This window comes from Castor canadensis, chromosome 11, assembly GCF_047511655.1.
Source record: "Castor canadensis chromosome 11, mCasCan1.hap1v2, whole genome shotgun sequence".
Lineage (NCBI taxonomy): Eukaryota > Metazoa > Chordata > Mammalia > Rodentia > Castoridae > Castor > Castor canadensis.
In genome coordinates this window covers 63,221,950-63,365,335 of record NC_133396.1, presented here as the reverse complement: position 1 = coordinate 63,365,335, position 143,386 = coordinate 63,221,950, and the positions used below count along the sequence as shown (strand labels likewise).

General features: G+C 44.7%; 4 protein-coding genes across 11 annotated transcripts in view; 2 read left to right on the top strand and 2 right to left on the bottom strand.

Annotated features, from left to right (window-relative positions):
* Positions 1–4,563, top strand: part of Tekt1 (tektin 1) — a 24,441-nt gene extending 19,878 nt beyond the window's left edge. For all 3 annotated transcript variants that reach the window (XM_074047143.1, XM_074047144.1, XM_074047142.1), the window contains 2 exons: positions 3,608–3,804; positions 4,316–4,563. In XM_074047143.1, the coding sequence (XP_073903244.1) occupies positions 3,608–3,804; positions 4,316–4,523 (405 nt within the window). In that variant the 3' untranslated portion in view covers positions 4,524–4,563. The remainder of the gene's footprint in view (positions 1–3,607; positions 3,805–4,315) is intronic.
* A 27,585-nt stretch (positions 4,564–32,148) lies between these two features.
* On the bottom strand, positions 32,149–36,099 carry Fbxo39 (F-box protein 39). The gene is made up of 3 exons (XM_020176443.2): positions 35,074–36,099; positions 33,958–34,134; positions 32,149–33,350 (listed from the first exon to the last, which is right to left on the bottom strand). The coding sequence occupies exons 1-3, from the start codon at positions 36,097–36,099 to the stop codon at positions 33,222–33,224; spliced, it is 1,332 nt and encodes a 443-aa protein (XP_020032032.2). The 3' UTR covers positions 32,149–33,221.
* Xaf1 (XIAP associated factor 1) lies at positions 36,052–99,491 on the bottom strand. 3 transcript variants are annotated; one of them, XM_074047141.1, is made up of 10 exons: positions 99,215–99,489; positions 51,732–52,000; positions 48,700–50,227; positions 46,732–46,867; positions 45,976–46,110; positions 45,629–45,824; positions 44,411–44,493; positions 42,261–42,572; positions 40,560–40,626; positions 40,280–40,416 (listed from the first exon to the last, which is right to left on the bottom strand). In XM_074047141.1, exons 3-10 carry the CDS (start codon positions 48,729–48,731, stop codon positions 40,388–40,390), a joined length of 990 nt encoding a protein of 329 aa, XP_073903242.1. In that variant the 5' UTR covers positions 48,732–50,227; positions 51,732–52,000; positions 99,215–99,489; the 3' UTR covers positions 40,280–40,387. The 3 variants fall into 3 exon arrangements, with proteins under 3 accessions (XP_073903241.1, XP_073903242.1, XP_073903240.1); XM_074047140.1 differs by lacking the exons at positions 40,280–40,416; positions 48,700–50,227 and adding an exon at positions 36,052–36,180 and having other exon boundaries at positions 99,215–99,491; XM_074047139.1 differs by lacking the exon at positions 48,700–50,227 and having other exon boundaries at positions 99,215–99,491.
* Slc13a5 (solute carrier family 13 member 5) lies at positions 98,129–124,956 on the top strand. 4 transcript variants are annotated; one of them, XM_074047135.1, is made up of 12 exons: positions 98,135–98,720; positions 102,642–102,770; positions 103,035–103,171; positions 103,667–103,833; positions 104,883–105,051; positions 106,492–106,614; positions 110,778–110,990; positions 112,138–112,238; positions 113,226–113,344; positions 115,508–115,669; positions 118,640–118,777; positions 119,878–124,956. In XM_074047135.1, exons 1-12 carry the CDS (start codon positions 98,619–98,621, stop codon positions 120,010–120,012), a joined length of 1,695 nt encoding a protein of 564 aa, XP_073903236.1. In that variant the 5' UTR covers positions 98,135–98,618; the 3' UTR covers positions 120,013–124,956. The 4 variants fall into 4 exon arrangements, with proteins under 4 accessions (XP_073903237.1, XP_073903236.1, XP_020032034.1 ...); XM_020176445.2 differs by having other exon boundaries at positions 98,139–98,720; positions 103,667–103,845; XM_074047136.1 differs by lacking the exon at positions 118,640–118,777 and having other exon boundaries at positions 98,129–98,720; positions 103,667–103,845.
* The last annotated feature ends 18,430 nt before the right edge of the window (positions 124,957–143,386 follow it).

Sequence of the window (143,386 nt, the reverse complement as noted above, 5' to 3'; positions counted from 1 at the left end):
GTGGGTGTTGTTTTAAATTGCAAAAAAAAAAAAAATTCAGAGAATGAAAGATAAATCAAGCTGGGGACTGATGGGTCATGACTGTAATCTTAGCTACTCAGAAGGCAGAAATCAGGAGGATTGTGGTTGGAGGACTGCCCAGGCAAAGTAGTTCACGAGACCCTATCTCAAAAATACTCAATATAAAAAAAGGCTGATGGAGTAGCTCAAGTGGTAGAGTGCTTGCCTAACCAGTGTGAGGCCCTGAATTCAAACCTCAGTTCTGCCCAAAAGCAAGAAAGATAAGGCTAGGAGAAAATATTTGCAAAACAGCTATCTGATGTATTGTTAACCAAAATATACAAAGAAGTCTTAAAATTCAGTGATAAAAAAACAATATAAAATGGACAAAAGATCTGAACAGACACCACCAGCAAAGATATGTTGTTGGCAATTAAGCATATGAAAAGATGTCACCATCAAAGATATTAGGAAATTTCAAATTAAAAAAACAGTGAGATATCTCTACATACTGTCGAAAATCCAAGACACTGATAACATCAAATGCTGGAGAGGCTGGGGAGCAGCAGGAACTCATATTCATTGCTAGAGGGAATGTGGTGTCCAGCCACTTGGTGACAGTTTTGTGACTTCTTACACAAATAAATATACTCCTATATTACCATCTCATTCTTTGACACTGGCCCATATGAGTCTAAAATGCGTGTATTCACAAAATCCTGCATATAAATGTTCTTTGTTTTTATTTTTATTTTTGGTGGTGGTAGGGAAGTGCTCTACCTGGAAGCTACACTCCCAGCCTCCACGTGGATGTTTATAGGTTTATTCTGTGTTATTAATACTTGAAAGCAACCAAGGTGCCCTCCAATAGGTGGATGGATAAACTAACCATGGTCCATCCAGACAGTGGATTAGTGTTCTGGAAAGCAATGAGTTGATCAAGCCACAGAAAGACACAAAGGAATCTTTAGTGTGATTGCTAAGTGAAAGAAGCCAATCTGGAACTTACACTGTTTCACTCATGCTTGATGATACCAAGTATGTGACACCTGGGAAGGCAAGATGGATAGAGAAGTGAAAAGATCAGTGGTTACTGAGGTTCTGGGAGAATGGCAGAGGGAACAAAGGGTGAGCAGGTGGAGCACAGGAGGTTTTGAAGGCAGTGAAAGCTATTCTGCATGATACTGTAATGCTGAGTACATGTACTTACGCACGTCTCAAAACACACAGTATGCAATACAAAGAATGAACCCTACTGCAAACTATGGACTTTATTGTTTCATCAGTTGTAATGAATTTACAACAGCAATGCAAGATAGTAGTAGGGAAAACTGGAGACAGAAAGAAGGGGCGTATGGGAAGGCTGTGCCTTCTGTTCAGTTCTTCTGGAAACCTGAAACTGCTCTGAAAAACAAAGTCTATTAAAATAATTAGTATTTCAAAGTTTGAACAAAAACAGATGGCACACTGTATTTGGCTCGTAGGGGCATGGTTTGTTGATTCTTGGCCTAACCAGTAGTAGTAGTAGTTTTGTTTTAAAGAATTTATGTCTTAAAACTATGTAACTTAAATATTTAGTTTCAACCTCAGCACCACACACACACACACACACACACACACACACACACACACACACACACAAAAGCCTTATTTCAAGTTGAAATCTATTTTGAATATAGAATAATGGGATATTTTGACTGTTTCTTTACCTATTTGTATTCCTTTTATTCCTTCTTCTTGCCTAATTGCTCTGGCTAGGAATTCCAGTACTATGTTGAATAGGAGTGGAGATAGTGGGCATCCTTGTCTGGTTCCTGATTTAGAGGGAATGGTTTCAGTTTTTCTCTGTTAAGTATAATGCTGGCTGTAGATTTGTCATATATAGCTTTTAAAATGTTGAGGTACTTTCCTTCTATTCCTAGTTTTCTTAGAGCTTTTATCATGAAATGGTGTTGGATTGTATCAAAGGCTTTTTCTGCATCTATTGAGATGATCAAGTGGTTTTTGTCTTTGCTTCTGTTAATGTGGTTTATTATGTTTATTGATTTTCATATGTTGAACCACCCCTGCAATCCTGGGATGAAGCCTACTTGGTCGTGTGAATAATCTTTTTGATTTGTTGTTGAATTTGGTTTGCCATTATTTTGTTGAGGATTTTTGCATCAATGTTTATTAAGGAGATTGGCCTATAGTTCTCCTTTTTGGAGGTGTCTTTGCCTGGTTTTGGGATAAGTGTAATACTGGCTTCATAAAATGTGTTAGGCAGTTTTCCTACCCTTTCTATTTTGTGGAACAGTTTCAGGAGCATTGGTATCAGTTCTTCCTTAAAGGTCTAATAGAATTCAGCAGAGAATCCCTCGGGTCCTGGACTTTTCTTTTTGGGGAGACTCTTGATTGCTGCTTCAATTTCTTTTTGTGTTATAGATCTATTCAGGTGATTAATTTCCTCTTGGTTCAGTTTTGGATGATCATATGTATCTATAAATCTGTCCATTTCTTTAAGATTTTCAAATTTATTTGAATATAGGTTCTTGGAGTAGTCTCTGATGATTTCCTGGACTTCCATGGTGTTTGTTGTTATCTCCCCTTTTGCATTCCTGATTCTACTAGTTTGGGTTTTTTCTCTCCTCATTTTAGTCAGGTTTGCCAGGGGTCTGTCGATATTGTTTATTTTTTCAAAGGACCAACTTTTTGTTTCATTAATTCTTTGTATGGTTTTTTTTGGTTTCTATTTCGTTGATTTCAGCTGTTATTTTTATTATTTCTCTTCTTCTATTTGTTTTAGGATTTGCTTGTTCTTGTTTTTCTAGGAGTTTGAGATGTATCATTAGGTCATTGATTTGGGATCTTTCAGTCTTTTTAATATATGCACTCATGACTATAAACTTTCCTCTCAGGACTGCCTTTGCTGTGTCCCATAGGTTCCGGTAGGTTGTGTTTTAATTTTCATTGACTTCCAGGAACTTTTTAATTTCCTCTTTTATTTCATCAATGACCCATTGTTCATTAAGTAATGAGTTATTTAGTTTCCAGCTGTTTGCATGTTTTTTGTCTTTACTTTTGTTGTTGAGTTCTAGTTTTATTGCATTGTGATCAGATAGTATGCACGGTATAATTTTTATTTTCTTATATTTGCTGAGGCTTGCTTTGTGCCCTAGGATATGATCTATTTTGGAGGTTCCATGGGCTGCTGAGAAGAATGTATATTGTGTAGAAGTTGGATGAACTGTTCTGTAGACATCTAGTAGGTCCATTTGATCTATTGTATATTTTATATCTTGGATTTCTTTATTGATTTTTTGTTTGGATGACCGATCTATTAATGACAATGGGGTGTTAAAGTTTCCCACAACCACTGTGTTGGAGTTAACTTATGCTTTTAGGTCTTTCAGGGTATGTTTGATGAAATTGGGTGCATTGACATTGGGCACCAGCCCTTTTTTTGTGATAGGTTTTTTCGAGATAGGGTCTCAGGAACTATTTGCCCAGGCCTGATATCTGCCTCCTGAGTAGCTAGGATTACCGATGTAAGCCACCAGCGTCTGGCTGTGCTGCTGAGCTTTGACGCACACAACCTGGTCTCAACTACCCCAATCCTTTCTATTAGGTCATGGAAGAGATTGCATCCCAAGAGAAAAATATTGCAGTTCTTGAAAAGGCCATCCTTGACCAAGAGGGGCCTGCCAAGGTGGCTCAAACACGCCTGGAGACCAGGACCCTCCGGCCTAACGTGGAGCTGTGTCGAGATGTTGCTCAGTATCGGTTGATAAAGGAGATTCATGAGATCAACCACAATGTTGCAAGGTAGGCCAATGGCTGCTGACTGAGGGGCCCTATTGGCTCAGCCCAACCTGAGTTGCAGGTAGTGGTGGCCAGTGCCACCAGCTCATAGCGTTAGAGGGATTCCTTCCTAGAGGCTAGGCTCTGCTAAGTCAGCCCAAAAGGCTGTCATTGCGGAACCAGATCTCAGTGTTGACATTTCTCTAAAGAAGCCCAGATCCGGCTGTTTAGGTAAAATCTGCAGTTTTAAATTGCATTTGGACTGGTGGCATAGCTCAAGTGGTGGCGTGCTTGCCTAGCTCTGGATTCAATCCTCAGTACCCCCCAAAATTGTAATTGAATTATATATATGCATTCCATGGAGATGTCTGTGCCATAAACCCTGTGGTGGCCATCAATCAGAAATCTCCGCTTGACATGAGATAGGGGCAGGGGAAGAGCATTATCAATTTGGCTGCTACGTGGCTTCATCATTTTCCCCCTTGAAAACGTGATGGCCGAGAGAATTTATTCCGTGTTCTTGTCCTCCTCCCAGGTTACAGGAAACCTTAGCGAAGGCTCAGGTGGAGCTGAAGGGGCTGAATCGCAGACAGCTGGCCCTGCAGGAGGAGATCCAGGTCAAGGAGAACACCATCTACATCGACGAGGTGCTGTGCATGCAAACGAGGAAGTCCATCCCTCTGCGCGACGGCGAGGACCGTGGGGGCTGGGCGGGGGGCATCCGCCCGGACGCCATCTGCTAATGTAGGGATGGTGTTCAGATTCTCATTAAACCACGTCACAAAGCCGTAGCATGGAGCGCTCTCTTCCGGTCAGCAGAACTCGGGACAGCTTGCTACAGCCTCTTGGTGGGAGTCCCAGGCCTACTGGGGGCTGAGGTCTGCGGTGCTGGTGTGATGGGTGTTTGACAGTTCAGTGCCAGCCACTCTAAGGGTATCACAGGTTTGGGGTCAGGGGAGAGGGGTTCAAAACATTTAAGTTGAGATCCATTTCAACGGAGTGGCGGGGAAGGGTTGCCTCTCCTGGCATGTCACACTTCCTTATGAGAAGGGATGCAAATTGTTTCCCTAGAGAGCAACGTGGTGGCTGCTGGCTTAGGAACCCTCGCCCTTCCCCGGTCCTTGGGAAACCTATTCAAGTGTCACAAAACGTAGATGAGAGAGGGGCGACCCTGGGCCAGAAGACCCCTTCTCCCGAATGAAATGGAGAGAAGAGGGCCAAAGGCTGCTCTTTAAAAACCCAGTCTAGTGGCAGGGGCCGAGCAGAGGGCGAGCCAGGTTGTTGAGGACGTCCCTGGCTCAGAGGCTGGCGGAGGGCTGGGAGGCCAGCGCCAGGCCCGTGCGCCTTGGGTGGGCGGCGCCTTAGCAGGGCGCTGGCCAGGCTCAGGGTCACCGGTTGCGAGAGAGGCAGCGAGGTCCCCGACTCCCAGGACAGCTTCCTTTAGCGCCCCCGCGCGGCAACATCTAAAAACATGTTCTTTTCCTGAAGGGAAATTCAGAGTTAGTTTGATGTTGGTTTCCAGACCAATTAACAGTCATTGGGAGTATTTTTCTTATTTTATTTACTTATTTACACATTTATCTATATTTTTTGCGGCATTGGGGGTTTGAACTCAGGGTCTCATGCTTGCTATGGAGGTGCTTTGCCGCTTGAGTGACTCCACTAGCCCACATTTTTATTTTTTAAATGCTCAATAGCAGTAAAGAAGGGAAGGGGAGGGAAGAGAGGGGAGGGGAGAGGCGGGAAAGGAAAAATACGGATTCCTGCCACAGATTGAAAGCAGTGGTTGAGAGTGGAGATGTGGATTCCTTGCCCTGCACCAGTGTAGGTTGTGAGCTAGGCGTCGCTGGGCTCTCGACTGACTCTATGGTAGTGGCTAGGGGATGGGATAAGATCACCTGTGTGAAGGGTTTCCTGGGGAAGTGAGTGCTCAATCAATACAAGATATTTTGAACAGCCCCCAGCCCCATACCACTATAATGTTTACGCAGTTGTTCTTATGGCATAGTCTCAATTTTTAAATAATTGTTTCCTTCCTTTTTTATGGTGAAAATGATAGTAAAGTTTATTAGGTGAGGAGTACACTTCCAGTCGACTAAAAGCGGGTCATCTCTAGAGTGAGAACAAGAAGGACCTGTTTTCTTCTGTAATCATGTATTGCAACAGCTTCCCATGCTGCTATGTCATTATTGGAAGGATTACATGCCTCTTCAAAGAGCTCTGCTTGTGGCCAGCTGCCTTCTGCTGAGTTGCAGCAACTGAGGAGCAAGGCTGGGTGATCGTCAGGAAGACCCTTGTCTGGGAAGCTGCTCACTCACTCACTCACTCGCTCACTTGCTGGTTTGCTCACTCACTCACTCTGCCAACAGTGAAGGAGCATCTTCCATGTGCCAGGTCATCCCCGCACCGCCCCCTGCCCGTGCCTTTCCATGTGTGGAGCTGCCTTACTGTCTGCCCTAACATTGGGTCTTTTGTGCTTATTTGACACATGGCGGTAATGCAATGTTCCCACGTGTGTGGTGGTGATTGCCAGTAACTTTATCTTGTGAAATCAAAGAATGAAAGTCATGGACAACAGGATGAACAAAAGAGCAGAGTTTTATTAAGTGGAGAGGAAATGAGCAGAGAAGCTTCTGCGTGGGAGAGGTCTCAGAAAGACTGAGCAATTTGAGGCTACTTTGGGGGTTTTATAAAGATACTGATTTCCTGGTTGCAGTAAAGCTGTGTCTCCATGCTATTGGATGCACTGCTGCACAGCCCATGGGCACTGCAGGGACACTGTGCATGTCCCCCTTTCTCCTCCCAATTAGCTGTGGGGTCCCACATGCCTATCCAGTACCCAACCAGTACTCTGTCAGAGAGTAGATAATGTGCTGTTCATGTGCCATGACAGTTTCAAGACTCTCCATGTCCTGTTTAATCTCATCCCTGCATCTTTGGTAAATTTCCATTGAGTTCTCCTTGTCCATGCCCTGCTGACCAGCCTCTACCTCCTAGCTTCCAGTCTCAATGCCCCCTATGAAGAGGTAACTCTAACTGCCAATAGGGAACAAGGGGAGAGTACCACACAGACTACTTCCTGCTGGTCAGGGGTGTAGGATGCAGCAGTCAAGCTAAACCTCCAGAAGAGGACCTACTTAGGGGTCCTTCATAGAACTTCATCATAGAAGCATTCAATATTGGCTGCATCTTGGTCACCATTTGCAACTTGATGGCTTTTAGGTGAGAAGAGACAAATTTTACAATTAAGTTGAGGATGCAAGGTGCAAAGCTTAAGATCACCAAGGTCAAGACTACCACAGGGAGCAGAAGGGGCAATCCACAACTCCAAATTGCTCCAAAGAGGGACTTAAAGATTCCCGCCAGCAGTGAGTTGTCATTGGGTTGGACTTTAAAATTTCTGAAGATTTCACTTTGTTGTTTGATAACCTGAAGATTTTGTTCTGCCTTACCCCAGATGTTTGTATACATGCAACAGTTCTCACTAAGAATAGCACACGTCCCCACTGCTGCTTCAGTAAGGAAGTCCAAAGCCCTTCAGTTTGGGAGAACCATTTGAGCTAGAGAGTTGACAGATTTTTGCTGGGACTTGAAAACTGACATTTACCTTCCATGTATATTGCATTGATAGAGTTTTCAAGAGTAGGAATCCCAATAAACCAGAAAAGGCTCCTAAAGATTATATTTCCATAAGACTTATATTCCAGGATATTATGGCAGGTACTCAAAGTGCCATAATCCGGGATTTTGGGGAGGAGGGCCAGCCTGGCCAGTTGCCCTCCTTGCTTTATTTCAGGGTGTAAGACTGTGTTCCAGAAAAGATCTGAGGTTGGGAATTTCCCCAGCATAAGGGAAGGAGGTTTTGTTTAACATTACGAGATTAGGAAGCACATAGACAAAGGTGCAGTATCCTTGTCAGTGAACTGGTATATAGAAGTATAAGTTTTGTCCACAAAGTAAATGAAGCCCAGTGGCAGAAAGGTTTACCCCTGATGTGGGGCCACTAATCCAGATGTGTGCACCAGTGGACCTGGAATCCCTGTGTAATTGAGATGGATTGCTAGATCCCGTGGGTCCATTAGACCTTCAGGGTCAGCTCCAAGAGTAACACTCATCCACACATAAGGGCAAAATCATTTTTAATTGAGTTATGGCTATGTTTGTGTTGACTTTGGAGATTTCTGAGAGAGAAAATAATGAGTACTTTGGCCCCCAAAGGGTTTTCATTGAAGTAATTGAGTGTTAAGCTCCATTTTAGTCCTAGGACTAGAATGGCCTAGAGCAAGTTAGCAACCCTCTAACTTGTTAGGGTAAGTTATATTGTCCTTATCATTTCCCCACTAACAACTTCCTTGACCTCATATTCTGTTCCATCCCATGGTAGTAGAGTTAAAGAATGGAGTATTGTTGCAATACCTACTAGACAGGGACCCAAGAAAAGGTCCTTTGGGGTTGGTGCTTATGGAGCAGATTGAAAAGTTACCTGCACTGGTGTTTATAATTCCCACAAGGGAGAGAAGATTTCTGGGTGCCATGGTCCATATAGGATCATAGGGTATGGATATACCTTCAACACAGTGGCCTTGGATTGGCTATAAGTTATGAAGTGTAACCCATGATAGGAGGCAGATCTGTTGATCAGTGTTTCCCATGTGGGGGAATGGCAATCAAAGGAGCACTAATTATGTGCTCCTCCCTTGGACAGAATCAACAGTCACACTGATTGGTTAGTTGGGCCACCTTAATAAGGGGTTGGAGTGAGTATTGGATTAGATGGCACTATTGAAAGTAAGAAAATGATTAGAAAGATCTATATAACTAGAGTGTGCTAGTTAATCAGAAAAGATAATAATAGCCATGACCCAGGTGTACAGGTGGATTTGAGGTAGGGTAAAATCAATTAAATCTCCCTGATGACAGAGATCAGTAATAAATTTAAAAAGTTGGGAAATATCACTTATCTTAGATCTACCTGAGATCAACATTATTTAGGGGAACGCCTGGAAATTCTTGGAGCAAGCTCAAATTAAAAGAAGGCTCCAGAATGTAAGTACTGTAAAGAAGACTCTTCTTCATAGAGTCCACTTGGGAGGGGACACAGAGTATAGTCTTATCCTGAAAACCAGAAGGAGAATTCCCAATGAGATGACTAGCCAGTATAGACTTTCAACTGTTACTTTCAACTATTATTATCTTAAGGTGTAGAAGAACTGGCATCCCTTTTGACTAGTAGTTTGAGATCTTCCAGTGGTTTGCATGAATAGGAGCCAAGATCCTTCTTTTTCTCCATGTCCTGATGTTTGGGCTTCTCATCTCCTTCACTCCACAGTTTGACTACGGAATGGTGACCCAAGAGTGACCCAGGCTAAGGCCCATTCCGGGTAGGATCTAGAGAGGGTTTAAGAGATAGTGAGGACTTGACTAGTATTAAGTCTCGGATTAAACTGTTGATGGCCAGTGTCTTTGGAACATGCTCATGCAATTGCTGTAAAGTCTGTTGGAATTTGGCTAGGTCTGTTAAATCTTTCACCTGCTCTAAAATCTCCCTATCAAGTAGAAAATCATTTGTGAGGAATTGGTGTCCATATCACATCTCATATGGACTCAGTTCTAAGGTCTGGGGTGTGTTTCTGATTCTCAATAAAGCCATTGGGATCAGGATAGGGCAAGAAAGGTGAGTATCTTGTGTCAATTTTCTGGGGGTGCCTCTTAAGGAGGTTATTAACCTTTTCCACCTTTCCCAAGGAATGGGGCTCCCAGGCATAGTGATATTGAATTCCTAGTGCCTTCAAGACTCCCTGGGTGACAGCTGCCTTGAAGGAAGATCTATTATCATTTTGTGGAGTTCTAGGAAGTCCAAATCTGGGGACTTTCTCAGAGACTAAGACTTTTACTATTTCTGATAGTTTTTTGGTACTGCAGGGGAAAGGCTTCAACCCAGTTAGTGAAGGTATCTACCCAGACTAAAAGATATTGGATGCCCCTCAACTTGGCATATGTGTGAAATCTGCCAGTCTTCCCCGGGGTAGCTATCTCTGTGTTGTATACTAATGGGAACTATTTTTCTCTTAGAAGCATTGTTTTTCTGGTGTATCTCCTATGCCCTAATCACCTGTTGAACTGTAAATAACCTTTGGGTCATTTGATATCTTTTTTCTATGCTCAAATGAAAGACTTGGTGGAGGTCCTTAATAATTTTCCATTGATTAGCTTGTGTTAGAAGTAGTTTTCCCTCCTTTGTTTTATAGCTATCCTGAAAGATGAGGGTGTATCCTCGAGATAGGGTCTATTCCTTCTCTTCAGAGCTGTATTGGGGTTTGGTCTCCTTCAAAGAGCCATCACAGACCAAAGGTCTCTCTGTTGCTTCAGATACTATGGGCTTCTGGTTGCCGACCTACCAGCTAGGTCAGACCTCATTGGTCCCCTTTTGATGATGCCTGCAATGTATGTACGGTGACCATTTCAGAAGGAAAGTGGACTGAGAACAAGAGTTGATCTATTTCCCCATATTTGATGGGAGATCTGATGGCTGTCAGAAAATGTCTTTCCCTCCAGATGACAGCGCGCACATGGAGAACTAGAAAGGCATACTTGGAATTGGTATAGATATTTGTTCTTTTTCTCCTGCCGAGTTTCAGTGCCTGAGTGAGGGCTGTAAGTTCTGCTAGTTGCACACTAGTGCCAGGTAGGAGAGGTGCGCTCCACAAAGGAGCTTCCGTCAGTAAAGAGAACTAAGTCTGGATTTGCTAGTGGGGTTTCCTTTAAATCTTCTCTGGCTGATAAGTTTGTAGTACCACCTATTCAGAATCATGTTCTATTTCTCCTTCAGGGAGAAAAGTAGCTGGATTTAGTAAAGAGCAAGTTCATAACTGGCTAGCTGATCCCATGAGTAATAAACTCTGCTATCTGAGGAGTAGGCTGTCCAAGAGCCAGAGACTCCTCTTTGGAGGCAAGTGATTCTACCATGATACAGGGAGTGTATACTATCAAGTCCTTTCCCAAAGTTAGTTCGTTTGCCTCAGGAATCAGGAAGACAATTGCTGCTAAATCCTGAAGACAGGCTGGCCAGCCTTTTGCAATTATGTCTAATTCTTACTCAAGTATCCTATAGCTTGCTGAGTAGGTTCCCAAGTCTGGGTCAGAACTCCCAAAGCCATTCCCTTCCTCTTGCGGACATATAGATTGAATATTTTTGAGTGTCCTTAATTGTTTGGTACAAGGGACGAGCCGTTTCTCCATATCCTGTGATCCACAACCTACAAAATCCCATTATTCTCCCAAGATCCTCCTATTTGAGAGTTTTAGGAGTCAGGAAAGAGGTAATAGGTTTTATTCTTTTCTCCCACAATTTTTGAGTCATTCACTTATTATTAATCCTAGTATTTAATAGAGTCCTGACAGAGTTGTGCTTTGGACTTAGAGACTTTGTCTTCCTTTTTTGCCAGAAAGTTAAATAAAGCTCAAGTTCCCTCCTGGGAGAGCTCCTCTGTCAGAGTGCAGAGGAGGAGGTCATTAACATACTGGATGACTTTTATTGGAAAATGATCAAACTGTAGTAAGTCCTGTGCCAAGGCTTGCCCAAATTGATGTGGGCTGTCTCTGAACCCTTGAGATAGGACTATCCATGTCAGCTGAGTGAACTGATCAGAGGGGTCCTCAAATGCAAACAAAATCTGAGAATCTGGGTGCAAGGGAATACAAAAAAAAAGCATCTTTCAGCTCTAACATTGAGAACCATTTAGAATCTTCAGGGCTTCCTGAACCATGAATGCAAAATACCTGTGAATATTTGTACAAATTTTTAACCTCCACACATCTACTTATATCACACAACCATAATTTTTGCCCACTCTTTAAAGTCTTTTAGTAAAAACATCTATCAATCTGTCAGAGTGTTTGTATCCATGCTGTATGAGATAAAGTCCAGCCTTAAAAAGTCTTATATTCTGTGATTGTGAGGTTGTGTTCCAAGATGACAATTAGTAATCTAAGGAAGAATAATATGTATAACACAAATAGGTGTTTGTATATATTAATAAAATTCACTGTATCTTAAAAAGACAGAATCTTCAGTAATCTGGGACCACAGGGTATACTGGCTGGGGATCACTGCATGTAGAGGAACTAGTGCTTCATTTGTTAACAGGAGATCCTGCACTACTCTCTGCTCTCCATTTGGGTTTTGAACTTCCAAGATAGGGGTGTTACATGGGTGCTTTGTTGCAGGATCTTAGAGGGCCTTGGGACTTTAGGTTGTCTATTATAGTTTGTAATCCCTGCTTTTCCTCAGGCCTCAGAGGATATAGTGTCTGATGAAGGAAGGCCGTGAAGTCCTTACGAGAGAGTTTAGCAGAGGTGGCTTCAGCTGTTCCACTTATCTTGTCTTGAGTGGCCCATCCTTCTGGGTCCACATCTGTCTCCTCTAATGGCAGGCGTAGTGTCTGTCCTGGCATCATGAGAATAGTTGTTTGCATGTGGGCCAAGATGTCTCTCCCCAGTAAAGGGACTGAGCTCTCTGCTATAATTAGGAAGGCATGTGTGAAGAGAATATTATTCCATTCACAATTGAGAGATTACGAGAAGTATCTGGTTAGAGGTTTCCCAGGCCCACCCTTTACAGTTATTTGGTGAGTAGAGCAGAGTCTAGGATTTGAGAGGAGGGCTGAATACATGGCTTCCGTATTGAGGAGGAAGTCCATTTGTCCCCCTTCAATGTTCAGGGCCACCCAAGGTTGCGGTTTGGAGATGTTAGGCTGAAAAGTAGGAGCCATGTGAGGACATCTTGGGGCCATGTCAGCCCTGTTGTTGAGCCATTAAGGAGGTTGGGAGCAGTCTGATCTCCAATAGTCTTCTTTGCAGATTGGACATGGTTTGGTATGTGCAGTCCTCTCCTCCAGCACTCCCATTGGAAGTGCCCCTCCTGTCTACATTTAAAGCAAGACTTATTGGATCTCCCTTCTCTCCCTGAGGGGTGTCTGTTAGGATCATTCTGCATCTTCTCCCTTTGACATTCCTTCCTTTTTCTAGTTGCTTCCTCATCTCTGTTATAAAATATTTTTGTAGCCATTTTTAAAAGGTGTTCTCAGGTCCTAGTGGGATCTTTTGAAGGTTCTCTTGGATATTCAGAGCAGACTTATCTCTCAGTATTAATTGGCCTTCATAGAAGTCAGAGGTCATACTTGTATGCTTGGTCAAGGCTTCTCTCAGTCTTTCTAAAAAGGCCAAGGGAGTTTCCTCAGGACCTTGTGTGACCAGAGACAACTGGGAATAATTCAGGAGCTTAGTACGTGACCTTCCCAGTCCTTCCACAATACAGAAGGGAAGAAATGTTTGTGTCTCCAGTAACCTACAGGGTTGTTAGGATTTCAGTTCAGTTCATCATGGGGTACTGCCTGACTGGTAGGGAAGTGACATTTCCATTTCTTATTCCAATTAGCCTATCATTATTTTCATTCATATTGTATAATTCATCCTCATAAGCCTTAGCAGCCTATAGGGCTGTGATCTTCTCAGTGGGAGTCAGAATTTTATCCAAAAGTAACATAATGTCCTTCTAAGTAAGGTCAAACACATGGCCAATTTTCCTGAGAATCTCCAGATATTATCTGGGTCATCAGAGAAGTTTCCTAATTCTAATTTCATTTGCCTAAGTTCTTATAGTGAAAATAAGTGAAGAACCCTATGGGTCTGCATCTGCTCTCACATCCTGCTCTTGTAGTGATAACAAAGAAGGGTGCAGAAGCAGAGGAGTCTTCTCATTCCCTTGGTAGGGGGGACATACTGGGGCAGTAGGGACAACAGTCTTGTTTTGTTCTTTTTCCTCTTTTCCTCTGGCTGTCTCAGTGGCTTATAAGTTAAGAAAGTCCTTCTTCAAAGCTGCTAGGAGGGTCAGATCTACCTAACATCCCTTAGTCTCCTCTTTAGAGCCAGAATTTTTTTTTTCACTTATCGTTGCTAAAAGTGCTAATTCTATTTGGTGCCTCTTAGAAAGGCAAGGGTTGTCTCGAAGGGCAAAGAAGGTTTGCACATATGGGACCTCTGACCATTTTCCCTCCCTCTTACAGAACAGGTCTCACTGAAGAAGTTTGTTTTAATTAAGACTTCCCTCAGATGGCCATGTCTCTCCATCTCCAAGCTGATATTCAGGCTAAGCAGTAGTACAATAAAATAAGACATTTTCTTTCCAATGTCTGTGGGTCAAACTGATCCCACCTGTTCAGAATACATTCTAATGGGGTGTATATGGTAGAAGGGTGTTTCCCATCTGAGAGGACAAAATAAGAGCGCGTAGGGCCTCTCTGTAGTCTTCACATTTGTCTCTGGCAAGAGACTAATTCCCTGCTGATTCATTTTCACTTCTCTTGTGGGCAACCACCAGAGGGTGCTAGCGTATCAGATTTATTCAGCTTACTGATGTCACCAGTGTCTGTGTGTGCTCCCCTCCATCCTTTGTCCCCCTGTGGTGGGTTTCCTTTTAGCCCACCACCAGTTACAACACTTTTGCATAGAAAGCTGGGCATGTCCCATTGTGTATGTCAAAACTGGCCTTGTTATGATGAGTTAAGGCAGGACAAGGAGACCAAAAGTCCAGGTGGATCTGCTAATTGTTTTTTAAAGTCGTTTTCTATGTCCCTCTTTCCATCCAAGTCATAGTTGGGCCCTATGATAATCCTTACCCTCTGTTTGAATTAGTGCCCCTGGCTTGTGGTAAATATGGTGGATCCCCATTACAGCAGAGCTAAGGGTCAGATGCCCTAACAGAATAGAACATGTTATATCCAACAGTGCCAATTTGTCCCTTCAGAACTGGAGGTGTGCAGTTTGTAAACCTGTAAATTTGTCATTGATCCTCCAACATAAATCATAAAGGCAGGATCAGGAGGTCCTTAATAATTGGGGACCAAGGTATAATTTCCTCCTCAAAATGATCCAGGTTGCACCAAGAGCAGTTTTCCGTGACCACAGTTAGGATTTTTCTAAGGGCATGTTGTGTTTCCCTGGTTCCCTTTAGAGGCCCAATAGACATGGAAGAGAAAAAGAGGGGCTCTGAAAGACAATGAGGGAGACCTGATATTACAGGAGTATGGGATTGCAAAAGAATGGGATTCATGTCTGGAGAAGAGACAGGAAGACTGTCTGGCTCACACTCTGGGGTCACCTCTGCCTTGGAGAGTCGAGGTTGGGCTGAGATCAGATTCTCAGGACCAGGGTTCAGGAAGCAAGGGCTCACTCCCTCACCGGGCCAAGACAGCCTGAGAAAGCTAAAGTAAAGAGGAGTTTCCTCATCTATAGAGGAAGCAGCATCCTCTGTAGTCAATTCAGACCACTGGCTGTGTGGTCAGATGTTTGGATCCGCTCTATCAGCTAGCTGAGATGGTTCCAGAACAAGATATGCGTTTCCCTGAGCCTCATCTGTAAAACAAGACCAACCCGTGAGAAAGATGTGTAACTCTCAACAAGTGTCTGGCAGTGCTGTGGCTATGGGAAAGATTATTTTGATTATGGCAGGGGCTATTTCTCAATGTGAAAGCATGAAAATCCAAAATATCAAGGTTTCAGGAAAGCAGATTTCTGTTGACCACTTTGCTCACATCCTTCCTAGATCTCATTTGGCATTTGCACTTTCATTGATAAAGTCGGGTCTTAGCCCATGTAGAGGGCGTTCACAGCAATCCTGTGGTTACAAAAGCCTTCATAGCCACTAAACTCACCCTGTTCCATACTCTTGGCCACCCAAGCCAGATATCCTTTCAGGATAAAATAAGGGCTGGTAGAGTGGCTCAAATGGTAGAGGGCCTGCATAGCCAGTGTGAAGCCATGAGTTCAAACCCTAGTACCACCAAAAAAAAGAAAAAGATAAAACCTTATTCTTGCTGGGCATGGTGGCACATGCCTATAATCTCAGCATTTGGGAGGTTGGGGCAGGAGGATTATGAATTTGAGATCAGCCTGGGCTATGCAGCAAGACCCTATCACAAAAGGAAAAACAAAACAAACAAACAAAAATCTTATTTTTAGATAATAAAAAATTAGTTTTAAATATCATGCTTTGAGAGCTACTTAAATTTGAATCTTCTTTAAATATAACTGAAGTTGAATTTGTAATTAACATGAAAGAAACATAGCATCAAAATTTTACATTTTAAGCAGAAACAGGTGGAAAATTTCCCAAGTCTTGCAGAATTTGGAAAATCTCAGGAAGGTTGGTCCTGCCTCAATAAGCAACTGAAGTCATTTTATAGATGAAGAAATAGAGCATGGAATGAATGCTTGTGTACTCCCGAAATTCACGTGTTAAACTATGTCCGCTAATGTGATGGTGTAGCAGGTGGACTCTTTGGGAAGTAATTAGGATTAGGTGAGGTTATGAGGCTGGTGCCCTCCTGAATGGAATTAGTTTCCTTTAAATGTCTTGAGAGCTGGATTCTTCTCTCTGCCACGTAAGGACAACAGCAAGAAAACACCATCCATGAAACAGCTAATGGGCTGTCACCAGACACCAAATTGCTGGCTCTTTGACATTGAATTTTCTATCCTCCTGAACTGTGAGAAATATGTTTGTTGTTTAAGCCATCCAGACTGTGGTGTTCTCAGCTCAAGCAAGGACACAGAGGATCAGAAGAGAATGTGGGAAAGAAAACTACATGTCCCAGATCACCTGAAGCTTCAGTGGACCTGGCCCCCAAACATGGTGGTTCTCACTTCCAGCCCCCAACAATTTCTTCTCTGAGAAACACAGAGCATGGAGGATTCCAAGATGGCAGCTAGAGGGAGGAAGCAGAAAGCGTGCCTCCTAAAGTAAAATCTTGGAGAGATGCTGGAGACACACCTAACAGGAAAAACCACCAAGAAGAGGCAAAACTTTGACTCCTCCACACCTCCAGCCTGCACATAGCATCTCCACTTCATGTTAAATGGAGAAACCAGGAAGCCCCCAGGCCACCAGTCACCTGCACCCAGATGGCTTGGGAAGACGCAGACCACAAGGTGAGCTAAGTGGCACATGGTATTCCCACAGACAACCCTGGGCCAGATCAGCATAGCCCCATGGACAGACCGACCCCCACCCAGGGAAAAAAGAAAAAAAACCTGAATAATAAGCAATAACAACAAAAAAGACACGTAGTAAAGAGGGTGGGGCACCCTGAGCGCTGAAGAGTGAGGGAGGGGCAATCCCTCATGGAACTGTAAATAAGCCGGCTGGAGAAGGCAGGAGTGGCAGCACTGCCCAGCAACCAGGAGCGGGAAAGCTTGTAAAAGGGCAGTGGGAGGAAAACTCCACAGGAGAGGGGGGAAGACCCACTTCCCACGTGAACTGTAAATAAACACGTAGGCCTGAGAAAGCGGGTGCAGTGTCATCTCCCCCAGTGTGCTTGGAAAGGGGAACGCTTGTAGCAGAGGCTTGCGCACAGGAGAACTCTGAGTAAACAAAGCTTATGGGGCCAGGTGAGTGCTAAGCTCACTCCTGAGATTTGCATAAATAACGCCTCCAGCAGCAGCAGGCTGACAGCAGCGGGAGGTGAGCCACAGCCGCAGATAGCCATTCACAGAACTGTCTCCAGACTCCTTTTTTTTTCTTTCTTTCCTTGATGAGACAACAACCGAACTACACCTTCATGCTGAAAAACTTACCGAAACTGTATTGCATTTGAACTTGGGACACTTTGTGGTGTTTTTTTTGTTTGTTTTGTGTTGTTTTGTTTTGTTTGGTTTGTTTTTTTTCCCCTTTGATGAGATGACAGAACTACTTCTGAAACACCATCTCCAGGATTGGAGGCTAAGGGACAAACACCAAAATTATTAAGATTGAAACTTTATTGCATTTGAACTTGGAGATTTTTTTTTTAAATTATTTTTTATTTATTTATTTTTTTCAATCTTCTCTCTCTCTCTCTAATGCCTGTTCAGCTTACTGTTGATTAGTACACTATCTCTCCCTGTTTATATCTTTGAAATGCTTTTTGTTTGTTTCTTTGTTTTGTTTTTTCTACTTGTTTGTTTATTTGTTTTCCCCTTTTTCTTTAACTTCTTTGCTTTCCACCTACTCTTACCCTTCCATTCTAAATATCACGAATGTTATTATTACAAGCTAGAAAATACTTAATTGCACACAGTACAGGGACAGTAACAACACCAAGGGCAATGACAGGAAGACAGAAAAAACAGGGAAACCAGTTTCCCCACAGCAAAAAATTAGTACAGGAACCAGACGGAAATGAAGAAAACAGATACTCAGATCCAGACTCCAACAAAATGCAGATAAACTATGCCAAAGAACCCAATGAAGCCCACAAGAATAATCTAAAAGAAGAAATACTACAGGTATTCAATGAGAATTTTATAGAGATGATACTGGATATGGTCAACCAAAATATACAGGAGACACTCAAGAAATTCCAAGACAACAAAAATAGAGAATTTGAAAAAGCAAAAGAAGAAATAAAAGAAACCATAGAAGCACTGTATAAGCACCAAAGTGAAACAAAGAACATGATTAATAAAGAGATAAATGAACTCAGGACAAAAATAGACAACATTAAAGAGGAAACAACTCAGGATATGGAAAACCTCAGAAAAAAGAATGAAACAGAATTGCAAAACAAAAACGGAAGGCCAATCCAGCAGAATAAAACAAAAAGAAGACAGAATCTCAGAACTCAAAGATGAAATGATAATTAAAGGAAAAACCGAAGAACTATTAAACAACTCAAGACCTGTGAAAAGAAAATGCAAGAACTCACTGACTCCATCAAAAGAACAAACCTGAGAAACATAGGCATTGAAGAAGGAGAAGAGGTGCAAGCAAAGGGAATTCATAACATATTCAACAAAATAATAACAGAAACTTTCCCAGATCTAGAGAAATCTATTCCCATACAGATACAAAGGATTCCAGAACACCAAACAGACCAGATTAAAATAGATCTACCCCACAAAATATTATCATTGAAACAACAAATACAGAGACCTGAGAAAGAATACTGAAGGCTGTAAGAGAGAAAAAACAACATACAAAGGTAAACCATCAAAATCACAGCAGACTTCTCAACAGAAACTTTAAAAGCAAGAAGAGCATGGGGTGAGATCTTCCAGGCACTGAATGAAAATAACTTCAACCCCAGGATACTCTACCCAGCAAAACTATCATTCAAAATAGATGGAGCAATAAAAGTCTTCCATGATAAGCAGAAACTAAAACAATATGTGAACACAAAGCCACCACTACAAAACATTCTTCAAGGGATTCTGCACACAGAAAGTGAAACCCAACATAACCATGAAAAGACAGGCAGCACCAAACTACAGGAAAAGAAAAAACAAGAAAGTAGAGAGTAACCTCAACTTAGGTACACACAATCAAACCTTCAAACAACTAAGACAACTAAATGACAGGAATCACCACATACCTATCAGTACTAACACTTAATGGATTAGTTCTCTCATCAAAAGGCACCGTTTGACCAAATGGATTAAAAGGGAAGAACCAACAATTTGTTGCTTACAGGAGAACCATCTCACTGACAGAAATAAGCATAGGCTTGGAAGAAGCCTATAAAAGGCTGGAAGAAGATTTACCAAGCCAATGGCCCCCGAAAACAGGCAGGAGTAGCAATACTTATCTCTGACAAAGTAGACTTCAAACCTACATTGATCAAACGAGATAAAGAAGGACATTCCATACTAATAAAAGGAGAAATAGACCAAAAGGAAATAACAATTATCAACCTATATGCACCCAATGTCAACACACCCAGTTTCATCAAACATACCCTGAAGGACCTAAAAGCATATATTAACTCCAACACAGTGGTTGTGGGAGACTTTAACACCCCATTATCATCAATAAATAGGTCATCCAAACAAAAAATCAATAAAGAAATCCAAGATCTAAAATATACAATAGATCAAATGGACCTACTTGATGTCTACAGAACATTTCATCCAACTTCTACACAATATACATTCTTCTCAGCAGCCCATGAAACCTTCTCCAAAATAGATCATATCCTAGGGCACAAAGCAAGCCTCAGCAAATATAAGAAAATAGAAATTATACCATGTGTTCTATCTGATCACAATGCAATAAAACTAGAACTCAACAACAAAAGTAAAGACAAAAAACATGCAAACAGCTGGAAACTGAATAATTCATTACTTAATGAACAATGGGTCATTGATGAAATAAAAGAGGAAATTAAAAAGTTCCTGGAAGTCAATGAAAATGAAAACACAAACTACTGGAACCTATGGGACACAGCAAAGGCAGTCCTGAGAGGAAAGTTTATAGCCATGAGTGCATATATTAAAAAGACTGAAAGATTCCAAATCAGTGACCTAATGATACATCTCAAACTCCTAGAAAAACAAGAACAAGCAAATCCCAAAGCAAATAGAAGGAGAGAAATAATAAAAATAAGAGCTGAAATCAACAAAATAGAAACCAAAAAAACTATACGAAGAGTTAATGAAACAAAAAGTTGGTTCTTTGAAAAAATAAACAAGATTGACAGACCCCTGGCAAACCTGACCAAAATGAGGAGAGAAAAAACTCAAATTAGTAGAATCAGGAATGCAAAAGGGGAGATAACAACAAACACCATGGAAGTCCAGGAAATCATCAGAGACTACTTTGAGAACCTATATTCAAATAAATTTGAAAATCTTAAAGAAATGGACAGATTTCTAGATACATATGATCATCCAAAACTGAACCAAGAGGATATTAATAAACTGAATAGATCTATAACACAAAATGAAATTGAAGCAACAATCAAGAGTCTCCCCAAAAAGAAAAGTCCAGGACCCAATGGATTCTCTGCTGAATTCTGTCAGACCTTTAAAGAAGATCTGACACCAACCCTCCTTAAACTGTTCCACGAAATAGAAAGGGAAGGAAAACTGCCTAACACATTTTATGAAGCCAGTATTACACTTATCTCAAAACCAGGCAAAGACACCTCTAAAAAGGAGGTGGCCAATCCTCTTAATGAACATTGATGCAAAAATCCTCAATAAAATAATGGCAAACCGAGTTCAACAACACCTCAAAAAGATCATTCACCACGACCAATTAGGCTTCATCCCAGGAATGCAGGGGTGGTTCAACATACGAAAATCAATAAACGTAATAAACCACATTAACAGAAGCAAAGACAAAAACCACTTGATCATCTCAATAGATGCAGAAAAAGCCTTTGATAAGATCCAACACCATTTCATGGTAAAAGCTCTAAGAAAACTAGGAATAGAAGGAAAGTACCTCAACATTATAAAAGCTATATATGACAGACCTACAGCCAGCATTATACTTAATGGAGAAAAACTGAAACCATTCCCTCTAAAATCAGGAACCAGACAAGGATGCCCGCTATCTCCACTCCTATTCAACATAGTACTGGAATTCCTAGCCAGAGCAATTAGACAAGAAGAAGGAATAAAAGGAATACAAATAGGTAAAGAAACTGTCAAAATATCCCTATTTGCAGACGACATGATCCTATACCTTAAAGACCCAAAAAACTCTACTCAAAAGCTCCTAGACACCATCAATAGCTATAGCAAGGTAGCAGGATATAAAATCAACATAGCAAAATCATTAGCATTTCTATACACTAATAATGAACAAACTGAGAAAGAATATATGAAAACAATTCCATTTACAGTAGCCTCAAAAAAATCAAATATCTAGGTGTAAACCTAACAAAGGATGTGAATGACCTCTACAAGGAAAACTATGAACTTCTGAAGAAAGAGATTGAGAAAGACTATAGAAAGTGGAGAGATCTCCCATGCATATGGATTTGTAGAATCAACATAGTAAAAATGTCTATACTCCCAAAAGTAATCTACATGTTTAATGCAATTCCCATCAAAATTCCAATGACATTCATTAAAGACATTGAAAATCTACCATTAAATTTATATGGAAACACAAGAGGCCACGAATAGCCAAGGCAATACTCAGTCAAAAGAACAATGCAGGAGGTATCACGATACTCCAAACTATATTACAAAGCAATAACAATAAAAACAGCATGGTACTGGCACAAAAACAGACATGAAGACCAGTGGAACAGAATAGAGGACCCAGATATGAAGCCACACAACTATAACCAACTTGTCTTTGACAAAGGAGCTAAAAATATATGATGGAGAAATAGCAGCCTCTTCAACAAAAACGGCTGGGAAAACTGGTTAGCAGTCTGCAAAAAACTGAAACTAGATCCATGTATATCACCCTATACCAATATTCACTCAAAATGGATCAACGATCTCAGTATCTGACCCCAAACTCTAAAGTTGGTACAGGAAAGAGTAGGAAATACTCTGGAATTAATAGGTATAGGTAAGAACTTTCTCTACGAAACCCCAGCAGCACAGCAACTAAGGGATAGCATAGATAAATGGGACTTCATAAAACGAAAAAGCTTCTCCACAAAAGAAATGGTCTCTAAACTGAAGAGAACACCCACAGAGTGGGAGAAAATATTTGCCAGCTACACATCAGACAAAGGACTGATAACTAAATTCTCCCAAAACTAATGAACCAATAAAGAAATGGGCAAGTGAACTAAACAGAACTTTCTCAAAAGAAGAAATTCAAATGGCCAAAAAACACATGAAAAAATGCTCACCATCTCTAGCAATAAAGGAAATGCAAATTAAAACCACACTAAGATTCCACCTCACCCCTGTTAGAATAGCTATCATCAAAAACAGCACCAACAACAGGTGTTGGCGAGGATGTGGAGAAAAAGGAACCCTCGTATACTGCTGGTTGGAATGCATCTAGTGCAACCACTATGGAAAACAATATGGAGGCTTCTTAAAAATCTAAACATAGATCTGCCATATGATCCAGCAATCCCACTCCTAGGGATATACCCAAAGGAATGCTACTCAGGTTACTCCAGAGGCATCTGCACACCCATGTTTATTGCAGCACTATTTACAATCTTGAATAGTGCCAAGATGCCCCACTACAGACTAATGGATTAAGAAAACTGGTATTTATACACAAAGGAATTTTACTCAGCCATGAAGAAGAATGAAATCTTGTCATTCTCAAGTAAATGGATGGAACTGGAGAACATCATTCTGAGCAAGATTAGGCAGGCTCAGAAGACCAAAAATCATATGTTCTCCCTCATATGTGGACTTTAGATCTAGGGCAAATACAGTAATGTTGTTGGTCTTGGGTCACATGATAAGGGGAGAACACATAAGGGAGGAATGGGGAGAGGTGGGAAACCCAAAACTTGAAAGTATCTGATGGTCCCCACTGCAGAGAAGCTACAGAGGTCAATATGGGAAGGGGATCAGGAACTAGTGAAAAGGTCAGGTAGAGATGAATCAACTTGGGTTATGACACATTTGTACATGGAAGTAATGCTAGGAATCTCTCTGTATAGCTATCCTTATCTCAACTAGCAAAAACACTTTGTCTTTCTTATTATTGCCTATGTCTTCAACAAAACTGGAGAAAAGGGCAGAACAGGTTCTGCCTGGAAGCGAGGGAGGGTGGGAGGTAGAGGGAGGGGGCGGTGGGCAGGGGGGAGAAATGGCCCAAACAATGTATGGACATGTGAATAAATGAATAAAAAATTTATTAAAAAAAAGATGCTATATGGAGAAAACAGGACAGATTCAATAACTTGCTGATTATGACTCAGCACCAGATTTGGACTCACCTATGGTTTCCAAATCTGACTTGAATCTTTCATACCTTAATCTTGGGAAGTCTGTTTTCTGTGATGACTTACACTCTAACCTTTGGAAGAGGATAGGTAACCACAGGTTCCAGGTGAGTGCCATAAATCTTTCATATGGAGAATACATTAGCTTCCCAGATGAAGCAAAGAGACTCTCGGAGCATCATGGCCTCATCCTGTGAACTGGCTTGGTTTGTGGGTTCTCTCACCACCCTGCACCTAAGGGTTTGTTGCATGTGATTGTGGCTTTGGGGACACGTCCTGTCAACACCATCCTTCCCATGCTCCATACAGTAGCTGCATGCAGAACACTGAGGTGGAGAACACAGTTCACCCAACGGCCATGACCAACCCCAGAAAACCCTTGCCTACCTCCATTACAGAGGTTCTATGAGCAAAATTTGTTCATGGACTGGTGGGGTGGCTCAAATGGTAGAGTACCTGCCTAGCAAGCACGAGGCCATGAGTTTAAACCCTAGTATCACCAGATAAAAAAATTGTTCTCAGCCTCCCTTGCGGACAGACGGAGGCCATAAGACTCAGTTCTGGCCAGGCAGGCAAAGGCAGAAGTTGGAGGGGTTTCTGGAAAAGACACCTTCCAGTGGTGCTGTCCCTTCCTGCCCTTCTCAGGTGTAAGGAGCTGCAGCATCTTCTAAAGGCTATGGGGAAAGACCATGAGAAGCAGAGCAGAGAGGTCAGTGTCAACCTGGGGATCCCCAAAGCAAACCAGCAGGCAGCTAATTACAGATTTCCCATTGGTGAGAAAAATATGCCCTTATTTGTTTAAGCCACAGTCAAGTCTGCTGACCTCTACCCCATCTCAGAGCCAGGGTGTGGACACCAAGACTGATCAGCCAGGTAGACCAATGGTCCCTGTCTCTCTGTCTCTCTATCTCTAACTCTCTCTCTTACTATTTTTTACTCCAGAAACCCTTGTCAAACAAAATCTTATGGGAGAATTGTGATGATACAAATTCAACAAGAGTTCCTTTGGTCAAAGCAGGGTGTCTGGGACCAGAGGCCACCCACATCTCCCCATGGTTTCATTCAGCCTCCTCATTGTACACATGGGAAAACTAAGGTCTGGCATGCAGCTGGGGTGTGTGTCAGGCGATCTGGCCAGAGTGAGGGAGGGAAGGAAGGCCCTACCTCCTAAGAGAGCTCAGCCATCTCTTTGCAACAGCTGTATGTGTCATGATGCAGCCCATGAATGGGAAACAAGCTGACCTGCCAGCACGTGAATTACCCATGAGGCACTGAATCTGGGCATTCAGATATGAACTAAGTTCTGTTGCTGCAAAATGATTTCCACCTTTGAAAGGTGACCTTAGGCCTGTGGCATTGAGGCTGCTGCATTTGGGATCTTGATTGTCTTCCAAAGGCCCATATGGTGGGGTGAAAACTTTAGGAGGTGGGGCCTAGCGTGAGGTCTTTGGATCACTAGGGGTATGCCCTTGAAGGGAATTGCAGGACCTCGCTCTTCCTTACTCCCTTTTGCTTTCCAGCCACGTGATGAGCAGTTTTTCTCTGTCACCCACTTCTGTCATGTGCTACCTCACCCAAAGCAACAGGGCCAGCCAATCAAGGACTGAAACCTCTAAAACTGTGAGCCAAAATAAATCTTTTCTCTCCATAAGTTGATTATCTCAGGGTTCATAGACTAACAAAGGGAGTATGTGTGGGGTTATTTGCTTATTCATTCACACAACAAACTATTTACAGTGCCAGGGACTTGGGTGGGCACTGATACTAGAGATGAAAGAGGCTGAGCTCCCGGTACTCTGGGATCCAGAGGCAGACAGTACCTGTAAACAACAAAAGCATCTCAGATAGTGGAAAGTGCCTGGGACTAGAGGGTGTAATAGCAGGTGTCAGGAGTGTTCAGAGAAGGCCTTCTGATGGGCTGACTCTAGAGTTGAGATAAAGGTAAGTAATAAGAAGGTGACAGTTGTGTGAGCACCTAGGGGACATTGCCTCTAGATTTTAACGCACAGCCAGTGTGGCTGGAAGAAAGGGGAAGCACAAGCTGAGATCCAGGAGGTGAACTTGGGTCAAATTATGTAGCCCGCAGTGAAGTTTAAAGCAGGTTCTGGATAAAGGCATAGGATTGGGCAGGTGAAGGGTTTGCGAGGCAAGTGGGGCCTACCGCCCACTGGAATACTCCCGATGTTGAGGGGCGTGGCCTGAGGGCGAGATCTTTAGTCAATCAGAGCTCGAGGGTAGGCCCAGGGGTAGGGAAAATCTCTCACCTTTCCATCCTTTTTCTTTTCTCTCCATGCCATCTCCCACCTGCCTAGGGAAGGAGAGTTGTGGGGGTCTCAGGGAGTTCTTTTTTTCTCTAGTTTCCTCAGCAACCAAGAAAGGAAACCTGACCTTCCAGTGGCAGGTCCAGTCTCACCAGGGAGAGGGAACAGTGACCACTGACCTGGCCATACTGGCTCTACCTACCACTTGCTAATATCGCTTTCTTGAGTGGAGGGCTTGGCTTGGGAGGGGGCCATAGTGATGGCCAGGAGCTGGGCTGGGGGCCATGGCAAGAATGTGGCGAGCCCCAGAGGGCTAAAGGGCCAGAGGAGCCTCAGCTGGCTGGTTCTGCTGAGAGGGTCAAGTCCTGACCTCAAGAACAGTCAGTGATAAAGGACTGGGGGCATGGCTTCAGTATGCCAAATAAAAAAGTGATATTGAATGATGAGAGCTGGGCAGGCAGAGCTGGGGAATTCCAGCAGTCAGGTCCATGTACATAGTTTCTCCTTACAGGTTTTTAAGACCACATAATATTGCTCTAGATATATTGGCCTGAAACTTGTTTTTCTCCTGTCAGATGTCTTGAAGGGTGTTCATGTCAAGACCTAGTCATTAAATTGTCTCATGACAGGGATTTGCTAGTGTTTATGTCACTCATTCCCCAGCTCATGGACTTATTATTTGGATATAATTTTCTGCAGTTGGTAACAGCCCTTCAGTAGACATCTTTGTCATTCTATGTTTCTGTGAGGTTGTTTTACTCTTCAGCCACAAGCAAGCTATCAAATACATGGATGAGTGACAAGGTTCTGACAGGGACAGATTAGAGGGAAGGGGTTTGAGAAATTCTTTAGGGACAGCTGTGGCTGACAAAACATCCATTCTTGGGGTCATGTGTGGTATTGGTCTCCACTGTGCTAGTAACTCATTAAGGAATAGTAGGCGAGTCTCTTCCCGGACATGGCCCTTGAAGAGAGAACACTGAGGCCATGGTGGGAGGAGCTGGTGAGGTGATTTGTAAGGTTTCTTCCTGCTGAAAATGCCTTATATGACCAGCTCCTGGTCTAATAGTGCATAATACAGTTGGCTAAATTAATTGCACAGTGATCAGGATCATAAACATTGTGTTCTTAATAGCCATGTAAGAAAGGTGTACTTATCTTCATACTCAGCAAGATGGGTGGGAACTATACATATATTACTTTGAATCACTGTTAAACTAAGGTGGAATCATTTCTGGGCAGTGTCCTATTTTAATTCATTCAACAATATTTCTGGTACAGTTCTAGAACTGAAGATTGACAAGCAAAAATTTATGCTTTTAAACATTTAGAATTGCATATGTATGTGTCTGGATCATATTGCTTAAGTCCGTACTTTTGCAAATGTAGAGGAATATCAATCAGATTGATTTTCTAAGCACCCAGGGAAGTCACAAAATATGATTCCTCTCCATGTGTGATATTCAGCCAATGAACTAATATTAAATCAAAATTTAAAACTGCAAATAAAATTTATGTGGGTCTCTATTTGGAACAGCTGTTTGGGTAATATGTACATCCATCAAAGAAGAGGAATATTTTGTGCTGGTAAAAGATTGCTTCTTTCAAGTTATAGTTGGTGACTTTTTTTCTGAAACAAAGGCATTTATCATTCTACAAACTTCACAGTTTTCAGGAAAATGGATAGAACTGGAGGACATTATGTTAAGTGACGTAAGCCAGACACTGAAAGACAAATATTTCATGTTCTCATTCATGTGTGGAGGTTAAAAAGTTAATCTTAAAGAAGAAGGAAGTAGAGGGCTGATGGCATGACTAAAGTGGTAGACCATCTGTCTAGCAAAGCATAAAGCTCTGAGTTCAAATCCTGGTACTAGAAAAAAAAACCCAGAAAATTTAGAAGGGAATAGAATAGTGTTCCTAGAGGCTGATATGGAGGGGAACAGATAGAGGGAGATTAAATAATGGGTACTAAAATCCAGTTAGATAGGAGGAATATGTTCTAGTGTTCTACAGCCCAGTAGAGTGACTGGTTTGCCTATCATATATTTTTGAAGAACTAGAGAGGAGGTTTTGTTGTTGTTGTTTCGTACTGGGGTTTGAACTCAGGGCCTCTTGCATGCTAGGAAGCTGTTCTACCTCTTAAGCCACTCCACCAGCCCTAGAGAGGAATTTTGAAGGTTCCAAACGCAGCGGAATGACAAGGAGATGGAAACGTTGGCTACCCTGATGTGCTCACTATGGATAGTATACATGTATATTATCACACTGTACTCCATAAGTACGTGCAATTAAGTGTCAATTAAAAAGAAAAATTATATCAAAATAGTTAAAAACATCATAGAGATACGGGTAATGGTTTGTGCTTAGTTTGATCATAGCCTACTTTCCGCACGTACTTTCTGCAGTCAGTTTTGGCTGATACAGCAATATATGGTAGAATAAGTGGCTTTTGAACAATAGAAATTTATTCTCCCAAATTCTGGAAGTTGGGAGTCTGAGATTAGGGTGCCAGCATGACTGAGTTTGGGCAAGGGTCCTCTTCCAGGTTGCAGACTGCTAACTTGTATCTTTATGTGGTGTAAAGAGGGCTTGCTCTCTCAGGCCTCTTTTATAAGGGCACTAACCCCATTCATGGGAGCCTCACTCTCATAATCTAACTCCCAAAGAACCCATCTCCAGTACCATCACACTGAGAATTATGTTTCAATAGATGAATTTTTCAGGGGACAAACATTCAGTCCATTGCAACTTGGACATGCTAGGTTTGGGTCCAGTCACATTATCATCAGGACTTTATCAGCTCTAACAACCAGCTGAAAAGGAGGCTGTAAGAAGGCTCTAAGATGTGTCTCTCGCTCACAAATATAGGACAAGGACACCCTGGAGTGCTTCTGAATATTTTTCCAAAGAACCAGACACCCTTTGCAGACGCTTGACCAACAGGTGATAGATGTGGGAGCCAGCCCCTGCCCCCCATCCTCTTGCTCTGTGTTGGAGAAGGACAGCTCTTACTCAGAGAGGAACAGAGAGGTCACAAGTCTGTTGGCTGTCTCCATTGCCATTTAGGCTTCTGAATGTGGTAATGAAAAAACTAAAAAGATTGATACTTGCTTTAAAATATGTGTACGTGGGAACCTCTTTTGCTCACATTTTCCTACTAGGACTCATGGTTGTTATCTTGTTTCCATTCCTCAGGGAAAGCAGATGTCTTTGCAATAATGGGGTCTCTTGAGGGCCCCTGAGCATTTAAACAATCTTACCAAGGTGTTATGTACCTTTTGCACCCTCATTCTCTCTGTTTTTTGGAGGTGACATGATGTGTGATATCATAATGGACTGATGCAGAAGTAGGGATGAGAATCCAGCTGTCAACTATTAAGCCAGATATAACAGAGATTTGCAAAATTATTGTCATAAAATTTATTTATGTTAACATGGTTTTTGTTTTGTGGTACTGGACTTTGAACTCTGGGCCTTCACTATTTTAACATGTTATGTATTCAAGAGTTATTTACAGACAGATTTCAAAATGGCAGAGGAGTAGAAGCTTGCTTTGTTAGACTTCATGAATGAGAAGAATCTAGATAACAAAGAAGAGACTACATTTAGAAGAGCAAAAGAGAGAAAGAGAACCAAGAACCACAAGAGGCAGGACAGCTGAAAAATACAGTTAAACAGAAATGTGAAACAGTTTGCAGTTCCAGCCCCAGATGCCCCAGAGGGAGGGGAAGCTGAAGCTTCCACCTCAAGATAAGCCAGGGAGCCTCTGGGACAGACTGGCAGACAGACTAGGACAAAAACCACACCTCCCACAAATCTTAACCCCAGTTAAGGATTTGATGGGACAGTAATTTCCTCATCATGACAGTCCAGCATCAGACAAGACAGCCTTTCATTCCCCATACCTCAGGGCCTCCTGATGGAGACTGAGGTACTTTGAGGGGGGTGTCTTAAAAATAAGGAGCAATCACAGCTCAGGGTGTCTTGAGATAACTGGCCATAGTATATGAGAGGAGATGGCCACGAGAAGCTCATGGAGAGGGACAACTTTTGACTAGGGGCAAGCTGAGAGGTTAGTGGGAACTCAGGAGGGGAGAAGCTCAGTAATTGGTAGCCCTGCACTACTTGGTGAGAGCAGCTGCATTGCCTGAGGACAATTTAAAAAACAAAGCACCTATCCTCCACTGGCAGAGTGCTCCCTGAGCTTATGCTGATCAGCTGATCTTTGAGGCTGAGCCATGTGGGGGACTGGAAAATTAGAGAACTGCAGCTCAGGAAATTCTGGGACATCCAGTCACAGTGTTGGGAGAGACATAGCCATGAGAAATGGTCAAGGAAAGGGAGGGGCTTTTACGTGGACAAGCTGGGATATTAAAGCTGCACATACTACCTGACTTCCAGAATGTCAGGTAGTGAAGGACCTGGTGGCTGGTGGCCCTGCCTTCCTTGGCTAGAGCAAGTCCCAGTGACAAGGGATCATTGCTCAGTGCTCAGTATCCAGGAACCATCTGGTGGCTTTGAGAACTTGCTGCCATGCGGGGATGAAAACTCTGAGTAGGACTTGGGACTGATGTGATACCCCTCAGTCTCATCTCTTCCTTAGGGCAGCAAACTGCTGATCAGAGTTTGGAAGAACTGAAGCCTGAAGGCAGAGCACCTTGGTTCCCCCAGTTTTCTACGACTGGTGCAGAGCTCAGTTAACTATTTGTCTCACCCACCATAGGCACATTTTGGGGACACCCTGAGAGTTACATGTATATTGTTCCAGGGGTACAAATGGGGGAGCCTGTATAGCAAGTGGAACTTGCCTGGTCTATTGACTAAAATACACCTTGTGGCCAGCAGTGGCTTCACAAAGAAGGGAAGTTCTAAGGTGAAAACAGCACAGAAGTGGATGACTGACCAGCCCAATCCTCAACACAAGAGACTCTAGCTAACTCTCCTCTCTCTGAATGATGCTGGGGACTAGGCCTGGCACCTTGGATATGTAGGCAAAAGCTTGTTTACAGAGCTATCCCTCAGTCCAGTAGGGAGAAAACTACACTACAACCCTTTCACTATAGTCACATATGTGGACTATAGTGAACACATGTGTTTGAACACATGTGATACTTTGACTTCTAGACTACGGGTGATTAAAACTTCCAGTCAACACATTTGCCCTCAAGTGCATAAATGCAGAAACACAAGAAATATGAAAAAAACAAGGCAACATGAAACCTCAAAGGCCAACAACCCTACAGTAACAGATGCTAAGGATAGTGAAAAGGAAGAAAGCATGATTATAAAAATGATCAATGAAATAAAAGAGGATATGTATAAAAAGTGAATCAATTCAAAGAGAATACAAATAAACAGTTGAATGAAATTAGGAAAACAGTGCAGGTTATGAAAGAGGAATTTAATAAAGATACAGAAATTCTAAAAAAGAAACTGAAATTCTGAAAATGAAAAGCTCAATAAAGTCAAATAAAAAATTCAGTGGAAAGTCTCTTGGTCATATATTCAAAGGAATGTAAATCAATGCATGAGAGAAACCTGCAGACCATGTTTGTTGCAGCTCTCTTCACAACAGCCAAACTGTGGTAATGGCTGAGGTGTCCAACAACCAATGAATGGATAAAGAAAATCACACACACACACACACACACACAACCACACACATAACCACAGAGTATTACTCAGTCATAAAGAAAAATGAAATGTCATTTGCAGGAAAATGGATGGTGATGGTAGTAATAATGACAGGACATGAATGTATGTGGGGGACTGTTTAGTGAGATAATCAGAGGGAGGGGAGGGGGAAGGAAAGAACACTGGGGGAAAGAGGATCAAAGCAGGCATATATATATATATATATATATATATATGAAGACAGCATAATGAAACCTACCAGACAGTTTGGAAAATAGGAGGAGTCGGAGGGGGATGGATTTCTAATAGAGGGGGCACTTGTTCAAGGTACACTGCATGCATGTATGAAATTATCACAATTAAACCCCCTTTTATTAACAAAATGAGTTATTTACACTTAGATTCCATTTTTGGGATAGTACAAATATATCATTAAATCACTTTTTCTGCCAGGTGGCCAGGTTTCCAGCTGAGGCTCCTCTCTGACCCCAGTCATGATACCTACTCTGATCCAGTGCTCACTAGGGCCCTTCTGTTTTCAGCTTATTATGAATGTTAAGGTGTCTTTTCCCACCTTCCCACCTGGGAAATTCCTACAGGTGGGAGCCCCCTCCCTTCACCAGGATGATCATTCCTGAATGTTAGTGAAATGCCAACCACGTCTACCAAACAGGGAGAATCAGAGCTGTGACCCTGAAAGTGCTTTGAGAACTGAAAAGTACTAGTTAAATAGGAATTTTTAACAAAGGGCTGAAAAGCACAAAACATCTGAAATGAGTAATTTATTGAAAGTATTATGGCATTTTATTAATTTATATCTACTGAAAAGAATATGCAGCTGTGTGCACAAAAGTCTCAACATGGGTGCAGGAATTGGTAGTTACTTATTTGAAACACTCTATATTGTTTTCGTAATTATTAAAAATAACACAGTTGAGAAATATGGGAAAACATAAACTGGACAATGAAAACCACCCATAATTCTACCCTCCAAAATAACATTTTCAGTATATTGCTTCTATGCTTTAAAGCAAACCCTTAAACGAGTTTCACATGATTGCTATCATGCTACATAAGGTGTGTGTTCTGCTTTTTTCACCTAACACTGGGTTAGGAACACCTCCCCGTGATGTTGGAAATTCTTCATGAGTATAGTGCCACTTCCAATGTGGCCCCACACCTTGAGGACCGTGAGCTCACAGGAGGCTGTGCACAATGCAGCCTGGATGGAAAACTGACAGAGATGTGGACAGAGCTGAGCGGGAGATCTGCACCCACACAACTAACAGATCGGGCCTGGTGGAAGGGAGTGCCAGCCCTGAGTGGCTCCTAAAAGTGGGCATTTTCCTGCTTCATTCATACAGGATGGTAGGTTCCTATTTATGTGAGATAAAGCCCAGACAGCTTCAAGGTTGGGAGGCCCTGACATGAAGGTCAGCCAGAATAGAGGGCATTTCTAAACTGGTGATGTCAGTAGAAGTAGTATTTGCTTGCTGGGTGGCCACACACAGCACAGGTGAGTAGGGGTTAGTCTCCACTAGTAGGAAACTGCTTTGGCTCTTGTATTTTTTTGCTCTGTGGCTGGGTGAGGGTGACCAAAAGCAAAACCAAATGACAAAAAGAGAAGTCACCCCAGATAGTTGGTGAAGATAGCACTTTAAAGTCACCTGGAACCTTCCCATCACCAGCAGTCCCAGCCTTTGCCAGGCTGTTTATGCTGGTATGGAACTGGCAAAAAGGAAAGAGAAGACAACGGGGTGGCTTGGGAATGCCCCAAGTGTAGTTCTTTGAGAACTAGATTTTCAAGTTCAAAGTGCACCTAGCTTCCTCCTCTGGAGAGCGCTCATTACATCATGGGGTAGGCGATGACAAAATAGTTAAGCTCTGAATCGATCAGTTTTCTGTACTTCCTGTAAATTTCCCGGAGGGTCCTGTCCTCTTCATTTGTCTCATATCTGTTTGTATAAATTCTTACCTGTGCCAACAAAGAAACACACACACACACGTGCATGCACACACATATACACAGTGACTACATCATTCAGGACCCAACAACCACCCAAATTATCTACACATACAATTACTGGTAAAATTAGAAAAAGCCCAAATCCAACTACAGACATCTGTTGGTATTTGTAAGGGGTTTGCTCCAGAATCCTCCTTGGATACTCAAGTCCCTAACATAAAATGGTGGACTATTTGCATATAACCCACACAACAGTCCTGTATACTTTAAGTCATCTCTAGATTACTTATAATACCTAACACAATGTAAATGATATGTAAATAGATGCTATACTGTATTGGTGCAGGAATAACAATAAGGAAAAAAGTCTGTATCTTCAGTACAGACACAACTTTTTCCCCAGCTATTTTTAATCTGCAGTTGGTTGAATCCACAGATACAGAACCCATGGATATGGAGGGCTGGCTGTATTAGGAAGAGAGCTCCAAATCCTGTTTGTGAAATTGTTTATCTCCAGTGGGCACCATTCCCACCTCACCTCTGACCTATACCTCAGGGCAGAAGCAGTATGTTCATTTCCCTCCCCCAGTCCTGTGGACCCACCAGCGGCTCTTACCTTGAGTGTGCGCAGGGTGCACTGCCCCTCCTCCTGGCTCTTCAGGATCCGCTCCACAAACTTAACATCGAGGAAAGCCCAGATTTTGAAGTAAAACAACTTTCTACAGGATAGGATGAGGAGGTGCAACTCCTCATCAAGTGACTCATGGTTGTTGTTGAATTCAAAAGTTAGTTTCTGGAAAAGCACCAAGGGGGAATATATGTGTGGGTAGAGATGCTGGGACTTGCCAGGTCATTACACAATGCCAGGTCATGCCACAATGATTTGGCAGTTTTTTTAGATAAGGGACACTAGATATTTAGTTCTTGGAGGGAGAGATTTGAGAATGACCTCACAGTCATTCTCATGCAAGTTTGTGAAACCCAGAATTTAGAGGCAGTATATTTGGAATGCAGACATCAAGGTGCTGGTCTCAGCTCTGTCGTTGACTACAGGGCAACTGTGTGCAGGCCACCAAACTTGAAGTTCTTCTGTAGCACCAAGGAATCATAATGATGTCTGTTGTGCCCACCTAAGGCTTATGTGACTATCAAATGTGTGACAAGGACTTTAGAGTCCATCCATGTTAGTAGTGGTGCTTATGCCATTAATGTCAACTGTTAACCACTGTGAGGTCCTTAGAAGGGACACAATAATCCTGATTTTATAGGTGAGGAATCTCCCAGATCAGAGAACAGCAAAGACCCTCCAAGCTCTTCAGTGGCCTACGTCAAAGTTGACTTTTTTATCTGGTCTGATCCTTCCCATCTCTCTTCCTAACCACCAGGCACTGTCCTAACCAGATAGGTCATTCCCTGCTTAGCACAGGGTCTCCTGTGTGTGGTTCTGACCCAGTGGAAAAGCAGGAAGAAGCTGCTCATCTGCCTGTCATCGACAAGGTATCTCCTGGCTCAGGTTTCACAGCTAAGAATAGAGGGGCTTCCCTTGGTTGGCAGCCAACCCAACAACCCCTGTGTCCCACGTGCTGGGAGAGAGTACATTTGGCAGTGTGGGGCTGAGTGAGCGTGGGGGCCAACAGGGAGCAGGCAGAAGCAGGCTTTTCTCCAGAGAAGCTGCTCACCTGAGTGGCAGTGACTCCTCACAAGCCTCGGAGTCCCTTCACGTTCCACTTACCTGCAGAGTGTGCCGGAATGTGGGCAGGAGGTCCATCAGAGTGGGCCGCATGGACCAGTCTGGGTCACTGAAGTAGCAGCTCCTCAGGCTGATGCTCCTGATGGGGATCTCCTGCAGGAGGATCCTGGCTAAGCGCTCGTACTTCATGACCCGCTCGAAGAAGAAGTTCACCTTCAGGTTGCTGGCCTGCTTGGCCAGCTTGGCCCAGGACATGCCCCAGATGACCTGCCCATGAGGGTCATGAATGTGGCATTTGATATTCATGGTCCAGAGTGTGCCAGCATTGTTCTCACTCAAGTTCTCCAACAGCTCATCAGAAATACAGTTGTAGTTGAGTGTCAGGGACGTCAGGTTGCGGAATGTGGCCATGATCTTATGAAACTGGGGGCTGCTGTACACCGCCAGGTGATGACTGAAGAAATCCTCGATGTTGAGCTCTGAGGCTGTGCTCTCATTCCGCAGGTAGCTCAGGGAGTTGAGGACGTGACAGCCTTGCTCCACGGTCAGCCTGGCTCCTTTCAGGCTGAGGTAGTCCAGGTGTTTGCCCATTTTCTTTAGGAAGAAGCTCAAGCTCTTGATGAGTGAGTTCCTGGTGCTGTTCCTCCAGACCAGGCGGTCCATCTCCAGGTGCTGGATGGAGAGAGACTTTAGACGGTTGTTATTCTTGCCCAGGCATGACAGAAGGCCTCGCATGGTGACCTGGAACTTCTTGGTCAAGACAGCATTGTAAGGATTTAGGAACTTGATCTCCAGGTGTTCTAGATAACGACCAAATTTCTTAATGTACCAAAGAGCCGACTCGAAATCAGATGCGTGTACCCTGGAAGGTCTCCCGCTGAAAGTGATGGTTCTGTATCGCCACAGGTCAGCTGAATACATCATCTGGTTCCACTTCCTGCAGACCAGGGCTGCCCTGGACCTGTCCCTGTCTCCCAACCACCAGAACACACGGCGCAGGCACACATCAGGCAGAGTGGCCCAGCAGCTCTGATCTTGGGGCTGGATCAGTTCGCTTTCTTCGTCCATCGGAGAACTGGGATGTACAGTGTAGCTGTGTGGTGGACTGGGCTTCCAAAAAATGAGGAAGGAGAAGCAGTCACTTGTTTTCTGTGGGAGTAAACGGAAATTAAACTCAATCGAATGGACTTTATGATCCTGTGTGTACCATGTTAGGCACTGGGCCAATGCAGGTGGTTCAATGATAAAGTCATGACACAGCCCATACCTGTAAGGATTTCACAGTCTACCCAGGGACAGACCAGCGTTCAATTGTAACAGAGTGAGAGAATTGTAAAGGTCCTTGCATACTTGTGGCGGTGGTGGGCTGCTCAGAGTAAGTGATATCTGAGCTGGGTTTTGAAGGGCGAGGAGGATTTGCAAGGTGGACCAGATTGGCCTAATGGTGGTAGAGGAAGAACAGATTTATTCCAGACAGAGGGAACAGTGTGTGCAGAGCTACAGAACTGTGTGTGCATTCAGGGAAATAAAAATTGTTTGGACATCTTGAACTTGCAAGTTCAATTGAGCACATTAAAAAATTGAGATACCTATTCAATTTTAGCTAAGGCTAGGGACTTCTGCAGCACACAGCATAGATCAAGGCCTTAAAAAGGTGCTCGCAAAACTAAACCAATTTAAAAGCCAAACTAAAGGGCTAGGGGTGTATAGCTCAGTGGTAGACACTTGTCTAGCATGCATGAAGCCCTGGGTTCCATCCTCAGTACTGAAACAATGACACACACACACCCCAAACTGAAAACTAAACTACTCCCTGGCAAAGTCACAGGTGGGAGCAATCATAAGACATTTAAGAAGTAGGGGTGGGGTTGGAAAAGTATGTTTGGAAGGCTAGAGTTTTTGGAAGGATCCCCCAAATCACATGTAATGAGAGAAGAGTGGTCACCTCCCTCCCCCAAATGGCCAGTGAGAGGCAGTGTCGCTTAGAGGGTTGGGTCCTGGCCTGCCAATAGCTACTACGTGGGATAGAAAATCAATCCTAAAGTTCACGCAGAAGCACAAAGGACCTCAAATAGCCAAAGCAAGAGCCATAGTAATAAAAACAGTATGGTAGTAGCATAAAAACAGACATCTAGATCAATAGAATAGAATAGAAAAGAGACCCAGAAATAAGCCCACCCAGTTATAATCACCCAATTTTTGACAAAGTTACCAAAAATATCATTGGAGAAAGACAGCCTCTTCAACAAATGGTGCTGGAAAAACTGGATATCCACATATAGAAGACTGAAATTAGATCCTTGTCTCTTTCCCTGTATTAAAATCAACTCAGAGTGGATCAAAGACCTAAAGTGTGAAACTACTACAGGAAAACACAGGGAAAAAACACTGAAGATACAGACACGAGGAGCAACTTCCTGAATAAGACTAATGGCTCCTCAAATAAGATCAAGAACTGACAAATGGGATTGTGTCAAAATAAAAAAAGCTTCTGCATTGCAAAGGAAATAGCCAGTAGACTGAAGAAACAGCCTACACAATGGGAGAAAATCTTTGCCAGTTATTTGTCGGACAAGGAGCTCAAAATGTTAAAACTCCAAAAGAAACAACTCAATAAATGGGCAAAAAATTGAACAAACAGTTCTTGAAAGAAGGAATACAAATGGGCAATGAATACAAATGCTCAACACCCCTGGCCATAAAGAGAATGTAAATCAAAATGACATTGAGATTCCATCTCCTCTCAGTCAGAACAGCCATCATCAAGAAGACAATGCTGGTGAGGACCGGGTGTTTGTGTCGGGGAGGAGCCCTTACACACTGCTGGTGGGAATGTAAACTAGTGCAGCCACTGTGCAAATCAGTATGGGGTTCCTCAAAAAACTAAAATTGGAACTGAGGCAGGCTAGTGACAGGGAAAGTCGCCAGGGGACTCTGGTGCCACAAGACTTTTCTCAATTCATTTCATGCTAAACTCCTTGTGTCAGCCCAATGATACCCTTTGCAGCTGTAAATTTCTTTTCAGTTATAAAATCTTAGCATTTGTAGAGTCTTCTCCAGTTGTAAATCCTTTGCAGTTTTAAGTTTCCCCCAAAACAGGAAGCCTTGGGGAAATTCTGCCCACGAGTGCAGAGATCAGTGCTTCTATCCCACCTGAACCAGGCCTAAAGCTCTTTTGTGGTGCCTTCCCCTCACCTTCGATAAATTTTTACTACCACTTTCACGACATTGTCCCATCCTGCCTGAATTCTTCTCCTCCAGGCCTCAAGTACCTGAAATCTGCTGGACCAGAGTCTCCTTAGACCACCCATCCACTAACAAAACTATCATATAGCTAAAGGAATGTAAGTCAGGATGCAACAAAGACACTTGCACACCATACTGTGTTTATTGCAGCACTATTCACAATAGCTAAGCTATGGAAACAACTCAAATGCCCTACAACTGATGAGTGGATTAAGAAAACGTGGTGTACCACTCCACATAACTCACAGTGGAGTCCTATTCAGTCATAAAGAACGATATTATAGCATTTTCAGAAAAATGAATTGAGCTGGAGATCATTCTGTTAAGCAAAGTAAGCCAGGTTCAGAGGATAAAGGTTGTTTTCTCTCCTCTGTGGAATCTAGACCTAAAATGTATATGGACACACACACACACAACTGTACCAAGGGACTGTCGCAGAGACAGTGGGGAGATGGAGAGGTAAAAAGAATGATGGGGAGGAACTGTGCTGAAACACACGTGTCCATGGTAACACAAGGCAACCCACTGAAAGCTGCCGAAAACTGGGTGGAAGGGAGGATGGGGAAAAGAGAGCGCAAGAGGAGGTTAATCTGATCAATTTACAATATAGGCATGTGTGCAACAGTACGGGGTTTAACCTTTGCTTGGTTAAAAAGCACTAAAAAATTGGAAACTAAACAAATAACAAAAAACTGTGTGGCTTTAGTCAAGGCAGTTTCTTTGTACCTCAGTTCCTGCATCTGCAAATGGGAGCAATAACACCTTTCTCCTAAGTTAGGGGTTTACATGAGCTGATGTGCCTGGCACACAGCAAATGCTCTGCAAGTGTTGACCACCCTTAGTAAGTTGGGTCAAGGACTTCTGCACTATTCCTGCGAGGAAGCTGTGGATGCATTCACTTTACAAATGGAGAAACAGGTGTTGGAAGGTTAGTGAAGCTTCCCAGTGAGACCGTGAGGTGAGGGGGATTCGAACCCAAGCTGGGCTGCCCAAACCTAGGCTTGGTCCACCATAATGCCACACAGCTGCCAACAGAAGGAGGAAAGCCAAGGGCGGTGGGAAAACCCCGCATCCAAAGACGCTTTAGGGAGGGGGCTGATGAGGAGGGCAGCCCACCTAAGCCGCGCGGGCCTCCAGCTGTCCCCTGCCCCCATCCCCGGCCTGCGCCCCTGGGCGGCTGCCGCCCGCTGCCCACGCTCGCCAGGTACCGGCTCTTTGCGCCCTGCTCAGGCTGCGCCCCGTTTGGGCTGCCCGGATGGCGAGCGCGCCTGCCTGCTCCGCCCGCGCTGCTGCTCCACGCCAACTCCGCCAGCACCCGGCGTCCGCCCCGCTCTCCCCGGGTAAATGCCCTGCACCTGGCCGCCTTTGTGACGCGCCACCGCCCACCGGGCTCCGTTCAACCTCTGTAGTTGCAGAGGCCCAAACATAGGGTTGCCAGATCAGTTGGTGGAGTGGGTAGAGGGCACCACGGGCCTGGTGCAAACTGTCCAGGAACGCGCCCTGGGCAGGAGTTAGGATGCAGGAAGAGGTTCTGCCCTCAACTTTGGGCTCAGGCTCGTCCAGCCCGCCGCTGTCCAGTCCTGACCCGGCCGGCTAGGGGGAGTGTGGGGAGTCCAAGCTTGTGTGCCTTTCCTTTGGAAGACGGGGAGGCGTGCAACTCTGTTGCTCAGCGTTGGGCCTCTGCTGTCCTCGCCCTCTAGCAGGCGGCCCAAGGACAGCCTTAAGCAAACCTAACTTGAACATCATGAAGCTTAAGAACCCTCTACCTTGTCAGAAGCCGTGGGAGTAAAGGATCTTCCTAAAGCCCAGGCAGAGTCAAATGTACTGTTTGCCCTAGGTAGATTGCTTCTCCAGGCTTCTTCCTCCCTTTGAGGCGCACCTGGCCACAGGGGCCACCCCAGCCTCAGTTTTCTCCCTCCCTCCTTTCTTCTGTGCCTCCTTTACTTCTGCCATTTCTTGTCCAGAAAACCAGCGAGGAAGCCAAAGAAAGTAGACAGGAAGCTTTCAGGGAGGGCGTTTTTATTCTTCAGGGTCTTTAGACACCCCAGCTGCTCAGCCTTCATGCTTAATCAGAACTCAGCTAGAAGAGTTAGCACCTATCCTGTCCTGGTCATCTGTGGCCCTTGGGCAAGCCAATGTCTGTTTAAAAGAAGAGGAAGAGTTAAATTCCACACCTTTTCTTCTAAAGCCCAAAGAATAAAACCCATCTTTTTCACAAGTAAAGACCACCACAGAAAGGAAGCAGGAAAACTGGTGTAAACAGGAAATCTAAATTACAGTACCTTCCCAACTGTAGCTGGTCTTTCGCACTTGTTTTCCTCTTGATGAGGCTAACCACTGGCATTTCTCCTAAAGAAATGAATATAAAAAAGTTCAACATGTTTCAAGTGTGAAATGCCAAGTTTCAGAAATATTTCTGGATGTTGCTGTGCGGTATAGAAGAGACAGGGAGGGGAGGGGAGACTTGTGTTTAATAGAGGCTGTGGTCCTCAGTGTTATCAGCAGGCGGAAGAACAGAATGCTTGCACCTGGTACTAAAACAATTCGCCTCATTGTTTACTTGGGTATTGCTAAATTGTAACATTAACATGCCAACGAATGTGTGCAATAATACTGCAAATGTGCCTGTTTGTATATGATTATATAATCGGGTTGTCAAAAAATGCCACATTCAATTTCATTGTCAGAGAAACAAAGAATCCTTGCATGGGACCTACCTACCTTAAAAAAAATTCTTTGTATCTCTGAAATTCAAATTTGGGCATCTTGTGTATTTTTCTTTTGTTTTCTTTCTCTCTCGCTCTCTTTTCTAAATCTGGTGACTCTATTATATAAGTTGGAGAAAGGGGTGGAAGGAAAATGCCACAAGGTGGGAAGCAAGGGAAAGTGGCATCAATAGCACCCCAGCAAGGATAAAATCAGTTCAGTTTTGTAAAGTGTATAAATGCATACAGAAGTTAGGGAAAAGCTTAAACCCTACCTTTGTAAGGGGAGTTCATCATATGTTAAGTGAAAAGGCAAACGGCAGAGCAGTGAATGTGCTGAGATAATGTATGTGTGCTGAGGAGCAGTTTGAAGCCTGTGGGTGCCTGTTAGTCCCTGAAGGGACTTCTCAGGGCGTGGGATTGGAGAAGTGGGGTAGGAGAGGGAAATAATCAGCTTTGCTTTTATTCTTTATATGTCATCTACCAACTAAAACCTGGTTGATGTACACATAATGTCTACGGCAACAAAATCTAGTACTTTTATCTTTTTAAAAATATCAGACTAAGGCATCTAGTCCAGAACTTGAAAACATAATCTCTGGAGCTGTATCCACATGGATTCCAGGCTGGCTTCTGCCACTCTAACTATATACAATCCTGTTTCATTTATTTACCTGTAAAATGTAGAGAAAATACCTGCCTATTGTTTCTAATGAAATTAACCATTTGTTAAAATGGTTTCAGAGCTGTGAGTTGTAACTGACACACAATGCTTAATTACTTTTAATGCCAGTTCTTACTATTACAAGAACATAATCTAGGCTATAAGAATCATGATATTGAGGGAGGTGGCTGCAAATCCTAACGTGCTTAAAGTGAACCTCAGTCTGCTGGAGGCAAGCCACCAATGACTCTGGAATGACTGGACTTGGAGCAAGACTTCTATTCTTAGGACCTCTGCTGCCTTCTCTATACTTGTGGAAGAACCACTGGCTGTCCTGGGCTTCATTCTTTCACTCCACAGTCCTGGAGCACTTGCCATGGGTCAGTACATAACTGTGGGCTCAGACATAGGAAGATCTGGTTCTACCTTCAAAGGTAACCCACTGTCTGGAAGATGACACAAATCAAGTGGCAAGTGCTGTGAAAGAGTGAACTTGGTGACACAAAGAAGGGGGAAGACACAGCATTGGTTCAGCTATTTGTCCAGCTATAGCATCCTTAAGATGCTGTCCAACTAGTTCCTAGCCAGATGAGGAGAGAACAGAGGCTGGATACCTGGTGTTGCTTTAGGGTAGGCAAGGGAAGAAGAATACCACACAGATGACATCTCTGCAGAATGTCATAGGCTGCCTCCTCTTCTGTAGGAGAGGCAGCGCTTGTCCTGAGCTCAGACTTCCAAGGCAGATCTGTGGTTCTGTTTTTGCCTCTTGGTGTTGATATATTCATAGGTTTTGCCTTTGGACGGACATCTTTCTCCACTGTGGAAGACTGATTTCCAGAAGCCTGACTTGGAAGGGATGGAGGAGGAATTTTTGGCTTTTCAAAAGGACGATATTTCACAGACTCTGAGATTGGACGGCATTTATCCTGCAAATGTGAGAAGTATATCAATTTAAAAATGCCTTCAATGGCTTTAATGGTTGGACAATACAGTTGACGGGGTAACTGAAATTTTCCTGCCACACTTAGAATGCTGGGTGAAGCAAGACAGGTATTCAAGGTCACAGCTGACTTTGCAAGAAACAAAGGCTCTGAGTTCCAAGAATGAAGGACTAATTGGTTGCTAAGGTTTGAAAATGTCCCCTCCAAAATCCAGGTGTTGCCAATGTGTTAATATGAATGGTGATTAAGTCACATGGGTTCCTCCTTCATTAACGAAATTAAGAACCTGACTAAAGTATCATGCAGTATTTGGCTAACTTGCCCTTCTGCCACATGAGGACACAGCAAGACCCTTAGCAGACACCAAATGCCAACACCTTGACCTTGAACCTCCAGGCTCCAGAACTCTGAGAAATCAATCTCTGTTCAGGATAAATTACCCAGTCTGTGGTTTTCTGTTATAGTATTACAAATGGACTAAAGACACTGGGTAAACCCCTGAGCTGATGGTTTGGTGATGGGAAGAGATGTGGGTTCAGTCTTGCAACTAGGGGCTTAGATGAGAGAGAAGTCCTAGCCATACAAGGTGGGGAATTGAAACAAGACCCCCTTTCCCATGCATAACACTGGAATGAATGGCAAATTTTATATGTAAATCACTACAGTGATAAAAAAGCAAAGAGCTGGATCATTTCCAAGGTCTCTTTAGTTGTGATGGTCTATAGTTCTGTGAACTGAGGGGGTTCTGTCATAGGGAAAGGAGGCGACTTCCTTAAAGAGAAGCTGTGGTGAGTTTCCCAAGAGGAAAATGTTCCATCTGGTACATAGGAATAGAATAACTAGTCACTAAAAGGCACTTAGAAAGTCAGGTGTACTAGTTCACACCTGTAATCCCAGGTACTCAGGAGACAGAGGTTAGGAGGATGGAGACCTGAGGTCACCCAGGCAAAAGTGTGAGACCCTATCTAAAAAAAACTAAAACAATGAAAGGACTGCGACATGGCTCAAGTGTTAGAGCACTCGCCTAGGAAACTCAAGGTCCTTAGTTTAATCCTCAGTACTGTTGAAAGAAGGAAAGGAAGGAAAGGAAGGAAAAAGAAAGAATTGATGGTGCTAGGGCTGAGGGACAAGTCTGGGAGTGGTCCCAGGCAAAACCAATCAACAGGCACACATCATGTGACACTCCCTATTTTGTACTCAGCGTTGATATTAGCTTCACTATGGAAAAGTGGAAAAAAACATTCCGTTTTCCAGCTTACAGTCTAATGAAGAAGACTGCCACATGGGCAGAAACCAGTAAGGCAGGCCCTACTGAGGACCAAATTGCAATATCCAGTCCCTGAAGGTTGGTGAGGGTCAGAGAAGATCGTAATGTCAGGAGTGATCAAGGATGCTCCTTGAAGGGGTGGACACGGCTATGCATGCATGCTAGGCTTACCTAAAGCAATTCACAAAAGTCCCTTTTGGAACAAAGCAAAAAATAAATCCAGGGGCCTTTAATATCTGCTATATATTGGGCAAGAACCTTTTTGCCAGGCACCGGTGGCTCACGCCTGTAATTCTAGCTGCACAGAAGGCAGAGATCAGAAGGATTGTGGTTTGAAGCCAGCCTGGGCAAACAGTTCTGAGACCCTATCTTGAATAAAACCCTTTACAAAAAAGGGTGGATGGAGTGGCTCAAGTGGCAGAGCGTCTGCCTGGCAAGTGTGAGGCCCTGAGTTCCCCAAAGTACCACCCCCCCAAAAAATCTGCTTTTCCTGTCACACTTTTTGGAATATGAATTGGCTATTGGCGCCAATAGAAAATGACCACTTGCTACTCACCATGAGGTGGACACACTTGTTTCTTGCAATCATTTGGTTGCAATAATCACACTGGATTTTCCTTTCAGGCAATGCTTTCTTCTCTGAATAAGCACAGAAATAACACCACAAATGAATGCCCTTAACAATGGCTGGCTGATCTCTCTCTGATGGCCTGTATAGCCTGTACTCACTAGCATAGACTGTCCCCAGGCCTCCTGATGTGGGCTTTCTTGCACTGTCAGTGTCCTGAGCTACACAGGCCACCCTAGGGTGAGTAACCCACATGATGTTTTTTATGTCCACATTGACATTTGGGCAGCATGAACCCTGAGGAGACATTTTCCTGGTTTTTAAGGAAACGAAGGGAGCCATAACCACAGAACCTGTCTAATCAAACTGCTCTTTCATCCCACTGATTTTAGGCTCTGTGGTTGATCTAGACAGGTGTTGATCATACACATCAGCGTGTGGAAGCTGTGTTGTGTTGGATTTGTTGGAGAAATTGCATTGGAGACTATGTTGGGGGACACCTTGGGATGAAAGAAATGTACATGAATCTCATACTTTTTGGTTTTTCACTGGTCAGTTTTGACCTTGGGTAGATTGCTTATCAGAAGGTATTTACTATCTATTTTAGGGTTTCAGGCTCTCTCCACATGTTACCACATTACCAAAACAACCAACGAAGTCAAAAAATGTGTGTCACACTGATGATTGTGTCCTCAGTAAACACACCTCCGTGAGAGGTATTAAATTGGGACCAGAGGTCTGTAGCAAGTCTGGCCTTTGCTGATGGTGGAAAAGATCTAGATTTTGTACTGGAAATGAGTGTCCAGTATTATTTCTTCTTCATTCTCTGTACGCAGAAAATTTCTTTTGTTTTGTTTGTCGTCTGTAAAAGGATTCAGGTGGATCCCACCAGGCTAAGATTATGTTGAAGGACTTAAAAAAACTCCTTCATGTTTAGGGCTCCCCATGACTTACTCATCTGTGGGGCTCCCTGACCCCCACCCCCAGTCTCTTGTTCTCCCTGGATGAATCATTTAAAGGCCACTGCAGATAACAAGGAGGTCACTCTCAAGCATAGCACAGAACTAGAACATCCAGATGAACCGAGAAGGAACGAACACCTTTTCTGTGCTGTCCAGGGCTTCTGGGCCTTGCATCCCACCCAGGAGAGGGTCTGGCTCTCAAAGCTCCCTTTTTCCTCCTCCCTAGTCTCTCCCTGCTGCTCACCTTCCCTGAGCCAGGCCTGTAGTGTCTGACAGATGTTTTTGTGCTGAGCCAGTGCATGGAGCAAGATGAGCTGGTTGCAGTGGGGACAGCGCTCTGTCCTGCTGCCACAAAGGGGCTCGTGCACCTGCAGCCTGCTGAGGTGCATGGTCAGCTCACAGAATTTGCATTTGCTGGTGTGCTCCAAGCATTCCTTAGTCTGTGGGAAGCAACAGGAAGGGTATGATCACTGGCCTGTTGAACTGTGGGAAGATCGGGGACATGAGACCACCCTACTGGGGAAATACGAAGTCTCTTGGACCTCATGGACCACAGAAAACTCTTGTATCCAGCATCTGGGGCAGGAGTACCTGTGTCCCTTGGGTGGGTTGGTTGTCCACTATATTCTGAGCGCACTCAGATGGGAAGGGCATGCTCAAGGGGACATCTTTATTATTGGCTTCTTCTTCCTTCTTCCTCTCCTTCTCCTGGGTTGGCTTGGTCAGCTATAGAGGAGAGATTGCAACTGACTCTTACTTCATGCAAGGGCCCTGTACACTCTGCTGACCCTTGTCACACTTGACCTAAATACACAGATGGGCATGGCTTCACCCAGCATCCTGGCCTTCCCACATCTTCCCTGGCTCATGGAGCTCCTGCTGGGCCCAGGAGCTCATAGAGGGTATGGACCAGGGTCCACCACCTCAGTCTCACTCTAGCACCAAGTCCAGTGCTCAAGAAGTGTTTGTTGGACCACTTTGAGTTGAAATAGTTGCCTGAGCTTGAGGATTTCCAGGAAGACAAAGGACTGATATGAAAAAGAAAGAAAGAAAAATCAGCTAGGCTTTCTGCCTTTGGGGCCCACCTTTTCTGCTTCCCTTCTTCATGAATCTCAAAAAACATTCAGCCTTTTCTGAATCAGGGACCCCTTGTCTTGCCACACCCATAGCTGGCAGGGAAAAGACTGGAAAAAGGGAATGTGGGGGTAGACTCAGTTTAGCATGAAAAAGGACATTTCCTTTTCACAAACAGATTGAACATGGAGGGGCTAATGTCCCAAGGGGGCTGGGGAGGACTGGACTCTGGCCCCTGATGCCTAGACCCTCATCTTTCCTGCCCCTGCTCACCTGTTGGTGCTCATTCTGCTGATGCTCCATCATTTTTGCCTTTGGAACAGATTCTTCACACTCAGGGCAAAGGACCAGGAATCGTAGGCAGTAAGCCTCATGGAGGGTGAAGTGAGCAGAGGCTACACTTCTTTTGCTACAGGATTGAGGGAGAAGGAAACCAGGCTTATTGTCTTGGTATAAAACACAGAGTCTTATTTCACACCCAGGGCAATGAAAAATATGATGGTTGTTGATGCCACCTTTCCTGGCCTTCTTCTAACTTAGCATTGTAACATAAGTGTGAGGTGGATCTACAAAATCCTGCATTGTCCAGGTCAATGGACAGGAAGGAGCAAGAGGGAAGAATCACATGGGGACCAGCGAGACTTTTGGGAGTGATGGATCCCTTCATTCCTGGATGATGGGATGGTGTCACAGATATATAACATGTCAAAATGTGTCAACTGGTACTTCAAAGATGTGCAGGTTATCCTACATCAATTATACTTCAGTAAAGCTGTAATGAAAATAAAATTATAAATATCCCATTCTTCCAAATCTTTTTACTTGGTTTTATTGGTGCCTCTGATTGCCCCAAGCCAGTTAGTAATGCATCCCTGCCACATCCACCCTTTCTGCATGGGTGATAACAACATTCAGAATCTTCAAGAGTTTCCCAAGGCTCTGAGAGGCTGTCCACCTGTCCACTGCCTCCAGGCTCACCTGTATTAACCCCCAAAGAGGCCTGGAGGTCCTTTTCAGAGATAAACAAAGGCTTCTGGGGCCCCCTCTTCTGGGGCAGGGTTTTCTAACCTTTCTCATCCCCAAGAAATGCTGCCTTTCTCCATCAACTCTTGCTGGTGTATATGCTGGAGAAAGAAGGCTCAGAGGCCATGATCCTAACAGCTCTGATGTCTAGGAGAGGTATAGACCAAGGCCCCTGGTGCCTGAGATGAGGCCAGAGAGTGACCCTTAAAGCCACACTGCTCTTCAATGGAACCAGCTGCCCTGGCAGATGCATGGGCAGCCTCACCTCCTCTCCCCCTGTCTGTCTTTTCCCTGCTGCTCTTCCTAGCCTGTTTCTGAGTCTTCTTTCTGAGCTGGTTCCTGGTCCAGTGATCGAGAGAGGTCTAGTTGGAGCAAAATTGTCTAGAGAGGCTCCACCCTGGTTTCTGTTGCAGGTGAGGCAGGCTAAGATAGAAAAAGTTCAGGACTCTTAGAACATATATGACTTAATATTGTATTTCAGGATGGATATTCTTCTCTTTCTCTGAGCCTTCTTTTCAATTGCGAATGTGTGTAGGTTATTCACACCCTGGCACGGGGACAGCTCAAACCACCCCTACCTCAGCCCAGGGACACCCATGCTTCTCCCCACTCATCAATTATTGGTGGTTAGTAATCACCAGGTTCTTCCCTTCCCGTAGGTTAGTGTAGGATTTAAAAGCACCTGGAAAGAGGAAGACACTTTCTCTGCTTCTGCCTCATACCTGGCCCCACCAAGGCCTTTTGTAACTCCTTTCCTTACCTCCCTTACTATACCAGATGTCCTCCTGGATGCTTCCACACGGGACACAAAGAGTATGGAAATCTTCTGACCAGAGACTGCACCAGCTGACAGCACAGGTAGGGGTTTCAAGAGCAAGGTTCTTCCGCTCCCTGTCAGGGTGAGGGAGGGAGTAGCCCCGGAGTACCTGTGAGCCCTTCAAGTTCACAGCTTGGTGTGAAGACCATGTTGCAGAACTCCACATGAGAACTAAGCTCTGACAGTACGAGTAGACCGAAAGGGACAAGCCCCTGGCTAATTCAGTTGAGGGCTGACCCAGAAACTGAAAAACCCAAGTTCAGGGTGTGTGGTGCAGGCAAGGTGGAACTAGCCACCCTAAGCTGGACATCTGGAGAGGTTCAGCCTTCCCGTTTAAGGGCTCCAGTCCCTATCCTCTTGCTCTCCCAATGTTTCTATGCTGGGAGAAAGTGGCCTCTTACCAGTTCCCGCACACCTGGAAGTCACCCTCCATGGTCCAGTCCCCAGAGGCTTTCAGGTCAGTTTCGTTTCTTGCAGACAAGAAAACAAAAATGAAAGTGCTCCCAAGCCCAGCCCAAAGCTGAGAGGGAGGGGACTTTCAGAATTCCGAGGTTCCTGTGGCTGGACACTCTCAGAAAGCCACTTGTCAGCTCACCAGCCCTGCCTTCTCCCTCCGCCTGGGGTGTCTGTGTGACTTAGCAAGTCAGAGACCAGGTCTCCCGTGGGCAGCAACTCCCCCTTCCTCTTCCCAGCTGCTGTTACTTCATCCCACCTGGGTCTCCAGTCATTTATTCCTGAGGCAGGCTAGGATTAGGGAAAGTTTGGGACCCATAGAAAAATGTCGCAGAAATATTTTAGATTGGCCATGCCCTGGCTCAGGGACCGCCCTCACCTGGCCTGGGAAACACCCATACCCCTCCCCACTCATTGATTATTGGATGGGAATCACCTGGTTTCTCCCTTCTCATAGGTTAGCGAAGGTTTTTAAAAGCACCAGGAGAAGAGAAGCATGCTCTCTCAGCCTCCAGATTCTACCCACGCCCACCATGCTCCCTTTTGTATTTCCCCTAACTTTTAATAAACTCCATTTACATCCACGTGTCCTGTGATGGATTCTTCCCCTCGGGACACAAAGACTTGGAAGTCTTCTGATCACACACTCCACCCTGCTTCCAACATTTCCACCTGTCCCCTGCTCCTGCTTCTCTGGTCCCTCCTCTGAGGTGGGAGGTAGCTTTCATGTTGAACGGGAGGGCCGCTCCCTGAAAAAGCAGCTCCTGGGGTCCTGCACCCTGCTCTGGCCCCAATTGGTGGTGACTTCGAAAACAGAGTCTATGGAGGACCTGGTTGCTGTGTGCCCCAACTGCAGGCTTTGGGTCAGAGTCCTGGGAGTTAAGTCACACTTCTTAGCAGCGTGGTGAGTCTTCCTGACTTCGACCTCAAGTCTAAAACAATCACAGCAAACACTAACACAGTGCCAAGGTGACAGGCACCATGAGGAGATCCTGTTATCCCATCTTCAGCTGACAAAACTGAGGCCCAGGTGACGTCCATGTGACTTGGATAAGTGACATCAGCAACAGGCAGCGCTGTCAGGCTGTGAACCAGATCATGTGGCCTGAGGTGTAACTATAGTATAGCAGGGCGGAGGGCACCCCCCTCCCCCAGAAAAAAAAAGAAACAAGTCTGTGTTCTGAAAATGTAGTAGGGGGGAGGGGATGGCACAGCTGGAGATAAAACTTAAAAATCTAAAACGTGAAGAAGGTCACATAGCACAGGGGATGAAGTAGACAAATAGAGTTACATGCAACCATATATAGGTTAAACCTCGCTTTTTGCTCTGTAACCTGCTGGCGAGGATATATAAGGTGAGATCCCTTTGTTCTTGGGGTTCAGCCTTTGGATGTGAATCCGCTGAGCCGCTGCTGGCATGCTAATAAATATCGCTTCCTGAAAAGCCTTGGTGTTCCGTGTCTCTGTTCGAGATTCCTGTAACAATAGGGTTGGGAAATCTGAGTTTGGATCATGATGGTGTCATTAACTGGAAGCTTGAGTCACCTTAGCCTTCCTGGGCTTCTGTGTTTCCTTGTTTATTGGATTTCACTGGTGACCTGAGGGACTTCAGGAGCCCAAGTGCTCCCAGAAGTTGTGTGCAAAATTTCCTTCATATGAGTGGAGGCTTTTTCTTGAGGAGGCACCCACAGCCCTAGACAATTATGAAAGACTAGACTATTCAAGTCCTTGTGTCTTTGAGATTCAAAGAAACCAAGTTCTGTTAAAGGCAACACATCAAAAATTATAATGTATAATTGAATCAAGTGAATATAGACCATTTCCAAGTGTCTCTTCTCATGTTTGTTCTTTTTACAGGAAGAGGCAGGCTGTGGTTAGATAAATAAAAATGACAAAACAGGGGCAAAGGGTGTAGATTACTGAGAACTTGCTTGGCATGCATGAGCCCATGGGATCAATCCTCAGCACCGCTCTCTCTCAAAAAAAAAAACCATGACAAGCCAGGTGCTGGTAGCCCATGCCTGTAATCCTAGCTACTCAGGAGGCAGAGATCTGGAGGATTGTGATTTGAAGCCAGCCCAGGCAAATAATTTACCCCATCTAGAAAAGACCAAACTCAAAATCTGGGCTGGCAAAGTGGTTCAAGTGGTAGAGCACCTGCCTACCCCTTGAGGCCCTGAGTTCAAATCCTAGTACCACAAAAAAAGGTGACAAAACAATGTATCTAATAGCTTAGTGACAACTGGGAAAATTTGCAGATGCAATCGTGTGTTGCAGAATGATGTTTCCATCAACGATGGGTTACACACCTAAGTCAGTGGTCCTGTAAGATGATAGTGGCGCTGAAAAATCCTACCACATAGTGAGGCTGTCACTGTCCTAATATCAGAGCACAGTGCAGAACTAATGTTTGTGGCAATGCTGGTGATCGAGCCTGTGCTGCCACTGCCAGAGGTACAGAAGTATAGCCCAAGGGGGTAATGGAACATACGACCAAAGGACATTACATACATGTATGAAAACGTCAAGATAACAAAAGTATGACACATACAATTATGCACAGTACATACTATGCTATATCATTATTTAGAGAGTACCTCCACTTCCAAACAAAAAGTTTAGGACTGGAATTATATTTCAGTAGTAGAGCACTTGCTAGCATGCATGAAGCCGTGGGTTTGCTGCATAAATTATTGTTTATGCAAAATAATAATTTAAAAAATTTTAAAGCTTACTATTGTTGGGTTGGCAGAGTGGCTCAAGTGGTGGGGTTTCCTGTCTAATTAGTGCAAGGCTCCGAGTTCAATCCCAATACTGCCAGAAAAACAAAAGTTTCAATGTAAAAAAAAAAAAAAAAAGGTGACATTGCAGTCATCTGAAATGTATTATTTCCTAATAAATTTTACTACCACCTTCACTTTGTTTTGGGTCTTGCTTGAAATCTCTCAATGGACAGGAGAACTGAGATTTCCACACTCACCGTTTGGTAACATCTTCCGGGTCTTGATTTGGATCTGATAGGTCTGTATGGCAAGAGGCCATCAAACTTCAAATGATACTGTTAACAGCTCTGGTGCAGTCTGATCAGAAGACTTCCAAATTCCTTGTATCCCACCAGGGAGAATCCACGGCAGGAAACACAGGTTAGGGAAGGGAAATACAAAGGGAAGCATGGTGAGGCCAAGGTGGAAGCTGGAAACTAAGCGAGTGTGTTTTTGCGCTTCAGGTGCTTTTAAAACACAGGATAACCTATGGGAAGGGGAGAACAAGGAAATTACCACCCAATAATTAATGATTGGGGAGGGGTATGGGAGGTTCCCAGCCAGGTGAGGGTGGTTCCTGAGCCAAAGCATGGTTAATCTAAGATGTAATATTTTTCTATGAGTCCCTAATTTAGCCTTTCTCAATACAATTCAACAGCTCACTCTACTAAACTCTGAGCATGGTTCCTCCTCCTTAAACACAACTATTGCTGATTATAATCTCCAAAGGATACATACAACCCCTTCACAAGGGTCCCCATGAATCTGAAACAAGATAGATGAGGAAAAGAAAGTTAAAATTACCAAATAGTGAAAGGGCTAGCCTGGGCCCTGGTGGCTCAGGCCTGTAATCCTAGCTACTCAGGAGGCAGAAATCAGGAGGATCTTGGTTCAAAGCTAGCCCCAAACAAATAGTTCTCAAGACTCTATCTCGAAAAAACCAATACAAAACAGGGCTGGCAGAGTGGCTCAAGTGGTAGAGTGCCTGTCCAGCAAGCATAAAGCCCTGAGTTCAAACCCCAGTGCCACCAAAGAAGATAACTAAATAAAAGGCCCAGGCTTGGAAAGTAAAAACTGAAAAGCCAAAGTAACTAGCACAGCACCCATCATACCTACTTTTAGATGTTAGGTTATAAGAACAGGAGACAGTAAGGGGCTAGCTGTACTTGTCTCTTCCTTTGGGATGTTAAAAAGAGGAGAATTTTAGGAAAGTCCTGAAATTGCCTATTGTCCCTGTGTTTTGGATAGATCTAGATTGCACTTCATGTTTTACAATAATACACAGCACACATCTTACCCACCCCAAACTATTGTCTAAGGATTAGGGCGTATTCCCCCAGTTCAAAATTAGAAAGGCCACAAGTGAGAACCGCCATTTGGGGTCTTTACTTCTATTTCTTGTATAGGGAGCAGGAAATATTTCTCCCCCTCTCCCCCCATTTCTCCCTACTTTATCCCATTATACAAAAATAAATCCTTGCTAAAACTCCGCCTTATGAGACTTTCCTTTTGTGTGAGATACCTTGAAATTCTTTTCATGTATGGATCTCAAGTTTCTTAATTTTGCATGGAAACTGGGAAGCTGAGGGACCACCCCCTCATCTGGTGACAGATTGCCCATGACCTGATATCCCACCTGACATCATTGACAGAAAGCCAGGGCAAGAGACTCCTGACAGGCCTACACCCCATACCAGGAAGTAGCCAAAGACTGACTTTGACTTCTTATTTCCTAAAAGATTTCAGTCTACAGTTCTTGATTGGGCGATAATAGGTAGCAGTTATGAGCAATGGAGATGTGCAAAGAGAACCTAAAGTGGAGGATTCTTCAAGGTCTCAGCTCTTTAAAGGGGAAAATGTTAGGTAGCAGGTAAACATAAATGGTACCACAGGAAGAAGAGATCACAAGGTCTGTAAGGGAAAACATTGTAATTAAACTTTCTAACTCACAGGTGGCAAGCCTCTGTTAAGCTCAAAATAGCCTAACAAAGTCATGGGATGTCACAAGATGTTTTTGAGCCCCCCCACCAATCTAAAGATTAACAAAAACTTTCCCAAACAATGTATACACATTTGAGTAAATGTAAAAATGATTTAAAAAAAAAACCAGCTTTATTCAAGCCTAAAGTGGGTCAACAACAAATAGTTCCTGGAATAACAGATCTTTAACTTAACAAGACAGAGATCCAGGTGTCTCCCCTAGCCTCCAGACACCAACCAAGAAAACTATGTGCCTTAACTGTGACCTCTGCCTGGCGGGCTAGTCCTGAGGAGCGACTGAACTTCAATAAAAACTTATGCCTGGTAAAAATAAGTGTCATTCTCACCCTAGAGATGATATTTCACTCGATTGAAAATGTATTATTTTCCTAATAAACTATACTATCACTTTCACTAAAAATAAAAATGACAATTCTGAAATAATAAAATGGCTTATTTTGAGCAATCATGACCCAGGAACACAAACTCAAGTTAGTAACACAGGTTCCCCCCAGGACATGGTTCTCCAAAGATGTGTCTTTATCTTGAAGAGAACACACTTATCTTTCATAGTTCCACTGAGGCAGGCTAGAAAATAGGAAAAGATGCCATGGGACTCCTCAGACCCCATGTAACTTATTCTTGACACATTTCACACTAAACTCCTTATCTCAGCCCAAGGCTGTCCTTTGCTAAGACAAGAAACCTCCATTATCTCTCAGATAAAAAATGTAAATATGGATCACACTCCATGCATATGATTAAAATACCTAAGAGCTAGCTTAAGTGCATGCGCAGATTAACGATCAATCACCTGAACCACAGACCACCCAAACCTTCCCCACTCACTGATTATTGGTGATCAGAAACTGCCCAGGTCTTCCCCCAACCCTCCACACAAGTTATTGTGTTTTTTTAATTCCCTAAGACAGAGAGCACCATCTGCTCTGTTTCCTGCTTCCAACACACCTGGCCCAGCTGGCTAGGTGGTACCTCTATTGCTTTAGGAATGCTTTCCCTAACCTTTAATAAGCTCTGCTACCTCACTTACTGCAGCCATATGTCATGCTTAGATCCTTCTATGCATCCAAAGAATGTACAAAGAATTTGGAAATCTTCTAATTAAAGACTACAGGACCTTACAATACCACTCGGCATCACCTAGTAGGCAAACTACAAACAAGATGAGGAAAATTTCCACAAGATTCAGATATTGCTTTCAATAAGGACCTTTCCTCCAGGGCTCAGGTAGAGGTAGGCTAAAGTTAGGGAAAATTTGGGACTCACAGAAAAATATTACATCTTAGATTCACCATGCTCAGGGACCGCCCTCACCTGGTTGGGAACATCCATGCCCAGCCCCACTCTGATTATTGGATGTGAATCACCTGGTTCTCCCCTTCCCATAGGTTATCATAGGTTTTTAAAGCACCTGAAGAGGGGAAGCACTCTCTCAGCCAGCAGACTCCACCTGTGCCCACTATGCTCCCCTTTGTATTTCCCTTCCCTAACTTTTAATAATCTCTATTTATACCTGTGTGTCCTGCCATGGGTTCTTCCCAGTGGGATACAAAAAATTAGGAAGTCTTCTGATCACAGACTGCACCAGCACCATTACAAGGTGCCATCTCATTCCCAACCTTAAAGTGTAATAGAGGCCACAGGTCCATCAAGCGTGACATATATTTTAAGATTTTACCTAGTAGTGACAAAAAATGTTAAATTAGACACAGAGGCCCATGATAACTGGCTGTCAAAGGGCCCTGAAACAGTCCCACACAACTTGACCTTCTTGATTTCCAACACTTCCATCTCTCCACAGGTCACAAAACTCTAGTCAGGGCAATTTAAACAGTCTGGAAGTTCTTAAGTACAAATGAGGCCTCTTTGGAGAAACTTCAGTTCACACCGTAAAGTTGTGCTGTGTTACACCTGCAGCAGCCTCACCCTTCTCTTGTTTACTGCATGTTTGATCCCAATGAGAGGTCACTTCCAGTGATTGACCTACATCATCTGTTAAGCACACTCTAGATGTTCATACAACAAGGGAATCACTTAATAATACAGTTCTCCAGACATCTCTGTCATTAGGTTATGAATGACTGATGGTAACTCCATCAGGAACACTTAGCCTGAGCTTGTGCTGCTGCAGGGAGAAGAGCCAGGATCCATATGAGGGTGTCCCAGGAGAGCCTGAGATGCTTCTGGATGATCCTGGCAGGGATGGAGAGGAGCCAGCCCAGGAGACAGGCAAGGAGGTCTCAGATGTGGTGAATACTCACTTCACTTTGCTCTTCTTCTGGGTGAGCTCTTGGAAAGCCTACCTAAGCCACCAGTAGCAGACAAGTTCTTGCCTGAGCTGACCCAGGGCAGCACCCAGGAAGAAAAGAGCAAGCCAGTAGGGTTGAGTGCCACTGTGGGGACAGGATTTGGGAGCTGCTTACACTCCCACCTTGACATACTCACTCTAGAGTGCACCCTGCTAATGTCCTTAGAATTTCCCCCAAAACAACTGTGCTAACAGAAGGACTACATCACCATTTTGAGGGACGAGGAGCAGGTCCAGCTCATTCTTGTGCAGTCTGAAAGTAAGGTGAGAGCAACTTCTCTCAGGAAGAAACTGGACTAGACAGTGCCCAGACATGGGCTCCAGCCTCTAGGCTGACTCTAAAACTCAGGCACCAAATGAGAAAAATGATAGGCAGTACAGGTAAATGGCTGTTTCAATATCTCTATATCCCAAGCATTATACTAAACATTTCACAGACATGGTTAGAGGCAGGCTAAAAGTGGGCAAAGTTTGGGGCTCATTTAGGTTATCTGGGGATGGCCCAAACCACCAGCACTTGACTGGGAACCACCCATGTCTCTCCCTACTCATTGATTTTTGGGGGGGAATCTTCTGGGTCTGCCTTCTCTATGGGTTAGTGTAGGTTGTAAAAGCACCTGTAAAACAAAAGCATGCTCTCTCTGCCAGCAGATTCCACCTCCACCCACCATGCTCCCTTTGTATTTCCTTTCCTAACTTTTAATAAACCTCATTTACACCCACACGTTCTGCTTGGATTCTTCCACGCTGGAACGCAAGAACCAAGGTCTTCTTAAAACACCATTTGCCATCAACATTTGGTGAAACCAGCCAGCATACTAATAGTGAGCCCCCAGATCCTACACTTTCAAGGTCACACTCATTTTTCTCACTATTTTTTCCTTCTGCACTGCCAAGTGTCTGGATACTTAAAGGACAGATGAGTGAGTATCCCATCCCCCCATGGAGAGCACTGTGATTCCTGCATCCTGAGAAGGAGTTGTAAACCTGCATTTCTGCACCCTGAAGAGGAGATACAGGTCTCATAGATCTGCCACAGGGCTGATGAGCAAAACGCTCTCAAGAATGTTTCCCCTCCCCCAATAAGGGGCAAACAGACCAGCTCATCTAAGAAAGCCTGTGAATCCATGGCCAGTGAAAAGAGCCCACCTAACCCTTACCCAAACCCAGAGGTAACATGTCCATAAAGCCCCAGCCCTCACCTGAGCAGGGAGTACCGATTTCCGGGCTCTGCTGCACTTCTCTAGCTGTAGCCTTTCCTTTCTCTCTAATAAATCTTACTTTGTGTACTGGCTTTGGCTCTCAAGTCAATCAGCTGCCTCACGAGCCAGTTCCCTGGCCTGTGAGGGCAAGGACCCTTAACACCAGCCCCCAACATTTCACATCAGCACGTAACATTTTGGCTACAATGAAGGGGCATCTCTCCTGGACCAAGGTTGGTATGACTGAATGCCAAATCAGCAGGGGCATGCCTAAGTTGTGGCTGTGAGTCCCTGGTGCCCTGCTGGATGTTCCTGCTGGGGGAACCCCTGCTGAGGACTAGCCAAAAGCAGACTACCTTGTTTTGCTCCCCCTGTCTCTCTCTGTTCCTGTCTTCCTGAGGGACTTCCCCATCATGGTGTTGAACCAACAGCTCCTTGCCAACTTTGGCCTCATGGTGATTCCAGCTCTAGAGGTGCTTTTGCTCCCTCTCTGCAGGCCAAGAACTGAGCCTGGGGTTTATATAATATATGTCTTATGCTACATTGGAGGAGACCTGATTGATTTTGATACCTGACACTTTTTTGTCTTTTCTCACCTGTCAAATACCCCCTTCTGCTGGAAGTAGCAACCTGAGAGTGGAGCGGGAACGACCTGAAAGCACACCTAATCGTTAATCCCTCAAGTGTGTGTCATGTCTCTCAGCTCTGTTCCCCCTCTGCCTTCTGTCCCTGTCAGAAGCAGCAGACACACTTTTACTCACACGTTCCCTTCCCAGTCCCGCTGCCTTGTCTTTCATCTCTGTCTGCCTTCCCCTCCCTGGGCTTACTGGGACCCTGGCCTCCCATGGAAAACTTGTACCATGGTACCTTATGACTTTCTTCAGTTACTCCCACACCTAGTTTGTCATGTCCCTTGGTCCGTACCAATTTTAAATCAGCTGCTGGGTGCCAGTGGAGGTAAAGGAGCCCACAGAAAACTGTGGCCATGCCATACACACACACCTTAACTCTGCTCCACAAGGGGAGGAGGGAAAACAAACAGGCGTGTGTGTGCACAGGGATGGTGATTCGTCCTGCCAGACTTCTTGGGTGCAGCGGTAACACCAGCCACAGCTAGGGCAACCCATAGAGAGGGTCCGGCAGGCATCCAAAGCCACCAGCCATACATGGTGGTGACTACAACCCTCCGCCACTCCCCAAAAAGGGATGAGAGAAAAAATAAACACGTGCAGGTGTGCATACACGGGGGGAGGGGCAACAGATGGCAGGGGTGGGCCAGGGCAGATGGGGTCATTCATCTCGGGTGTGTGGGGGGGAGGTGGCGGCACTTTGCACAGGCCCCACTCCCAGCCCACCTCACGCCTTGGGCCTGAGCAACTCAGCCCTTGGAACCAATTCTTATCTCAAGGTTATGGTCCCCAAAAGCACTAATGTGACCTTCTGGGAACAGCAAAAGAAATGGGCATTGCTATGGTCTCTAAATTTCTCATTTAGAATTTCCTATACTTTTGTCCTCAGCATAAAAATTTTCCTCCAAATATTAACATTAGTCATCCCCTGTGGTGGTGTGATTGCCCTGGGACTCCCTCTGTGTGCCCTTCTCTAATTTTACAGGCGCTTCTCCAAGTGATACATCCCTTTGTTAAAGAGGCTGCCTGCTTTTGGTAATATAAAGGTAAAAGGCAGGATCCTAGAGTTTTTCACTCACTGCATCAGTAAGGTGGCCTAGCCCAACCAGACACTGCATTTCCTTCAGTCCTTGTCACAGATGGTGGAAGGAAGTCACAAGACAGGGACACCTGCTCTTGTTAGTTAGGTCTGATCCCCAGTCAGGACACCAACAAAAGGGGAGTCTGACAAGTTCTTCTAGATGGGACCTGCCCCCTCCAATCTTCTGGCCTCAGTACCTAAGCGGTCTCTTGTGGCCTGTCTATTGAAACGTTGCAAGGACCTTGACCCTAACAATCTCGAGAAAAAAAATCCTCATCTTTCTTTTTACTGAGGCCTGGCCTCAATATCTCTTAGGTAACCAAGAGAAGTGGCCTTCAGAGGGTTCCTTAAATTATAATACCATACTCCAATTAGACCTTTTCTGTAAAAAGGAGGAAAAGTGGACTGAGGTCCCCTATATACAGCTTTTCTTTTATCTCCAGGACCACCCAGAATGGCTCCATAATTGCTATCTAGATACTCAAACACTGGCTGTTCTTTGTAAGCCACAGGATAAACATGGGGAAGGAGGACCAGAAAAGTCCCTTACCAATGACAAGTTCCCCGTCCCTATTGCTTCACCCTCTGCCCTACCTTCTAAGTCACCCCAATATTCAGAACCTAATAGATGTTTCTCCCTTCAACAGGCAGTGGTAGGAAGAGGGTGAGTCTATGTCTCCTTCCAGTTATCAGATCCAAAGGAGATTAAAAAGGATCTAGGTAGCTATACTGATGCCCCATACCTTTCTACAGTGTTTTAAGGACACTATCAGAAAGCATACCACAGTGGACCCAGAGTCACAGGTGGGAGAGGTTCTTCTCAAAGGTAAATTTCTAACCCAATCAGCCCCAGATATCCATAGAAAACTCCAAAAGTCTGTGGCTGAAGGAGAAAAATCATTGGACCAACTAATGCAAATAGCCATGAATGTATACTATAACCAGGATGCCACTAAAAAGAAAGAAAAAGATAAAAGACACTATGACCTCATCACAGCTCTCAGGAAATGCCCCACCTGATTGGGGCCTATACCCTGAACTTGCTACCATTATGGACAGGACGGGTACTTCTGCAGAGAATGCCCAAAAGAAGGACAGCCTGGGAGACAGCCCTGGCCCCCACTGGGACCCTGCCCTCTCTGCAAAGGTAACCACTGGAGGTCTAACTGCCCCTGTCTCCAGGTGGAAGGTGGGGTGCCACCTCCTATGGATTGATGGGTTCCGGGGCCCCCTGTGCAAGCTCCACTTCTTAGCATCAATGTTGAGGAGCCTTGAGTAACCACAATAGTAGAGAAGTGAAAGTTCATCTTCCTCCTAGACAGTGGAGCCCATTTCTCTGTCTTATCATTCTCTTCTCGTCCCTGGTCCAATGACAAGGTTATTGTTTGGGGCATATCTGGCCAGCCCCTAGAGCACTATTTTACTCAGCCTCTGGCCTGCTCTCAGGGAGACCTCCATTTCTGTCATTCTTTCCTCATAGTTCCTGAAACTCCAGTGCCCCTGCTGGGATGGGATTTACTATCTCAACTAAAGGTTCAAATTCTACTCCCCACAGAGGACTATCTCTGTTGCTCCCTTCTTCAGGAACAAGTAGATCCCACAGTGTGGACTGATGGAATGACTGTAGGGTGAGCAAAAATGGCCCTCCCGATTCAAATAAAACTCAAAGATCCCTCACAGTTTCCACATCAAAAACAGTATCCCCTCAAGCCTGAGGGATGAAGAGGCCTCTTGCCTATCATAAATTCCTTAAAAAGCAAGGGCTACTAGTTAGTCGCTCCAGCCCCTATAATACTCCTATTCTTGCTGTCAAAGGGGCCAAACAAATGGAGATTGGTTCAAGACCTCCAGCTCATTAATGAAGCAGTCATTCCCCTCCACCCAATTGTTCCCAACCCCTATACTCTATTGGCTCAAATATCTTCAAAAGCCCAATATTACTCTCTACCAGATTTAAAGGATGTTTCTTTTGCATTCCTCTGCATCCTGACAGTCAGCCCCTGTTTGCCTTTGAAGACCCCAGTAACCCTTCACAGCAACTGACTTGGACAGTTTTGCCACAAGGATTTAGGGACAGCCCCCATCTTTTTGGACAGGCCCTAACCAGAGGGCCTTACTAGATTGGCACCACACAGAGGCCACCCTTCTTCAATATGTTGATGACTTACTTCTGTGCAGAGCCACAAAACCCCTCATCTCCAGGGTGACTGAGTCCCTTTTAAACTTTCTGGCCTCTCGGGGATACAAAGTGTTCAAGGAAAAGGCTCAATTATGCCTCCCACAGGTCCCCTACCTAGGCATGGTCTTAAAGGGACAGACTTGCTCCCTGAGTCATGAGTGGATCAACCCAATCCTCTGTTACCCAGTAACCCAGACCATAAAGTAGCTTAGAGATTTCTTGGGAATTACAGAATTTTGCAGGATCTGAATCCCTAGATATGCAGCCCTTGCCAGACTGCTTTTTATTTTTCTTCTAATACTCCTATTTGGGCCTTGTATAATAAATGCTCTCTCCAGATTCATATCTCAACAGGTCCAACAGATCAAACTCCAGCTCTTAGTCAAGGAATACTCACCTCTGCCTACGCATGAGCCCTCCATCCAGTTCTATTGGGGCCTCTGGAGACTACACAGGTCAACCCCTGAGACAAGTGCCACTACTCCTACCCCTGTCACCCCATCGCCAGCACGAATCAGCTTGATGACTCATTGCCCCTCTCCCCAACAGCAGTTGGGTACTTGTCTCAGAGAGGGGACTTGTTGGGTCTGAGGACCTAAAGGGCAGATGAGTGAGTATCCCATCCCCCATGGAGAGCACTGTGATTCCTGCATCCTGAGAAGGAGTTGTAAACCTGCATTTCTGCACCCTGAAGAGAGATACAGGTCTCATAGATCTGCCACAGGGCTGATGAGCAAAACGCTCTCAAGAATGTTTCCCCTCCCCCAATAAGGGGCAAACAGACCAGCTCATCTAAGAAAGCCTGTGAATCCATGGCCAGTGAAAAGAGCCCACCTAACCCTTACCCAAACCCAGAGGTAAAACATCCATAAAAGCCCCAGCCTTCATCTGAGCAGGGAGCCACTGGTTTCTGGGCTCCGCTGCACTGCTCTAGCTTAGCCTTTCCTTTCTCTCTAATAAATCCTACTTCATATACCAGCGTTGGCTTATCAATCCAGCTGCTTCACGAGCCAGTTCTCTGGCCTGAGAAGGCAAGGACCCTTGACACCAGCCGGCAACATTTCACACCAGCACATAACAAAGGGAATGGCCTGAGCTCTGTCCTCAGGGAAAATAGTTGGGAAATGCCGGTTTGCAACCCAGCCTTATCCACCCAACAGGCGGGTCTCCCTGCAGGTCATTTTGCAGAGGCAGGTAGCAGTGATTGTCTGCCCAATGTGTGCTCCCCCCACAGTTGGGGTTCATGGAGAATGAGCAGGCCAGGCTGCCTTAAACTGCAACATGCTTTCCCTTCTTCCTCCCTAACCCTTAACCTCCCCCATCCTTTCCTTTGGTGATAATGGTCATGCTTTGGGGAGATGGTGCTCCAAGGTCTCTAACCCCAATCTAGTCAGGGACAATTAGGAACAGCCAGGCCATTTGGACCAAGTCTATCTCCCACCCTCCCATCTTTCTCTTCTCTTCTTATCTTTTCTCTTTCTCTCTCTCTCCCCTAACCAGCCATTTTAGAGTGTAAATGAGGCACTATCACCCAGGCTATGGGTGCACAAGGTGCTGCTCGCTCTGGCCATGGGGGAGACACATGAACACACTGCTCCTCAGTAGGCCTGTGCTTAATCCCCACCTAGCCATCCATTCAGTGGTAATGCACAGGGACTGTGACAGGGAGGCAGTGGCGGCACGCACCCACATGTGCACTGGCCCTCAGCTTAGTGGCCTCCAGCTGGAAGGCTCCCAGTTCCTGAGCTGGCTGGAGAGGCAGCGCAAAAGCACTGCTGCTAGGCTTCCACCAGTGGGAAGGCCAGGGAGGCTTGGGACCCTGGGGGAGACAGACAATGGCCAGCAGCTCACCAGGATGCTCTTCACAACTGCGCCTTGCACAGCTTCCCAGCCCCATGGCAATAATAGTGCTCTAATTGATGAAAAATTTCTGGTTGAGATTCCTAGTCTGCTCAGCATAGCTCCTTAGTTTGGGTCTTTTGTTTTGTTAATGTAGATTACTGCTGGCTTTAGTGTAATGGCTAACTTTAAAACTCCCTGTTTTAAAGAGAGAGCCTCTGGGCTCTGGCTATCTGATCTTAAAAGGAGATTGATGGAATTAAAAAAAAATAGGTTAAGTTACTTTTAAAAAAGGACAAAACATCAATGTTAAAAAGGTAACAAAATATAACAAATAGGGCTATAATTTAACAGGTTATCTAAATAATTTCCTAGTTGCCATGCTGTGGCTGTAGTGGTGGGATGGTTTAGCTGGGCCTGCAGGTGGCAGGGGAAAAAAAAATTTCCTAAAATCAAAATTTAGTAAACTAACTTAAAGCTAACATCTAATTTTATCTTAAAGATGTTCTGCTCTTCATAATATTTGCTAAAAACTGGCTTATAGGAGAGATTTTATGTTGTTTTAGAATACTTGTTTATAAAATTTATTACACTTCATTTAAATGCTATACAAAATCTTACAGGGCTAAAGTTATATTTTTAATACAAAGTGACTAACACTTGGTCAATAAAAAGAAACAAAGGTATTTGGGGGAACTGGCACTGTCTTCATAAGCTTGTAAGAATTCTAATATCTTTGATTGTTGTTACTGCTGCACACCTACATCTGTGTAGCTGTGATGTTGATTGTTACTGTCTTTAAATGTTAAATGCATTTAAATTCAGTTAAATATGTTTTCTAAAATTAAAAACAGTGCCATTTAATTAGGATTTGACATTTAATTAGTATATCTATAATAAAAAACATATTGTAACTTATTTAAAAATCATTTACTCTAAAGGCAAAATTAAAAGGGTAAATTATTCTATTAATAAAATGTCATCTTTTTACACTAAAATATGAGTTCTAAATATATATTTATATTTGAGATAAGGAGGACATGATAGTACTAATTAATGCTGTCCATCATAATTATTATTCTAAAATGCAATATACAATAAATATTTAAAAACATTTTAACTTTAACTGTTCTCTGCTAAAAAAAATTAGGTTTACAGCCAAGAGGTTAAAAAGAATGGGTCCCTATGTGTGGGTATTTTTAATAGCAATTTAATTAGAGGTTTTTATACTTAACAATTATTTTTGTTTTAAAATTGATAAAACTTTGTACTCTGTAGCTCAATGTAGTATGTCAGAGTCTAAACTTGTTTAAGATCCTTTCCAAACTGTAGATCTGTAAATGGCTGGGTTCTGCAGGGTTTGGATTCTTGGCTTTCTAGGTAAAGATGAAGTTCCTTTATGAGGAAACCCAGGATCTAATTATAAACACCTGGAGTAAACTGGAAACTAACAAAGCCCCTGAAAACATAGTGGTTTACTGCCATTTTCCCTAGCCCTAGTAATCCTAAATTTAGATAAGCTTTTAAAACTAACAGACAGGACATTATATTCAAAGTGAAAGAGTTCTAAACCTAAGGTATTTTTCTAATAACATGAAAGAAAAATACTGCTAGTACCTTGTATCTAAAGGTTACAAAATCATTTACAGAGTTAAAAATGTACACATGTAAACAGCTGTAGTTCTTTTATCTAAGGTACATTCTGTCTTCTAAGGTCTATAACATTTCTGCTCTTCATAACAAATGATAAATTTCTGCCATTTAGGCCTGACATCTATTTGTCAACTGAACATTGGTTTGCCTGAGATCTGTTCATTGTATAAACACTGATTTATCCAACATTGGCTAAATAAACATTGTCTTACATATATGATACACAATTGAGCATCAAAACTGGGGCTATTTGAAATTACTGACACTGCCTTCCCCTAACCGTTGGAAAATTTAGGGTTTTAATTGTCAGTACTGTATTGACAGTACCAATAAGCACTAACTTGTTACTTTACCTAACAAGTAAAGTAACAAGTAATTAGTAATTCAGTAATTACCTAAATTATAATTAACCATGATTACTTTAAGTTCTGTCACTATAGTTCTGATACTTCAGGAGCATGTGATAGAACAATAATGCCACCATTTTATAAATTAGCGGCACCTCGTGGAAAATGGAGCCATTTCCCCCCTTAACAAGGTTTCCTGTGCTCCCAAAAACAAGCTCCACCTCCATCAGGGACACCCCCCCCCACGTATGCGCCAACCCCTTACCCTCCCTCTCCTATAAAAGGCCATGCCTGCCCTGAACCCTTTCCCTTCTGTCCTTTCTTCTTCCTGCACTACCTCACACCTGCCATTAAACCCTGCCCTTGGACGTGAGTTTTCTTTGTGTGGCATTTTTCCTAACATTTGGTGCTGAAACCCGGGATCGGGTTGAGTTCCCGGCACTGAACTTGCTCTCCCAGCTTTCCTCTGGGATCTGAGCTGCTTTACCGGGACCCCCGATCCTAGAAAGTGCTACTCTCTCACTAGCTCACAGGGAAGTTCCTCCGCCCCAGCGCGCCTCCAACCGCCATCCACCACCGGCCAATCTTCCCTCAAGGCCCTCTCTCCCTCGGTGAGTCCTCCCACGCAGAGCTGTGATCTCTCTCTCTCTCTCTCTCTCTCTCTCTCTCAGCTCGCTTTTGTCCTGGGAACCAGGTTCCCCACTAGGGACCATGGCCCACCCTGTGGTGAAGACGTTCCCTCTGGGTGTTGTGTTCCACATCTCTCTCTCTCCTGAGGACCTGATATTTCGGGGACGCCTGCCATATCTCTCCTTAGGTCAGGCCTCACCATGGGAGTTGGACCTTCCAAAATTCCCTCAGACTCCCCATTGGGATGTCTCCTGGCCAACCTTGGGCCCCTACACCTCACGCCTGATCTTAAGCCATGAAAGCTCATTTTTCTCTGTAATCGGGCCTGGCCCCAATATCCATTGGACAATGCCTCCAAATGGCCACTTAATGGCACTTTTGATCCCAATATTTTAAGGGATCTATACAATTTCTGTGAACGCACTGGCAAATGGAAGGAACTTCTCTACGTCCAATCCTTTTCTTATCTCCGCACCAAACCTTCCCTCTGTACCACCCGTTCCCCTGCACAGGTCCTATTAGCTTCTAAACCAGTCTCAAAACCAGCCAAATCCTTCTCTGAATCCTCTCCTGACTCTGAAGCTTTCCCTTCTTTCGACCCTGCTAATGAGCCTCCACCTTATCAAAGACGGGCTTCCATTGTTCAGCCATCAGCTCCCACCCCTCCTCCCGCTTCTCCTCCTGCCCCCCTCCCTCTTCTCCTCCCACCCCTCCTTCTGCTCCTCCTTCTGCTCCTCCTCCTGCTCCTCCTCCTGCTCCTCCTCCTGCCCCTCCTTCCACACACCCTTCCACTCACCCGGGACCACAGGATCCCATGAGCCGCCCCACACTCGCTCTCATGGACCCCCCCAGTCAGCCGGTTTCCATCTACCCTCTCTGGGAAGTGGCTGGAGCAGAAGGCATTATGAGGGTCCACGTTCCCTTTTCTCTCGCAGACCTCTCTCAGATAGAAAAGCGCCTTGGCTCCTTCACCACTAACCCTGATTCTTATGTTAAGGAATTTCAATACTTGGCTCAATCCTATGACCTTACTTGGCATGACATCTATCTCATTCTTTCCTCCACCCTCCTCCCAGAGGAGAAACAACGGGTCTGGGCTGCGGCTAGGGCACATGCAGATGAGGTCCATCACACCACCCCTACTCATCCTGTAGGAGCTACAGCGGTCCCTACTGAGGAGCCTCATTGGAATTACCAAACCGGTGACAGAACGCTTAGGGATCAGATGGTTACCTGTTTAGTGGTGGGATTAAAGAAGTCGGCCCAAAAGGTTGTTAATTTTGATAAGTTTAGAGAAATCCAACAAGAAAAAGAGGAAAATCCAGCTAGTTTCTTGTCCCAGCTCACAGAGGTGCTACGATGCCATACAAAAGTTGACCCTGAAACTAAGGATGGGACAATTATCCTTATGACCCATTTTATCTCCCAGTCAGCTCCAGATATCAGAAAAAAGCTCAAAAGGCTAGAAAATGGCCCTCAGACTCCACAGGCTGAAATTTTAAACGTGGCCTTCAAAGTCTATAATTACCGAGAAGAACAACAAAGGGCTGATAAGGAGAGGAGAGATAAGGCTAAATTCCAGATGTTGGCACAAGCCCTCTGGCAAAAGCCTCCGACCTCTAACTCCCGAGGCCAGGGAAAATCCCAAACACCTCCCGGCCCATGTTTTCGGTGTGGCCTTGAGGGACACTGGGCCCGTGCTTGTCCTAAACCACGCCGCCCACCGGGGCCATGTCCTAAAAGTGCAAACAGGAGGGCCACTGGGCGATGGACTGCCCCTCCACCCCTCAAGGCGGAGGGTCTAAGCCCCCCCACCGTCCCTCCTCCCTAACTGATCTTCTAGGACTGGCAACTGCGGCTGAGGACTGACGGAGCCCAGGACTCCCAGGCCCGATGACCATAACTTCATGGGAGCCCAGGGTAATGGCCATTATTGACGGTAGGCCTATCTCTCTCCTCCTGGACACTGGCGCCACTTTTTCTGCCTTGCCGGAGTTCTGGGGACCTACCAAGCCTTCTTTAACCTCCATAGTTGGGGTGGAGGGAACTCCTACCCAGCCCTTAATGACTTTTCCTCTAACCTGCATACTGTGCATACTGGGAGATACACTTTTTACTCACTCCTTCCTAGTCCTCCCTAATTGCCCCACCCCACTCTTGGGAAGGGACATTTTGTCAAAATTCCAGGCCACTTTCACTTTGCACCCACCTCCTCTTAAGCCGCAACCCATTAACCCCTTGTCTCCATCCTCTCAGCCCCTCCTTGCCATCATGGGTGCTCTGCTTCCACAAGCCCCTCCCGACCCCTTGCCCTTACCTGCTTCACTGGTAGATCCCATTGTGTGGGACTTCCAGAACCCTGTGGTCGCTACCCATCATGAGCCAATCTTTATTACTCTCAAGGATCCCTCTGTTTTCCCAAACCAACCTCAATATCATATCTCTCTAATCCACTTACAGGGATTAAAGCCTATCATCTCAGAGCTTCTCTCTAAGGGCCTTCTTCGCCCAACCCACTCCCCCTATAACACTCCTATTCTGCCTGTAAAAAAGCCCAATGGGTCTTATTGGCTGGTATAGGACCTCCGCTTAATCAATGCGGCAGTGATTCCTATACACCCGGTGATACCCAACCCCTATACTCTCCTGTCTCTCATCCCCGGTACCACCACCCATTTCACAGTCCTGGACCTAAAAGATGCTTTCTTCACTATCCCTGTCCACCCACAGTCCCAAAACCTGTTCGCCTTCACCTGGACTGATCCAGATTCTCATACTTCCCAACAACTGTCCTGGACTGTTCTGCCTCAGGGGTTCCGGGACAGTCTCCACCTCTTTGGCCAAGCTCTGGCTAGGGACCTGCTTACCCTCCATCTCTCCCCAAGTAAACTCCTCCAGTATGTAGATGATCTCCTGCTCTGCAGCCCCTCGCTCGAAGATAGCCAACAACACACTGCCCTCCTGCTTAATTTTCTGGGAAAAAAGGGATACCGGGTGTCCCCTAACAAGGCTCAACTGTCTCTCACCCATGTAACTTACCTGGGCTTATCTATCTCCCCTACTCATAAGGCTATCACCACAGATCATAAGGCCTTGCTAGCCTCTCTCCCTGCCCCCACCACTAAGGCTGAAGTTCTCTCCTTTCTTGGCCTGGCTGGCTATCTCAGAGCCTGGGTACCCAACTTCAGTCTAATGGCCAAACCTCTATATGAGGCATCCAAGGGTTCCATTCAAGAGCCCCTGGACCCCTCTCAGCCTGTGTCAAGTCATTTTAAAACCCTCTTACAAGCCCTATTACAAGCCCCAGCACTTCGCTTGCCAGACCTCACTCGTCCCTTTGTCCTTTATGTTTCTGAGAGGCAAGGGTTTGCCCAAGGAGTTCTGGGACACAACATAGGGCCCTCCTTTGCTCCAGTAGCATACCTCTCCAAACAGTTAGACCCACAACCAGGGGATGGGCCCCATGTCTCAGGGCCCTGGCTGCCGCCTCTCTCTTAATCCAGGAAAGCAAAAAACTTACCTTTGGGTCCCCCCTTACTGTTTACTCCCCCCATAGCCTCTCGGAACTCCTCACGTATAAGGGACTTTATTCCATGCCCCCTTCTCATATCCTATCCCTCCAGGTGGCCTTGGTCGAGGATCCCACTCTAACTTTTGTTTCATGTCCCCCACTTAACCCAGCTACTCTTCTTCCTCTCTTCAACAGCCCTAGTTCACTCCTGCCCTGAGATCCTTGAAGAGCTCCTTCCCTGCCCAGACCACATTCAGGAGGGCACACTTTCTCAGGCTGACTACACTTGGTTCATTGATGGCAGTTCCTTCATTCACAATGGACAGCGAAGAGCTGGATATGCCATCGTGTCTGAGTCTGCCGTCATTGAGGAATGCTCTCTCCCTTTGGGCACTACTTCCCAGAAGGCAGAACTGACTGCCCTGGCCAGAGCTCTAACTCTGGCAAAAGACAAAACTGTCAACATTTATACTGACTCTAAGTATGCATTTCACACTTTACTATCCCACTCCGCTATCTGGAAGGAAAGGGGATTCCTAACTACAAGGGGAACTCCCATTATCAATGCTGCCTTAATAGCCCAAGTCCTAGAGGCTTCATGCCTTCCTTCCTGGGTGGGTATTACTCATTGCAAAGCCCACCAGACTGACTCCTCCATAATTACCAGAGGAAATAACCGAGCGGATACAGAGGCCAAGCGAGCAGCCCTCCAAACTGCACCCCAATTGGCCATGTACCCCCTTGCCCCAGCTTCCTCCCCTCCTCTCACTAAACTTTCTCTCCCCCCTTCTGAGGTTAAAACCCTTATCTCCTATTTACATACGCTTTTTCATCCTAACCTTCATGCTCTTTACACCTTTCTCCGCCAATCCCTTTCCCTATCTCCAGAAGACATACAATACCTTAAACAGATTACCCAATCCTGCTCAATTTGCCAGCGCACAAACCCCAACTCCAATATTAGGCCCCCTCCCTTTCCTACCCACCAAGCCAGGGGATGTCTCCCTGCTGTGGATTGGCAGGTGGACTTCACACATATGCCTCCAATAAAGAGGATTAAGTACCTCCTGGTATTGGTAGACACCTTCACGGGATGGGTGGAGGCCTTCCCTACGACCAATAAAAAGGCCTCCACAGTAACAACGATTTTATTTTATTTATTTATTTTTTTTGAAGTTGTTAAAAAGTGTCAATGAATCTTTAATGCTAGCAATACTTTGTATGGAAGAATCAAGATTGCCAGTACATGTTTAACTTGTTGCAAGTACATTGTAGGCCTTCAGAGTAGAAGTAATCTCACCTCCATACACCTTGTTGAATGTTGTAGAAATGCCTCCCACCTGCCATCAGCCATTGTCAGGCTCATGGTGTAGAGTAAACTAAAATCAGACATATATATGCTAAGCGTAAAATAAATCTTTATTGCCAATTATATTCTTACCTGATGTTAGCCCCTTGGTCCTCATTGATGTACATAAAGAGCCGAATCATTTATTTGTTTGGGTAAAATAACAAGCTGATGCTAATCTTGAGCTGAAACCCATTTTCCTGAACAGGGTATGTGGCTCATGAGTTTATTTTGGACATAAGACCCTTCAAAAAGTCTGCAAATATTGAGGCAGTAGATGTGGCCAAGAGGCTCCAGGATTATGGTAAGTGGCTTTTGACCTTCATACAGCTGCCCTTGCTGGCTAAGGACTGAACTGAACTACCTGGTAAACAGATCCATGGGCTAAATGGGCAGCCTAGACTTATGCAACCCTTAAAATGATAGTCAATATGGCTATACTAGTCCTGCCATTCTAAAGATGCAGAAACATGCATTTTGCATCCATCACAGCCAAGAAAAAAAGTCTTTATAGTAAAAATTTCAATCACAAACAAAATGACTGCTGTTCATTACCTGTGTTTCTGATCAATTCTTACTCCTGTCCTACTCCTGGTAAACAGAGTCCATGAAAAAGGTGAGCTGGCAGAATGGGTAGCCAAGTAGAGCCAAGTAACCTATAGATAAGGTAGTATTGGAGTTTTATAACCGCCTTGGTGTAGCTCTTTCAGCTGTTTTGGAAATAAAGAAATAAGTGTATATTGTTTCCACAATGGAGATAGACCTTTCTTTGAAGCAGTTTGAAAGGTCTGGAAACCTTTTCTGTATGTTAATGAGTGTTATTTAACACAGCCCTCACTAAGATAACATCAGTGATATAATAAGTAATATTGAGGATTCTTCACCTCTCAGAAGTGCTAAGGTGGGGAGAACGTGCATTTCTGAATTTTAATAACTTGTTTTCAGTAGGAATGTGGAGTTTAAAAAATTTTTTTTCATTTTTCTTTTATTATTCATATGTGCATACAAGGCTTGGTTCATTTCTCCCCCCTGCCCCCACCCCCTCCCTTACCACCCACTCCCCCCCCTCCCTCTCCCCCCCCTCAATACCCAGCAGAAACTATTTTGCCCTTATTTCTAATTTTGTTGTAGAGAGAGTATAAGCAATAATAGGAAGGAACAAGGGTTTTTGCTGGTTGAGATAAGGATAGCTATACAGGGCATTGACTCACATTGATTTCCTGTGCGTGGGTGTTACCTTCTAGGTTAATCCTTTTTGATCTAACCTTTTCTCTAGTACCTGTTCCCCTTTTCCTATTGGCCTCAGTTGCTTTAAGGTATTTGCTTTAGTTTCTCTGCATTAAGGGCAACAAATGCTAGCTAGTTTTTTAGGTGTCTTACCTATCCTCACCCCTTCCTTGTGTGCTCTCGCTTTTATCATGTGCTCATAGTCCAATCCCCTTGTTGTGTTTGCCCTTGATCTAATGTCCACATATGAGGGAGAACATATGATTTTTGGTCTTTTGGGCCAGGCTAACCTCACTCAGAATGATGTTCTCCAATTCCATCCATTTACCAGCGAATGATAACATTTCGTTCTTCTTCATGGCTGCATAAAATTCCATTGTGTATAGATACCACATTTTCTTAATCCATTTGTCAGTGGTGGGGCATCTTGGCTGTTTCCATAACTTGGCTATTGTGAATAGTGCTGCAATAAACATGGATGTGCAGGTGCCTCTGTAGTAACAGTCTTTTGGGTATATCCCCAAGAGTGGTATTGCTGGATCAAATGGTAGATCGATGTCCAGCTTTTTAAGTAGCCTCCAAATTTTTTTCCAGAGTGGTTGTACTAGTCTACGTTCCCACCAACAGTGTAAGAGGGTTCCTTTTTCCCCGCATCCTCGCCAACACCTGTAGTAACAACGATTTTAGTCACAGACATCATCCCACGGTTTGGTCTCCCAGCCTCTATCCAGTCAGACAACGGGCCTGAGTTTGTTTCCTCTATTTCCCAAAAATTGACACAAGCCTTAAATATTCACTGGCGGTTTCACATTCCCTATCACCCCCAATCTTCAGGTAAAGTCAAACGTGCCAATCACACACTAAAAAATACTCTCACCAAGCTCTCCCTCGAGCTCCATCTATATTGGACAAAGCTCCTACCCCTAGTCCTTCTCTGCCTCCGGGCCCTCCCTAAAAGACCGTTCATGCTCAGCCCCTTTGAGCTCCTCTATGGCCGTCCACTCCTCCCTATCACGGTTCAGCCAGAACCCCCTAACATTCCCCCCACTCTCCTCAATCCTCTCCTCACTTTTCTTCACTCTCTCCTTTGGTTGCATGCTCATGATCAGTTACCACAGCCCTCTGACACCACCAAAATAACTCCCACCCTTCAAATGGGAGATCTAGTTTATCTAAAAAGTACAGCCACACCCGGCCACCTGTAGGAAAAGTGGAGAGGCGCATTTAAGGTTGTCCTCACTACACCCACGGCTGCTAAGCTAGCAGGACTTCCCTCCTGGGTACATGTTCAAAATCTAAAATTGGCAGCCCCACAAAAGACCTACCAATCTCTTCTTACAGGACCAACAAAAATAAAGATCTCCTGCCTCCCCAAGATCCCAGAAGACAGAGACACACTCAAGGAGACTCCCAGAGCATAAGCAGGAGCCCTATGCCTGGGGACCTGGCATCTCGCCTACTCACTCTTTATACTTCCCCCCCCTCCCATTCTTTCCTGTCAGTGCCTGCCCATGCTTTTACTCTTTCCTATATACACTCTACTCTGAGGTTTTAGATTTCCCACCCCCCAGTATAATCAGCCTCCCTCCTTTTCATACCTTCGTCTCCCTTACTTCATAGAGTGGATAGCCTATCTACCTCTCCAAGGTACTCTCTCAGACTTTACACCTGAAGAAATCTACTCATTTTCCAACATACTCTAAGCTCTACTGTAAACCACTCCACCTATGCTTCCACTCCATCCCTTCCTGTGGGTAATTCTTGTCCTTGTCCCTTCCCTCCTAAGTATTGGCCTGTGGGTAACTTCTCCCCCTGAGTGGAGATGGCCCCATCGCGCAGCTCTCTGTTTTGGATACCTTTGTGCTCTCTTCTTTCTTATGACCTGTACCCTTGTGAGCCCCAAACTTCCCCCCTGCCCATGCACCTTATCTTATTCATACCAGCACAGGGCTTGCTACGATACAGCTACTCCATGTACAATGTGGGGCAAACTGCACTGGACTGCAAGGAGTAAAGGCAGCAACGCAGGCTATACTTGCTTTGGAAATCGTGGGCAACAAGTGTGCTGGACTGAGCTCACACATTATGGTATGTCTGATGGAGTAGGAGTCCAGGATCAGGCATACAAGAAGGTCCTCCGCACCCAGGTACCTCAGGTTCTTGACAACCTATTCTTTCCCACCAGAAAGCCTCTCAAAATTCCTTTACAAACACTGTCCCTTTCTGAAACCCTTCTCCTCCAGGTCATAAATACCACTCATCAACTACTCAACCGTACTAATCCTACTCTAGCCCGTGGTTGTTGGATGTGTCAGCGAACTGGCCCTTCTCAGGTCATCGCCAGCCCCATAAATATTTCCATACCTCTTACCTTAAACTGTTCTTTCACCAAAAGGCCCACCGCCTCCACCCTTTCCACAGTTCCCCTCTTCCAGCCAGCCCCTCTCTGCCTACAGAGTTCCTCAGGGATAGTCAAGGTAGGTTCCCTGGTGACAAAAAAATGTCACACTTCTAGGGCAGCCAACAAAACCGGGAACAATATCTGTTGCCCCCCCATTCCCGGGATTCTCTTTTTAGGCAGTCAGAGTGTATATCCCTGTTTACCCCAAGCCTGGAGGGCATCTGCACTCTGGTATTTTTGGTCCCTGACATGGACATTATTACAGAAGATAAGGACCTACCCATCCCCCTCACTGCGCATCTTCGATCAAAACGGGCAATCCAGGCCATTCCCTTGTTAGCCACCCTGGGAATAACGGCTGCCATGGGAATGGGGGCTGCAGGAATAGGGACTTCTATCCACTACTATACAAAACTCTCTAATCAATTGATAAGTGATCTACAAACGGTGGCCGAATCTATCCTAACCCTACAAAAACAACTTGACTCCCTAGCCTCAGTTGTACTCCAAAACCGACGAGGCCTTGACCTGCTCACTGCAGAAAAGGGTGGTCTCTGCCTATTTTTACAAGAGGAGTGCTGCTTCTATGTTAACCAGTTGGGAGTAGTAAAAAATAAAATTAGGCAACTCCAAGAACAACTAGAAAAATGGAGAAGGGAGTTGGAGGACTCTTGGAATCCTCTAGGGAACAACATTTCGCAGTGGTTCTCCTGGCCAATGCCCATCCTAATGCCTGTATTTCTTGCTCTCATATTCTTAAGCTTCCTCCCTTGTATCATAAGAACAATACAAGGATTTCTTTTAGACCGTATATCTGCTATTGCTAACCAAAAATTTAACCAGTTGTACCTCCAGGGATACCAACCTCTCCAAAACCACCCAGAAAACTACTGTGAAGTCCCCATCCAGGACACCACAGGAGCCTGAGGCTCCTGCCCCACACAACGCCCCCTGCCAGCAGGAAGCAGTTAAAGAGATCGATGCTTCGCCCCAATTCCTGATCCTCAGCCCCTATCTTCATTATTATTAAAGAAAAATGGGGGAATGATAGAACAATAATGCCGCCATTTTATAAATTAGCAGCACCTCGTGGAAAATGGAGCCATTCTCCCCCTTAACAAGGTTTCCTGTGCTCCCAAAAACAAGCTCCACCTCCATCAGGGACCCCCGACATATGCGCCAACCCCTTACCCTCCCTCTCCTATAAAAGGCCATGCCTGCCCTGAACCCCTTCCCTTTTGTCCTTTCTTCTTCCTGCACTACCTCGCACCTGCCATTAAACCCTGCCCTTGGACGTGAGTTTTCTTTGTGTGGCGTTTTTCCTAACAGCATGTACAGACAAATCCATAAAAAATGACTTGGACAAGTGCTTACTATCAACCAGGACAGACATTCTTAAGTTTTCAGGTCATTTTTGTGTTTTCCTTGTAAGAGCTTTATAACCATTACCTCCTGACACTTTACAATAATTTAAAGGAGTTGGTGCATCCCCTGTGGAACAAAGAATTAGATTAATTAAGCCCATCTCAGAGCTATTTTTAAAATAAGTCTCTTTGTTGTTCAATTTGGCCAAAAAGGTCACATTTCACTCAACTTTTGATCGGTTCAATGTGTTACTTCCCCTCCTCTGTGGGACAAAGTCTGACTTCTGGGGGAAGCCACCCCTGCAGTGAGGGACAAAACTGCCAAACTAGCAAAATCTTCAGAGACAACTGTTCAGAGAAGCAGTGTGAGAGGATGTGACCCCTGAGTGGTTAGCATCCCCCAGCTCCTTAGAGGAACAAGTGGTATTCAGCCACCCAAAACATTTCAAAAGGACTGCACAAATGAGGGGACTTCTCCAGATCCAGATGGAGTCAATTATGCCAGACCTCTAAAAGCAACCAAAGCTGAGAGGTTTAAAAAAGGGGTCTCTCATGCATGTGTTCTAATATTTAAGCCTTCTAGGCTGCTGGCAAAAGGCAAACTCAGTCTTTGGCCAAGGCCTTCTGCTTAAACAAAGGCAATGTAACTTTCAATGGTGTCTTACATCTGCTTAGGGATGCTGTGAGTCTTCTTTCTGTATAGAACTAACTCATTGATATTTACTCTCTAATTGGTCTAATACCTGCCTCCTGGTACCCCTGGCCCCTAATGTAGTCAGCCATGAACTGCCCACTATAGTGATAGTCCAAAACAGAGGGCCATCTAAAAGTTAATAAAAATAGCTACAGGTATAAACACCTATAGGCAAAGTAACCATAAAGCTTTCTTTCACATTTCAAAATTAATTTATCCTTCCTACTACACCTGGCAGGGCCCCTTCTGATGCTCCTATCATTGTTCATGTTCAGGTCATGCTTTCTAAACCAAATTTCTCTCTTCCAGGATAAAAGCCTTTAGGACCCAAATCATGAGGCAACAAGGCTATAGATCCCTACAAATGAATGAGATCTCCATGAGCAACCCAGATCTCCATGAGGAACCTTAACTGTGCTGGGCAATAATTCAGACACCTTGTGTCCAAATGAGTCCTAAGGAAAAGAAATAAGAGAGACAATTTCCCTTTATAGGTAGGGTCCCCTTGTCAGCTCAAAGTAGATACTGAAGATGGACCCCCCACCCCCCGCCAACAACAACCTCCCAAAAAAGGAATTTTTTGGCATATTGTCTCTCAGGGGGAATCTGAGGTAGGCTAAAAATAGGAAAAGTTTGGGGCTCATGGTTGCCCAGGGATGGCCCAGACCATCAGCACCTGCTGGGAACCACCAATGCCCCTCCCCACTCGCTCATTATTGGGTGGGAATCTCCTGGGCCTGCCCTCCCCATGGGTTAGTGTAGGTTTTAAAAGCACCTGAAAAAGAAAAGCACGCTCTCTCTGCTGGCAGACTCTAACTGCGTTCCACCATGCTCCCTTTGTATTTCCTTTCCTAACATTTAATAAACCTTATTTACACCCACACATTTTGCTTGGATTCTTCCACACTGGAACGCAAGAACCAATGTCTTCTGAAAACACTCTTTACTCTCAACAGTCTTTGTTTTAATTTGCCCAACAGCTCTACGTAAACATATTAACCCCACTTGGCAATTATAGAAAGGGAAGCACAGCAAAGTCAAGTTGTTCAAGGTTATACAGTGAATGTCAAAGCTGGGATTCAAAGTGGGTTGATGTGGTTTGGCTGTCTCTGTACCTTACCAAGACCCTTTCTGACCCTTGTTTCCTTGTTTCCTACTCCTGCCTTTTTCAGGTGATCTGTGACTGTCAATACTAATAAGAAATGAAGAATTTTCACAAACCACAAACTATGCTGCTGAGAAGCTCAGGGATGGGGGTGGAGATGTAGAGATGTAAAGGTGGCACAGGTAAGAGGGACATCCTAGAGGACAGGAATCTGTGATGGAAGCATGGGTTGGAATTGGTGGTAACCCTGACATTTTTTCATCTACATTTTAATTTTCCTCCAAAATGTTTCCTCTTGCAGACTGTCTCACTCCTACTCTATCCCTTTCCTTCACTGTCAAACTTCTAACTGTTCTTCAAGACCAAGTCTTCTGTTATCCTGTTATAGCACATACCTCTTTTGTCTCTGGTTATGGGTAGTTCCTTATCATCTCATTTTGTCCCCACTAACCACAGGTGTAGGCAGCTTGAAAGCAAGCTCATTAGAGTTTGGAGTTTAGTTCTGTTTTTTAGAAAGGTAGTAAAGAATGATTTATTAGCAAAGTATAAGTCCAGAGTTTTGCTCTGTGTCAGGACACAAGAAAGTTGATTACGCTCAGGCAGAGATGGCTGCTGTGAATATAGTCTTTCTGTTGTTGAATCAGTAGACTATATCTGTCATAAAATGAAGCATCTATCACATGCAGGGGTTAAAATGTACCAGTGGGAAGTTATTGGTATTAGCTGAGCACAAAGATGATTCTTTAACCTGGAGGTGAGAAATTTAACAAGGGCCCAAATGAGACAAGTTGCAGAATTAAGAGCAGGGGACAATTATGTATAATTGTTAAGAGAGACTTATAGAGGACCAAAAGCCTCCACTCAACTTTGCTTTCTTACATGTTTAGCCAGAGGAAGGGTCGAAAGTAGGAGTTCTTGTCTCACAAAGCCAAAGAATGAACTTTGTAGACAAGAAAGGGTAAGCATAGAGGTAGAAAATTTTATTAAGGGAAAGAATGAAAGCTCCCCCAGGAAGGGAGGAGTCCCAAGTGGGTTGCCAGAGAAGTGGCTTGGTCTGAGGTTTTTATCCATTCTCTCCAGGGCTTACTCAATGTCTATGTTAATTAGATGTATAAAAAGCAGCATTCTGGTTGGCCATGCCTGCAATGTTCTGATTGGTTGTGCCCTAATCCTTACACTGTCCTTATTTTGGTCAGTCCTGCTTTCCTTCTTTCTACTCTTTAAGGTCACAGGGAGGTCATAATGGAGGTTTCCAAGGGTCCTTCTGTCTCATAGTTAAGCAGTGCCAGTCAAAGGTGTGGTCTGGTGATCATTATCTCAGGAAGGGCTAAGATTGGTCAAGTGGGGCCTTGTCCGTGTAAGAAAGTCCTTGGTACCTGGGAGTTGTCTTGACCCTTGTCACAAGAAGTCTACGCCTCAATCCTATTCTACAAAACAAAGGTGACCTGAGAAGTTCAATTGCTTAGAGCAAAGGAGACAGATAGAAAATGGAGGCAGAGCACTCACATGTCCACGTGAAGAGTCAAGTACCTGCTAAAACCACTCGTGTTTGAACATTTCCTAATCTGGACAGAATTACGGTGGTGGCCAATCTAGCTTTGTGGGTTTCTAGACTGTGGATAAACTAGTACACGAGAAGGGGACAAATTGCAGTGGCTGATGTATACAAGTGAAAAGAGCCCTTTCTTTAGGCTTGAAACTAGAAACAACTTTATAAAGCAGAACATAAGAAGGAATGACAGTCAGAAGACATCCAATTAAATATATTATATAGGGGATCATCTTTTAAAAATAACTCCATGACACAAATAGGAAAGAAAGAAGTCAAATTGTCCCCATTTGCAGATGATATGATCCTTTACTTGAAAGACCCTAAAAACTCAACTGAAAAACTTAGCTCTCATCAACACTTTCAGCAAAGTAGCTGGATACAAAATCAATACACAAAAATCAGTAGCATTTCTATATACAAACAATGAACAGTATGAGAAAGAAATCAGGAATATAATAGCTTCAAAAAATTAAAATACCTAGGAATAAATTTAACAAAGGAAGTGACTGACCTCTGCAATGAAAATTACAAGTCACTAAAGAAAGAGATCAATCAAGACATTAGAAGATGGAAGGATCTCCCATGCTCATGGATCTACAGAATCAATATTGTGAAAATGACTATACTACCAAAAGCAATCTACATGTTCAATGCAATCTGTATCAAAATTCCAATGACATTCTTCACCAAGATAGAAAAGTAAATATTAAAATTCATATGGAAGCACAAAAGACCTCAAATAGCCAAAACAATCCTGAGCTAAAATAGCAATGCTGGAGGTATCACAATACCTGACTTCAAACTATACTCCAGAGCCATAGCAATAAAAACAGCATGACACTGGCACAAAAACAGACATGAAGACCAATGGAATAGAATAGATGACCCTGACAAAACCCATGCAACTACAGCCATCTGATTTTCACCAAAGCTGCCCAAAATATGGGTTGAACAAAGGATAGCCTCTTCAACAATGGTGCTGGGAAAACTGGAGTTCCACCTGCAGAAGACTGAAACTAGATTCCAGTTTCTTACCTTGTACTTGTATCAGTTCAAAATGAGTTAAAGTCTTAATGTAAGATCCAAAGCAGTGAAATTAATCCAGGAAAAATTAGGGACCACTCTGAACCATATGGGCATAGGTAATAACTTTATGACTGGAACTCCAATGGCTCAGCAACTAAGAGAAAGTATTGACAAGTGGGACTACATGAAGCTAAAAAGCTTCTGTACAGCAAAGGAAACTGTTACCAGGCTGAAGATACATCCTATAGAATGGGAGAAAATCTTTGCCAGCTATACATCTGACAAGGTGTTAATAACCAGAATATACAGGAGCTCAAAACACTAACCTCTAAAAAAGTCAACAACCCACTGAGTAAATGGGCAAATGAGCTGAACAGACACTTCTCAAAAGAAGAAATGCAAATGGCCGATAAATACATGAAGAAATGCTCAACATCCTTGGCCATAAAATGACCCTGAGATTCCAACTCACCCCAGTCAAAATGGCTATCATCAATAACACAAGCAACAACAAACGCTGGTGAGGATATGGGAAAAAGGAACACTTCTACACTGTTGGTGGGAATGTAAATTACTATAGCCACGATGGATGTCCCTCAAAAAAACTAAAACTAGGTGGTGCACTGGTGGCTTGAGCCAGTAACCCTAGCTACTCAGGAGGATCATGGTTTGAAGCCATCCCAGACAAATAGTTTGTGAGACCCTATCTCAAAAATATCTAACACACAAAAAATGACTGGTGGAGTGGCTCAAGGTGTAGGCCCAGGTACTGAAAAAAAGAAAAAAAAGAAAAAAAAAAAACTAAAAAATAGAACTACCATACAACCCAGAGATACCACTCCTAGGCATACAGCTGATGGAATGTGCTCCAGGATACAACTGAGCCACTGCACACCCATGTTTAGTGTAGCACTGTTCACAACAGCCAAGCTTTGGAAGCAGCCCAGATACCCCACAACTAATAACTGATGAATATATTAAGAAAATGTATATATATACAGTGGAGTTTTATTCAGCCATAAAGAACAGTGAAGTTATGTTGTTTGCGGGTAAATAGATGAAACTGGAGAACTTCATGTTAAGAAAAGTAAACCAGGTTCAAAAGAGTCAAAGGTTGCATGTTTTCCTTCATATGTGAAAGTTAGACCTTTAAGTTAAATGTTTATATAGAAACATATATGATCATATAAAGAATGAAAACTGTTGAAATTTTTCTAAGAATGGGGAGGAGGAGGGAGAATGATGGAGGGGGTAAATCTAAGATATATTGTAAGCTCATTTGTAAATATCACAATGTAACCCCTGTACAACTGTTATATGCTAATAAGATTTTTTTAAGTTAAAAAAATAACTCCATGAGTATAGTCTATTAAAAATGTTTAGAGTGAATAGAAAGTAATTTTCTTGTCTCTACTTGAATGGAAGGCCTTTGCCAGTTTGCCTCCTTTGTGGAAATGCCCGGTAGAAGGTCTTTAGTGTCAGTAACCATGTGTGAAAACCCCTTTTGCTATGACCTCTTGGCTTTAGTTACTTTCGAATGGACTGACACAAGTGGCTCCATTTTTGCTGTTGCATTTGAAACAGGGTCTCATTGCATAGTTTAGGCTGAGCTGGGACTTGCTATGCAGCCCAGGCTGGCCTCAAACTCATGATCTTCCTGTTTCAGTCTCCAAGTGTTAGGATTGTAGGCATGATCCACACCACACCAGTGTGAATCTGATTTCATTCTGACCACATCCCCTTGTCTCTATACAGTTCTGTCTGAAGTGCTTGTCTGTAAACAGTTTAACTATACTTGTCTCTTGTTGGAGGAATGAGATTTTCTGCTTGGTTTGATTTGACCCCATATTTGGGGAAAAGTGACAGGTAGGTGGGAATCAATGCCAATGACCCTTTTGGCCATTTTTCTTTTTTTTGATACTGGGTTTGAATTCAGGGCCTTCACCTTGAGTTACCTCATGAGCCCTATTTTTGTGATGAGTTTTTTCAAGACAGGGTCTCATGAACTATTTGCCTGAGCTGGCTTCAAACCTTGATCTTCCTGATCTCTGCCTCCTGAGTACTAGGATTACATGTGTGAGTCACCAGCACCTGGCTAATAATTGTGATTAACAGCATTGTATTAGCAACATAAAGCTCTCCTTGTTATTTTTTAAAATATATATTTAAATTTTCTGTGTATTATTGTGGCACTATTCACAATGGACAAGTTATGGAAACAGCCAAGATGCCCCACTACTGACGAATGGATTAAGAAAATACGGTATTTATACACAATGGAATTTTATGCAGCCACGAAGAAGAATGAAATGTTATCATTCGCTGGTAAATGGATGGAATTGGAGAATATCATTCTGAGTGAGGTTAGCCTGGCCCAAAAGACCAAAAATCGTATGTTCTCCCTCATATGTGGACATTAGATCAAGGGCAAACACAACAATGGGACTGGACTTTGAGCACATGATAAAAGCTTTAGCACACAAGGGAGATATGAGGATAGGTAAGACAACTAAAAAATTAGCTAGCATTTGTTGCCCTCAATGCAGAGAAACTAAAGCAGATATTTTTAAAGCAACTAAGGCCAATAGGAGAAGGGGACCAGGAACTAGAGAAAAGGTTAGATCAAGAAGAATTAACCTAGAAGGTAACACACATGCACAGGAAATTAATGTGAGTCAACTCCCTGTATAGCTGTCCTTATCTCAACTAGCAAAAACCTTTGGTCCTTCTTATTATTGCTCATACTCTCTCTTCAACAAAATTAGAGATAAGGGCAAAATAGTTTCAGCCGGGTATCGAGGAGGTTGGGGGAGAGGAAGGGGGCAGAGTGGGTGGTAAGGGAGGGGGTGTGGGAAGGGGGGAGAAATGACCCAAGCATTGTATGCACATATGAATATAAATAAATAAATAAATAAATAAATTTTCCGTGTAAAAAATGTACTTGTTTATAGATTATGCTCTAGGTGACCAATGCCTGATCCTTTTGATTATTAGAGTGCCACTGCTTGGAGTGCAGTGTTTGGGCAGGTCTAATTATCTTTGCTTAAAGATGAGTCATGATACAATTAAGATCATATGGATACAAAACTGCAAAAGGCTAGCAACACTATTTTAATTTGGAGGACATCAGCTTGGTGAAGTATTTTCCTAAGAATGTACAAAGGAGCCAGCAACAATTAGCATAACAGCTAAACAGAACTCCTTTATATATTAATTTAGCTTTTACTTTTGAAGTAAAATTTAGAATCTCTGGCTTTGTAGGGTAATAGTTGTACAATGCTGACAAAAATCAAAGCTTTAGACTTCTTCTGCGTTTAGGGGATGGTTCCAGTGACCTGGAATGGACTTATTCCTGATGTACTAGTGCATTTCATATGTACAACAACAAAATGTTCATTCAGCCAAAGCAAATAGATCCAGACCAGGTTTTAAATTTCAGGAATGCTCAAATGCCAGGTTTCTGGTCCCCTTCTCCCTCATCCTCCCATGTAAGTGGTTGTAGAAAAGCCAAAAGTTTCATTGACCATTTTTATATGAAGGTCCAAATGTATTGTATATTCTATAAAAGAAAAGCATGGCTAGTCTCTTTGCTGCATTAGACTACATACTTTAACTCTATAAATGTTTGCATAACATTCAGGTAAATTTTTCAACATATGGCTCTACACATTTCTGGTTATGGACATGGTGTTAAATTCACAAGAATTACCTAAAATAAAGTGGGCATTTAAAAGCCTGATACATAAAGAAACACACAAATGAACCTCGAATTTGTTAAGACTCAATTTCCTAAATAGTCAAAAGCCTGATAAAATCAGCAGAAAACACAAGCAGTTATCTTAATATAATACAAAATTGCCAGAGTTCTAGGCCAGTTTTTTTTGCAAATATTACTAAGAGCAGAACAATATTCTTAAGAATGACTTGTTATAGACATAGAGAATTAGGTTAAAACCCAGGAAAAAAAGCAGTCTTAAACTGCCACTGGTGGGAAGAGAGAGAGCAGGCATTTTCGTCCATCTTTGGGGTACAGACATGATCTTTAGGTTTAAAAAGAGAAAGAGTTAGGGTAGAGGATGGGGTTTATTTCTCTCTTAGAGGAGGGAACCAGTTTGTCCAGAGTACAGGTTTTTTGTTATGAGGTGGTGAAAGGGTCAGATCTAAGGGAACAGCCAGAGTGGGAACATTCAAAAGGGTTTTCTGATTTCTCAGTTTTTCTGATCTGTCCCTGAATTCATGTTTTATAATCCATCCCTGGATTCACACATAGGCCATAAATTCTTGGACATATGGGCCTCTGACCATTTCTTCAACCTTCTATAGAGGGAGGAAGGGTCAAATTCTCCCCAGTGGTATAAAATAAAACCCATGGGGACTCCTGAGGTGTTCCTTACTTCTAAAAGAGAGAGGAGGAGGGCACATAACTTACCATGCAGGGCTTGAGGGCTTCCCTCAGATGTTAACTCCACTTGAACCTAACTATGGGGGAAATGTTTTTCTCTCCCATAGTGACCAGGATCATTTTGTCAGGGGTCCTGTCCATGATTTACCTCTGGGTAGACCACTGGGCATACATTTTGTGGCCTATAATGATTCTAGTCACCCCTGGATGCAAACCCCAAATTTGAGCATCCTTAAAGATCTAGCCCCTTTGTAAGTCTCTCACTGTCCCTTTAAATACACGGTCCACAATACTTGGTGGGTGGATCTCCGGTCTTGGAAGTCTGGAAATGTAGTTTCCCCAGTGACTCCTCAGTTTTGACCTCATGACCTTGGAGGAGAGGTCTAAAGAGACAGACCAATGGTGAGAAATCTGATCATGGGTGTCCTGAGTCAAGGTGGAAAAGAGGTCAAATTCCATGAAACATGGAGCAGTATTGGTGAGGTCTGAGCAAGCTTTGGGAACCACCACCATTCCAGAGAGCTAGGAAAAGTGGTGCTCAGTTACCACAACAGCTAGGCTGGGAGGGAGACCTAAAAGAAAGTGGAAAGGCAAGAGATCAGAAGACAGTTTTCTAGCCTACAGGGCAGACTGGACTAAGGCTTACCCCTTTAGCTGATCCGAGTCACAACACCAAAATGTTACTGATGGATGGGGCGCTCCAGATGTTCCTTGCTTCTTGGATACAGTGTCTAAGATTAGGATACTGCCCCAGGTACCAAAACAGAACTACAAAGACTAGGAAGCTAGTAAAGAATGATTTCTCAATAAAGTACACCTCGAGGGGGGAGGTAGGCAGTAGGGCAAGAGCCTGAACAGGAGCAGCACACCTCAAGCACTGAGGCAGGGGTTGGGCAAGGGACAACTGCCTACAGTTTGGACCTTGAGTGTCCCCTAAGGCCCATCTGTTGAAGGCTTGGTCCCCAGTGCACTGCATTTTTGGGAGGTGGTAAAACCTCCTGGATGTGGGGCCTAGAGGGAGGAAGTTAGTTCACCAGGGGTGTGTCCTTGAAGGGGACATTAGGACTCTGACCCCTTCCTGTCTCTCTCTTTGCTTCCTGGCTTCTATGAGGTAAACAGGCCTCCTCCACTGTGTGTGACCTGAGCCTAAAGCAATAGGGCCACGTGATGATGAACTAAAACCTCTGAAACCATGAACCAAAATAAACCTTTCCTGCATGTAAGTTCCTTGTCTCAGGTCTTTTGTCACAGTGATGGAAAACTGATGAACATTAAGCTCTTTTGGCTCAGCACCTCCTGCACTCCTGGAGGGACTCTTTGGGCCTGGGAGGCTGTGAAGTGCTGTGGCTGGTGGTAGTGAGCAGTCACATGCTGGCTGAGTTGAATGGATTTGGAGGGATGTGTGCCTGAGATAATTAAGCAGTGTGTTAGGAATCTCTCCTTACCCACGACACAACACCCTAGTACCCAAGGGCTCCCAAAGTAGCAGTAATGGCTATTTTCTTTTAATTTTTAAGGATAACTTATAATTACACAAGTATGCACAAATATGCTTTCTTTTTTAAGAAAATAGAATGTTACAGACAAAGCAAAATTTCTTTCTGCCCACTGGACCTGTTCCTGCACCATCACTGTTTTCAACTGGAGTGGTTAGCACAAAAGCCTGTCCCCATTCCCACTACAACACAAATCAGTGCTGTGGGCTGCATGAGTTCATCATTCTGCCACCCATTTTGACCAGTCGCCAACCCTTCCCCGGGCCCAATCCCATGAAAAAGCTGGATGAGAAACACTCTGTTGTGGGCTGAGAATTCCTTTCTAGGACACTGTGGCTACCCGCTGGCACTCATCAGGAGTTTCCGGCAGTCTTTTTGTGTCAGGACTGTGGGTCAGGGGAGGGAGGTGAAAGTTGGAACTTTCAGGCATGGTTTGGCCCAGCTTCCCTGTGGTACTGCTCACTGAAACAGGGGACTCTGGGCTGGACCAGGTAGCAGGAAAATCACACATACCTCCTTGCAGTGTTTTGAGGATAAAAAAGAGGTATTTTGTATGAAGGCTGTACAAGGTCACAAAAGATAGAAAAGAATATTCAAGAGTTGCCTTGAGAAGGATCTCATTTAGGCTTTATTCACTCAAGGGATCGCTAGGCTAAGGAAGATGATGTAATGGCAGAGATATTTCACTTCCCAGACAAAAATTACACAGTGGAAGTGCACACACTTCTGTCGGCTGTCTAGAAGAATCCTGTGGTCAGAGTGGGCCTGAGTTCTAGGAGACATGATCGTAAAGATTGCCTCTCCCCAGGTATAATGTGTTGAGTGAGAGATTGTTTTTCAGACCACATGCAGTTCTATCAACTGACTTGTCTCTGGATGGGATTCAAGCCTGGGGATATCTGTGATTGTGTTAGGGCAGACTCCAGACCTGGCAGAGCAGCAAAGTCAGGGAAAGTCCAGACCAGCTCCTGCTTAGTTGGCAAGTGAAAGGGAAGAACCTTGTTATTAAACTCATGGGCAAGATGCAGCAATTCCAGGCATTATATCTGCACCAGTCGTAGTACTGATAGTACTTTCCCTCCCTTTCCTTCTGTCAGAGGCCAGTTTTCATACATTCGAAGTCTTGTACCTGGTTAAAGGACCTTGAAACCCATGCCCCCATTCCTGACCCATTCCCGCCAAATCAGTAATTCCAATAGCAAAGTCAAGGACATTTGAGGGTCAGTGTGAAGGGTCTTTGCCCTCTCCCAGGTGATGTACTTGTTTTTGTTTGTGTGTTTGTTTATTCATTGTTGTAGTGCTGGTGTTGAGCCCAGGGGGTGGAACATGCTAAGTACACGCTCTCCACTGGGCCACACCCTCAACCCAGGGGATAGTTTCAGATCTTATTCCTGGTATGGCTGCCAGATCTAATGGAACACAAGACAAATGATCGTGTACATCAAATTTTTTGTTAGCCTTTCTAGGCAGGTACATAAAAGAGCAAAAATTCAGATACTGAGGGTCTTTTCATTATCAGAAATTGGGGAGACTTTCTCTGTATCATTAAATCATTGTGACAAGCAGCCACTTGGTCTCTCATTTTAAATAATAATTAGTCTTTAAGCTTTTTTTTTTAAATGAAGGCTTGTATGTATTTGTGTGTATTATCTCTATGAGTTGTTCTACTGACATTGACATCATCTGGGTCTTTGTTTTTGTGTGTGTGATACTGGGGTTTGAACTCAGGGCCTCACACTTGCTAGACAGGCACTCTACCCCTTGAGCTACTCCACCAGCCCTTTTTCATGATGAGCTTTTTTTGAGATAGGGTCTTGAGGACTATTTGCCTGGGCTGGCTTCTATCTGCAGTCCTCCTGAGTAGCTAAGATTACTGGCTGGATCTTTCTTATATTGGTTGGCACTGGCTCTGGGATCTTATTGTTCCTGTTTCTTCCCGATTTTCTATTCATGAAGTTATGTTGGTAGCTTTAAATTGGCTGTGGTGGGACTATTAAACCATGGAAATTGGTAAATGCCATAAATCATGGCACCTTTGTCCTAAGAGCTGATTGTTAAATGTTTAGTACCACACTCTGCTTTTCTATCTCAGAGACATGGGGTCTATGCAGAAGGCCAGGGGTAGATCACTGAGAAAAGGAAATATGCAAATATATGCAAATACTATACCACTTTAGATAAAGGGCTACTTGAGCATTTGATGAATTTGATATGCATAGGGGATCCTGGAGCCCCCATGGGGACCAATGGACAACTGTAAAAGCATTTCATAGGAAACAGAGATAGAGAAATAACTTATGGGGGAAAAAACCCCTAATTGCCACATATAGCAATTAGTATTCTCAGAGAGAGAAGGTATTGCCTCAAGAGAAAACCACATTACATAAAAGCAAACAACAATAAAAGTTTATGAATTAAAATAAGATCACTGAGATAAAAAATTCAGGGGCAGCAATAGAAAATAAAGTTGAGGAACTCTCCCAGAATGTTAATAAAAGAGAGAAGAAAGTTATAATATCAATCTAGCATCTAATCAATAAAATCATCTAATCCATAAAATGCAAACTGGAGAAAGAATACAGAAATGATTCAAGAAAACTCAGAACTAAAAGATCTACAGTGTGAAAGGGCCTACCTGGTCCTTAGCACAATGAATGAAAAAAACACCTACATAAAAAAAAAAAAACAAAAACTAAGGTACTAAGTCCAGAAAATCAATGGTTTTTAAAAAGATTCACAAAACTTTCAGAAAGAAGAATCAAGTCACATACAAAGAATCAAGATTTATCAACACTGGCACTAGAATAGAGCAATGAATGCCTTGAAAATTCAAGTGAGCCTGTGCTAAGTGTGATCTGGAACTTAAATGTCCTTCAAAGGCTCATGTGCCCACTGGGGATATGCCCTGGAAAGGGATACTGGGACTCTAGCCCTCCCCCTCTCTGTGATTCCTGGCTGCCATGAGGTAAGCAGCTTTGTTCCACCATGATGTTTTGCTTCACCATAGGGCCCAAAACAACAGAGCAAACTGACCATGACTACTGGTCTCAGGTATTTTATCATAGCAATGGAAAGGTAACTAACACTACATGATTCTCCACCTAGAATTCTAAATCTACCTAAACTATCAGGCCATTCACATTGGCCACATAAATTCCCCTTCGGGGAAGCTACTGCAGGATATATTCTATCAAGATGAAGGAGAAAAGCAAGAAAGACTATACTATAGGGTACAGAAATCAGAGAATCTAATGCAAGAGAGGGACAAGGGGAATTTTCAGGATGACAGCAAAGAGAAGTTCAGATGACAGTGGTACAATTAGGTCTAGAGAGTAAGAAGTTCAAATTGGAGCAGAGTGGGGAGGTTCAAGGACAAAATTATTTACTTTTAGTTAGAAAGGTAAATTGATATGTGCTTAACCATATGGAAAATTATAATGATAGTCTATCTGAGGATGCAAGAACAGGTATTAGGTACTTTAAAAAATTAAGCAAATGGAAAACAATCTCTAGCTCTAAGAAAAATAAACCAGTTATAAAGGAAATGAAATATAATTATATACTTGGCTCAACGTCTCATTGTTCTGATAATTTAGATATCAATTTAACCAAAATGTGGATAAGCTATGTCAAGAAGTATGGAAAAAGAGAAATGCATGGACTAAATATTCATCTTTTATGATGGGAGGTCAACAAATATTTCTAAAATTGAGAAATCATGAAATCATAGTTCATTTCCTTTAGCAGTATGGAGGTAAATACTGCAAGAAAATACTGGAAAGTGCTGTTGCAACTGTTTGCCTCTGAGGATTGGAAAGAGGTGGGGTGAGTAGAATGAGTCATTTGTTGTTGAAATCCTATGTGTAGTGCTGTTAAATATCTTCCTCTCCTTCTTTCTTGGGGTCCTTCAATCCTTTCAGTGGGGCAGACAAGGGGGCAGGGAAGGCAGAAGAGATAGCAGGATGCCCAACAACCATGATTTGCAACAATGTGCGAAATGTCTCTAGGGGAATAAGTTTTATTATCTCTCATTCCAGGGACACTTGCACGTAGGGATGCTAACATGAACAGCAAGTAAGGCAATGCAGATTGGGTCATGTTGTCCTATCTTACCTCAACTGTAGTTTAGTTGGCAGGAAGAAACATCAAGTGTTCAGTGTCAAGAAATTCCAGGGCACATGGCTGAAAACATTCAAATTTATATACAATCCAAACCTCTATTTCTCTGCCTCCCTTTCTTGAGCCTATACATCCAGGGCCATTTGTTCTACTCCCAGAGCATATGCTGCACCTATCAATTTCCAAATTAGCCCAAAGAGCCATCCTTTGAAGTTATAATAAGTTGTTTTACATGCTAGGAAATCTTACCTTCTGCTTGCATCATTTCCTATCTGTTGCAATTCCTTCTTGGTTGTTTTTGTACAATTGTGTACAGATCATTGGCTCTTTTTGGCTAAAATTCAGCAAAAGTAGACTATTTGCTTACATCTTATAAATGACAGATGGGGTTTTGGTGATATACTTTCTGCTGTCCTTGTATTTTTACTCTAATTTGTCTAAGCAGAGACAGGACTTTCAAGAGTTCCTTTTCTATTTCTATACTTGATTTTAGCTAAGTCTGAGGAGCAATCTGCTTCTCTATTTCTTTTTTCCCCCTGGCTTTTCTATTTCTATTTTAAATAAAAACTGATCTTATAAACTTTGTTTTTGAATTAGTCCCCTCAATTATTTCATAAAAGTAAAATATTATGAAAATTTTTAAATATTAAAGCCAAGGAAATATAATGAATATCAGTCCACTCGTTACTCAGCTTTTGAAACGAGAAGCTAGAAATAAGTTTTGGTTCTCCAGTTCTGCTTCCCTGCCTCCTCATACATAACTACTGTCCTGAATTTAGAGTTCATTATTCCCTTACATGGTTTAAAGTACTTATTAAGTATGTGTGCACCCATAAACAATATATATTATTTTTGCATGTTGTTCAAGCCTTTGTAAGTGGAATTTGGTTTGTTTACATTCAAACCGAAGGCTCTAGTTTATGCATTTGGATTTCTGTAAGAATCCAGCTGTGTGAACGTGCACCAAATTGTCCATCCATTCTTCTACGAGTCAGGGTTCAGGATTTTCCATTCTTCTGTCATTGAAGGCAATACCATCATGAGAAGCCTTCAAAAGAATTGGCAAAAATACACCTGAAAAGATTTTTTAAATATATTTTTTTGAAACAAGAAGAGAGGGCTATAAAAAGATTATTTAAAGAATAAAAAGTCATTGATAGAAATTAAAAGCATAATAGCTGAATAAAAAACAGTTCAGTAGAAATCTTGGAAGAAAAACCTAACACAACTTTCCCAAGATAAAATAAAAAGACAAAAAATAGGAGAGAAAAGGTAGACATGGCGTTGCATGCCTAAAATGCAGCACTTGGGAGGTTGAGGTAGGAGGATTGCAAGTTTGAGGCCAGCCTGGCCTACATAGTGAAAACACTGCCCCTCCCCCCCCCAGCCCCGCCAAGAAAACCAGAACCAAAACAAACATAACAAAAAGTGCTGGACCCAGGTGCTCATGCATGTAATCGTGGCTACTCAGGAGGCAGAGGTCAGGAGATCATGGTTCAAGGCCAGCCTAGGGGGAAAAAAACCAAGATCCTCCTATCTCAAAGATACCTAACACAAAAAGGGCTGGAGGAGTGGCTGAAGTGGTGGTACAGCATCTATAGCAAGTAGGAAGCCCTGAGTTAAATAAAATAAAATAAAATATCTCATGAAGAAGGGAAAATAGCTTATCCATTCATGCCTATCCACTATTAGAAAAAAAGAAGCAAACATACAAAAAACAAAAAAGGAGAGAAACTCTGTCTGTGTGTGTATAGGGGGAAAGGAGGGAGCAAGGGAGGGATTAATATTTTAAGAAATTGGCTCGTGATTGTGAGGCTAGCAAATCTGAAACCTGTGGCTTTTTCTCTTAAGGCCATCAACCGGTTGTATGCTGTCACCCTGCAATATGGAGGATAATGTGGTTATTCAAAGGGTACTGATTTAAATGTTCATCACATCTAGAAAATACCTTTACCTTTCAGCTGGTGTTTCATCAAATGACTGGGCACCACAATCTATTAAATGGACACAAACTTAATCAGGACCTTCCCTGAGGAAGCAGAGACATGAGTATTACCAGCTAAAGACTTTAAATCAACTGTCTTAAATAATCTGAAAAAGCTAAAGGGAACCATGGACAACAAAACCAAGAACTAAAGGAGCCAGGGGAATGACATTTCAACAAGTGAAATCTGCCATACAGACATGGAGATTACAAAGGGGACCAAGTGAAATTTTGGAGCTGAAAGGAAAAATTCACTAGAAGTTTTCAACAGCAGGTTACTGTAGACAGCTTGAGGATGGGTCAATTGAAAATATTCACTCTAGGGAAGAGAAGGAAACAAAGAATGAAGAAAAACAGTGTCTAAGAGTTCTACGGGACACCATCAAGTATACCAACATAGCAAAACTGGAGTAACAAAAACACAAGAGAAAGAAAAAGAGTCAGAAAGATTATTTGGAGAAATAATGGCCAATAGCTTCCCAAATTTGAGGAAAGGCAGGAATCTATAGGTCTAAGAACTCTGAGTAAGATAAACTCACAGAGCCACGATTTTTGTCTAGGAATGTCTTGTGAATTTCTCCTTCATTTTTTGCTAAATATAAAATTCTGGGCTGGGAGTGGTTTTTCTTTTGTTCCTTTAGATCTATTGTCCCTCTGCCTCTGATGACTGATGGGAAATCAGCAGCTATTAACCATACAAAGGATCTCTTGTACAGGACTCTTCTGCTGCTTCAAGATTCTTTCTCTGCCGGGGGCTAGTAAGCTCATGCTTATAATCCTAGCTACTCAGGAGGCAGAGATCAGGAGGATCACAGTTCGAGGCCAGCTGGGGTAAATAAATTGAGAGACCCTTCCTTGAAAACACTCAACACAAAACAAGGCTGGTGGAGTGACTCAAATGGTAGAGTACCTGCCTAGCAGACATGACGACATGAGTCAAAACCCCAATAAGGCCAAAAAAAAAAGTTCTCTCTTTGCCAAATTATAGAAAGACAAAGACAAAAAGATGAGACAGAAGGAGGGAGGAAGAGAGAGCGGTTAGTAGACTTTTCAACTACAATAAATGCTAAATTTAAAGGGAGTCCTTTAGGCTGAAGGGAAAGAACCCTAGACAGTAGCTTGAAGTTACAGAAGAAATAAAGAGCACTGGTAAGTAAAGGTGACTACATAAGTAAATAGAAAAGCCAACATTACTGTATTTTTGACTTGTAACTCTTCTTCATTCCTGTGTGATTTAAGTTAAAGTTCTTTCTGATCTTGCAGATGTGACTCAGAAGCCTCTTGCTCCCTGTCCTGAGTGGTGGCTCTGTTGCTGCTAGAGAGAGAGCTTCTCTGGTGCCCTCTAGGTTCCCACCACATACATAGGCAGGGTGCAGGCCTGGGCAGTGGGGAAGGCACCAGCTCACTCCAGTCTACAGCTTGCTCTGTACTTGTCACTGCTTCCCTGGCAGCTGTGGGAGGGTCAGAGGGATGCAGGATGTTGATGACTTATGATATAGACCTTGACTAACAGCTGATAGGCATGAATGGACAAGCTCTTTGAAGATGCCCTAGTTTTATTTATTTGGCGGTACTGGGGTTTGAACTCAGGGCCTCTCACTTGCTAGGCAGGCACTCTACCACTTGAGCCATTCTGCCAACCCTTTTTTGTGTTGTGTATTTTCGAGATATGGTCTCATGAACTATTTGCCTGGGGCTGGCTTCACACTGTGATCCTTCTGATCTGCCTCCCAAGTAGCTAGGATTTCAGGTGTGAGCTGAGATGCCGTGATTTTGCATGGCCTCTCTGAAGATGGTCTGTGGTCTAAGCTCACAGCTATATTTTTATGAAGTTGCAGCCAGCTTGGAAATATTTTCTCCCTCATGTTTGTTTTCTCTTTCCCCCTTACTTACGATTCCCCAGATTGTTCTGTTTTATAGGTGACCCGAGTGTCTTGATCCACTGGGCTATACCAAAAATTACTGGGGTAATTTATAAATAACATACATTTACCACTTATACTTCTGGAGGCTGAGAAGCCCAAGTTCAAGGATCCAGCTGATTCCATGTCTTACTGAGGGCTCCTTCCCTGCTTCGAAGATGTCACATTCTTGTGGGGTCCTCCCACGGTGGGAGGAGAAAGGCAGCTCTCTGGGGCCTCTATTATTTCTTTTTTTGGTGATACTGGGCTTTGAATTCAGGGCCTCAAATTTACGAGGCAGGTGCTCTACTGCTTTAGCTACACCTCCAGCCCTGGCCTCTTTTAAAAGGGTTTTAACTCCACTTGTGAGGGTGGAGCCCTCATGGCTTAATCACTTCCCAAAAGCTCAACCTCTTAATACTATCACGTTGGATGGTAGATTCCAGTATAAGAATTTTGAAGGGAGCCAGGCGCTGGTGGCTCACACCTGTGATCCTAGCTACTTGAAAGGATAAAGTGGGAAGGATCACAGTTCAAGACCAATCTGGGCAAATAGCCATCTCCCAAATAGCCAGAGCAAAATGGACTGGAGGTGTGCTCAAATGGGAGAGTGCCTGGCTTGCAAGCTCGCCAAGCCCTGAGTTCAAAACCAGCCCCACAAACAAACAAACAAACAAATAAAAAACCCCAAAAAACTAGTGACACATTCAGATTACAGCACTGAGCAGAAAGGAAAAATACCGTTGTAATCTACATGTGATAGTTACATAGATAGTTCCAAAGAATCTACACTTAAATTGTTAAAAAAAAAAAAAGTTGGGTGCGTTTTGCAAGATTTCTGAATGCAAAAAATTAAACTAAGTGCTTTGTTTTTGTTTTTGTTTTTTATTAAACGTTAAATGTAACCAGGAAGGGGTATCAGATGGGGCTTCTGTGAAGCCAGTTGTGTTCTGCTTCTTGATCTGGGTGGTAGTGACACTGCACCTTTACTTGATAAAACTCATCAAGCTGTATGTTTGTGATTTTGCCTGTCTCAGTATGTTATATGTTAATTAAAAGTAAAGGAAAAAAACCTAAAATCTGCTGTATGTTCAATGCTTCAAAGTGGTTTTGAAAGTTGACCGTAGAGGAGACAGGGGAGAGATGGCCAAATGCAAATAAAACAGAAAATGAGTGTCAGTATTTCAGATAGGGTAGAATTGAAGGCTAACATTTGAGGTTAAAAGCATTAAATAGAATAATGAGGGTCTTATGGAATGGTAAATGGCATGTTTATAAAGATTATGTAGCAGTCACAAGCCTTCACATAGGAGCTGTTATGTGGCAAAACATAAAGCAAAATGTTACTACAAGTGCAAGGAGAACTTGACAGAAACACAAGCCAAGTGGAATACTTCAGATGGGGGAAGCTGAGCCCTTCACATGGCATCTTCAACAATGATGTGTGGTGGCCGTTAAAATTATTGATGGAAAGAAGTCTCCCGCGCATACAGATATTGTCTTCTTTTCTGATGGTGGAAAAGATTTTAAAAAAAGACTTACAGAGAGAATTACATGCCATTCAATAAGAAGGGAGCAGATCACTAGATAATTAGCAAAGAGAAAAAGTTTTGAAATCTCACTCAACCCAAAGGAACCTGTGGGTTCCAATTTGCCACTATATAGTGTTGCAAAACTTTGCACCCAGCACTAATCTGGGAAAAAGATCAAAGTTCCCATTTTAATTCAGACATCATTTATATACACAGTGATAAAAGGAAACAAGCTTACTTAAAAACATCTAGGACATAGCTACTTAGGGAGGCAGAGATTAGGAAGATCTCACTTTGAAGTTAGCTGGGGCAAATAGCTTTTGAGAACCTATCTTGAAAAAACCCATCACAAAAAAGGGCTGGTGGAGTGGCTCGAGGTGTAGGCCCTGAGTTCAAACCCCAGTACCACAAAAAAACAAAAACAAAAACAAACCCACAAACAACAAAAACAACCATACAGGACAGCTTTTTTTATCCTTGCCTGCTCTCTCAATTTTATTTATTTTATTATTTTGTTTTGCTTTTTTAACATAATTTATTTTTGAGTTCAAGAAATATATTTTAATGTTTAGATTCATGTTTTGAATTTTTTAAAACTGAGAGATAAAATATAGAGCACAACTTGATGATAGGTTTCTAAAAGCAGCTATACCACATCAAGATAAAATTATAGAGATACAATAAAATGTATACACTTTATAAGTTATCAATGCAAGATGTAAATTAACATACTCTACTTGTTAAAATCCAATGTAATATCTGAGTTTAAGACAGAGAAGTCTTTTGGTGAATAAAACTTCGTGCATAAATTTTCTTTTTTGGTTACTAGGGTTTGCCTCTACAAACTCAGGGCTTTGCACTTGCTAGTCAGGCTCTCTCCCACTTGAGCCATGCCTATAGCCCTTGGCTACTTGTTATTCTGCTTGAATTTTAGGCTTGTCAAATAAAAATCCTGTTAGGATTTTAATTGGAATTGAGCTGAATTTATATATCAATTTGAAAGGAATGAACTTGGTATAACCGCTCCATTTATTTAGCTTTTCATTGTTGTTGTGGGACTCCAGTTTCCAGTATCCCTGAATTATCTTGGGATTTTTCTGAATAAGCGTCATACTTTTCTTCCCCATTCAGTTGTGATTTTTGCTAGCCTCCACTGATGCTTGGCAAATTATTACTTAGCCTTGAAGTCTCAGCTCAAATGCAGCCTCATCCATGAAGCCTTGCCCATTGCTTTAGGCACGTGAAGGCTCCTTCTTCCACGGCCTCTGCCACCTAGAGTATGTTGCATATAACTTCAAGAGCAAGTACTTACTGACTGCCGACTATATACCAAAGCACTGTGTTAAGCACCCTCTGAGCATTAACTCCTATGGTTTCAAAACAACCGTTTGACAACCAATGTTGGAGCTATTCCCTCCATTTATGGAAAATGAGATCGGAGATGGCGACCGGTCTCAGAACAGAATATGAATCCAGGTACGCCTGCTGCAGAACAGAAGCTGCAACATTATGTACTGAATGGTTTACTTGTGCTTGTTTATATGTTCCAAAGAAGAAGTTTGAGTACATACTTTGGATCAGGTGCAGTAAATAGTGCTGGCTGGACATATGATGATAAAAATAGATTGACATGAAATAAAAATCACACTGATGACTATATAGGTACATGAGGGGGAATGATGGAGAGGGTGCATCTAGTCAAGATACATTGTAAACACAATATGGAAATATCACAATGAAACCTCCCTGTACAACTAATATGTGCTAATAAAATGTTAAAAAAAAAACCCATAAACTGGATATGGAAGAATATACATAAAGGTAACAAATCAGGCTAAGTGCCCTGGGGAAAAGAGGGAGGGAGTAACCCAGGGTTATATGAATGCAAAGAATGAAGGGGCAATTGCAGGAGCAACCTGGGAGAATGTGTGTCCTTGTATACACATTACAGGAAAAGCCATGAATTTGATTCAAGATGGGTTGAGTCTCTAGTCCCATTTCTTGCATGGGGATCGGAAGTGTTTCTCCCTTCTTTCCCCATTTCTCCCTATTTTTATCCTGTTAAAACTATTTTTCTCCCACTAAGAAACTTTATAATCACTTAAAAAAATGTGTTGAGTTTTAGGGCCTGCGACACATACAGGGAAGTACAGTAATTTCTTCCTGGTCCAGGACCCCCAGAAACAGAAAAATCTGTGGATGTTCAAGTCTTTTATACAATTCGTAGTATTTGCATATAACCTTCACACATCCTTCTCATACTTTAATCCATTTCCAGATTACTTAGCTCTAATACGGCATAAACAGTATGCAAATAGTTGTTTTACCTATACGGTTCTGGGCGTAATGACAAAAGTCTGTACATGTTCAGTACAGCGGCAACCATGGGAGGCCTAACTACGCCACCCATGTCAGCCACAAGCTAACATTTTGACGGGCAGTGAGGACCGACTGCGCGGAATTCTGGGACTCAGGTACGTAATCCCTAAGGAGTACACATCACATGCATAGTTAAGACTCTCCAAAGGAGCTGCAGAATGAGAAGACAGAAGAAGAGGAGGGTCAAAGAAGAAGGTAATAGAGGCGGCAATGTCTCCAGTGCCCCAACCAGGGCTTAGCAGAAAATAGCTGCTCAGTACAGCTTGGCGGGCTGGTTGGTGAACGGAATGAATGAAAGAACGATGCTCTCAGTGTAGCCTCGGTCACGCCCCCTCCTCTGTAGACGCCTATTTCCTTCATAAGATGGCAATAATGCCCTGGTACACGCGGGCAGCCGCGGCTCTGGGGGCTCATCATGGCTGCTCCAAGCGGTACACGCACAGCCGGGCGGGGAATGGGCCTGCTGCGGCGCGAGTCCGCTGGAGGGCGAAAGCCACTCAGATTGCGCGACAGTGGCCCCCCTCCCCCAGCGGCCCGCGGAGGGCACCTGGGGTCCTCTGGGTGGGAGAGGGCGCGTGGGGGTGGGGGGAGAGGTCAAGTGTCTAGGATAGGGCGAACGTGGGTGGCGTGGAAGCCAGAGGAGCCTGCGGTAAGGGGACCGCGGTGCGGAGGGGGAGGTCACCGCCTCGGGGACTCCGGGATCGGGTGGGAAGCCCAAGGTGGAAGTAATGAGATGAAAAGGAGAGCGATCGGAGATACAGAACTGAGGGAAGCAGAGAGCGGGACAGAGCAGGTGCGGGTGCAGGAGAGGCACGCACGCCAAAGTTAGCAGAAAGGAACGACCCCGCACCGGGGCAGCCAGGCACTCAGGGCGCGCCCGAGTGGAAGGCAGCTCAGGAAAGGCCGGAGGGTAGCAGGTGCCGGGGTCCCAAGCACCCGAGTCTGCGGACGCCTCAAGCACCCGAGTCCGCGGACGCCTCCGCCCCAGCAAGGTGGCAGAGTCGGGAACTGGCACCAGCGAACAACTGACCGCGCGGGGGCCGCCCCGTCCCGGGACCGCGGGGAAACCCGGTTCTGGGGGGCGGAGTTATCGCCGCCCCCCACCCCCTTCCGGTGGGACTGCGGCCCTTTCTTAAGCCCACAGAGTCCCTGGCTGTCTGTCATTCGTCTCTCCCGCCAGTCTCCTTCCCGCGCGATGGCCTCGGTGCTGAGATGTCTCCACAACTTCAAGACCCTGCTGGTCTTGTTCCTCACCCCGCTCCTGCTGCTGCCACTCATCATTTTGATACCCGACAAGGTCAGTTGCGTCTTTGGGTAGTCCGGCGGGACCCGGGCGCCCAGTGTCCAGTAACGGGCACGGAACTCGGGAGCACTGAGGTGGAACGCACGGATTCCCCCGTGGGACAGTTCCCCTGGGCCGAGCTCAGGTGCTCCAGGTGCTGGATGGGAGGTGCCCCGTAAAGAATCTAGAGGGGTGCAGGCACCCTAGGGTGCACCCACCATGGAGTTCATAGGTTCCAGGGCATAAGAACCATCCTGGCAAGCATAGAGACCTAGATGTCGGAAGGGATCTTAGCCACACACACCCCAAGCCATAGGCTTAGCCTCCGACTGGGACTCTTCCCAGAGTGCATCAAAGCCCTACTGCACCTGGAAAGGTGCCACTTCCACCAGTAGGAACCCCAGGGCTTGTCTTTCCCTCTCTTCTCTTCCCTGAGGGAACGGACATTTCCCAGCTGTAGGTAGTGTCTGATGTCAATCAGACACCTACAGAAAAAGATCATCACCTACCTGGATCCTGAGTTCTGCCTTTGTCATTGTCTGACGCTCTTTTGGGCCTCAGTTTCCCCATCTATGACCCACATTTCCACATTTCTTTTCAGCTCTGAAGCCAGCAAAGCCATATCTGAGTCCAAATCCTGTTCCAGCATGAAAGGCAGGTTGGGGGTTGGTCTGAGCTACCTATTGCGTACTGTGGCTGTGGCAGGAGACAGCGCACATTCCCAGATCTCTCGCCTTGGGTGGCAGGACCCTGGGTTTCGGGGAAGCTGTGTCGTGCCCTGGCCTCTTAATGCTCCTAGGAGATGAATGGCCTTGGCTGCAGGGTGGGGGCGGGCCCAGCTGCCTGGCCCAGGCTCACTTGTGCTGTGCACAGCCAGTCTGGCAGAGGCACAAGCCCTTTGAAGCCTTTTGTGGCCACTGGCTGTTCCTTTCTCATTCCCTCTTTCAGCCCTTTCACTCTCAGCCCAGACAGGAAAGCTCAGCTCCCACCTTCCCTCCCCAAGCAGGTCTAGGAAATAGAGGACAGGCTCTGAGAGCAGTCCCTGAGGGGAGGGGTGCACTGAGGCACCAGGGAGTCACCCTGTGAGATAACTGGACTTCTACCATTCACTGAACCATATGATTTTCACCAAGGCTTTTTGGGCTTTGGTGCTCTGATCTGTATAATGGGTTAGTTCCGTTCTGACACTTTAAGTCTCTTGGTTCCTATGATAGGGGAGGGGGAGACTAGGATGAGCTGAACAGAGGCCCTGACCAAGGATGGCAGATTTGGCTGTGCTGGCATTTTAGTTGCCACACTGTCAATGAGCAGCCACAGTTCCTCTGTAGAAGAAGATTTGGAGCTGTCCTGTCTGTGGGAGGTAGAAAGGTCTAAGAGCTACGATTTTAGTTTTGCTGGCAGACCCATAATTACAGTCACTTGGTTGAACTTCCTGCTCCCTGGCAATATAACCGAGATCCCACTCCCTCCTTGACTCGCAGCATGTGCATATACACACAGGTGAGTTAACTAGGTTCCTAACTCAGGACATTAGGCTGCCCTGGGAGAGAGGGTCAGGAGAAGGAAGAGAAGGCACCAGCAAGAGTCCTTCGAAGGCTGCCATCCCTCTAATTGGGTTGGGAGCCCGGGTCCTTGGCTTTCTGTTTTCTCTTCCTTTGTGCCTCTGTTTTGGTCACCACTGAAGAGCTCTCTGACCCTCATTCTCCCCTCCCACTGGGCAGGAAAATCCACAGGTACACAGCACAGAGTGGTGGGGAAATCAGCAGGGCCTTGGCAGTCTGGGCAGCATTGTCCCCACTGGACGGTGACTCCTGGGGCATGACCTCTGCAGCACCTGGCCTCTCTCCTCCAGGCTGTCTTCTAATTTTCCTCTCCTCTACCTTGCTTGCTTCCTGGCTTCATCTTCTACCTTTTCTCTGGATCCCTTCTTTAAATTTTTTAAATAAAATAAGTGACAAATTTATTGTGTCATTTATTTTATTAAAATTGTGAAAAATTCTTTTTTATGTCTGTAAAGTAAAAATACCTTCAAATTTCATAACTTATTAGTATTTTGATTGTTATCTTTCCAGAAGCCAATCAAATAATCTTGCCATGCACATATGTACACACACACACACACACACACACGCGCGCGCGCGCGCATGCAGAGTATGTTTTGCTACATTTTTCCATCATGTAGTGTGTCAAGGACATTCTTAATTATTAATACAGCCAAGCATTGAATAACGATGTTTTGGTCAATGCTGTACTGGACTGTAGTCCCACAGATCATATCACCTAGTGACATTGTAGCCGGCTAGTTTGTAAGTACACTCTGATATTCACACAATGGAGAAGCTGCCTAAGGACACATGTCTTACACTGTGCTTTATTGAGCATGCATGTCTGTAATTGTATGAATAAGGAGTCCTGCTTTTTTTTAGTTGTTTGCATGTGTTTACTATGTGCTAGACACTGTGCTGAATATGTACCTATGTGTTAGGTGCTGTGCTGAGTACTGATTCTTAAATTGCATTGCTTACTTTTAGCTCAGTTTGAACTGCTTTTCCAGCCTTTTTCAACTGCAGGGAAGTGCTCTGATGTATTACACAAGAAGCCAGGCAGAATCCACCTCATCCTTCATGGTTACCCCACCTCCCCAGCCTTTTCTACATTTCTCTTCCTAGTCTACCCTCTCTGCTGACTCTGGGTGAGCATTTTAGACTAGCAAACTAGCAAGGGTCAAGTTTGTTGACTAGTATTCAGGGCTGAGGCAATTCCTGGACTTCCTAATAGTGGATTTGGAGGTGAGAGGGACAGTTAGCCTGTGTCCCACCTTCTTTTCTAATGCTTATGTTTGGATCCTCCAGGAACCCACAGTGAAAATTATTATGTGTCCCATGCATTGCTTCTAAGTTTAGATAATAAAAATTACCAAGGTTTTACATTAAGAATGGGCCCTCAAAAATCCTCAAATTACAGGCGAGGATGTGACATGAGCCTGGAAAGGACCAGGATTGGGAGCAGGAGAGGCTAATTTATCAATGCATTATTTACAGTTGCTATCTCATGACTAATTTTTAGTATTACTGGTTTTTTAACCTTCAAAGACTCAAATTAAGTAAACTTTATTGGAGATTCTTTTTATCTATCCAGTGTGATTTCAATTAATTCCTCAAGCTCAACATATAAAGGCAAATTTTTATTTTTAGCCATCTTAATTTTCCTTGTTTCCTAACCTCTTTTAAAAATAGTTTTATTTTTGAATTAGCACATGCTAATAATATGAAGGAGGTTTCATTGTGGTGATCCCATATATGTGTACATGAGTGATATCCTCTCAAAAGAGGATAATTGGGAAGTTGCTAGGAGATCATATATCCACATGACCAGTTCTGAACTAGAAACGCCTGGCCCAGGTGGACCTCCCTATGAGTCTTCTCCTTCCCCTTCTTTCTTTTATACACAGGGTCTTACTATATAACCCAGTCTGGCCTTGAGCTGGAGAAATTAGTTTGAGGCCAGGCTGGCTTCAAACTCACTATCCTTCTGCCTCAACTTCCCCAGTGCTGGGGCTAGAGTCACCACCACACACAGCTAATTGCACTTCTTTGCAAAATGATTTTGTGTAATTCTTAGAGCAAATCATTCAAAATGGTATTTTCTTGTCTTTTTCTTCCCACTCCTCTTCCTCCAAATCCAGGATTTGGAAAGATGGAAGAACTTTCCTGGACCCCACAGCTGGAACATGGAGGGAGGGGAAGGTTGGGAGTGGGGACAGGAGTCTTTTGGTGACAGATCCTGTGTCCTTCTGGCTGTCCTGAACCTGGAGAGCTGTGCTGATCAGGGGTAGGGCAGAGGGCTCCCTCCAATAGGAAGCCAGGCTGGCTGCATTCCCAGGAAGTGGGGATGGGGCAAGTGAGGCCTGCCAGGGCCTCAAAACTATCTCTTCAGTTTGTCAGGTGTGCCTATGTTGTCATCCTCATGGCCATTTACTGGTGCACAGACGTCATCCCAGTGGCTATCACCGCCCTCTTGCCTGTTGTCCTCTTTCCACTCCTGCATATTCTAGACTCCAAGCAGGTAAGCAGATCCAGGGGGACCTGGTGACTTCCTGGTTCTCCCATATACCCTTTCCTTCTCCACACCCCTCTCTGAGTTTCCTAGGCCTGGAGGTGACCACATAAGACTGGTGGGTTCTCCTGGACTTAGGGACAGACTACTCCAGACTGTCTCTGAAGTCAGCATCTGGCCTGCTGGCCCGTCTCTTAGGGACCTGGGTGGCCCTGGGCCCAAGCAGTGTGTGGCCAGGGGCAGCCCTGACAGGACCTTCCTGCTGCCTCCCAGGTATGTATCCAGTACATGAAAGACACCAACATGCTGTTCCTGGGTAGCATGATGGTGGCCGTGGCCGTGGAGCGCTGGAACCTGCATAAGAGGATCGCCCTGCGCACGCTGCTCTGGGTGGGGGCCAGGCCTGCGTGGTAATTATGGCTTCTCTCTCTGGACATGTGGATCAGGGCTAGGGAGGAAATCTGAACTTAGGAGAGGAGAGGCCAGATCTGGGATCATGGGGATCTTCTAGATACATGTGAGACGCTGGGGCTGCCTGCATATGTGCTGCTGTGTCACATGTCCCTGACTCATACCAGGGCAAACTTCCTATTGGTTTGGCACCATCTGGATGCCCATGCTTTCCCAGCCAGATGGGAGCTCCTTATGAATGACAGCTGCCCTTAGGCCTTTTGTTGGCCCTAGTGGCCAGTAGGGTAGAGATCAGTAATGTTTGTAAGAGAGGAGTAGGAGGAAGAGAGGGAGGAGGGGAGGGAAGAAGAAGGCAAAGGGAGACAGAGGAGGGCACTCAGACTTTAACCACCTATTGGAATACAGGAAGGGTGGACCTAGCTCCCAGTTGCTCTCTAGAGATGCCATGGGGAGTGGGGAATTCTCTGCTTTTCCTTCCTGTTCCTCTTCTACAGGCTGATGATGGGCTTTATGGGTGTCACGGCTTTCCTGTCTATGTGGATCAGCAACACAGCTGCTACAGCCATGATGGTACCCATTGTGGAGGCCATGCTGCAGCAGATGGAGTCCTCAAAGTTAACCTCTGGGGCCAGGATGGAACTGGTGGAAAAGGGCAAGGCCAGTGAGTCGCCAGGTGGGCCCCTCACCTGGGTCCTACAGGGGCCACAGACACAGCTTTCCCTTTTGTTGCCAGATATTTTGTTCACTCCTTCTCCCTCCCTACCTCCTGGAGCACTTCCTTAAACATGTATACAGGGGGAAAAAAGTTTAGGAAATACTGTTATCACCAGTTTTAGAAATACTATCATTGCATTAAAATTAGACACTTTAGTAAAGCTTAGACTGTTATATTTCCATTAATAAGAGCTTATCACTAGGTCCCACCCTTGGTTCCCACTCAACACAGAAATCAGTAAGTGTGCATTCAATTACTCATTCAGACATCTTTTTAACACCTGTTGGGATCCCCTTACTCTTGATACTCTTACCATCCTCAGGAAGGCTTTCTCTGACCTCCTCAAGCAGATCAAAGCCCTCTGCTCACTTCCCAGATCTTGGTGTCCTGTGCTTTGTTTCCTAGTAGGCACAGAATTCAGGGCATACAGGGTAGCATCTGCTTTCCCTCTGTCAGTTCTTGTCCTAGCCCCAGGATCCTGCACAGGGCAAGTCAGTGATCATAGCTGACTGCCTGATGACCAGACCCCTGGGTGAGATCCTGGGGTACAGAGGTGACCAGGTACACTCTAGCCACTTTCTCTTATGGATCCCAGTGGGACAGCACAAATAGGCACTTCACATGAGTCATTTATCTCTGGGGAAGCTATGGGCAAGGCATAAGTTATACACCATAGCAGCTCAGAAAGGGACAGAGCTTCCTAGGAAGGAAAGGCATTAGAGATGGTTCACACGCCCCCTAGATGCAGGGAGCAGCTTTAGCAAGGGGCCAGGGAGGAGGGGGCACATGTCTTTAGTTGCTAGACTTAGTAGGATCCTTAGGAAACCCTTGGGAAGGGACTGTGAGAGGCAAATGGGGCCTAACATGGATTTGGGGCTAGAGGCTGAAGAATGGGTGTAGAGGCACTCAACAAAGAGTAGGGCGTCCCCATTCTCAGGTTAGTAGCCTGGTGGCCCCCATGCTTGGCTCAATTAACAGCACTGTGCCTGTTACAGGGAGCCAAGTGGTTTCAGAAGAATGCACCAAGGAGAAGCAGGAAGAAATGGAAAAGAGGAATGTGTACAAGGCCATGAACCTGTGTGTGTGCTACTCAGCCAGCATCGGGGGAACAGCTACCTTGACCGGGACAGGACCCAATGTGGTGCTCATGGGCCAGATGCCTGAGTAAGTCATAGCCAGACCTTAAGAGGACAATAAAGTAGGTCCTAGAGCTGGAGGTACCAGGAGTGGGAAGATTCACTCTGTGCAGCCTTGCCTCTGCATCCCAGAACCACTGCACCACTCAGAAGCGCTCCAAGGGGATGGGAATCAAGGGAGCTCAGAGGCAAGGCAGCTTTCTGCTCTGGGCTCAGGGACAGTGGATTGAACTCTGAACCAAAGTCATGTGAGATGACAGTATATGTAGTCATGATTGCTTGGATTAAAATTTGCAGAAAAGACATCTCTAAAGAGCCCCCACCCAGCTCACTATTGGTTGCTGATGGCTATGGTCCTATGATATGGAGAAGGGGTGTCTGCTGATGGTGAAAAGGGTTGCAGTTGGGTCACTCACCACTTGTCTCCCTTACTATAAACCTCCTAATAGTCCTTGAGGTGATGTGTCCCATGAGGGCCCAGGTGAATAATGGGTAATTTGGAACTGTCTATCCTTGACCGCAAAAGAACACAGGCCACGAGGATCCTGTGTCTGGGCTTGGCCTTGTGCTGGGCAGGGCTGGAATCATGAAAGTGAGAGAAGACTGGACCCCGCCATGGGGTTCTCATTGGTCTTCTGAGGAGACCTGGGGAGCTCCAGGAGTATCTGGTTAAATAATTATGCTGAGGTCTGTACAAATTGCAGTGGTTAGGAACTCTGCACTCTATAAAGACAAGAATTTTTGGTCAGGTGGGGAGGGCAGCTGGTACAGGAGCTGGGAGGTGGGGAAAGGACAGCAGCAGGGGAGAAACTCGAGGTTGGATAACCAGACTGTTTTGATCCTGGGAACATTTTCTATAATGATATCCTTGGGGTTAAATTCCTCTGAGAAAAGCAGCCTGTCTGTGCTGACTGGGGGAAAACTATGGGTCTGATTTGACACTCTTGGGTTAAAGGGGACAGCCCTGGGGCTAGCAGAGGTCTGGGGAAAGTAAGGCTTGGATTGGGAGGTGGGGCCTGGGGAACATCTTCCAGTCTCATCCTGGGAAATGTTTGAGATTTGATTTCCTAAGGGGGCCATTCCCTTGCAGCAATCCACAGGGTTAGGGTTGAGAGGCATTTGTGGACACCCACCCCCCACAAGCAGTTGGCAAATTATGTGTGAGTGTGTGGAAAGCCATACCTTTCTAGAGGGACAGGCCATAACTTTTATGAGACTCTTGGCAGGGTCTGTATCCACAGAAGTGCTGTTTTGTCATTCCTCAGCCTTATCTTGGGCTGTGGTCGTGTCCTAGGCCCCCCACTTGACTAAAGGGTAATGTCAGGCGATGAATGTTGGTGGCTGGACTTTGGAATGATGTGGCTCCTGGTCAGGATCGCCTCTCAGGATTCAGCTACTCCCCAGCCTCCACACACAGGGCCTGGCCTGCACTTCAGCTCAGCATCTAGGCCAAGTGTTTCTCTTTCAGATTGTTTCCTGACAGTAAAGAGATTGTGAACTTTGCCTCTTGGTTTGGATTTGCCTTCCCCAACATGATGTTCACGCTGCTGCTCACCTGGATGTGGCTCCAGTGCTTTTACATGGGTTTCAGGTAAGTTTGAGCTGCTTACAGGCCAGTGTCTAAACATGCTTACAGAAACCTTCAGCCAGTCTACAGTGTTCTTTGGCCCATCCCTGACTTTCTCCAAACCCATCTGCTAGCCTGCTCTCCTGTTCCTACCACCCCAGGATGCTCACTGTACCTTGTTCCCTGGAAGGCCATCCATACTTTCTGACCTGCTCACCATGGCAGCCTTCAAGGCCCATTCAAATGCTACTTCCTCAGCTATGCATTCCTCAACTTTCCCTCCCCTCCAATTCCATCTAGATTCCTCCTCTGAGCTGGCCCTGACCACATCAGAGCCCTGTTTCCTGATACCCGTCTTCATATTTCAGTGTCACCCCTTTCCCTTGAGCTCTTTCAAGGCCTCTCTGATCCCATACCCAGCATTGCTCTGGGTCAGGGAAAAAGAGCAATTGTGCCATCAACATGGGTTAAAGCAATTAAGGAGAAGCATGTTCCTGTGTGACAAGTCAACACCCTTGGGCAAACTTCCATTTGGCCACATGGGTCCATGCAGGTCACAGCAGCCCTGCTATCATCCAAATCTGTCCAGACCCAGGCCTCGTCTGAGTGCCTGCAATGTTCCCGGCAGTATGCCTGTCCTGGGAAGTTTACCTTCCTATTCCCAGCACACTATAAAGTTCACTCAGAGTCACCCTCAACAAACAGCCAGGCTTTGGACAGAAAACATGACATGGGGAGGATAAATACATAAAAAAGTTGTTATTTTAAAAGACACACAAAGGTGATTGTGTCACACCAGGATGGAAAGTATTCAGCCAGGCACTAAATGTGTGTGCTGTGTGCCTCATTTCACAGGAAGCTCGAGTCAAGCAAGAAATAGGGGAGTATGACCAGAGGGAAGAGATTCTGGGCAGAGAGGCAAAAGTGCCTATGGACACCTGTGATTTCATGGGGGGAGAGGGGGAGAGAAACGTGGTTTTTATCAGTTTTCTTCTGAAGGAGGAACTGTTTTTGAAAACTGCCGTCTCAAGTGGTGGAGAACCTGCTTAGCGAGTACAAAGCCCTGAATTCAAACTTCAGTACCACCCTGGACCCCAAATTTGCTATGCATGTTCAAAGCAGTCATAATAAAGACTGTAATAGTAAGAGGCAGTATTCCTACTCCCCCCTCCCCTGATAGGGCAACTTCTTCCATGGTGCTTTGCCTGCTCAGCTTGGCTTTGCCTGCAGTTTCTTGAACTTATTACAGGACCAAAGTCCTGCTCATTCACTGACATCCAGCCAGCAGACTGGCCAGGAGACAGGGCCTTGAGCTTACTGCAGGGGCGGTGTCTGAGTCTTCTCATGGGCATTGGAACTAGCAGTGACTGACACCTATTGAGTACTTATTTTTTGTCAGACACTGCTTTAAGTGCTTTACACTTATTAACTTAATCTTCACAGCAACCTGTGACAAGGTTACTATTGTTGTTATTGCCAACTTACAGATAAGGAAACTGAGGCCTGGAGAGGTTACATGGCCTACTCAGGGTTGTATAGCATGGAAATTGTAGGCCTGCGATTGGAATCCAGTGCCTGTGCCCTCAACTCACAACCTTACATTCCTTCCTGGGAAGGTCAAGAGTTGCCTTCCCAAGTATCAGAAGCACTAGTTGTAACCTAGAGGCTTCCCAAAATCCCTAAGGCCAAATAAGAAGAGGGAACTGACTAGGCACCAAGACCACAAAGGCACCTTAGCCCATCATGGAGCAGTCCAGGTGAACTCCAGTCCCCTGAAAACTCAGCCAATAACCTACAGCTGTGGTTCCCAAACCTCATCTGCTCTCCTGGACCATCCAGAAGCCTTTGCTCTACTGCATTAGGACTTCCAGAACCTGCTCAGGTTCATATTGGGAAGCAGAACTTCCCAATATGGCACTCAAGCTCAGACACAGAACAGAGTGTGGCTCATTGATAAATCTACTTTCAGTTTTGTATCTGGGAGGTAAAGGACAGCCTTTTACATTCAGGTGAAATTATGATCCAGGCCATTTCCTGACACATACCAGGAGCTGCATCTGTGGCCTCCTAGACCATGTCACCTGAGGCCAGGGAGCATGTGTGCAGCCATGGGAAGCTGTTTTTTGCATCTTGGTCTCTCTCACATTCCTCATTTTGGATGGTTATGGAGAGCAATGCAAAGGTCTTGACCTCTGGCCCAATCTAGAAAAATTGTGTCTTGCTGAGATTATGGGCAGCCTCCTAGGCTACATTCAGCCAAGAGAGCCACAGACACCTGCCCAGGACCATCAGGGATGACATGGGATATTACTGCTGGCTTGCACCCAACTGTCCCAACCAGTGTCACCTCTTGAAAGAGAGACTAGTGTTTTTCTTAACGTTCTTCCTATAATCTGCCATCGCAGAGGCACATGAAGCTCAAGAATCCCCCCTGCTTGGCTCTGCAGCATATTCAGTCCTAGTTTGCCATGATGCATCATGGTGTAGGTCATTTGGCTGCAGAAGGACACTTTGGTTCCCACCCCAACCACAGGACTCCCACAGGCTGAGTGGGTCCATTTTCCTGTGTCTCAAGCCAGCTCAACAGATGAAATGAACCTAGAGATGAGAGTGAAACTGCTTAGTGTATGAGGTTTGGTGGCACCATTCTGGAGGACCAGCAACAAAGCCCAAGTCTTGAGCACTGTGGTGTCAGGGATGTGCTACCAGCACCAGATGGGCTGAGGCTCCTTATTGCTTGTCCTATGCTAGGCAGCTGAAATACCAAGATCATTCCTTATTCTGGAACCCTGAGACCCTTCAACAGCCCCAAAGTCTCTAAGATGACAGGTGGCAGCAGATCGGTACTTGGAAGAGCACAGACTCTGGAGTCAATCGAGGCAGAGAGGTCCCTTCTTGTGCCAACCTGGTGGTCACCACACCCGAGCATCTCATGATGCAGTGCAGGGTGATCCTAATCAGCTGTGTGCACCTGAAATCCATTCTTGTGGTCTCCTTTCCTGGCCTCTGAGCACACTAGGAGGCCATGTGCTGACATCCTACTGTCCCTGTGCTGCAGGCTATGCCACCATCACTAGCATGGCCCTCATGCTGTCAAGGGTGGCTCACATCAAGCATGGCTTTGGGAATTGGCCCCTGTTCCACCAACCTGGCTTTACTGTGGATTTTGTATTGAGCACTGGAAAGGCCGTCACAGCCTTGCCTACCTATTTTAGACAGTGGCCAGAATGTGTGAATGGAATCCCCAGGGAAAACCTTGGGGACTTCATCTGTGCACCCATGCCCTCAGTTACCTGCTGTCCTCTACCTCCCTGTATGCCTCCTTCACAAGCCCTACCCCTTCCTGACCCATCATGCCAACCCCACTCTTTGGGAAGTCCTGCAGAGTACCCTGCCAGGTGCTTTCTACCAATGGACCACTCCGAGGGCTTCATCCAAGAGCAGATTACAAGCAGGCTTCCTTCCTGCCCTAGCCATACCTGCTGCTAACTCCAGAGTCTCTTAGGTTCCTAATCCTACACTTCCATCTCCTGGGAATGCAAGAACCCCTCTTGCTCCTACTGGGACCCATTCTTTCTCCTGTCCTCTTCTGAGCCACCTCAGCAATGAGGGCTGGATCCCAGCACCACAGAAGGCAGCTTCAGGCCATGGTAGGAGGCTTTGGGAGACTGTGAGGGGTCCTTGGTTCCATCTTGAACAGGCTCCAGAACTTCTCATGGCCTTTCCCCTGGTGACCCTGGAGCAGCCAGTCTGCAGGTGACCAGGTCCCCCTTTGCTAGTGACAACCTCAGTTCTACTTGCTTCTGCATCCTAACCTTCTGCCCATGCCCTGTTCAGCTTCTCATCTTCTTCTTTCTTGCCTCCACTGTCTTTGAGACCTGGCTGAGACTGGCCACCTCAGCTGTACAATCTCAGACCTCTTCTGGGAACATCCTCAGATCTGGAGGCACCCCTGGGGCACACTGCGCACTCAGTACTTTACCTCTGAATAGATTTTTGCCACCATGTCCTGGAAGGCAGGTGAAAGAGAGAAGAGGGAGGAAGGGACTTGTCTGGGCTGCGCAGCAAGCAAGAGCCAGCATTGTATGTACTTCTGCCACTTTCTGCTGTGCAATACTCAGGCTTAGCCCCACCAAACCTTAGCCAATCCATCTGCCCTGCCATTCTCTCACCTTTGCATCCTCTAGTTATAAAAAATCCAGCAGATCCAGGCGGAAGAGGAACGATGAGAAGGCCGCCTACAATGTACTGCAGCTGGAGTACAGCAAGTTGGGGCCCTTGTCCTTTGCTGAGATCAGTGTGCTGATTTGCTTCATCTTGCTGATCGTCCTGTGGTTCTCCCGCGACCCTGGCTTCATGCCCGGCTGGCTGTCCATTGCCTGGGTGGATGGTGAGAAGAAGTAAGTTATTCACTTGGCAGAAGCTGCTGGCTTAGTACACTGGTGCCTGAATGTTGCTGTTCTCACCTACAGATGGCAAGAGGAAGGTCTAGGGTTGGGCCCTTTGCTCTGGAACTCGGTTTAAAGGACATTCTGTTGGTTTCATTTTTTTTCTTTAATGCAATGCTGGAGATGGAACCCAGTGTCTTGTGCATGCTAGACAAGTGTTCTACCACTGAGCTACATCCCATCCCCATCCCTCATGACTCTTTTGTTCGTTTCTGACAGAAATGATGAAATCTCAGAATGATGAAACTGCAGATGTGGTTGTTTCTATGGTACCATCTCCTCCCCCAAAGTGCTGAGCAGAAAATTCTCATGAGGCAGAGTGGCCAGAGCCCTGTTATGAAGAGTTCATTGGGCTAGGAGCAGGTCTTCTGGAGCTCTGGTTTCCAGATCTATGCTCTGCCATCTCCCTTTCCTGTCTTTCTTCAGATCCCTTCCAAGATATGTCTCCAAGTCCAGAATCTTCTTAAACAAAGAATTGAAGAAGGGCGACATATGCAGTTTCTCTCCTGGCTCTAATGTTTTACAGCATGAAAGAAAGGTTGAGAAACGTGTCTCTCCTAGAGCAGGAAGGAGATGTGGACAGGAAATGGCTGCCTGTTAACTGACTTTTCCATTTTAGTCTGCTTGGGTTAGCACCAAAGTCCTAGGGCCACCCTGGTGAGTCCAGAATTCTAAAGAACCCAGTTGAGAAGTCACTAAGTTCACCCATGGATCAATGCAGGCTGAGGGAAAAAGAGACTGATGAGGGTCATCTAAAGTTGGTGGCAAAGAATGTTGGGGTCTTGGGCTGGGGTCATGGCTCAAGTGGTAGAGTGCCTGCCAAGCAAGTACAAGGCCCTGAATTCAAACCACAGTACTGCAAAAAAAAAAAAAAAAAAAAAAACACAAAATGTTGGGGACTGAGTTATAACCAGGGGTCAGTCTCCCATAAAATCCTGACCTTCGCTTTGGGGGCTCCAGTTTTCATACCCAGTTGAGCTTATTTCTTCAGGTAGAAGTATTCAGACATAGACCTGCCAAAGGTAGGACAGGTTTGTTGAATGACTTGTCACTGCAGACACTGAACTCGGCTAAGCTCTCTGTGCCCTTCTCCACCTAGGTTCTTGTCTGATGCCAGCGTGGCTGTGTTTGTGACTATCTTATTATTCATTGTACCTTCCAAGAAGCCCAATTTCAAGTTTTCCAGCCAGTCTGAGGAAGGTAAGACTCCTGTCCTGGCCTCCAAGCCACCAAGATTGGGGTCTTATTAGTAAATGATCTCCAAGGAATAGGCTCTGGGTGTGTGGAATAGGCCCTGGGTGTATGGGAAAGGCTCTGGTCCTATTGAAGAGGACTGGTACATTGTAAAAACCTGGGAGATGGGTATTTTCAAGCCAATGGTGATGTTATTTAGAGCAAAATCTCTTTTCCTTTTTAGACATTTGGCGTCCTTTTTTGGGTACTGGGGTTTGAACTCAGGACCTTATGCTTGCTAGGCAGGCACTCTACACTTGAGCCACTTTGCCAACCTTGGAGTCTTATTTATATTCTGGGGACAGAAGGCATGTCAAATTTCCCTTAATAGCATCAATATTTTTCTTCCTGCCTTTGTTAATATATGTATGTATATATATACAAACATACATTATGGTTATATCACTATAATCAAAACACATGGTTTGAACCTGATTTCTTTGTTGTTTTGGTTTTTCATTTTTGCTTGAGATTACCACTGTAACCATTTCCCACTATAAATTCACATTTATTTTCTCAAACAATAGCATTATATTACATGGAAGGACTGTAACCATTCTCCAGCTATTTAATGAATTTTGGCTGTTTTGAATTTTTCGTTATGTAAGTTAATGTTTTGTTACACATAGCTTATCTGTTGAGGGTGTTTCTTCTTTAGGATAAATTCTTAGCAGTGTTACTGATGGAGTAAAAGAATGTAGGTGTCTTGATGGTTTTTAAAATGCACAGCCAAATTGATTTTCAAAAAGGTAATTCCAATTTATGATGCCATCATTAGGCCATATAACAGTTTTATCAAATCCGCACCAATAATTACTGTAAAAGTTTATCTGATACACAGATATGTGCTGGAGCTTCATTATCCTTATCGGTTTCCCCCCCTTGACTATCTCTTCTGTTTTCGAATGCTGCTCTGTGTTGTGCATGTGGTTTTGGTTTGTCTTTTTTTCTCAGAAAGGAACACACCGTTTTATCCACCACCACTGCTGGACTGGAAGGTGGCTCATCAGAAAGTGCCCTGGGGTATTGTGCTGCTACTAGGGGGTGGATTTGCTCTGGCAAGAGGATGTGAGGTGAGTTCTCCAGCCATATGCTGCCTAGGAGTCTATGATTCCACCAACAGGGTGGCCAAAATTTGCCACATCCCCCCACTCCTACACCCCCAGACTGCCTGTCTCCTCCACAGAACTGCACATGCTTTGAGGCGGGACTCTCTCTTCTTATCTGACAACCTTGTACCATGAACAGTACCTGGGAGGGAGAAAACACTCAAGTGACTGCAGAAATGGTGGATGAGTGACCCTGGTTAGGAGGGAGGAGAAAAGGACATTATCAAGCCTTCTTTGTGGTCTGGTAGTAATGATCTCTGCTTTGCACTATCCTAGGGAAATCATTCTTTAAAGTCATCATGAATATTTTCCCATTTCTTTGGTTCTTCTTGCTGAACTCCTCACTAACCTGGTTTCGGATTTTTAGAAATTTTCTCTAGCTAAGTGTATAGCAAGTAGGAGGAGAGGAACAGCTTTTAAGGGTAAATATCCCAAAATGTAACTTTCTCTACTCCCTTTTTTACTTCCTGTGGAAGAAATGAGCCAGGGAGATGGGTGAGCTAGTTTGGTGCTGCTATATCCACCATCTATTCATCCATTCACCCACCCATCCATTCATTTATTCCATCCATCCCATCCATCTACCCATTCATCCATTCACCATCCATCCATCCTTCCGTCTACTCTACTGATTCATTTATTTATTCCATCCATCCCAGCCAGCTATCCATCCATCTTTCTACCCTTCTATCTATCTGGGAATGGACTATAATAGACTTGGTCGATCTTGTGTTTACTATTTCATCAGTATCTAGGACAGAGCCTGGTACATAGCAGATGCATGTATGCTTTTTTGTGGTGCTGTGGATAAAATCTAGGGTTTCACAAATGCTGGGCAAGCACTCTGCCACTGTATATCCTCAGTCTAATACATAATTTTTGGAAGAACAAATCCATTCATCTAGTCACCTCTCCACCACTCATCCATCTGCCTATTCATTTCTCCATTTATCATTTCTTTGTGCATGAGACATTCCTACTATGTCTCTAGTGTTAGGCCAGGCACAGAGACAGACTATAGAGGAGATTGAGACATGGTTCTTGTTTTTGAGGACTTCACAGTCCAGGAAGGAGCATATATCAGGAAGAAGTGATACATGAGCAAGAGTAAAAGCATGAGGTGTGTAGCTGAGGCATGGTTAGGTTGCTGAGGCTAGCAGAAGCCATTTCTCCTAGGGATTTGTTTGAGGATAGCTGATGTGGACTTGATTTTGAAGGTAATTGTGAGTCACTGAAGGTCAGGTGTCAGGGAGTGACTTGGTTAAATCTGCATCTGCGAATAATCACTCTGGTGTCTGAAGTGAAAGGCTGGTTTAGCAGGGGTTGGAGTAGATCCAGTGGACATGCCATAGTCTTCATCTAACTCAGTGTCAGAATGCTGGACTCCATAGGCCATCCTCACCTTGACATTCCACCACCCCACACATACTTTGGCCTCCAAGACACCACTTTCTTCTGCTTTCCTTTTGAATCTGTTCCTGCTCGGTCTCCTTTGCCAACTTTCCCTCTGTTCCCCCTTAAATATGACTATTCTCCAAGGCTCTATCCTTGGCCTCCTGTCTGGCTACTTTTTCATTCTCTCCCTGGATAACCCCTTCTTAGCCTGAATTTCCAAAATCTAACTTGCAATTTCTGGCCCAGATCGTTCTCCTGAGCTTCAAGAATTATGAGTCATGAGAGGAGAAAATGGATGTCATGTGTTTGGGATGAATTAGTGACTAATTAGGTATAAGGAATGAGGGGAGCAAAGACCCCCAGCATGACTCCATCGGTCTAGGTTGGATAACACTTGATGGTGAGCCCATTCATCTGACTGGGGAGCCCAGAGCGAGAAGCAGATTCTGGTCTATAGAAGAGGGATTCAGATTGGGGCGGTTGAGTTTGACAGACTCACAGAACATCTGGGTAGAAATTTCTAGAAGGCATATAGATGTCTTAAGTCCAGAAAGTAGACTAGCTGGGCCAGAAGTAAAGCTTTAGGAGACAGCAGTGAGGATGCAGATGAGAATTGTGAGGGTACATGAGATGTACACAAGAGAGAGGATTGGGAAGGTGAGCTGAGCCCCCTGGCCTGGGAGGAATTGTAAGCCAGGAGCCCTGAAATGATTTCCCTCCTGTGTTTCCCAGGCGTCAGGGCTCTCTGACTGGATGGGGAAGCAGATGGAGCCCCTCAGATGGATGTCCCCAAAAGCTGTCACTTTACTCTTGTCCATCATCGTTTCTGTGTCCACTGAGTTCACAAGCAATGTTGCCACCACCACCCTGTTCCTGCCCATCTTTGCCTCTATGGTAAGTAAGTTACACTGCAATAGAAGGAAGATCATATTCACAGGAAACTGTCAGCCTGTGACCCATGTCCTGGGTCCTTAGAGAAGCAGTGAAATTGGGGGCCAGCGCCTGAGGCTAGAGGACATGGTCTTGTGCACTTTTGCCATCCCTGGACCTGAGGCTTTGCCAGTTCCTCTTTGTACGTCCTAATGACAAAGCATCAAGCCTGGACCAGGTGCTTCGTGTTGTTCTATACTCTTACTGGATTATTTTTCAAACTGGAGAGACAGGACTTGTGCCAAGGCAGAGGGAGCCAGTGTCCTTATTGCTGGGTGTGTCACATAAGTGGACAGGAGGGCTGCAGAGCACTGGTGGGAACACCACTGACCAGGACCTCAGGAAGATGCATAGGGAGGTGGGGCTTGGGGGTGGGAGGGTAGGAGGAGACATTCCTGGAGAGATGGAGCAGTCCTGTGGAGGACATGGTGTGGGGGCTGGCGTGACTGAGGCCTCCCAGAAGCCTTACTTGGAGAGCTCAGGGAAAAGGTTCCATCATGGGTGCTGAGCCATAGAGAACATAGTGGTGGAGGACGAGGCTGCTATGTGTCCACTAGACCATTTCTGAGGACAGGCACTACGTGGAGCTGGAATTGAGAAGAAAGCAGAGCTGACTGAAGAATTGGTTGCCATCCGTTCTCACATTCCTTTCTGTCATTTTCAAAAGCAATAGTGACCTCGCACGAGAAGAGACCTGGGCTCTGAGTCAGAAGACCTGAGCTCCCCAAACGTGTCGCTCAAGTTCTTTCCTCTTGGAGGTGTGCTGAGGGTCCATAAGGCAGGACTGTGGAAAACCTCTGCAGCCTGCAGCAGGGACGAGGGAGAGGGTGAGGTTATTCTGGAGCTGGGAGACAGACTCATGAAGGGTCTGAGCAGAGTACTGAAAGCAGTAAATTTCCATCCATCTGCCCAGACATCCATGTGCATAAAAAGCAAACCTAAGTGAGTTTTCCATTTCCAGCGAAGATGAAAGTGTTAAAGATCGCAAGGTGACTCTCTCTTCCTCCCCTCTACAGTCTCCCCAGGCAGATGCCATAGAAGAAGGGAAGAGAGGAGGAGGAGTTGGGGGTGGAGAGGAGGGGTGGGAAGGAAGGGGAGTTACTAAGCATGCAATTGGGATGCCTCCTGTCCCTTAGCAAAGGCTCTAGCTTTGCCATCTCCAGTGCTGCTGTGAACACGAATGGCCCAGCCAGACAAATGAGGCCTTAATGTGAGGACAGATCCTTTGAAAATAAGCTCTTCTGGAATCAGAAGTCCTGAATAAGATTGCCCAGAATTGTCTCCAAGACTCTTAGGCTCCTACCTGGGTGCCCACTGTGGGAAGAGAAAGGTGATGTTCATCCTACAGTGTAGCAGAGGAATGAGGATGGGGAGGAGATCAGGAAACAGCCTGGCCTTGCCTGGGACCTCTCAGCTACTCCCAGAGGGTGTATAACGGGGTGCAGCCTTTTCAGAGGGCTGGTCACCAACAGGAGCCATAACCATAAACCTGCTGTAACTTTTGACTTGGCAATTTCATGCTTGGGATATATGTCTTCAGAAAATAACTAGAAAATCCTATAAGCATATGTTATAATGGTATATGGCACAATATTATTTATTTAAAAATATACCATAATAATAGGGGACTGGTGAAATAAATCATCATATGTCCATATAACATAATGTAATACTATCAGACCTCTAAGAATCACAGTTTTAGTTGGGTGTCCTGGCACTTGCCTATAATCCCAGCACTAGGGAGCACAAGGCAGAAGAATAGAGTTCAAGGCTGGCCTGGGCTACAGAGTGAGACTCTGTCTCAAAAACAAAACAAAACACCTCACAGACTCTTCTTGCTAGAAAGTTGGTTTTGGCTTTTTTTTTTTTGAAATCACAATTTTGAAGAGTATTTAATAAAATAGGAATATACTCAGGTTTATTTCAAGTTGAAAATGTAATGTAAGTCACAGCTAAACAATGTCTAATGATACAAAGCATGCAGACCCTAATCCTCTTGCCACCTAGCTAGAGACAATTTCTATTACTAATTTTTTAAAGATCTTTCTGGATACAACACACACACACAATCTCTCTCTCTCTCTCTCTCTCTCTCTCTCTCTCTCTCTCACACACACACACACACACACACACACACACACACACACATTCTTTTCAAACAAGTAGGATAATTCTATGAGCATGATATACACCTTAATGTTTTTCTTTTGACTCTAAGCATAAGTCTTGGGGATCTTTCCATATTAGCATATAAAGCCTACTCAACTCTTCTTCACAACTGCATATTATTTCATTGTCTGTATATACCAGATTCTACTTGACAGTCCTGCTATTGGTGGCTGTTGAGTCTGTTTCTTATGTTTTGCTGTTACATTGTTGGAGTGAACATGGCTTGCATATGTGTTTGCCCTTGTGTGCATGTAGATCTGCATGATAAAGAGTCATTTTGATAGATACTACAAATCATAGCATTCGTTCATTCAACAAATATCTAATAAATGCCTGTTGTGTGATGTTAGATGTAGCTGAGCTTTAATGTAGACTGAAAATTCCAGTGCAGAATGATCCCACATGTATACAAAAACACTTCTACCCTAGAGGCCTGCATAGATGAGAAGATGTGGCCCTGCCTTCTAGGCTTTCAGGCAGACAGAACTGGACACAGGGCATTGCAAGATTTAATGTAATCTAGAGGCCCACTGTGGTCTCTGGCACATAGCAAGTGCCCAAGAAATATATGTTGAAGCAATTGAGGGGGTCCAGACAGGCCTCCCAGGGGAAGTGACCTCTGAGTTCAGCCATCAGGGTTCAGATGTTGGCCAGAGAAGTGTCAGAAGGACCAGCAGATGAAGCTGGGAGGTTGGAACTTACCCTGTCCTTCAGAGGTGCTTTTATGTTCTGTGCTGTGAGTTGCAGTGCTGTGTTTCTTTCCAGTCTCGTTCCATCGGCCTCAATCCACTGTATGTCATGATCCCCTGTACCCTGAGTGCATCCTTTGCCTTCATGCTGCCTGTGGCCACCCCACCCAATGCCATCGTGTTTGCCTATGGACACCTCAAGGTTTCTGACATGGTAACCCGACTGCTTTTATTTACTCTTCTCAGACTGTGATGCTGTTGGTATAGGGGATGCCCAATTTGTGAATGATATATGAGTTTCAAAAGGTTGTCATGTGATTCAGAAATCCACAGAATTGTCCAGATTTATGCTTGTTATTTGCATTTATAATGTAGCTTTTTATAGACTGTTCTGTCTCTGAGGTGGGTGACAGAGGCTCCCACCTGGAGAAGCCTGTGTAGGCCCTGCACAGTGCCTGGCTGAGCACTTGGAAGTGGGGGGAATGACAACCCACATGGACATGGTGGATTTCACCAACTAGCATTGTCCTGAGGACAGTCAGATGGCATGGCTTAGATTGGGAGATGCTGACAACTGACAAAGAGGTGTGAAGAGGTGTCTGAAGAGGTAGATGCAGCGAAGGGAGAAAGGCCATTGCCTGGAAGCAGATGGCACCTGGGAAGCAAGCACAGTCCCAGGAAAAGCTCATTATGCTGAGGTGGGCTTTGTTGCCTCTGATGAGATGAGGATAGCTGTACAGCTCTGGGTCTGGGACAAGCCAAGTATGTAAGTTAGGAACCAGAAACCAAGGTCCCTGCTTTGGACCTTGCTAATATCTTTGAGACTCCATGAACATTTTCACTGAGAGGGTGAGTCCCAGACACTAGGCCCTGCAGCCCAGATTCTAAGTCCCTACTGAAAAATCAACAATGGAGAGTTTGAGCAATAGTTAGTGAGCATTAGGGAAGAATGCAGAGCAGGCAACAGAAAGAGTGAGGGGAGGGTCACAAGAAGCTTGCATATTGCAGGATGGCTAAGGCACTGAGGTGAGTGAGCACCAGACCTAAAGTCACATCTGGGGCTCTGCTGTAATTTCTCTGAGTCACCTCCCTGGGGTCATTTTCCAACACTTGGATGGGCATAGAGCATCTGTCCGTTCTGCCTCCTTCCTTACCAGCACCATCATGATACAAGCAGCTTCGTGTGGGGTGGGGAGCCAGTGCAGGACCGTTGTTCCCTTCTCCAAGAGGACTGGCTCCCAGTGTCCCATACTCTATTTCTGATGGTGCAGCTGACTTAAGATTGCTGACTCTGACCCTGTTTTTATTTTCCAGATGAAAGCAGGACTAATGGTGAACATAATTGGAATCTTGTGTGTGTTTTTGTCGGTCAACACCTGGGGACGGGCCATATTTGACTTGGATCATTTTCCTGACTGGGCTAATTCAACACACAGTAAGGCTCCTTAAGAAGAGCTGCAAGACTCTGTACAGGACTTCCAGTCTTCTGAGGACTCTGAACATCTCGGCACACCTTGCACAGAGCATTGGACTCACACCCCGGCGTGACCCAATGACACCCATACCCCACCAAAACCCAGCCAATATGGGACACCTCTTCCTCCAGGCCTGGATTCGGAGATGATGATAGTCACCTGGAAGACAGATTCAGAAGCCCTTAAGAGGCTGTGGGGGCCAACTTTTCCAGGCCCTGCTGTCATCTCTGGGACAGGCAGGCAGCAGAGGGGTGGGATGCAGGCTCCTGTACCACGTGGCCTCAAATGGCCATCCTGCTGGGCTCTCACCTGCTTAGGCCCAGGCAACACACATGGAGCTCAGAGCCCCAGGATGGGAACTGAGAAAATAGCCTATCAGTGCCTGTAACTCTTCCAGTTGCCTTAGATCATCTCTGTCACTCTGAAGGGGACCATTCAGCCAGGTCAGAATGTCTGGTTTTGGGCAGGTGCCCCTTGCTGTAGGGAGAGTGAGAATCAGGGCCTCCTGGAGACTCTTGGGTGGTGCCAGCAGCAAAAAATGAGCAATTTGGGGGTACTAACCTCAGGAAGACACCTGCCTCTCTCCCACAGCTCACCTTGGCTGATATGTTCCCTCCTTATCCCATCCCATATTAATTAACAATTTGCACCTTTTCCCAGCTCTCCACTGGGTCTCCCTCACCTGCTAGGTCATTTTGTGTCTGGCCAACAGCTGTGCAAGTCCCCTGCCTAGGACCACCCCTTTTCCTCCCAGCGAGGTCAGTTTGGTTCTTTTGGGAGATGCTTTTTCTGCCTCTCTCCCACAAGCTAGGCTCACACTCCAAACATGGACAACTGTGGCTCTACTGGGGCCACAGTGGGATCTCCCTCAGCTGTGGAGTGGACACAGCAGTTGTTTCCCAATGACTGGGCCACCTTAGAGATCATGCTGGAGTTTGAGCTCCCCTGGGAGAGTGTTCCCTTTGTTGACTGTCCACTGTGGTCATGCCTGGTGGCTACAGAGCATGGCTAAGAATGAGCAGGGCTTTGTGGTCCCTGAGCAGGCAGACCCTACTGAGCAAGTGTATATGAAGATACTTACAGTGTCTCTGGAGTAGCCGTGAGAACCTACAGGATCCCGTGAGACAGCCCTCAGTGCCATTCTTTTTCCTGCTTGTACTGCACTGGAGGAAGCCGTGGTATGGAGACAAGGTCCATGGGTGGCATTTTTTTAGGGCAGGAGAAAGTATGGGCACCTAAGGAAACCCCATCAAAGATGAAGTACGCATCTGGTTCCTTGGAAGGGATCATTTCTGACCATACTGTTCAGGTCTTGCCCTTGTTAAATGCGCTGTCTGCCATGGAAATTTCCACTGCGCTGACCTGTCTCTGGTTTTCTGCCCTGTGCATGTATGCAGAGGGAGGAGAGGTAGATGAATGATCAGTTACTCACCAGGGGTCAGGCCCTCCCTCCTGTACCTGGCAAATCTACTAGTTATCTTATTCCATCTTTGCAGCAACTCTGACACAGGCAGTTAATATTCTTACTCATCCTCAAAGAAAACCAAGGCTCAGAGTGGACAAGTGATGGGTCCTAAGTCCCACATCAAGTTAGTGGCCATTATGGTTTCAACAAAGTTCTTCCAGTTCCACACTCATTGCTTCGTCCTCTAGCCATGAAGGGACGTGGATTTATAGGGCTTGTAGGGAAAGGTGGGTGGCCAGGAGAAAGTTCACCCCAAGGACCTTCCTGTCCAGGGAAGATCACTGAACCTGAGTTCCCTTTTGTTGCCTCCTCTGAGAGGGGCTCAAGACAGTGCTGAATTAGACAGAGCTAGTCCTTGCCCTAAGATGGGAAGAGTTGGTTGGGAAGAATGTTATGGAAATGGTAACCTTCTCCCACCACCAAAGTCTCATGGCCTTCTTTTCTTACATACCCCTCTTGCTGCTTTCAATACCCCCACTGCTGACTGAGGGCCTTGATTCTGCTGGGTTTAGAGCCAGCACTGTGGTTGACTTAGACATGGCCACCCTGAGTGTGACTGATAAGTGATTGACCTGTGTGGTCAGTGAGCACCCATTTGATGCTCACATTTGAAAGGTGAGTAGAACAGTCAGGTGTGAACGACGGATTTGGTGGCCTGGGGCTGGGTGGAGGACTTTGCCAGACACCCCCTGGTTGAGGTCTGACAGAAAGCTTCAGGAGAGTAAGACCCACCACAGAGGAGGCTGACCAAAGGGCTGTCTGTCTAAATAACATCTCTTGCAGTTGGCTAGACATGGACTAGTATGTGTGGCTTGTGCTCATAAGGAATGCTTTTGACAGAAAATAAAGCCCAGTGTATAGTGGCTTAAACCACAGGGCCATTTAATGTTTACTTAACAGAAGTCTAGAGGTCAATGGTCCAGCAGCTCACTAAGGCCACCAAGAACTTGGGCTCCAAATCTACTGTTATCTTTAGGGAATAACACTTTTACCCTCCAGCTACATACACATCAGTGGTCCTCCAAGGCAGGAAGAAAGGGTGAGGGCTGACAGTGCCAAAGTGCATCTTTCCCTTTCGTTAGGAAAATAAAACCTTCCTCAGAAGCCCTGTGGAGACTCCTTTTTATGTCTTACAAGCCAGACTGTCACAAACCCACTCTTTGACCAATCATTGACAAAAGAGACTTGGGATGCTGTTGGAATAGCATGAGACCAGTTGAGACTCATCTTCTGGGGCTGGGGAATTGGCCGGTTTCTTCAGTTCAAAGGAGTCCACTCACTAAAAAATCCGGGTTTTGGAAGGGAGAAAGATAGGGGAGGAGGTGGCTGGTAGGTGTTATCTCTCCAGGTCATTTGAGTGGTACACTTTCCATGGAGATCAGCAGAAATGTGTGGCTAGGGAGCAAGTAAACAGTCGGCTTGTGGTTAAGAGCTTCAGCAATGCTGCCACATCCTAAAGGCCAGCCTTCTTCAAGGGGCCCACTGGACTGGGAGGCTGCAGTCTGAGCCATGGAGTCATGGTCATGACATTTGACTCTCTGACCTTGGATTCCACCATGAAGGGGTCATACTACCAGGTCTATAAGGGTCTTTTCCCAGAGTCAGAGATCCTCTTATCCCAGTGACCCTTCCTCTGCTTGTGCCAGACATAGTCCCTTCCCACCATCCTATCCCCAAGCCCATGCAATCTCAGCTCAGAACCTGTTCCACTAGTCCTCTCCCTGCTCCTTCCTCTGGCTTGCCACTTGCAGAGGGTCATCTCAGACCTTTTCTCACCCATATTTTGTCTCAACATTTCTGTAAAGTTTCTACCCAGACTCGTAAGTTCTCTCTTCTTAGTGCCTGTTGCAGACATTCGGGCCCCAGTTTAACTGAACAAATAATTTTGACCAAGTTCGCTCTGTCAAAGTTTTCGCCACAAGGATTCTGTACATACCAAAGGCCAAGCAGCCAGACTCCTTAGCCTCTGATCCCCGAATAAGGAGTTCCCAAGGGCAGCCACAGGTCTCTTTCCTCCTTGTCCTGAGTTGAGAGCTTCCTTGGGACAGGTGAAGTCTTCTTTCCTGTCCACTTGTAAAGAGGCTTCTGCTCCAGATTCCAAGCAGGACATCAACTTGCTAGCAGACTCTAGTCCTTGAAATGGAGAAAGATGATCTTGGTAAGACCCTGATGGCATGTTCTTATTTGTGTAAAGACTAATTACCAGAAAATAAAAAAGAAAAGAAAAAAAAAAAGACTAATTACCAGATTGTCTGACTTAAAACCACATCTGCCTGTCCCATTCTTAGCGTAGAAGCTCTTCTTCCAGGAAATCTTTCCCTAGTTTACAGTATCTTAAAAACCTCATCTTCCAACTTACCAGGAAGCTTTTGATCTTTTCACATTAAAAGCAAAGTTTTACCAAGATAAATCTTGCAGATTTGTCTGGGAGGAGGTTTTACATTCTGTAACCAAAAATTTGTCTCCTTAGGTCGAAATCTTTGCCATTTAGGTTTTCAGTTCATTTTACTTGGTGTCCTGAGCCAGGACTTAGGTGATACCTTCCCTGTCCCATTAACACCTTCCAGGTGCTTTCCTGATCTACCTGTCCAACTTCCCACTTCTGCTGGCAGAACTACAGGCTGCCCACTGCTTCCAGGTCTCAAAGATAGAGAAAGATTAAAATTCAATCTGTTTTCCATTCAAGACTTTCAAACTAGATTTCATAGTAAAAAATTAATATAAGCATAATACAAAAATTTCCAACACTACCAAATGGTACTGAAACATGCTCCTCACACTTTAGACCTTGCATCCCCCAGGCCTCCTCCAGAAAGGCAGCAATTGTTAACAGTTTCTTACACATCCTTCTAGAAACATTACATATATATAAGATTATGTAACAGATATATAGCCCTTTATTACACATCGAAGCATGCTTTATGTGTATTCTATCCTTGTTTCTATGCTTCTACCCTGCACTTAATAACTTAGAGACTCTATTTTAAGACATATTAAGTTCGGCTAGTAGTTTTTTTATTCAACAGTTAATTTTATTTTTAAATTGACATAAAATTAAATGCAGTGTATTGCTCAGATCTTAAATATGCAATCCACTGATTTTGAGAACTGCAGACACTGTGTAAGCAACATGTCATCCTCCTTGCAAGAGTTCTCCCTGCTCCTTCCAGTAATCGGTTCCTGTCGGCAAGCAGTTTCTAATTTCTGTTAGCTTTGAATTGGCTTTGTCTATTGAGCCTTATAAAAATTGAGTCACATGGAATGTACTCTTGTGTCTGATTTATTTTGCTTAACAAAACACTTTTGAGATCTGTTCCTATTGTTGCATCTGTTCATCCCTTGTATTATTCCTAACTAGTGTTCCATTGTATGAACACCACAATTTGTCTATTCTCCTGCTGGTGGACATTTGGAGTTATTATGAATAAAGTTATGATAAATACCTTTGTGCAAGTCCTTTCGGTAGGCACGTGTTTTCATTTCTCTTGGGTATGTGCCTAAGAGTGAGACCCATGTTTTAAGCTGCTGTATTCCACTGCAAGGATGTAGCACAGAATAAACAACTCCCCTATTGATGGACATTTAGGTTACTTCCAGTGTATTGCCAATGCTGTCAAAACCAAGTCTGGGACTGGAAGTATGGCTCAAGTGGTAAAGTGTCTGCATTGCAAGTTTAAAGCTCTGAGTTCAAGCCCCAGCCTCACCAAAAACAAAACAAAACAACAAAAACCAACTCTGCATAAGGCCCTCCCCTGGTTTGATTCCCCACACTGCAAGAAAAATCAAGTCTGGGCATACATCTTTGTGTGCATTTGTGAGAATATTCTCCTAGAATGACCTGCTGGATCAAGAGATGTGTATTTAATCCTGGAAGAGACATTGTCAAATTCCTTTCCAAGAGGCTTAATTGTGCCAATTAATGCACGTTCTCAACAAGTGCAGGAGACCTGCTCTCTCACACCCCTAGCAACTCTGTAGAATCACCCTTCACTCATCTGATCTTTGAAATAATGCTATCTCATGACTTTCATTTGCATTTCTTGTTTGGTGTTTGTTTGCTTATTTATTGGTGGTACTTAGGCTAAGTGTGTACTAAGCACACACTCTATCTTTGAGATACACCCCAATCCAGTATTTCTTTAGATTGTAATGCTGAATGTTTTTCACATGTTCATAATCCATTTGTCTTTTGCCCATTTTTCCTAAGAGTTTTTAAAAAGGATTTCTCATCTTCATTTCTAAGAACTGTTTATTTATTAAAGAAATTAATTTTGTCTGTCATAGGGATTTTTATATAAGATCTGCTGAGGCTACTTAATCTGTTTATTACTCTTTTTCATTTTTTCCCTCAAGCTAGACTTACATATTTTTCCATAAGAATTTCTGAATCAGCTTCTCCAGTTCCCCAAACCTCTGGATTTCTGGATGGCATTTACCGCTCTGGTTACCTCTCCCATTCTTTTGCCCCTCACTCACTCCAGGGTTTCTTGACCTCAGCACTAGTAACATTTTGAATGGAATAAGTCTTTGTTGTAAAGGGCTGTTGTAAGCACTGTAGGGTACCCAACAGGATCCTGGCTTCTATTCACCACATGCCAATAGCAACTCTCTCCCCCTCCAGTTGTGACAATGAAAAATCTCTCCAGACATTGCCAGATGTCCCCTGCAGGGCAAAACTTCCGGTGATTGAGAGCCACTGACTCCCTCTAATCTAGTTTCACTGTCCCCCTCACTGTCTAGGGCATGAAAAGTCTATCCCTGATCCTTCCTTCACTGCCTTAAATCTTTGCGCAGATGTACTTCTAAACCTGCTTCAAATTACAGCACGCCCACCTGACCCACCTTCTCCATACTGCCCTTTACTTTTCTCTACTGGGCTTTTCACTTTCTGACATGCTATGTAATTTACTAACTTACTTCTGTATTTTGTCTGTCTCTTCCCATCTCTAAGAATGTAAGCCCTGTGAGCATAGAGATGTTCACCTGTGGATCCCAGTACCTAGAACACATCTGGCACACAGACAGTGCACAATGAATGAATGAATGCATCAGGATGGATTTGTATATTGTTAGCTGCGAAGTGATATTTTTCCAGCATCATGTCCTACACAAACACATGGCATTTTTCCTTAAATATAATGAAGTTTTCTTTCATCTCCTTCCATAATTCTTTGTAGAACCCAGGGTCTCATATATGCTAGGCAAATATACCACTGAACCACATCCTGGGCCCTAGAATATTAAAATTTTTCTTACAAATGAGAAATTTGAAGGTTTTGGTAATAATTATTTGCTTAGCTTGATTTTAACTTTTCTATTGGTGGCTTTGGGAAGCTAAACTGACTGACTCATGGGAGTGGGGATGGGTTGCCACCAGAGGCCAGGCTAGACGGCTGGGTGAGCCTCAGGCCTGGTACCTAGAGGCCACTTGTGGGATCCTCTCCCCATCACCCAGCCCAGAGTTCTTCATTCACAGCCTCTCTTGGCTGATGAGACATCTAAGTGTGTCTATCTCCTGTTTCTCCCCGAGGTGGGGCATTGAAGAGGCATTGTTCAGGATGATCCTTTGAGGCCTCCCCAGAGACCCAAGGGCACCCACCCACCCCTGCAGGTCAGCCTCTGGGAAGGGGCTCCACTGGGGCTCCAAGGAGCTCCAGGCTACTTCCTGTAAGAAGTGATAGTCACCTAAGTTCTGCAGCCCAGGTGGCAAACAGGCTGTGGCAACCTTACCTGTCTTGACCTGCTCTCTAACCCTACAGGAAGAGCCATGCTGGGACCCCTCGCACTCTCAATGTCTTCCCTGTGTGGTCCACTGGAGTAGGGTGTTGGAGGAGAGAACTTTCTTGGCAGGTTCTGAAAGGACAGAGCAGGTCCCCTTTTCTTTCTGTTCCCCAGACTTTTCTGGATGGTCCCTTCTTGTCCAGTCCTGAAGTGGAGGAGTGGCTAAGAGAATGGAGACACATTCTCCTCTCCTCTGGCCTCTCCTCTGTAGGTTCAGGTCCTGGCCCAGGAAATGGGCACAACCACTCCAAGGCTCTGACTGCTCTCTCATGGCTGCCCTCCTCAGGATCCCCCTTCCTGCAGCCTCGATAAGGATGCCTATCAGGACCATGCTAGTCCAGTCCCACCCCAGGTAACCTTGACTGTGCCCAAGGTACACTCCTGAGGCCTGAACCTGTGACCTAATGTTACCCAGAGAAGGAGTGAGACCTTTACAAGAACTAAGCACCAAAATGATGATGGGGTCCCCTTCTCTTGGTAAGTCAACAGAAAATAAGATTGTGCTTGTGAGGCAAGACAAGGTCACTGACCACTGATGTGGAAAGTGCTGTGTGGCGTCCTGCCTGCCCCACCCCCTGTGGCCCTTCTCAGGGCCTGGAGACCCAGCAGGCAGCTCTGGGTGTTTTTGAGGCTTGGCAGGCCAGGCTTGCAGCCTGCAGGTCGGCTGGGAGCAGGCTCCAGCCCACTGCTGGGCTGTGGCAGCATCCCGTGGTTCACCACTTCACATTTATAGCTACAGAGCTTCTCAGTTTACTGACCCTGTGGTGGGAGGACTGGCTCTCTGGAAACCACTGCTGTGTTTTGTTGGGGGCTTGCCTGACTGCTGGCTGTAAAGGTAGGTTCAGAAGTTTTCTAGGATGGCAAGTCCCAGTCCCCAGTCTGGGACTTGTCCTGGACTTTTCCTAGAACCTTGCCGGGGCTGGAGGGAGCCACCAGTACATCGAGGGTCCTTGACGCCCTCACCTAATCTCGTACTCTGTTAGGAGCAGGAACTCTGCTTGAGGGCCCCCTGAAGTCAAGGGAGTAGATGAAGAGAAGTGAGAGCAGTGACAAAGAGCCTTTGGGCCCTAATGGTACCAGTCATTTGCCTTTTCTGAGCCACTGTCTCCTTTTCTGCTGCTAGGAGCCACCGGGCAAGGTGACCAGGCCTTTGAACTTTGATGAACACTTGAAACAATTTTAATGAAATAAGTAAACATGAAGATGATTTCTAAGCTACAAAGCTGCTGCTCTCAAGTCAGATTTCTTTCCTGCTGCTGGGTTTCACAAAGAGCCACCTATCAGAGCGGCCAGCCCTGTGGCTTCCCTGCCTCAGTGTGCCTCAGTGTGCCTCAGTTGGTCTTTTTAACAGGTGACACTCCCTCCAGCTGTGGAAGTCTGAGACTCAGGGGTTTGGGGAGGTGGGTGAGTCGTCTAAACACTGATGATGTGGTGAAGCCAAGACCAGGAAGGTAACCTGGGTTCCAAAGGCCCTGCTCTTTTCACTGCCTTGTGTGCCCTGTGTTACCTGCACCAGGCAGCTGCATCCTGCTGGCTTGGCAGACTTGGGAGCAGCCAGCCCTCCTGTGTACTTTGCTGTGAGCCTCCCACCTGTTCTTGGTCATTGAGGGGCACAGACATCACAGACTGATGTCCTGGATCCCTAACCTCCCTTCCTTATGGTCAGGCCTGGCTCTGACCTGCTCCTCACTGGCTCCTGGGTCAAGGAAAGAGGGAGTGAAGGAGTCTGGAGCCAGGAACAAGGCAGGGCTCTGGGATGTCTGGAAGCTTACACCCTACAATCAAGGGAAACCCCAGAGAACAAACAGGCCTGGGGAAGGAGGACAGGTAGGGCCATGATTACTGGGTGGGGTGCAGAAGGGCCCTGTGGGAGGGCAGGGCCCACCTTGAGGGGTAAGAAAGGATGGCTGTGACCTAAAAATGGAGCAGAGTGTCTTATAAATAGAACACCTATTGGGTGTGCTTCTGTTTAAAGGATTTATTTTTAGGATTCATTTCAGTATTCCTTTTCTTGGCAAACAGGCCCAGCAGGCCAGTATCTGATGGTTTCAGCCAAATGACGTGGGCAGCTGGCTGGTTCAGGTCATGGTGTCTTTTTTTTTTTTTTTTTCAGTACTGGGGTTTGAACTCACGGCTTACACCTTGAGCCACTCTACCAGCCCTTTTTTTTGTGAAAGGTATTTTCGAGATTGGGTCTTGTGAAACTATTTACCAGGTCTGGCTTTGAACTGAGATCCTCTGCCTCCTAAGTAGCTAGGATTACAAGTGTGAGCCACTGGTGCCCTGCTGCGTCATGGTGTCTTTAATATGAGTCTGAATCAGCATGTATGCATCTGAGAGAGATTATATGTGAGTGTGCACCTGTAGGAGTGTGTGTATGTGAGAGTTTATGAGTGTGTGTGTATCTTGTGTTTACAATTGCAAAGAGCAATTTGGTTCTACCTGATAGGATCCAGGTCTGTGCTGAGGGATGAGGTCACAGAGGAGAATCAGGCTCTGTCTCTGCCCTGGAGGACATACCTGAGCCGATGACCATCCTATGGGTTGTACAGGAAAGGACAAAGTTTACTCCATCCATGTGAGCCATGAAAGACTTCATAGTATGGACTCCAAGCAGAGTTTTGGAGACAGTTTTTCAGGTTTTCCTTTCTCTTACAAATAGTTATAAACACCTACAATGTGCATGCATTGACCTAGTAACAAAGGCAGGATGCAGGCCTGGCTTTGAGGAGCCAGCAGGAGGTGGCGGTGTTTATGGTGATAATATAATATTTTAAGGGTAGAAACAGGTGGGTATGTGTGCAAGGTGCATCAAGGAGGGAAGAGGAAACCATCTCTTTATGTGGGGACATGAAAGCAAGAGCCAGGTGCAGGGGAGCTGGCTGTGGCTTGGTGGAAGCAGGGAAGCAGTGAGCATCAGGAGAACTCGTGCCAGGAGACAAGTCGTGGATCAGGCTTCTATAGGCCTAAGTGCTTACAAAGCTGCCAGAGTGGGTGGAGGCAGCCAATAAGCAGTCAATGAGCAGCCGGGGTGGCCAGTTGCCTGCTTATGAGCTGTGTGGGAGTGTTTGGACAACTCACTTCCACATCTTGCCCCTTCACTTGTGAGGTGGGTGGCCTTGGGCCACCTACTTCACTTTTTTGAACTCCATGTCCCCATTTCTCAAGTGGAAATTGTGATGACACTAGTCAAACTTACCTGGCAGGGTTATGTGAGGAGTAAGTGAGAAGGGGTGTATGAAGTTGTTTGGACAGAGCCAGGTCCTGCAACTTATGGATGAATGAAGTTCTACCTCTTCCACAGGACTATGGGAGACTGGACCAGACCTGGAAGGGCCCTCTTGACTGGTGCCGGTGTTCCAGGTCTGTGAGCAGGGACCCAATTTCACCCTTGTAGAACCACAAGTCACAGTTGGTCACAGGGACTATCCATGTAAACCTGGCTCCTTCGTGTTTGACTTTTTTCCTTTCCCCCTCCTTCCCTTTCTCTCTTCTTCTGAACTATACCTCTTTGGGTTTAGTCTGTGACAACTGCTCTAAACTGCCAAGGCTTGGCCCATCCATGCCTGGGCCCAGGTCAGGACTGAGGGGATAGCAGCATTCATAGTCTTCTAGAAGACAGAGGCTCTGAGATGGTTCTGACCTAGGCTTGTTCCCAACATGGTGCTTACCTTGGTCTTCCAGGCTTCCAACTCAGACCAGAGCTGTGCTTAGACAACATCTTAGCATCTCAACTGCTCATAAACCATCAGTGGTTGTCTCAGAAACTTGGTGCTGACTTGGCCTTCTCGAAGGCTGCCCTGGGAGGGGCTCTGACAAGACGGGCCTTGTGAAAGCCCTGTTACCTGCCAGTGCTTGGCATCCAAAATAGAATCTTGAAGGGCAGCAAACCCTTTAATTCAATGTGTCCCAACAGTGGGTCGGTGTGGGGATAACTATGATCTGACCGGTCTTGAGCTGTAATTATGGAGTCAGAATAAAAAATTACAGGCATTGTGTGGGCTTGTTTTAAATATAATGTAATCTATACCCTCCTCTCTCTTATTTGCTAGATTTGAGGTGAAGTCTTTGGAGTTGGCGTAGGTTTTGCCTGACATGTAGCAGATATATAAAAAAAAAAAGAATGGCCCTTTCCCAGTGAAGAGGGCTTGGTGGGAGGCCTTCTTAAATCCTTAGTGTTCCTGATTGCCCCTGTCCACAGCCAAACAGTATGCATCTGTGCCAGTCCTCTGTTAATACACTATCTGTATGTTGTGTGTCCCCCCCACTGGCCTCTTTGTCTCCAATCTCCCCAAGCCAAGATGTTTCTAGTGGCAAAAACATCTTTGTAAAACTTGGTACTGATGCTTAATGGTACCTCTGTCTACAGGGTAAACTCCAAGTTCCTCCATGACTTACAGTAACTATAGAAAAGAGGTGAAGAAGGGCGCCTGGAGTCTGACTCATTAGAAGCAACCCTGGGATCCACCTCAGGTGAGCTGTGTGATTCTGGGCAGGTTACATATTCAGTGTGCTCTCCCCCTCCACCTGAGAACATGCCAGTACCTCTCACTAGTCAGAATGAGAAGTCATACTCCTAAACTGACCCTAGGTGAGCCTCTTTTCCTCTCCAAGCCTCCACTGACCCCATTATTAAAAGGAGGTAGTAGGCTGATTGACTTTCAAATCAGAAATGTTTTTAAAATGGTATTTCTTGGTGTAGTTGATGGTGTACATGAGGTGGGTATGTGTAAGTTCAACCTGGCTGGAAAGCAAAATAGAAGTAACATAGGGAGACTCTTAAAACATGTTTACACCCTACAAGTAGGACGCCAAGCAAAGGGAAAATTCAAATTGTGGACAAAGACTTATGTGTAAAGATGTTTACCTTAGAGTGTTTTGATATTTGTCAGTGCATAAATACCCAACAGGGAAAACAACAAACAACCATTAAGTGTCCAGCATTTGGGGAACAGTAAATAATTACAGCATGTCCAATCAAAAGACTATTGTGCAAACATATTTTTTATTGTTTTATTATTCATATGTGCATACAAGGCTTGGGTCATTTCTCCCTGCACCCCCACCCCCTCCCTTACCACCCTCAAATATATTTTTGAAAAATATTTTACTATATTGAAAATGCATTTATAATGTAAGCAAAGTAGATACAGAATAGTCTATGCTAGATTATATCAGTTACAATCAAAATAAAGATGACTGTGGAAAAAGTTGAGCTGGAAATCTCACAGCAGTTACATTTGGTGAATGGACAGGGGTTGATATTTTCTTCTTTATAGTCTTCTGTATTTCCTAAACATGCAGGTGTGCACACCTGCTTAATAACTTTTTAAAAAACTGAATGTAGCCGGGCGTTGGTGGCTCACGCCCGTCATCCTAGCTACTCAAGAGGTAGAGATCAGGAGGATCATGATTTGAAGCCAGCCCTGGCAAATAGTTCGTGAGACCCCATCTCAAAAAAAACTCATCACAAAAAAAGGACGGGCAGAGTGGCTCAAGGTATAGACCCTGATTTCAAACCCCAGTACTGAAAAAACAAAAAACAAAAAAAACCCCTGAATGTTAAAAAGTTAAATAAAATGAGAGAACTCAAGGTTTGAGTTCTCTTTTGATTTTCAAGTCTATATAATATAGTTGATGCTCTGGGGCCATTCGCAGGGTGTGAAACTCAGCAAATCTGCCGAAACCCAGACTCTCCAGACCAACCTACCTCAGACACCAGCAGTAACTGGGAAGCTCACCTGCACCTGCAGTCTTCCCTCAGGTCAGCTGCCTTTCTAAATCTTTGTGAAATTCCCCCAATACCGCTGAAAGGTGGGCAGTGTGAGAGCCCTGCTCTGGTCTTCTATCTGGGGCCAACTGGGTTTTCTGCTTGAGAGGTGAGCTCTGCTATTCAGGTGAGGGGATCAGTAGAGCAGCAGGCAGGCAGAGCCACAGTCACCTTGGTGGGCCTCTCTGCTGTCCACACCTCTGGACTTCAGGGATCCCACTTACTGACTGTTTCAGACTACATATTCCCAACTGCCCAGGCCAGTTGCCTTGAGGTGGGGCACTGAGGCTATAGTGAAGAACAGCTTGGTACTTTGAGCTATTTCTCAGAACTGACCTAGTAGGTTAGCTGAGGTAAAGCTACCTGGAAAGATAAAAAGGACTCTTGTTGAGATCCTGGTGGAAAGAAAGGTACCATGTGAATTCTGAGATGTAGTTCCCCAGGGAGGCAGTCCTTGGAGGCCAGAGTCTAGGGCCTCCTACCCAGAGCCCTGTACCCAGGGTCAAGCGAGCAGCTTGTCAGAGCTTGACTGGGACGTCCATCAACTAGCCACATGCCTGACAAGTTAGAACCCAGAGAAGGAGCTGAGAGACAGAGACAGAAAGGCTTAAGAAAGAGCGCTAGAATGACAGTCAGCCAGGGAGACAGAAGTGTGGGGAGGCACAGTTTAGAAACAGTGGCTGGAGGCAGTGGGAGGCCATCACCAAGAGTGCCTACAGATGGGCTGCCCTCACTACAATCAGGAAGATGCAAATTAGAGGAACCCTGATGTGGCATTTTACACCTACTAAATTAGCAAACATTAGCAAAATTGTAACAGTTTCATGCTGTTGAGAGTGTAGTGAAGCCAGCTGAAACACATTGCTAGTGGTAGTGTAAATTAGCACAGCCTTTTAGGGAAGAAATTGAGCAATAAGGTTCCAGTGCTGTTAAAATGCTCACACCTTTTTATGTGATAATTCCACTCCTGGGAATGTGTGGCAAGGAAGTAATTCAACATAGCGATAAAAGGTTTGTACATAAAGTCAGTGGCTGTATCTATCTACTGCTGCCAATGGGCTAGAGTATGCCTCTAAGAATTTTTTTCGTAGGAATATGAAGGCTATATAATAACATTTGAGGGTTCTTGTGTGAAAATAATCAGGAAAAAAAAAGCATCTGTGCATTACAATTAATAAGTACATAAAATAGCTGCCTGGAAGCTCAAGGCGGCCCCACCCTTGTTGATAAAAAGTCTTGATTCCCAGCTGCCCATCCAGACACTTCATGTTGAGGGGCCTGCCCTGCCACTCCCTGTCTGGAACTGCCCAACCATGAAGCCTAATCCGCAGACCTCAAATGGGTGGGGAGATGGCCTAAGCCATAAGCTGCCTACCTGGCCAGCTTATGCAGGTGATCCAGGGGATTTGGAGGAGTGCTGGCTGAGTCACATCTGCTGTTGTATGACTCTGATGTCATACCTCCAGAGGCCAAACCAGAAAAGAAAAGGAAAGGTGAAGTTGGGTCTTCATTTAAGAAAAGGGAAACAAAATGGTTTTGCAGGTTTTGAAGTGTCTCGCTATTTGCAAGCACAGCAATCTGTTTAAGTCAGCTCCTGGTGGACTTTTGGACTCCCTGCTGGAGCATGGGGGGTAAGGGTGGGGAGATGGAGGACAGATTGAAGGCATAGAAAAGCATTGAAGGCATCTGGATGATACCCCTCCAAGTCTGCCCCAATCTAACAGGAGGCACAATCTGACTCTGAGCTGGGATCATCCAGTTCTGCATCTTCCCCCAGCCCTGGTGCCCATCACAGTAGCTGGCAATCAGTAGGGATTCAGTAAACCGTGGGTGAATGAAAAGGCAGGGGACCAGGCCATACGAATGAGTGTAGACAAGTGCCTCTTTATTCAAAGCCTGTTTAGCTTTTCAAATGTGCCTCAGCATGTTCTGGGGAAGCAAGACCATTGCTTGCCCTGTTTTCTGCCACAGATGCCCTGCCATACAGAGCCAGGAACAGTCAGTGACCATGCTACGCCCAGACAAGCCACCCTTATTCACTCACTCCACAGACCACTACTGAACACAAAAAGGCTTTATGATAGTCCTTGCCCTTGATGTGCTTTCAGTCTCATGGGAGAGACAGGAGTAAACAGCAAGAATAACTCAGAGCAATCACTGTAAGAAGGGTGCTGCAAAAAGTGGTAGAAAGGTGGGCAGGGAGTGGGCTTGAGGTGGAAGACTCTGCAAAGCAACTCTGGGAGGTAGAAATGGAGTAAGGTTTGAGGACAGGCAAGAGTTTACCTGACACAGGAACATGGGAGGCCCAGGGGAAAACGTGAGTCCACTTTGACCTCCCCCAGCTCCTTGTCCTTGAACTCACCAATGGCCTTGACAGTGCCAGTGGCCCAGGCTGGAGCAGAGGTCAGTAGCAGTCTTGGTCGATATCTAAACTCCTGAGGCCCTGAAATTCATTCACTCACTCACGTGCTCATTCCTTAGTTACTTAACTGCTCACCTGCTCTGTGTCAGGTACTGGTACAGGTGAGGACACAGTGGTGAAAAGTTAAAAAGCCCTTTGCCTCCAATGGGGAAACATAAGCAAAAAGCAATTATGACATGAATAAATGATATAAATGCACATTGTGATAAGTGCTATGGAGAAATATAAAATAGAAGTTAGGAGAAAGAATGATGAATATGGGAAAACTGGGGAGACTATTTAATCAGGTGAAGTATTTAATTATTGGCAAAGCTGTATTTGACCCCTAAATGATGTGAAAAGAAAGACCACTCCAAAATCTAAGGAAGCGCATTTGGCAAATGCAAAAGCCCCAAAGAAGGAATAAACTTGGAAAGTTTAAGATTAGTAAATACAAAGGCCAGGAGGTGGGTGTGTTAGCCTTCTATCATTAAAATACTTTAAAATTTAACTTGTAAAGAGAAAAGGGGCTGTTTTGGCTTGTGGTTTTAGAGGTTCTAGGCAATACCCATGCAGACCTATTGCTTTTAGGCCTGTGGTGAGTTTGCCTGATGGTAATAGCAGGGAGGGCACAGTCAACAGTGCCACCTTAGGAACCAGGCCTTTACCACCCACCGCTCTACAGCTGTAGGAAGGGAGGAAGGAGGAAGGTGGTAGAAGATGAGTACAGAGGCAGCAGGAAGCCAGGTCTGGGGTCCTGGGAATCCCAGCATCCTGCATCACAGCTGGGCTCCAGCCTTATGTTCCAGGTCTCAGGACTGCACAGTGGTATGCTTGACTGGATATAGGTTGTGGGTCACACTCTCATCCAGAAGTGCCTGTTAGGGTGGGGGCGAGGGCCAGGGGGAAAAATTACCCAAACAATGTACGCACATGTGAATAAATGAATAAAAAAAAAAAGAGTCAGAAGTGCCTGTTGGATCACACGAGGAAAACAGACAAGCCTCACCTGGTTTGCTACCCTCAGAGGAACTCCAGTTTCTGTGATGTCACCAACTCCCATCCCTGTTCTTTCAGGGAGTGCTAGTGGAGACATGAGGGAACCAGGTGGTACTGAATGTGCTCTTCAGGAGTGAGCACTAGCAACGTAAGGCCAGAGTACTGAGTGCCTAGAGGAACTGACAATATCTGACATGATGTGTCAGGCTAGGCACAGTGTGTAAAGGAAGGCATGACAATGTGACTTTAAAACATCATTTTCTGTTTTGTTTGGGTTTATTTTTGGTGACACTGGGGTTTTGAACTCAGGGTCTTACGTTTGCTAGCATTTGAAAGCATTTTGGAGATGGATCAAAGGAAACCAGGAAGAGATATGACAAAACCTTGAGTTAGGACAATGGCTTTGGGTCTGGTTTCAAGAGATAAAGTGGACAGATCCATTGAGTTGACTTGTGGGTAGGTGGGGGTAATTATGGAAAAGAAGCCAAAGGTAACAGAGGTTTCTCCCAAGTGGCTGGCCAGCTGGTGCTACTGACAGCAAGCAAGCAGAGGTGGCAGGAATATGCCTGAAGTATGGCAGGGAGTCAGGGATGAGAGGCAGATGTCTTGGACCCTTTGACTAGAAAATGGATCTAGTTCCTACAGGACAAGGCCATGGAGATCTGGTGCTCAGGAGTGAGGTCTGGACTGGAGGGACATCAGTAACCAGGCAGCAGCTAACACTGTGAGTGGTGGGTAGAGTGCAAAATGAGAGGAAGACCGAAGACAGAATTCTGGAGCCATCTTTAGGGTTTGGGCAGGGAGGAGAGGACATAGTGAGAGGAGATGGGGGGTCAGAGTGTTCAGGCTCATGAAAACCAATACAAGAGGAAGTTTTTTTGTTTGGGGGAATACTGGGGTTTGAACTCAGGGTCTTGTGCTTGCTAGACAGGTGTTCTACCACTTGAGCCATTCTCCCAGCTGGGAGGAGTTTTTGAGGAAGAAATTGTCCCCAATGTCAAATGCTGCAGGGAGCGTTAGGGAGTACAGGGACTGAGAAAAGGTCAGTGGATTTGACCAGCAGGAAGAAATGTCAACAGGAAGAGAAGAAAGATTTGGGGAGGGACAGACTCAGGATGGGAAAGCTTAAGCAAGGAGTACAGATGGCTCTTTGAAGGCTGGGAGAGAGCAATCTAAGATGAGCTATGGCTTAGGGGTGGGTGGGTGAGCAAGAGGCACAGAAAAGGGTATATTGGCTTGAGCAGAGAGCCGATAACATCCTTTTTTGCTGACCTAGGTGAGGGAGCAGGGCTGAGAAAGGCCAAAGACTCTGGAGAGGGAAGTGTGAGCCTGAGACTCCCCTGCTTCCTTACCCCTTCCTCCAACCTCAGGGTGTCTGTGGCCTCTAGACATCCTGTGTGATACCAACCTAAATTCCCACTGTCTATTCCTGCTGATCAGAGACAGATGTTCAACACTGTGAGGTAGGCAGCTGCCAAGCCTTCACAGGACTGGCTCACCTGTTAGAAAAGTTTTCCTTGTGGGTTTTACACTGATGGGGTATAGCGTTGGGTTTGCATCTCCTGCTAACAGTGGTGAGAGAGAAGCTCCAAATTTTGCACATTTTATCAAATTATTCACAAACATCTCTTTTTTTAATTTTCAGTGGAACTGGGGTTTGAGCTTGGAACTTTGCAAAGTGGACACTCTATCTCTTGAATCACACCTCCAGTCCATTCTGTTGTGGTTATTTTTGGAGATGGGGGTCTTGAGAACTATTTGCCTGGGCTGGCCTCCAATGGTGATCCTCCCAATCTCAGCCTCCCCTATAGCTAGGATTACAGGTGTGAGCCACCAGTGCCTGGCTTCTCAGCATCGGGCTTTTGGTGGGGTTGGCTGAACTGCTTCCTAGATCCATCTGTAGATTTAAGACTTTATTATAAATACATTTTGAAAACTCCTCCTTTTTTTCTGAGCCCAAATATGTCTTCTATGGCTTTTTACCCTTTGATTCTACCTCTGCTCTTGAGGCCACCCCTGATAAAGAAATCCCTTCAGATAGCAGGATGAAGCAGTGTCCACTGGCCTCCTCTTTCAGATGTGACCCCTCTTTTCAGATGATGACCTCCAGTGTTTCTGCTGAGGGCCCTGCACCCTGACTGACCTTAGCAGGGGATAAAACGGACTAGGCATCTGCTCCTCTTACACCACAGCAGCTGGTGGCTAAGAGCACAAGTCTAGAATAGCCTGCCAGGGTCTGGGTTCTGGTTCTGCTTCTTCCTGGCCAGAACACTGGGCAAGGCTCTTGACCTCTTGCCCCTTAGGGTCCTAACCTACCTTACCCAGACATGAGGAAGGTATAAATTCTGAGAACACAGTGCTTCCAACAGTACCTGGGAAAGAGTGAGTACTCAGTGCCTGCTCACCGCTCTTAGCGTCCAAGCTCCTCCAGGAAGGGAATGATGAGATGTCCCTCCAGAGCGGGAGGACAGGGAAGTCCTCCCTGAAGCCATGTGGGCATGTTCCATGAAGATGCCTTGATTTTCCAGGACGAATATGGCTATGGCCCTATCCTGAATCAGAGTTCTGTTTGAGAATGCATTCCAAGGCATTTGGAAAAATCTAGAGACATGAATCAAACCTGGGGATGGAGACTGGCACATGACTGAGGCAGTGACTGGAGCTCCAGGGCGCTGGGCTGTTTTGCTCAGAAGCTGTCACCTTGATAAAGTGAGAGCACACAAGGGAGGGGTGAGGATAGGTAAGACACCCAAAAACCTAGATAGCATTTGTTGCCCTCAACGCAGAGAAAGTAAAGCAGATACTTTAAAGTGACTGAGACCAATAGGAGAAGGGGACCAGGAACTAGAGAAAAGGTTAGATCAAGAAGAATTAACCTAGAAGGTAACACACATGCATAGGAAATCAATGTGAGTCAATTCCCTGAATAGCTATCCTTATCTCAACCAGCAAAAACCCTTGTTCCTTCCTACTATTGCTTATACTTTCTCTACAACAAAATTAGAGATAAGGGCAAAATAGTTTCTGCTGGGTAGCCAGGGGGTGGGGGGGAGGGGGAGGGGACGGGGTGGGGGGGGTAAGGGAGGAGGTGGGGGAAGGGGAGAGAAATGACCCAAACATTGTATATACATATGAATAAAATAAAATAAAAAAGAAGAAGCTGTCACCTTGGAGGCTGGATTTTCTGTTGACAACCCCAGGTTTCCGTCCTGCTTGGCACTTACCTGTGTTTTCTGCTTTTCCCATCCTTCTCTACTGGGCGAGGATTGGCTGACCTCTGCTGTCTGTTGACTGTCATAGCACAAAGTTAAAGATGACCAGGGTCTTGGAGGCACTAGTAGGGAGACACCTGAGAGATGTACTTTTCTCCAACTTTTTTTATACTTGAACTTGGGAGCTCACACTTGCTAGGCAAGTGCTCTATTACTTGACCAACACCTCCTGTCCTTTTGCTTTTGGTGTTTTTACACATGGTTTTTGCCCAGGCCAACTTCCTGGCCTCAGACCTCAATCCTACTTTTGCCTTCCCAGTAGCTGGGGTTACAGGCAAGATTTATCACATCCAGCGGTTTTTCCCCCAGTTCTGGGGATTGAACTCAGAGCCTTTTGTTTGCTAAGCAAGCACTCTACCACTTGAGCCACACCCCCCAACCTAATTTATTTTAGAGACAGAGTTTTGCTGACTTTTTGTCCAGGTTGGCCTCAGGCTATGATCCCCCTATCTCCACCTCCCAGTAGCTGGGATTACAGAAGTGAACCACCATATCTGGCCCTCCAATGTTGATAGTGACTCTAAATAAGAAATACATTTTACCCTATGGTACTATATACAAAAGTTTCAGGAACAATTTTTTTTTCAATTTTTACCTTTACTATGAATGAACACCCTGATATTTTCCATTTTTTCTTCTCAATAAGAAAAATGCTAGCTGCAATCCACTAAATTGATGTCACTTTCCCAGATTTTCCTGAAGCTTGAAAATACCAATTAAGTGTGTTAAGTGAGTATAATATCTTCCCAAACTTTGGTCAGTATGTACCATGCCACTTTCAAATCTTTAGTCTCACTCAAGGGCAATTGTTCATGGAATTAGAATATATTTTCTTTAAATCAGCTCACTTAAACATTTTTAAATTGGGTGCCAGTAGATCACAAAGTGTGAGCCTGTAATCCTAGCTACTAAAGAGGCAGGGTTGGGGAGAATCAGGGTTTGAAGTCAGCCCAGGCTGACTAGTGCAGGCTGGCCTCAGTCCTTCTGCCTCAGCCTCCTAAATCCTGGGATTATAGGCATGCACCATCACACCTAGCTCGGTATTTTTTGTTTGAGGAGAGGATAATAATATCTTTATGAAGAATAGCTGCATTGTGTTAGAACAAATGGGGGAGGGTATTGAAATTTAAATATAAATGCTGATTAACCTATAGGACTAACTATGGCAGTGAGGTTTTGCCCCTTGGCTTCCTTCTATGACTTCAATCCTCCTTCTGTACTCAACTTTGCCTACTAGCTCCATGTTGAGGTGTGCCAACAGGGGGTGCTGGAGGAGCACTTAAATCTGGAGGAGAAGAGAGCATTTGGACTGTGGCCAGCCTGCACTACATTAGGCAGATTGTGAGGCAGGGAAAGGGCGGGGCGGAGGGGTGGGGGGGTGGGGGAGAAGGTTCTAATAGTTACTGTATCTTTCTCTGGGAATCCTTTCACCTTCCTGAGTTGAGAAGATATAGCTGGGAATGCAGAGAAGTCAACACAGCTAGAATTAACAGGACAGCATACTGAAAACAACAGAAAAGGACCCTAGAGAGAAGCAAAGGTTCCCATCAAGTTTACAGCTGAGTGCTAATGGGTGCCTGGGTGTGAGAAAACTATTCAAGGGCAGAAAAACTACCATCTGAAGCCGAGGAATATCTCCCAAAACTCACACACACTGAGAGCAGGGCTTGTTCCACCTGCCGGGGTGGAAAACCTCATAACTCAGGGGTAGCAAGGAGAGTACTGAGTTTTTGCCTCAGTAGTAAAAAAACATTAACCCTTCATTTAACCTGATTCTGGACCCAACAAACAGCTTAAAATCAAGACCCAAAGAGATCAAACTGCTTGCAAGTAACTTAAAGGTTATAAGAGGTAACTTAAAGGTTACCAGAACAAAGTTCAAAAATATTGATAAGAATACAAAAGTACTGAACATTCAATAAAGTTAAAATTTACAGTGTCTTGACATTGAACAAAAATAGCTAGGAAAGAAACAAAAAACTATAACAGACCTATAATTGACAACCATGGGGAAGGTGAGAAAGGAAAAACATTTTTGAATTGTATTAAAATTCTGAAAAGTGCAATGAACCCCAAACACAAGAAACATGAATTATGCCAAGACACATCCTAAACCAAGTGCTTCAACCATTGATAAAAAGAAAATCCTGAAAGAAGCTTCATACAGAGGAACAAAGGCTACAGCTGATTTTTTTGTTAGAAGTAATGCAAGTCAAGATAGTGAAGCAACATCTTTAAAGTTCTTAAAGAAAAAAAAAAGATCAACCCTGCAAAAACACATTTCAAATGTTCTACTTCATAACCCTAATGAGAAAAGGACTTAAGAAGTGATTTCTGAGAGCCTTTGGGGACTTACTCTAAGTTCTGTGGTCGGTGATGCGCTCAAGATGAAAAGAACAAGGTTACCTCTGAGAATCTGAAAGAACTACTGAAGATCACATGAAAGAAGTATCATACTTGTAAGCAAGGTGTGGAAAATACTACAGATTGGCTCACTCAATACCAATCCCTAACCTTTCCTTTTTTTCTTCTACCATAGAGGCTAGCAAGATTCCCTTGCAGCTAAGGTAACCATTATGACTCAGATCTAGACAGTGAGATTCAAACAGAAGTCCCCAGGAGAGGTTTCTCTTACTCTGCTCCTTCCCTGTCCCTTCTGTCTGACTGGAAAGCAGGCAGGAGAACTGGAAGTACGAGAGTATCAGAAGGCAAAGCTAATGTACTAAAAGACGCTAAAGGAGAAAAATACACTGGACCCCAATGGCATTATTGGTGTGATATACCATGGGACTTACTGCTACTGCTGTGTGACACTTTGGGGCAGGTTTTCTGTTATGTACAGCCATGCAATTCTGACCATATATTTAGGGCAATGCTTGGAAACTTTTTTTTTGCAGTCCTGGGGCTTGAACTCAGGGCCTCATGTTCTCTAGCCAGGCATTCTACCACTGGAGCCACTCTGCCAGTCTTAGGGTGATTTTTGTAATGGAAGGAATTTGGACTGTTGGTAGGATAAGCAGATTAAAGATTATTTGACCCAGAAGAGGTTGGGTAGAGTATCCGGGACTTGGTTACTTGTATTGGCCATACTGAGATGGGAGCAACAGAAAGAATGTAGGGAAGGGAATTCTGGAAAAACCAGATAACTCGTACCAAGTACCTCATTGGTTGGACTCCTGGTCCGTCCCATGGCTTGTGTGGTCTGGGGAAATATTTCCAGGCAATATCATTTTTCATTTCAAGTATTTTCGACACAATGTACAGTAAATATGTATGCTCAATTTTGTAAGCTGTCCCCATCTTCTCAATGAGAGATTTTAAGGAGAATAAGAAGTGTTGACTTCTTCCTTAGAAGGATTTGTACTTAATTTTTCAAACTAACCTGGCAAGTCACAATTATTACCCAGTACAAAAAGAATCTGATGCATTATTAGACTGAGCTATTAAGGCTTTCCTGGCTGGGAATGGGGTGACACCCTTGCTCTTTATTCATTATTGTGCATGTGTGCTTAGCATATCAGAGATAAAACAGCACCATTTTTAAGAAAGGTCAGTGCCAGAGGGATGACACACAGTGTGAGTAAAACTCATTTATAAAATATAGCAGGCTCATTAACAATTATGACAAGCAGCCTTCTTTAACATACAGCATTATTTTTA

Bases quoted from the DNA above. Each gene is read 5' to 3' on its own strand.
- Xaf1 (XM_074047139.1), bottom strand. From the start codon at position 51,793: ATGGCCTCTTGCCATACAGACCTATCAGATCCAAATCAAGACCCGGAA. The intron at 42,573-44,410 runs GTGAGTAGCAAG...TCACATTTGCAG, and splicing joins ACAAGTGTGTCCACCTCATG to GATAAATGCCGTCCAATCTC. The intron at 40,627-42,260 runs GTATCCAGCCTC...TCATTTCTTTAG, and splicing joins CTACCCTAAAGCAACACCAG to GAGAAATGCCAGTGGTTAGC.
- Slc13a5 (XM_020176445.2), top strand. From the start codon at position 98,619: ATGGCCTCGGTGCTGAGATGTCTCCACAACTTCAAGACCCTGCTGGTC. The intron at 110,991-112,137 runs GTAAGTTATTCA...TTCTCCACCTAG, and splicing joins TGGGTGGATGGTGAGAAGAA to GTTCTTGTCTGATGCCAGCG. The intron at 118,778-119,877 runs GTAACCCGACTG...TTTATTTTCCAG, and splicing joins ACCTCAAGGTTTCTGACATG to ATGAAAGCAGGACTAATGGT.
- Fbxo39 (XM_020176443.2), bottom strand. From the start codon at position 36,099: ATGGACGAAGAAAGCGAACTGATCCAGCCCCAAGATCAGAGCTGCTGG. The intron at 34,135-35,073 runs GTAAGTGGAACG...GTGCTTTTCCAG, and splicing joins CATTCCGGCACACTCTGCAG to AAACTAACTTTTGAATTCAA. The intron at 33,351-33,957 runs GTAAGAGCCGCT...TTGTTGGCACAG, and splicing joins GCACCCTGCGCACACTCAAG to GTAAGAATTTATACAAACAG.